Below are 144179 nucleotides of genomic sequence, written 5' to 3'. Positions count from 1 at the left end.
TAGAATAATCACAGAAAGAAGGCTATAGAAGGTTGGAATTTAGATAAGATTTAAAGGAAGGCAGGAAGTAGAGATGAGGAGAGAGAACATTTCAGACATGTGACAGACATGAAAATGGCAAAATTCAAGAGAGAGTAGATTGTTCTAGGATAGCAAGGAGACAAAAGTAACTTAATTGAAGACTACTCTGGGGAGTGTAAGGTATAAGAAGACTGGGAAAGTGGAGTATAGTCAGTTTATGAAGAACTTTGATTGCTACATAGAATCTCTTATTTTATTCTTGAAGTGATAGGAAGCTACTGGAGCATATGAAATAGGTAGATATGTACTTTAGCAAGGTCATTTTAACAACTGATTGGAAGATAGACTGGAATGGGGAAATATTTGTGCTAGGTGGATTGAGCAAATAATGTCAGAGGAGAGACTGGGATATATTTAACAGATCTTACAAAGATAAAAATCAGTAAGACCTGGCAATAGAGAGGATAGGGGTGGAAAAAGTAAGGAGTTTGGATGAATCAAGTTGTGAATGTAGATGACTTGGGAGGGTGGTGGTCCACTTGACAGTGATAAGGAAGTTTGAAGAGATGAAGAATTTGGGGGGGGATTAGTTACAGTTTTGGACATATTGAGTTTGTTGTCTAAAACAATATCCAATTATTTGGATATCCAATAAGCCATTGTACATATAAACCAGGACATCACCAAGGAAATTAGAGTATGATATGTAAATTTTAGAATCATTAGTATAGAGATAACAATTGAATCCAGGGGAACTAATATTACGAGAGAGTCTTAGCGAGCACCCATCACAGAAGATATTGAGAAGCATACAAATGATATGATATAATGTGGATGACGATTCAGAAAAAAATAAAAATAATGAAAGTTCAGATAAGGAGGAGGAAAACCAGGGAACAAACAGTGTCATCCTGAAAACCTAGAAAAAAGTGAATATCAAGGAGCAGATAGTCTGAAGATGTGGGAGTGTCCAGTGTTGAGGTTTGGCTATTCAAGGTAAATGATATAAAAAGGAAAAGGAATTCAAGAAAAGATGTTAATGTAGAAGATAAAGTTTTACCACAGAGTTCAGATGGGGAAAGAAGGAGAAGGAAGCCAGTACCTAGGAGAGAATTGAGAGGCTGATTTATTGGGAATGAAGATGTGGATGAAGAATAGGATTTAAAGAACATCTCCAAGTATAAAGAGACATTTTGCTCCTGAATCTCAAATACTTTAGCTTTTCAATGGTTGTTCTCCCTAGATGGAGAAATGGAATGACAATATTGTGATAAGATGAGGGAATTTTAGAGTTCATGGACACAGAAGTGGTACATTTGTGGGTCATAGGCTCAAGTGTATGACCATCTTTGTGTGGGGTTGAGGGAGTTGAAGCAGTAGTTCATGTATGAGCAAGTTGAGTTAATGGGAGTTTAGGAAGTTTGAAGAAGTAGGGGTATGTATTTTGAAGTGCCTTTTATAGAAACTGAAGAAAAACAAAAGATTGTGAGTCAGATACTAAACTCATTGAATCTCCTGGGGCTTGGTAGACAACAGCTATCAGAATTTTGATTAGGTTGGTTTTGTTTGCTTGTTTGTATTGTTTTAATTTCAAGGCAATTTTGATTGACTTGAAGGCCTCTTTCATTCTACTAAACCTGACTGCTTTTCACTACTATAATTATACTCTCCACCATTTCAATGGATCTTTGATTATACATATGTTCATTTTTCTTTCAACAATCTAAATCATAACCCATCTATACCTGCTCATCCTGTGAGATTTTCCCTTCATATCCTTAAATAAATTGCACTAGGTTTGGAGACATCCAATATGTCCATAGCTTTCTGTGAGTTCTCTTCACCTTGACTGAAATGAAATACTCAAGTTCATATATAAGTTGGCTCTAACTTTTGTTTTGTGATCTGCCAGGGCTCACTATGCAAATGATCAGAAATAATAATAATAGGTGCTAATGAATGCCTAACCCAGGTATATTTGCATTTTAAAGGGGATTTCTGGAAACAGTGCCTTAAGCCAAATGAATAACTAATGCTAAGATTTTCCTGATGATAGAACCTTGTGTTGTCTATCAAATTTTATCTCTTAGGTGAAGCCTTCTCAGTTTATACACTGGGCTAACTGACACTCTCAAAATAAGGTTACTTCATGCTAAAATAGAAGGCACTAGGTTTCACATTTCAGAAGCAAAAGATCAAGATATAGGAAAAGGCAAAAAAAAAAAACCATGGCTCTATGGACAAAACTAATATTCATCAAAATCTTTCACTGAAGTAAGTGGGGAAAAAAGCCACATCCACAGTCATTATTGACCTTGTCATGCTACCTCATAGCCCTTTTCCCTCTATGTTAAGTTTCCCTCTCTTGATCTTTTAAAGGAAATAAAAAAAAAGTACTCATCTCATTAAGAAAGATGTGTTAAAGTTCAATACTAAATGGGAGTCTGAATGCAGCTTAATCAGAATTGTGCATGGCTTGCTCAGTGAAGCTTAAATAGTGACTTTTGCCCAACTTTTATTTATGTAGTTTTTGTACAGATACATATACAAATATAGAGAAATTTTATTTCTTAATAATCTCAAAGACCCTTAGCTTTTCAATTGGTACCCATATGCTTTTCATTTCACCCTAGCAAAAATGTACAAACAAGACGGCTCAAAACTCTGTATTAACTCTTTGAATTATATATATGAATATATATAATATATATATATATATATATATATATGAGACTTTTAAGATTTTCCAAAAAAAATTACATGCATCACTATTACTATTAGTCCTTTGGTATCAAAATTGACCAACCAACCAATGGATTGGAGGTGTGAGTTGCATAATTATGTTTATTATAATGAGGGGTAATCTGTGAAGGCTTTCTTCTCAATTGCCTTTACCAGAATCATTTCATCTCAGGGACTGATTAATAGGAAAAAGGATTATTGAGGATAGTCTGCCTTCTGGACTTAAATGTCACTTCTACCTACATGGGGGAGGTACCATGTCACATCTTCAATGCCAGCCAAGCACTAACCTGTGCTATGTGGTGGCAGAATGTGACAGCCAGGTACATTCTAACTTGTCTCTCCATGGGCTAATCATTAGTATGGTCTTTCCTCTCAGACCTTCCATCTTTGCATTGTGAGATACTCATCAGCATGATATGATTGGCATTAGCTTTAACACCACAACAATGCCAACTGGCCATTCCTAGGACTATACTGCCCTGCTGTTAGTACACTCCTTAAAGCTCAATCTCATCAGACACTGCAGGAACCCCAGGGGTTTACAAGGAGCCATGAACCCATTCCAGGGAGGCCCTACCCTTCACAAAGAACTCTCTTCCATGGTCTATGCCAGATTTGGGGATTTAAGCAAGACTCCATTTTGATTGGCTGAAGGCATCAGAGGCCTTTGTCCATCCTTAAAGAACAACAGTCACCTATCTCTTAGGACCAACTGACCCATGTTCAACTGTTGTTCACAAGGACCCTTCTCCACTTCACCTATAAATACATTATAGAATGGATACAAAAGATGGGTCCCCAGGTTACTTGCTCATCCATATTATGACCTTAGTGCCTTGACATGCTTCCTCTTTTGGGGCGGCTACATCCACCATTCAATAGAATTAATTTAAGATTAGGGCCCAGGAGTTGGGTACCCATTTCTCCAGGTTGTCTGGGGACAATGCGCCAAGGCATCTGTAATCCTCACACCATCAAGAGGGGAATCTCATGATCAAATGTTTCAAAGATGACAATCTTTTAATCCATGGAAGGTAACATCATGGAGAATAAGGAAATTAGAGTGGGGCTTAAACTAAACCCTGATGAATCAATGGAAGAGACAGGAAATGCATTCCAACTTGTGAAAGCAATGCAGATTCATGCCATATGCTTGGAATAGTAGGAACTCATGGACTGGATATTCTGAAAAAATATTGACAGTTCCTCCTGGGGGGGGCAGGGTTTGCCCCTAAGTAACTCCAATTTGGTCATTTAATCTTTTATAGATAGAAAGTCAGTTCCTGGTTAGAACTTGTCTCTTAGAAGAAGATGAGGATTGTTTGGATGATCTATTTGGATGATCTAGAACAGACATAAGGGACTAAAGTTACCATATGAGAGAATTGTGGGAGTCCTTTATGAATCTTCTTTTTTATTACTAACACAAAATTTTCTCTTTTTTTTCTCCTTGATTTTGCACAGATTTTTCCTCATTAAGTAAATGTTACAAATATTATTATCTTCATTTTACAAATAAGAAAACTGAGTCTGACAGATTAAGAGATTTGTCCAGGGTCACAGAACTCACAAGTGACTGAGATGAAATATGAGCTTGACAGATGCCAAGGCTAATATGCCACAATGTCTCCTTTAAAGTGGATAATGTTTTCCACATCATTCATTGATGGTAGATATACAATTTGTTAGGGCATTTCAGTCACATTCAATACTTCATGAACCCATTTGGAGTTCTCATGGCAAACATACTAGAGCAGTTTACCATTTCCTTCTTCATGTAGTTTTACATACGAAAAAACTGGGACCAACAAGTTTATGTGACAGCTAGTAAGTGTCTGAGGCCAAATTTAAACTCAGGAAGATGAATCTCCTTGATTTCAGACCTTGGACCACCTAAACATATAGACATACTCAACTATAAGTATGAATCTTATAATACCACTTCCTCTCAGAATCAATACCATTAGTGCTTAGTCTAAGAAGAACTGTCACTAGAATTTCAAACTTCATGTGCCTACAGTCTCCTTTCTTCTAATATAAGCAAACATTTTCAGAAGGAGTTCTAGGGAGAACAACATTTGAAAGTCAAGTTTATATGAAGGTCAAGACAATAGAATGTCACATTAGGTAGAAAACAGTCAAATAAGGCAACAGGTAGAAAATATTACCATTTACTGTCCTAAAGAACTTGGTATATCATATTTATTTTTTTATTAAAACCAAGAGATTAAGATAAAACTCACAAAAAAGAGATTTTTGTTCTTTTTTTTTGGTTTTGGTGTTTAATGGTTTCAGCAGCAGCAGGACTGAGTGTGCAAAGAATCAACTGCCTCTGATATGTCTGAATTTAATAGGATGGTTGTTATTCAAAGTATAAAAAAATCAAGAAATTTAAAAGATTCATATTTAACTTTTATTTCTATTGAAAGTTTCTTAATGCTATTCATCTATTCATGTAATCATTATCATATCATTATTATTATTATTGTTGTTATTATTATTATTATTATTTAATAAGAATGAAGGTTATTCAAACCTCTGATCTCATTGACTTAAGGAATTACCAGATTGGCAAATATTCTTTTTTTCCCACAGATCAACAACTCAGAGTTAGAGAGACTAAGAAAGTCACCTAGGCAGATAAAGTCACTTGCCCATAGTCACGGGATCATGTTATATCCAACAGGTCAGCAGAGATCTTTTTCATACCAATAACTAACTAACACCACCAACCAGTTTTATGTTAGCTTAAATACTTCTTATCTCCTCTTCTCTTTGTCCACTTTTCCAAGCAGTTTTCTTTTGATTTAAATATCTTTGGAAGATAGAAGAGAGAACTAATCCTCAGAGTGTCACTTCAAAACTCCTAACATCTTCCAAATTACATAATACCCTAATCACATAAATAATAAATTATTTGTAAAATAGCAATTAAATCTGAGAAGTACCTGAAAAAATTAAACATTGAATTACATTTACTGAACCTGAAACTTGTGCTCAGTTGGGACTTCATTCAATATTATTAATAGGACTGTCAAGCCTGTAGTGAGAATGGCATTGAGGCCTAAGGCTATCAACTTTGAAAGAACCAGAATTATTCTATCCTTTCTATAGGCCATCTCAGGCACAGTTCTAAAGGACACTGACTAATTAAAGGCCTTTGTTTTTTATCATAATGGAAGTTTATATAATTGCTCTCTCTAGTGCAGTCTCTCTATAAAAGTTAAGTTAAATGAATTTGATGATAAGAACAAAGATATAGAACTCATTAATGGTCATTCCCCCTGGGCCTTGCCTTCATACTATTTGGTATGCATAACTTACAGATGATACTCAACCAGGCTGGATTATAAACTCTGTGACAAATTGAGGAAAAAGATCCAATAGTATCTGAGTGAAATTCAATACAGATGAGTTCAGGATGATACAATAGAAATATAGGTGGGGGAGACTGACTAGAGACCCAAATATTCAATTAGCCAGGTTAAATGTATTTGAAAAAACAAACAAACCTTATTCTGAGATATATTAAATAAGAATTCGTTTTTTAAAAAAACATTCAATATGTGCAAGGGGCTCAGTAATGATTTCTTTTTTCTATAGTACAAGTCAGACAAAGTATCATAAAACTGTGTTCAACAGTATTTCCCACATGGTAGAATGGCATCTCAGGTTAGATTCTGTGGACTTCTCTGGTAGATCTGCAAACCAAATGCTGCTGTTGCCCTACTCTTATAACTATGGTTTCTGGAACTCCCAGTGGGTAAAATAATGCAGACAGAAAAGCATCACTATGTTCTGTGTCTCCCCATCTACCCCTCAAACTGGTCACTATAAAAACTCTCAGTCTCCTATTGTACAGTATGGCTCTAATTCTTTTGAAAATTAAAATATTGCATCTACTTGCATACAGATTGAGAATCCCAAGCTAGACATTTATTTTCCCCTTTTAGGAAAAAAAAAAAAAAATATATATATATATATATATACATATATATATATATATATATATAAAACAAACAGAACCAGTGATTTAAAAATTGATGACATTAAAAATCCATATTTTAAAAATTTAAAGTGTTTCAGGCTATAAAATTTTGAAATGAGAAGAATAACTATCATTAACTCAAGTACATCAACATTTTTTTAAATTAGATTTTTGTCTGGTTCTCAGTGTATAGAAAAGATTATATAAGAATCATTAACTAAGAGAATCTCAAAGAATCTCAGATCATCAAATTAGATGTGTACCTTAAGGTTTTGCAACCTTCTCCACTAAGTGGTCAAACTTTATCAAAACACATTTGGTATACTTTTTAGATTTTTCGCTGTTATATATGTATCTGACTCAATGAAAACCTGCTGCAGCTGGCTGATTTCCCAATGAGGATCTGTTTTAATAAATTTAGTTGATTCTGTAAAAGAGTTCCCCATTTTATGAAAGGTATCTACAGAATATGATGTCTCAGCACAGCTCAATTAGACCAAGCTTTTGCTCCCATGACTCATCAGGTTTTTGGTTTGAAATTCTCCTTCAACTACCCTAGATTCTTGGTGGGGGAAAACTGAAAGATTCATCTATCCTTTGCTGTCTCAGAGCTGAGAACCACCCTTCTCCTGGGAGTCATAATAGTATGTTTGGAGCTTTTGTACTCTGACTTCTCTCCATTCTTATTATCCTATGTCATGGCTCTATTCTAGGTGAGAACCAGAAACTTTGCGTGAGAGACCAAAGAATGAGTTCCTAACCTAAGTTATGCCTATTCTCTTCAGAAAAAATTCCTTTACCTATAAGATTAGCAGCATCATTAGCTTCTACTAGGTTCTCATTTCATGGTTCCTGAAAGCTCAGAACTCTGTTCCTAGTTGCTGAATGTTCTGGACAAGTTCACTTTCATTCTTATACTGGCATTTCAACTTCATTTCTTTATTTTAATTTAATAAATTTATTTTTCCAACTCCAGTTCAAGATAGTGTTCAACAATCTTTTTTTAATATGTGTTTTTCCAACTGCTTGCAATAGTATTTTCCAATCTTCTTTTTTAGCAAGGTTTTGAGTTTTATATTTTTCTCCCTCCCTTCCTCCACTTCCCTGACAGAAAGTCATCTAATATAGACTCTACATTTATAACCATGCTAAACATAGATCCATATTGATTATATTGTGAGAGGAATAATCAGATTCAATGAAGAAAGAAAGTATTAGAGAGAAAAAATGACATACTACATAAGACAACTTTTAGAAACTGAAGATTAGTAAGCTTTGGTCTTCATTTAAACCCCAGACTTTCTTTTCTGGATATGAATGATATTTTCCATCACAAGTCTTTGATTATTGTGCTGCTGAAATGAACAAGTCCATCAGAATTGATCATCACCCCTTGTTGTTGGTCTTGTGTATAATGTTCTGGTTCTGCTCATCTCACTCAGCATCAGTCCTTGCAAGTCTTTCCAGGCTTTTCTGAAATCCCCCTACTCATGATTTCTTATAGAGCAATAGTATTCCATCTCATTCATATACCATGATATGTTCAGCCATTCCCCAATTGATGGACAGCCCCTCAATTTCCAACTCTTTGCCACTACAAAATATTTTCCACTATTGTGAAGATTTTTATACATTTGTAGATTTTTACCCTTTTTCATGATTTCTTCAGGATACAGACCCCAGTAATGGTATTGCTGGGCCAAAAGGTATGGCAGCCCAATTTCTGCAGGCTAGTGAACAATAAACATGGAATGTTGAATTAGACATTTGTTTTCATCCTCTTTTACCATACTCTAGAAGAGGAGTTAAATGCTCTGCCTGAGGCGGACTATGTCTTCTGAATCAGAGAAGTATCGGCATACACCATAAAGAAGGTTCATAAGACCAAATATCATTGTTTTGCCATCTTATCACTCAGACATCAATATTTTCAGTGACTTGTCCCCAACTCAAACAGAATGTGATCTATGAGTTGATCTAATTTTGTCACAATTACAGTCTATATTAAATGTTATGGGCACGTCTAAGGCAAGGATCTCTTTATTTCATCCTAATACAGCATAAATATTCAACAAGGATATGGTAGGGCCGTGCTTCTCTGGACTCAGACCTCTCATGTCCACATGGAATTGTGATTAGTCTATAAAGTAAGGTATAGTGCCAGGGTAGACTAGGTAACACAGTGGGTAGAGCACTGGTCTTGGAGTCAGGAGGATGGGAGTTCAAATCTGACCTCTGACACTTGACACTATCTGTGTGACCTTGGGTAAGTCACTTAGCCCTGACTGCCTTGCATCCAAGGCCATCTCCAGTTGTCCTGATTCATATCAGACCGCTGGATTCAGGTGGCTTTTGAGAAGAATGTGGGGCTGGTAACTTAGTACAGCACCCCCTCACTCAAATCCAATTCACATGCTTGTCATGACATCACATCCTTGATCTCATGGTTTTCTTCAAAAATGAAAGGCAAACATCAAAAGTCAAAGCATGGTAACAGATGGTCTTTTGAATTCTCCAAGTTAGAAAGAATCTGACTCTATGTAGGTAGTTCAATTTAAGCCTTTGCGTAATCAGGAAGCAACTGTTAAGATACATCATTCTAAACAGTCCACATTATCTAGATTTTTTGGATATAGAAGTGTTTTTTGTATGTTTTTTCCAGAAAAAAATAGATAATTACCTGGTCTAGGTGTTGTAAGCAATTATTTGCCTGCCTGAACTAGAACATTTCTTCTGTTTCCTTTCAATTCAATAAATATCTGACTCAGCATACTTGGATGAAAATATGTGTGTGGTGTGTAGGAGTGAACAACTTAGTCAACTATCATGGTATCAGTGATTTAAACAATTATGTCAGATTTAGCTTGCTTAGATGATTTCATGAATTTTTTCTGATGTCATATTTGTGTTTATATGACAGAAGAAAGTCAAATTAGAATTGAGAGACTCGGTCAATTATTCAAAAACTGTGCCATGACTAAATCTAATAATATTTAGTATTTATATAGTGATATAAGCATTTTAAAATGCTTTTCATTTGATCCTTACAACAACACCATTTTACAAATAAGGAAATTGATATACTGAAAGTTAGGCTTAGGGGTCACATTTGAACTCAGGTCTAGATTAAGTGCTCTCTGAAACTTCACTGTGTAGCTATGTCTCAATCACATTCATACTACCATAGAACACTAATTATTAATTTGTCTTAAATTCAATTCAACAAATAGTAAATGTCTTATGTGAGCAAGGCATGGTACTTGGTGGAATTTACAAAACACAAAATTCCATTCCTTGTACTCAAGGAGTTTATATTCACAAAAGGACAGACAGAATATGATCTATTTTGGAACCACTGCTTTAGACTTTCATTTGGAGTCAAATACAAATATATAAGTTAAGGTCATGGGAATGTGTGTTTTTTTTTCTTCTCCTTTCCAAAGTGGTTTTTAGATTCTTAACTACACTGGCATTTTTTTTTATTTCAATCACTTCAACTAAATTTTACTGAGTGCTTACAAAGTAGAAGACAACTGTTTGAGAACAATATGGTCTACCTGAATTGAGTTTTCTTACTCAAATAGAATTGCATTTTCATTTTGAATTGCAGCCTTGAAAATTTCTCCTTTGCTCTCTCATGCTCTATTTACGTTTTATGGTTTAGTAGCCCAAGAAAAGACTTTGGACTCAGTTTTAATCTGCATTCTACAGCTAATTTACACACAACTTTTCTCTTGTCTTCTATTTACTTATCTATTAAAGTGGGAAAACTACATATACCTCACATATCTTTTTGTGGCTTAATATGTGTTTATAAAGTGGCCATTAAAAAACTTAAATGCTAAGTTTCAGTAAGGTAAATTACTTTATTTTGGATACATCTCATTTTTCTGTGAATTAGCTATGTGTTCAGTGATTCATTTATGAGTTAATCTTAAAGTGAGCAAATATCATTGGTTTTAGGCTTAATAGTTCATATATTGATTATAGTGCTATCTGTATTGTCATCTTTCACATTGGAACAGGAAAACATTTTTCTAGTAGGCACCATAACCTTCCTTCCACCTGAAAATAATCAACATTCATCCCAAATGGAATTCCTGAATTATCCGCATGTGTTTTTGCTCCTTTTTTTTTCAGAAATAAAGCATTTGCAATTCTTTGAACCTGGATCTCAAAGTGAATCATCTCATCTTTGCTTCAATGAATGTTTTCTCTGCAAAGTAATTATTTTACTTATGCTCTATCTGTTTCAAAACCTTTGTTGTACATCTAGTATATTATAGAGCTAGGAATACTAAAGTTAATGCTATTTGTTTAACTAATTTTAGTAAAAGATTACAATGGTATCCAAGCTATCTTCTTTTAAAGAAAACATCTTTTAAGGAGAATTTTAAAAGCAGACGAAAAATTATAGAGTTCAGTTGGTAATATGTAGCTGGAAAGTTTGTCCATTGAGTCAGTCAAGTGTTATGCATATTTTAAAATTATTTCAACATATTTGAACTCATGAAGATGAGTCTTCCTGATTCCAAGTCTAGTACTCTCTCCACTGCAGCAACTACCTGCTCAACAGAATTATCCCTAGAGAATTTGAATTTATATGGGAATGACCTTTTTTCTGGAAGGCTTTGAAAGAAGGAAATAAACATTTATTGAATGCCTATTGGGTGCCAGGCTAACTGTGATGCCAAGCATTTTGCAGATGCCTCATTTCTCCTAGAAATTTTAACGTGGTAAATGAGTTTGGAGTAAGGGATCCAAACTAGAATTACTGTTCATAATGTTCATGTGGGAAATAGGAAGTATGATAGATGGGTGGCTAAACCCAAAGGCACACTTTGTGTTTTAAAAGTATCTCTGTACAAAACTTTTGTTACTTTAAAAAATACAACAGGTTTTGCATCTGATGCATAGATATAAATCTGCAAAGTAATACATATCTACATTTATTTAGTGGGGAGAACCTGTTATCCTTCAAATGTGACAATCCTATTAGCACAATTCCATATACAAAAGTAAACATATAATAATAAACCTTATTATGAATAAGAAAATCTTCTTTTAAGAATCTGAGCAAGAAATTCCCTTCTACCATCCTACCCTAAAACACTGATGAGCACCTTAGGTTAAGGCAGATGACTATTAGTTTGAATTACTAAGTGACATCTTTTTAACAATTCATACATTACAACAATAAATAATATTTTTGTTTATTGAGGAATTTTTCAAAATAAAAAAGACTTTTGAAATGTAATAAGGATTTATTTTTATCCTATTTTGCCATAAAAGCTATAATTTAATTATAATATATCCACAACAACATTTTTTCAAATATGCAAGTTTTTATAACTCATCTAAAATAAATACGTGTATGTGTGTGTGTGTTCTCAATGTGTACAATGAACATAATAGCACTTTCAGAATCTTGCAAAAGGAATAAGATGCAGATGGTAAAGTTTTTTAAATAAATGTTATCATCCTAGGTAATGAATCTCTGATGACTTTTACATTTTAGAGCACATGAAAGTATATGTATAAGTTTCAATACATTCAAAATAAGTTGTGTTTATGTCACCAAACATAAAGGAATTTCTGGGTCTCCAGGAGATCTAAATAATTGCATTTTTACTTAACCACTCTAGGTAGTCAATTTCATTTCTATGCTCCAAAGTTTTTATGTCTTCACACTAAAAGGATCAACCAATAAACAGTAATTTAGAACTTACCCTGTGCTAGACATTGGCAATATGAAAGAAGGCAAAAGATAATCCCTGCCTCTAATAAGATTATAATCATAGGAAAGACAAGAGACAACCCATGAGTAGGAATAGACACTTAAAATTAAACAGCAAATGAAAGATTTGAGCAGTGATCAACCTTTAGAACAAGAAAAACAAATTACATCCTTGACAACAACAATACTTGAATTCCTCTCTATTAACCTAGATATGAGGTGATGGATCTGTGCTAGGAGTGTGTCTTCAATTTTGATTACTTGATTCTAGACAGTCAGATGTTATATTGTTAGCTTGCTAAGATATGTCCCCATCCTCTAAATAGACATAGAGGCCTCTGAAAAAAAAAATCACTCCCCATGTGAAATTTCTCTTAAACAAAAATATTTATTAATGCATTAAAATTTTCAAGACTCTTTCTCTCTTTCATATATAGAAAGGTATATATTTACATATAAACATATAACACATATATAGTATATATATATAATACACACATATATATACATAGTCAATGGAACGAGTACAGTAAATGACAGATTTTATAAAAGAGCAAGTGTAAAACTTTGTAGAAATTGGATCTTTTTCTTTATTATTTCCACATGCTCAATTTGTTTTAAACTAAAATCTCATTGTTTTTAAATGCTTGCGCTAATCTTGCCACATCTCCTTTTCTGCAGCTTCAGATATCCATATTATAATCAAGTCACAATTTTCATTCAACAGATTATTATCCAATATTGACCTTGTGCTAAGGCTTTTTTCTAGTTTCTGCTAGTAGAAATATACAAACGAACTGCCTTGACTACTAAGAATCATTAATTCAGATAATGGTATGGGGTTTTATGGAAGCACATGCTAAAAACATAATTCCACAGGAGAGGTCAAAAGGCCTAAACTAAGAATCCAAAGAAGACAGGAGGACTTTTATATGGGGCAATAGGGAATTCATATGTATTCTGATTCTTGAGTATTTTGCTACTTCAAGCTCTTGAAATTTTTAGAAGCTTGTGAGTTTGTACATTCTTTCATTGACTCACATAGCTTAAGAACCTCAGGATTGATCAGTCTTTAATTCCCAAGTCTCAAATTATCAGTTAGGAACTTCTAATAAAATTTTTAATGCATAAGCCCAACTACTGTCAGTACTATTATCTTGGACATACATAGAAGAGGAGAAGGAACTGGACCACTAATAAGAGGAAGAAAAAAGCTTGGATTGTATTTAGAAAATTATACAGCTCTTGCAATGAACCAAATTTTTCCCCTAAAAAAATGAATGTCACCTTGACACATATGCCTGTCTTCCCCTAGACAACTTTTATATCCTAAATAACTTACCAAGACTAAAACTGAAGAAGAGTTCCTACATATGCAAAAATAGTTTCCCCAGTGGATGTCTACTACACCAATGAAATCAGAGCTCTAGACAAAAACAAGGAAGTGGATAAATGAATGAATGGATAGATATATAGATACATAAGTATATAATTAAATACATAAATATTGATAATTAATAAATAAAATTGACATTAATAAATAATTAATCATGTAAAAATAAAAAATAAATAAATGGTAAACAAAAGTTTCCATACATAATATATGAGAATTTCCATGTATAAAACAACCTAAAAAAGAAATATTACCAGAACATAGTGCATCAGCCACATATTGAGTGAGAGAAGCACAGCTTATAAGAGTTAATTTACTTTCAATCAACATTGAGTATCTAAAGAAAATCTACTAGTATGTTGGATGGATCCACTTTTATCAGGAGATCATAGGCAGGAGGGTTACAGGACAATGAGGGATGACTAGGTTGTGATTTGCACTATTGAAGGAAGCAGCTACATCAATGAAATTATGGATCCACTGAAAAACTGAAGCATATTCCACTTGTCTATTAACACATTCACAATGATATGTTCCTTAATGTGTATATATGTGTATGTAGGAGATATATATATATATATATATATATATATATATATATATATATATATATATTTTATTTTCTGAGACATTTTATAATAGATTTTGTGTTCATGAAGTATAACAGTGGAAATTTGTACCATGAAGGAATATGTATGATATGTAAGAGATCATCTACTATCTTGAGGAGGAAATGGAGAGAGGCAGAAAATTTTACAAAAAGTGAATATTGAAAATTACATTCACAAGCAACTGGAAGAAAGAAAAAATTTAAAAGAAGAAAATATATCAAAAATATATCAAAAATTTGAGTTCACTGATAGCCTGCATTTGTATAGTGTTTTAAGGTTTGCATAGTGGTTTAAAACATTATCCTTTTTTGATAATCACAAGATCCAGTGAGGTAATTATTATGTCCATTTGGAAGAAACATAGATGCAAAGTGATTAACCTAGGGTCTCCCCACTAATATAGTTTGAAGGATGAATTGAATGCTGGGTTTTTCCATTGTTCTATCTGTTGTGACAACAATCTGCCTCAATATCTCATTTCAACTGAGACAGACGGCTGAATCTATTCCAATTTTGGATTTCACCTTTGCATTTATTTTTGCACTTACTTTGAACACATCAACATGTGTTAAGACAAATGCACTTAGTTAACATTTCTTGGAAGACTAAGCAGATATACTGATGTTTATATCCATGTGCTAATGCAATCCTCTAGTCTAGGTTGATCAGAGTAATTTTTTCTACAATGAATGATAGCTTCAAATCAGATTACTGTTTAAAACTTACTACTTTGCAATGCTTCTCAAGATGTTTTATGTTAATTCCATTATAATGGACTACAATCAAGTGATTGTAATGGTAGTAATTTTCACTGCTTTTATAGAAATTGAAGATAGATTGGACTGAGTCCAAATCCTACTCCAAATAAAACAGCCATCAACTGTTATATTCTGGATAACAATAAATGTTCAAGTACCTTCCATAAAAATCTAACAGAATACAATTATATGTACTTTCCTTAGAAACTATGGATTTTTTTTAAGCTCCAGTGTTTCTTAGCAGGATATTTTGCTCAGGAATTTAATTGGAAGATTGGAGGAATGAAGTTCCAACTGCTATAGTGAGCCTTTTAAAAGATGAAATCTTTACAAAACTTTACCCAATTTCTTTATCACTTATGAAGAATGGATTGATTATATGCATTAAAAATAAAAATTAGATAATTTTTTTCTGTTACTGGAAAGTTGAAGTACAAATAAATCTTATGATAGTATAATATTATATAAATAGTTATTGATAAATCATCTAATACAGAATAAATAAAAAGTTAAACAAAAAGTTCAATTTTACTTAATAGGATTATGAAATCAAAAATTATGGAGAAAATTTAGAAGTTATCTAGAGGAATTCATACCTATAACAGGAATTCACTTTCTAACATCTCTAACTAGTATATCATTCTGCTTCCACTTGAAGACTTCCAAGAGACATTTAGGGGAAGTAGAGACTCATTATTTTTTATGTAGCCCATTCCATTGCTACATAGTTATAAATATTAGGAATTTTTACTTTATACAAGATTTAAATATAGTTCTCTGAAACTACTACCCATCAAATCCTAAACCTAACCTCTGAAATTTCTAAGATAATCATCCCCAGTTCCTTAAATTAATTCTTGAAAGATAAAGAATCTAGTTCCCTTGTTGGAAAGATAATTCTTGATCTATGATTTAATTTGTCAATGGCATTTCAAAAATGTGATGCAAGAATTGAATATAATTCTTCAAATGTAATCTGACCATAGGATTACTAGGTAAATGCATTTGTAATTATAATTTTGGAAGTGTAGAATTTGCCCATCTGCCAGAAAAACAGATCCTACATTTCCATTACTAATGAAAGCAAGATACTAAAAAATGTTTAAAATCCTATACATGAATGTTTTAATTAGACTATGATTTTAACAATGTATGCATTCCTTATGCTTGTACAGATCACAAATGATTCAGACTTAATCATTTTATGAGATACTTGTTCATGTTCATTTGATCATGTAATATACTTCATGATTATACAAAATTTAATATTTCCTTGTTTGTTCAATATCTTAATGTTATACAATTTCTAAATATATGCATTTCTGTGTACTATATTTTAATTCTATACAATGATTAATCTTAATGATATTATCAAGTAGGACTTTTCTAATGCTATTGCTCAAAGTCAATATGATAACTTCTCCTTCCTTTATCCCCTTGGAAGATTACTTAGAAATCAATTATCTTATTTTCTTCTGAACAACCAAATAACTTTTTAAATTTGAACCAGAATTTTAATGTTCCTGAACATCTCAATTCATATTGAAATGTTTCTGTATTATATGCCAGGAAGAAGATGCCTAAATATAATTGGAATGAAAAGATGAACATTTTTGTTATCATAAGATAAATGTCCATGGGCAACTATAATTCTGCCCCCTTACCAAAGTTAAACATTCTTTTCCCTTTATGGTTCCAGATACCCTTTCATTAGTTCCTTTGCTTTTATCCTCAAGGAATATGAGGTGCTGCACTTCATAGATATGGCACATTTCCTTCCACATGCTGGTCCATAATTCTCTTAAAAATCTATAAGCAGGAGTTTGAGTTGTCATTTGGCTTACCCACCCCTTAAAAATAGCATATTCACAATTCTTTCCAAGCATGAAATTTGAAAGTGAATATTGGATGCAGTAAATAAGAGTGTTCCATTCAAGATACAATTTTGCAGCAACTACTACACGTCAAAAACCAAAATATTATAGTGTTTTATTTTTCCAAAGATCTCTCTCCTAGGTAAAAGCTGGCTAATTCATACATTTTTAAAATGAGAGCTATTGAACCAGACTCAATCTGGAAAGCAAACACCTCTTTGAGTATGTTGGATATATTGAAATTTTTCAGGATGACGTCAACAATAGTCAAAGTTTTATTGCAATTTACGTTTCTCTATGTCTTTCTGCATGTTCTCTTTCTGTTTCTGTTTGTCTCTTCATCCCACTGTCTGTCTCCTTCTCTGTGGTCTCTCTTGTTTTCTCTCTCAAAGAAGTAAATACAAACAAAAACAAATAGGGAAATAGTAGCCACATCCATATCACCTAAATAGAAAGGTGTCTACTATACCTGTGGATGTAGGGAAGAGGGAAATCTTGGGTAAGGAAATTTACTGTGCTAATACAAATCAACAGATTTTTAGGAATTCAATTCATCTTAAAGAGTTACTTAGAACATTGAGAATTTAAGTAAATTATTAGGGTCCCTTAGTCATTACAGGTTAATGTATGGAAGAAATAAACTCACACTTTATAATGTATGTACCTATAAAAGTCACTTTTGAATATGATCAAGAAATACCATTCAAAATGTTATATTTAAGTCTATCAGATATCATTGTGTTATACACAAGTAGGCTTCAAATCCGCATTTGATTTAACATTCTGATCAGGTCTTTTAGTATAGAAATATTAATAAGTAGAGGTGCTTTATAATATCATTTTCTTCAAGTTAAAGACTTAAATTGGTTCATTTTGATTAAAAAATTAACATCCAAAATCTTTTTGATATAACTTTTAAGTTCTTATGAACAGAGACCATATGTACAAATTCAAATTTCCGTCATTTTAAAAACTTTTTACATTATGTCACTTTCCAATATTTGGAATGTAGAATCTTTCCTGGTAACAAATATGTATTTTTAAGCAAAATCAATCATGGTACAAATAAAAATATATCTCCTCTGGATTTGAGATTTGATATCACATTGGTCAGAAAAATATATTATTTCCTAAGCATATTTAAATTTAAATATTTAAATCCCCCAAAGCCCTAGTAGAGTAAATTCTACAATTACCAGCATGATTTTAGGAAAAATCCATCATAATGTTCTTCCAAGGAAACTTCTGGATAGGTGATGAGATGAATTTTCATAATATGAATATATTATGTCAGGGATAACTTGTGGAATGTTAACTGAGAACTGAAAGACTTTAACCACTTGCCCAGAGCAAATATACTACTTCTTTTTTATTATGTAACTTTCTATATTTTAAACACACCTCACCTAAACACATACATTCCCAGACACTTAACAGGGAATGACGACTTCTATTTTATTACTTTGTAAAGTGGCCACCTAAAAAGATGGAAAAGATCCATGAGAATATTATTACCACTAAAAAGGAAACCCCCCCCGAAACAGGAGGAACTACTTTCATTTTTTTATGAAAATGCTTTATGGGTACATATAAGGTATACTTGATAAAAATATGAAATGTCTATTAAATTTTTTCTTTAGCAGATCACACCTTCAGAATAAAAAATTGACTTAGAGACATAAAGAACAATTTCATGCTTTGCAAATTGTGAACAAAAGCTTGACTTCTCATAACAAATGCAACTAATCTTCATCAAGAGATCTACTGAAATCATTCTACAAATGTGACCGAGAGTTTTCTGATGAAAAAGACTCTGATTATCAATTAGAAGAAATATTCACCAAAGACATTCACCACTGTAAAGAAAGCTTGTCTTGTTCTAGCAGGCAAGGAATTCCAAATAGATGATCAAGTTTTCCTGATGCTCCCATCTTTGAATAATATTGATTTGATTACATTAGGCCCTTGGAACACTACCCAGGACCTTCTCAATTTAATCTACAGTCACTAAAAAGAAAATGGAACAATTTAATACATATTCTATGCTAATACCGTAGTCCCACATGTGCTTTTAGGGAAAATAGAAAAAGGTCAAAAAAGAAAGTAAAGATAGAAAAAGCAACTGGATTAGGCAAGGATACACTACACTCTTTATATCATTTCTGGATTGCCATGCTGAAATGACACACTTGTGAGGATACTGATGAATTTATTCAGAAAGTTTCTGAAGAAAAATACTCAGAGGAAAAAACATGAAAAAATCTATTCCATTTATATAAATTCCACTGATATAAAACTATGATGAGATCATGTATCAATTTTGCGAAAACTGAGGATTAGAGAATGACAAGTTAACAAACAAAGGACATTCCACAACAGAGCATATCTTAATTATCATTCAATTGACAATGATGCGAAGAACATATGACTTCTGGTCTTATTGTTTGTTGACTTTAAAAAAAAAAGTTGATTCAGAAGAACAAAAACCTGACAAAGTTTCTCTTCCAAGAAAATATCACCCATACAAATGTAACATAAGTTACTTTAATCAGGTTTAGAGCATTTTGCTTGAGAATCTTATAATTGGTGGGAAAATGCATGATGCTTATGTGAACTGTAGATTTTGTGTGAGTGCTTTTTAGAGCAGACACAGTCATCATTCTTCCATTGAGTCATATGTAATTCCAGATTTTCACTGTAACTTACTCAAGACCAATGTTAATGTGCAGATATTAAATGTATTTTCTCTTGCCCTGAAATTCTGCTCCATTTTTTCCCCAAGAACAAAGAGAAAAGCTAAAGAATTTTTAAGGACTTTTTTCCTTTATTTCTGAGTTGATCCATTCTCTCAGTTAGTTTACAGGATTTTGTAAATACATAATTATATGATCTCTAAATGCATATAATTTTAACTCTATTTTGGCTCTAATAGCAACCTTAATTCTTTCATCTTACTGATATAACTAGTATTTCTAGCATTTTTTTTAACTAATGGTAAAAACAGTAGGCATCTTTGTTTCAGTACTGATTTTATTGGGGAAATTTTAAACAATTCTCTATTACATAATTCTGACTATTGGCTTTACCTTTATCATTTGATTATATTAAGGAAAGTTCTTGCCATTGTGGCAGAATTTTCTGAAATTCTTGCCAAAGGCAAGGAAATTAGGGTTTAACTATTTAACTAGTGCCTAAGCAATCACTGTTCCTCTTAGTACTCTAAGAAAGTAATATGTAAGATTAGTAGTATGCATTGGGTAAAGAAAATTTCTTCATCTAGGAACTCTCTCTAATAATGAAATAGTGAGCCCGGTTTGTATTTCTGTAATTCATGTTTGGGGGTATTTTTTAGTATTTTTAATATAGGGGTTTTTTCTATTGATTTTTATTATTAATATTATATTTATAGTATTCCTAATGCTTAACCATCCTTGAACTCCTAATATTATTTCAACCTACTCAGAATGAACAATTAGTTTATGTTTTGCTTTAGGAGTATAGCTAATACTTTAACAATTTTGCTTCAATATTCACTAGTGATATTATTATACATTTAATTTCTCTGCTTTATTATTTCGAGTTCATGGCTTCAGAACTGTATCTCCCTTTTATGGAGTTTGAAAGATTCTTTTTTTCCAGTTATTTAGTGTTTTTGAATGTTTTGGGCTCATATATTCCTTATTATTATAATTTTATTATGGTACTATTAAGAAATGATATTTTTAGTTGTATATTTATTTATGAGGTATTTATTCACAATAAATGAATATTTTGATAACATTAAGTAAAGGTGAAAAAAGGCATGTAAACATATTGTTCAATTATATTATGTATTAAGTTTTACTGAATTTGTGTACTCTGCAAAATCAATTCAATTATCTTTTAAATATTTACTTGATTCTGTATATAAACATATTTGATATTGTTATAGTATTTTTAATAACAAAGTAGTTTTCATTTTCCACTTTCTAGAGAAATTATTTTACCCATTACCTAAAAACACCCCAATTACTACTTTCATTTTTATATCCAATTTAAGTTTGATAAATTTAAGCACTTATTTTAACTCCATAAGAATTTTTATGTTTATTTTCTTCTTTTTAATGGATCAAGCTGTTTGGTTTGGTGTTCTAATCCATTATTCAAAACTCTTTGGCTTTATATGGAAGCTTATCCCATTAACACTCGGAGTTATAATTAAAATTTTTCCCTCTAATCCATTTTATGTTCTCATTCTTTCTTTCAGAAAAAGAATTTATAGCATGTTTGCTTAAAATATCTTTTCTCTTGCCTTGTCTAGTACAAATTCAAATCATAGGGCCTTGCTGCTATTGAAATCAATCTTGCTTAGCTAATAGTTCTGTTTTGTTTTGTTTTGTTTAATTTTAGGAAATTTATTTCAAATTCCAACCATTTCCTCAAATATCCCTCTTCTCCCTACCAAAAAGTTATTTGCTAATTTCATTCTACTGTTTATGATTTAGTCTTTTTAAAATTTATCCTGTCAATCCTAGGTAAGAATGTGAATCTCCCTCTCATCCCCAATTTCCTGATTCTTAGTTTAAGTGGCTTAAATGAAATTTTTGTCTCTTTGTGGTTTTGTGTGTGTGTGTGTGTGTGTGTGTGTGTGTGTGTGTGTGTGTGTGTTAAATGTCTTCCTTCCCCTTCTCCCTCTTCTACCATATTCTTTTTTGAACAAATGATCCCAAAATTTGTTCATAGCCTTTATCTCTCAATTAGTAAAGCAGCATGGAAACTGAAAGGGAAAATAATCTTATCTCCTCTTTTCAGGATCTAAACATTGAGTCATACTCTAAACCTAAGTATTGAGTCATATTCTAAACTTTTTACAGTATTTGGATTTAATGCCATTTTAGATTTCTTTTCTGTATTATTTCCTTCTCAAAAAGTGTTTAACTTTAATGTTCTTTGAAAGAATTCTAGGAAATCATTAATAGCACTTTTTAAAATGCCTTAGTTATCGACATTTAATTTGCTTTTAATATTTTATAATCCAAACTTTAATTTTTTTTTTGCATTGCTATTAACTTATATACTTAGGTGAGTCTAAGTGACATTTAGTCACTTCTGCTTTTGCTGAAATATTTTCTCTTGGAATAAAGAATATTTTTTTTTTGTCTGTAAGGCTATGCAATTTTGATGGCTTTTATTAATTTCAGATCAAGGGAGAAAAGTAAAGTTTTGCCTAAGCACTATCAGAAACCACAGTATTTGAGAATAATTTTTGTTGTGCATTTTGTACTTTATATTTCTAAATTGATTTCCTGAAAACTTGATTTTAAGGGTTTTTGGGGGTTTGCTTTATTATGTTTTAATGGAATTGAATAGCTTTGTACTTATCATTTTTGAGCTCTTCATTTAAGGATTATTTTAGCTGTTGGAGAATTAACAGTCAATAATTTTTTCCACATCCAATTTTTCTCAAATATTTCTTTTCGACTGACTGCATTTAAAATTTTTGTCTCCTCCATTCACTTTTTCATAGTCCATGTTCTTTACAAATTTTCCTCAACTCCTTTCAAATCTGTTATGCTTTACTTTCAGAGCCATAATCTCATAATCTATCTCTTGTTTTTTCTTTGTTAGGTTTTTGCAATGCCATGGTGTTAAGTGGCTTGCCCAAGGCCACACAGCTAGGTAATTATTATGTGTCTGAAGTTGGATTTGAACTCAGGTACTCCTGACTCCAGGACTGGTGCTCTATCTACTGTACCACCTAGCTGCTCCAATCTATCTCTTCTTTTGATTATTCTATTAAACTACAATATGGGTTGTATCTGATCATTTCATTTACTTTAGAAGGTTTTAGTTAAAGTTATTACAGAATTATCACCTCCTATAACTATATCCTCATATTCAATTATCTGAGGATACATTTGTGTTGTATTGGATGAATTTTCTCTCTTTTTTAAATTTTATATCTTCTTTCTCTCTTTTTGTTTGTCTATGGAAACTACTTTGTGAATATTTGCTCTTTTTATATTCTTTTTGTTGTTTTTCTTTTACTTTAGTAACTTTATTTCTTTAAAATGGGGCTAATAATATAATAATACCTGCCTCCAAGGATTGTTGTAAAAATAAGGTAAGAAAATTATGATAAAGTGCTAAACATTGTGCCTGATGCATAATGATAGCTATTATTATTATTTTTGTCTGAGAACAAGAAGACATTATCAATGACATATATGATTGGAACAAAAACTGATCAATCCCGGTAGCAAATTTAGATTGCAATATATAGATTAAATTCTAGTGTGGTATCCTTAAAACATGAAAATAATTAGGTGAAGGCCTTCAGCAAGTTGGATAGATCATTGAAAGAAGGTTTATGAAATAAAAGTAAGAGAAGCTTTGGAGGTCTGGCTATCTGTATATAATGAATACTCACATCAATTAATTAATTTAATCAATTAATTAAGTCAGTAAAGCAATCTACTAAAAATGACTAAAATGGGAGAAAACAAGTACATATAAAAACCTACTATGTGTTATTCTAAGAACTTTACAAATATGTTCCTACTTGATACTCAGAAATTGTGGAACATGTGTGTTTCTATTATTCTCATTTTACAGTGCAGGTAATAGAAGCAGAGAGACTTGTCTAAAGTCACAGTCTCTGAAGCTGAATTCAAATTCAGGTCTTACTGTAGCCAAAGTATTCTAGCTACAATTATTTTTTTTTAGGTTTTTGCAGGGCAAATGGGGTTAAGTGACTTGCCCAAGGCCACACAGCTAGGTACTTATGAAGTGTCTGAGGCCAGATTTGAACTCAGGTACCCCTGACTCTAGGCTGGTGCTCTATCCACTGTGCCATCTAGCCACCCCCCATCTACAATTCTTAATCAAAGAATAAATTTTTACAAGTATGCATACTTCAAGGTGTAAAATATACTAGAATCAAGGAACGAACTAGAGCCAGTTCATACTTATTCGTGAGAAATGATTATTTTCAGTGTGATTGTTTTTAATGTGAGCATTTATACCTCAGAAATTCATAAGTTCTACAAATCAGGACTTTGTTATTTAAGAAAATGATGGAAAAAGTATTAATAATCCAGTGCAGATTAAGTTTAAAAGTATATTGTGGGGAGGTTTGAAGGCCAGTTATGTTAATATTTACCAGCATACCACACTGACATAATCATATACACTCCAACTATTACAATATAGAGGGGAAAAAACATTGGGCTAAAAAAAAGGGAGGATTTTCTTGATTGGAATACCAAATTTAAAGGTAGACAGTTTGAAACTTTGTTATATCATTTCCTATTCAACATTTGTTTACATTTACATAAAATGTAAAGTTGCATACAATAAAATAAGAACAATACAATAAAACTATGGAATGTTAACTTAAAGACAGTTTGAATTTTTCAGATGTATAAAATATCCTTTGTGTCCACACCACAAATTTTTAAATATTTCTCCTTCCCTTCTAAGAGTGGGAATATAGAACTCATAGAACTTCATGCAGAGGTAGTCTATTGCTAGTCTTGGAATGAGGGAAGTATTTCTATAAAGGTGATTTCTAACCTGTGAGATTCCTTATATTTGTTATCCCACACATCACTTAATTTCAGTCTGTAAAATTTCCCCAACAGATCAATAATAGTTCAATTTATGACTGATTCATCAAGTTTTAAAAGTAAAATTTTGTCTAGACTTTCCCCTCCACAAAATTCTGATATGCTTTTTTTTTACTGCTCCTTTTTTTTCCCAATTAGTTTAAGAAATAAATTTTCAGAGTTGGAAATCTTTTTTTTTGTAAGTCCTATCCCTTTGTCTTATACTTAGGAAACTGAAACCAGAATAGATAAATTACTTTTCTAAAATTACCAAGTTATTGACAAATCCAGGGCAAGAGCCTCACTTATATGTTATTTGGTATTTTTTGTATTTTGTGATGTCTTTCACGTGAGGAGTTTTCTGTTAATGTGACCTATTTATTCAATAACATTATCTTTTTCTAAGATCTTTTTAATTTTTTTTTGGTTTTTCAAGGCAAATGGGTTAAGTGACTAGTCCAAGATCACACACTTAAGTAATTATTAACTGTTTGAGGTCATATTTTAACTGAGGGCCTCCCAACTCCAGGATTGGTGTTCTATCCACTGTGCCACCCAATTGTGCCTCAATAAGTTTTTATCAAATATCATCACTTTTTTTTAGGTTTTTTTGTAAGGCAAACAGGGTTAAGTGGCTTGCCCAAGGCCACAAAGCTAGGTAATTATTAAGTGTCTGAGACCGGATTTGAACCCAGGTACTTCTGACTCCAGGGCCGGTGCTTTATCCACTACACCACCTAGCCGCCCCATATATCATCACTTCTTAAAGAAATTACTCCATTCTCTTTGCTGGACTCTGCTTCTCCAAATACATAGTAGTTCTATGTCCTCATCTATTGATATGAGTATGCAGGGAACAGAAGAGTTTATAATGATGTCTCTTTGACCATTTTTTTTCAGTTATCTGTAGCATGACTCTATCAGGAAACCATACTATAAAATGCATAAATTGGGTGAGCCTTTTGAAAAATAAGAGAATAAGCAAATTTTGTCTTTATTTTTCTTTCAACTTGTTTTCTATATCCCCATTTTCTCTTCTTCTTCTTCCCTATCTCTTCAGTATTCTCAGTTGTTCATAGCATCTCACTCAATTTTGTTATCTCTGAGCAATACCCAAGTCTCAAAATAACCTAAATTTCTCCTCAAAATTTCCCTTCCCTTAGGGACTTGTTTTCAGCAACCTGTCATACTGAGGAAATCCACTGACAAAACTAATTCAAACCAATATCATTGAAATTTTGAGAATGATTAACAATTAATGTGTCAGTCACTCATATTTTAGTTTGAATTAAACTACTAGATTGATTTCCTTGGTTTGCCTAGGATTTAATAGGCTATGCACATGGAAATCTTTAGAATTCAGGCATTGTTTAATGATACTGGTTAAAAAATTGACATTTGAACTTTTAGTCCTCTTATCTTCTTATCCTGATATTCTTCTTCTTCTTTCCAATAGACCTACTCTCTTATTTTCTGTTTCCTTCCTTTGGCCCCTTTCCTTATCCCCTTAAATATAGAAGAACCAAGTATATTTTTTGTAGAATATAAATTGACTAGATTCTATTGAGTGGTCAGCTAAAATAAGATATTAAACTTTATTTCTTGAGATAGAATCCTAAGATGGCTAAACATGAATTTAATACAATTTGCAAGTGAGCAAAAACTTCTAGGCATCTGAAGTCATTAATTAGTTTCCAAGACCTTGCTTACCATTTTATTCATGAAGATCAAGACAATTTTTAAAAGCCAATTTGCATTATCTTCAGGAAAGGACAACATTAATTCAACAAAGAAAGAAAGTAGCCTAAGAGGGATAGGAAGGTGAAATCATTTTTTAAATATTCTTCTCTCAGAATAATATGTTTCAACTGTAGCATTGCTAATATTCAATAATGCAATTTAGATTTTTTTGCATAGGTAATATTGATGTTGGCCTAGTTTCATTTTTTTCTAGCCATTGCCATCATAACAAAATGCATATACAGAATATTGTATTTTTCTTACAACATTAAGTCAATAAAATTGTGATTAAAATCATACATCACTTTGTAGACTGGTTAATAAATTAAGCATTTGATTTAAGACCCCAACTTGACTCTTCTATATCCTTGGGCAAGTTATATAACTTTTCCCAGCCGGAGTGTCTTAATCTCCCAAATATAGAAAATATTAAGGTCAATTTTTTTCATACCTCTAAAATGTATCTTATGATTAAATAAAAATAATGTATGTAAGAGCTCTTTAATATGTTAAAATGGCAATACAGAAATCACAGGTATTATTTATAACATTTCTCTTTGAAATTAATGATATATAGTCACTCTCTATATAATATAAAAATGTTCTTAAGTGTAGGGTATGTATGAATTTCTGGGTTGATTTAATCTATTAAATACCCTGGTGACTCAGTCATGGAAGTATTGTGATTTTTAAGCTTTTTAAAAACAAAATTAGATATTGTTCCTCAATACTCATAACATTCAACATATTATAAGACTCTTATAAGACAAGGACTCAGCTCACAACCAAATCAGACAAAAAAAGAATTTTGCTAAAAATTTAAAGTAATTCACCAGGATGTGTGTTATGCTGATACATGTATATGTGTGAGAACATGCATACATGTACCTTGGATTTATATAATAATGTTCTAGGAGTATCTCAAATTATTTAATATGCAGAGATCATCATTGATCCTTACATTTGTCTTTTAAACAGACACAATTCCCCACACCATCTCTTCAAGAGATGTGAATAGTGGAACTGATATTTTGGGAAAAGGAAACTAAAGTGCTACTATTTGCATAATTTCATAAGGACCCAATGCACAGAGAGAAGAAGAGGTGGGAAAAAGAGAGAGAGAAAGGAAGGAAAGAAAGAAGGGAGAAAGAGAGAAAGAAGAAAGAAAAAGGAAGGGGAAGAGGATGGGGAGAAGAGGAGGTGAAGAAAAGGATGAAAAAGAGAGCAAAGGGCAGAGTGGAGAATAGAAAAAAGACAGACCAGAGTTTGCTAATGAATTTCAGAGACCACAATTAAACATATCTGTTGCATCAGAACTTTACATATGATCAGAATAAAAAAGAAATCCCCTGGGAACAAAATATCATACAAAATGGGCACGTCCATGTTTTTGCAGAAGGAGGCAAAAAGCTCTAACCTAAACAGCCCTTTCTTTTAAGTGATTTTTCAGCTGTTTGATATCAAAGAGAACCAGATTTTTATATGAATAGCAAGACTGTGGATTGCTTCTCTGTAAACTAAACAATATGGAAATGATTCCTCATTCTTTATAGTTTTATAGAAGCTTTCATCTAAGAATCTCAAAGAGGATATGAAGGAAGTGATAGACTTTTTTTGAATATTGATAGATCTAGAGAGAAAATGGAATCAATTAAAAAAGAAAGGAGACGTATAGTTACGAGGGAAAAGGTCCTAGAAGGTGTAGCAGCATGACTTTGGAAAATGATAAGACCCTATTGCTGAGATTTCTTTAACATTTGATTGTAGAGGCAAACATAGTAACATGAATAAAAAGGAACTGAGATAGCTGCATGTTTGAATTCTCTCATATTTATGTAGCATTTAAAAAGAGGACCAAGAAATGTCCTCACAAAAATCTTAAGAAGTTGGTAGATAGGGGGCAGCTAGGTGGCACAGTGGATAGAGCACTGGCCCTGGAGTCAGGAGGACCTGAGTTCAAATCCTACTTCAGAAACTCAACAATCACCTAGCTATGTGACTTTGTGACGCCATTCCCTTGCAAAAAAAACAAACAAACAAAAAAAAAAAAGTTGGTAGATAAATCTAATTTTCCATAGGAAACTTTGCTAGCTCTGGGTCCATACAAGTAGAGAAAACAAGCCTGAGATCTGTATTCTCAGTGATTTCTGGGTGAAGGCTTCAATCTAGGAAAAATACATACAAAAGGGAAAAAAATAATTACCCTTAAAATGGTGTTTCTGGATTGAGCAATTATTTATCTGATAGCATTTAAGGAACTAAATAGAGTAAGCAATGATATATTTGATAGCATTTAATGGTTTTAGAAAATAATACCTGCTGTAAAATAACTCCCTATCTTTGGGCTTAAACTTCCCACCTCCGAAGACCCTAATTGCATTAATTTGGATTAATAATGCTCTCTGGAAAACCAATTTTAAAATGCAAATATGTTACCAAGGGGAGGTTATACCTGCTTTTCAGTTAGTATAATTCTTTCTAACCGCACTTGGGGTTTTCTTAACAAAGATACTGAAATGGTTTCCCATTTCCTTCTCGAGTTCATTTTACTGGGGCAAAAAGGTTAAATGACTTGCTCAGGTTCACACAGCTAGAAAGTGTCTCAGGGCAGATTTGATTTCAGGAAGATGAGTCTTCATACCTCCAGGGCTGGTGCTCTATGCATTGTTTCACCTAGCTGCCCAACTACATTTCAGTAAATACTTCTGTAGATCTATGTTGCATTGATAAAGAGTCACCCTCTGCTTGATAGATAATTGCCTGTCTGAACATATTGATACCCTGCAATGTTTGGCTATCCCTTGAATCTTTTATAGAGGAGATATTGCTTGCCCTGAAAGGGAGATTTCTAAACTATCCAAAACTACATTTTGGTTTGTTTGTTATTGGAAAAACCCATCGTCTTTTCTGATTATTCATTTTTTGAAGATATTTCATGCCACTTCTTGTAAACAAATTATCTTGCCATAAAAATATGAACAACAACTAGCATTTATAGATCTATTGACAGAGCTGGAGAAGGAGATATGAAAGAATTAGCACCCAGGCTGCTAGGATCAGAGGACGCAATATTTTTATTAGGGTTACATTTTATAGTTCATGAGACTACTAGTGCCCTCAGAGTCCCATGGACTGCCCATAAGTTACCTAGGCATGGAGTAGGATGATGGCCTGTAGGAAAGGAAAGTTTGTTGAGTTGTTCATGAGCCCATATATCATGAACAGACACTGAAGATGGACAGTGAATCTGGTCCAGAATTTAATAGGAAGAACCAGAGTAGGCTTTATTTAATTTGGAATATTGTTCAGTGCTTCCAAATATCCCAAGTTGATCCCCATTTAAAATAGAAACACACATTGACACAAATTTAAATGACAATATATTTCTGTAGTATTTTTCTTTTCTTTGCTACCACATGGCAATGAAGAGTCCTGCATATGTAGGTAAATACACACATGTGTGTGCATATTACATATAACATTTATCTTGGACTTGTGACCTGAAGAACATGTGTTACCCTCAATGACAAGGTTTTCAAACTCAAAACGTTATTTTGGCTAGTAGGAAATGGTGCCAGGAAACTTATCCTGTCAATACAGATCTGGTTCTTCTCTATAATTTTCTCTCCTCCAGTTAGACATTTAAGAGTCTTTGAAAGGTGTTAAGTACTTTACCCTCATAATCACAGTTATGGTCATAGGAAGAATTTAAATCTCCATCTTCCTCACCTTCAGACTAATTCTGTCTGTTGGGACACCCTGCCTTTCTCTCTTTTCTTCTGACTGAAAACATATTTAAATCCTCTTTCAAAGTTCAATTTATCCTTTGAAAGCTTCAGACTCATAAAGAATAAGAAACACAAAGCCAAATAAAAGAGAAAGTCAAGGATGATGGCCAAAGCAAAATAAAGGGAGTATTATAAAAGTTTTTTTTAACTTACAGGTTTTGAAGTATGTGAGGATCTTAATAGCCATTAATAAACCGTGCTTCTTTAGGTGTAGGGAGGATAGTCATTAAATAAAACTGAATAATTCAAACTGGTAGTTCTAGACTAGATTTGAAACTCAGCTTAATCATCACACTATTTTCCAGCTTTAATGTAAGGTGTGGAGAAGTAGAAGATACAATCATCTTGAACACAATGTTTTGTGGGGTTTTTTTGGCTTTTTTTTAAGGAGAAATGGCAAAGCATAGGAAATTAAGAGGATGCCCTTCAATTGGAGAAGGGCTGCTAAACTAAAGAAAAAAAATAGCCTGAACAACAAGGATTCATGAGCTTATTTTCAGTGATCCACTTTCCCCTTGCTGTTTTCTAAAAGATCCCTGAAGACCTTTTATACTTCTATCCTTACTCTCTACCAGGAAGAAGGACCTGCATAATCTCAGGTACTGCCATAACCTGATTGCCTGCTTTTCTATGGTGGTAGATTCCTTTGGTAATGTTGATATGTTCTTGCTACAATTCTTTCAGAGACTAACCATTTTCCTAAATGTCTTCAAAGACATCTAGTTCCACAGTAAGTAAATCTAGCTAACATCTCACTTCCATTAGCTGAGAACAACCATCTGTGTTTACATGGTGAAAGTTTTAGTATTTACTACAATTGTGTTTCCTCCAGTTACATGATTTTAATAGCATTAGCTTTTATTTGTAGATTAAGATGAGATCTGATTCCAATACTTTAATAATTTGTCCTTTTCTCTCAACATTCTACGTATATAAAAATATTCTATGTATAACTCAATCTGTTCTTTTGTGTTGTGGCTCAAGATTGGATATGGTATTCTAAAAGTATACAACCAATTCTGAATATCATAGCAAGATTACTCTTGTACATTATGAAGTAGTTCCAAAGACCTGGGTGTATTCTCTGTTCTATCATTTACAAACAATCTGACATTTTTCCTTTGTGTTTCTCAGTTTTCTCAAGTGTAAATTTAGGGGTTTCATTAAATGACCTTCAAATCTCTTACTTTTCCAAATATATAATGCTGTGATGCTTGAATTTATATTCCCTTTTTTATTTGGGAAAAAAAATCTTATCATTTGTGCTGACTTTATTAAATCATCTGACAGTAATATGTATGGAAGATTGTAACAGTGACTAAGAATTATTTTATTAAATTAAAAACTAAATTTTCAGAAATAAAAAGAAAGAGAACCTTAATTTCCACACAGTTTAAGATATCTTCTAGAAAATTAGTATCTAGAGACATATCAGCAAAGATTTCAAGATGTAAAACAGACTCATTAATGAGGAGAAGTTGTTAGGCAAAATAGTACAATATAAGTGGAATGGAATGTCCAGTAAAATCACACTCTCCAGATGTTATCAGTTCATACAAGAAAAAAAAGTAAGCTGATGATTTGGAGCCAAAATCTCTAAGACTGAAAGATATGTGCTTACATTCTGGCAACCTTGTTCTGTGAAAACAAAGCAAATACCATGCTCAATGACAAACAAACTATTATAATTGCAACCCAGTGCCTCTTTGATTGGAAATAGTTAAACTATGTGTTTCATTAATCTCTCTGGGGGGAAATCATTATTAAAGCTGCTCCACAAAATGAATGGGGAAGATGAAAGGAACTGGAATGATTTGTTTAGTTTTTTTAAAAAAATATTGTTACTCATATGTGAAGAGCACTCGATACATCCTATAGGAATTGAAGTTTCCAAAAGTTATGTTGCTTGTCTTCATACAGTTGATAATATGCCTAGAAGTCTTGATACATACCCATATAATTCTAGTCCTATAAGAAAGGATCATTACACTCAACAATTGGGATGTTCTCTCCAACAAAGACTGTTGCTCATGTCCTACTATAAAACCAACACAGTAGATTAACCTAAGGTGCCATCATGGTATTCATTGATCAATGCATATAATTTTAGGACAAAGTAACAAAACTATTGTTTTATAGAAGTACAAAATAAAGGTCTATGTAAGATTCAAAGACTCAAAAATAATTACTTATGGGGAAAATCAGAAAAAAAAATACTTCATAGGAGATGGTATTTAAATTGAGATTCAAAAAAATAGGTTGAAATTCAAAAGGGAAAGAAGAAGAGGGAGGGAGGGCAGGGGGGGAAAGGTAAAGCAAAAACATGGATGGGAATATGGAAAGCAAGTTAAAGGGACATTTGTTATTATTGCTAATTCATTTCAGACATATACAACACTTCATGACCCCATTTGGAATTTACTTGGCAAGGTATTTTGTACCTTTTCCTTTTCCAGTTCATTTCAGAGATGAGGAAACTGAGGCAAATAGGGTCAAATAGCTAGAGAGTGTATGAGACTGGAATTGAACTCCAAGAAAATGAATTTTCCTGACTCAGGGCCCAGCACTCTTCCACTGCACCATTTAATTGCAGTATTAATGGGGCAGAAAGTAATCCAATTTGTTTGGAACTTAGAAGAGTATGCTGCGAATTACTTAGGAAAAGCAACTATTTTGAAAGTGTTTTATTTGATGGCAGAACTCATCAAATGCATAACATAGTAACAATATGAAGGTCTAGTTGGAACAATGGACCTTGATCAGATAAAATCGGTTTAAGATCCTTTCCCTACAATAGAATAATATTGCATGTGTGATTGCTTACTTTTGCTGGTTTTTAATTCTGTGTTTTCTAAGGATGGATATTACTTCAAGAAAGTGTGCAAAAACTGCAGCTCTTTAAGCACTTTTTAATTGTACTTAGATATATGGCAGCTGCTATTGGTACAGGGAATTTAAGCATTTTAAATTACATTAAGACTGCAAAGGAATGAGATCAGTAGCAGTAAAATGCAAAAGAAAATGAGATAGAAAACAAAACTAAAATTTTAAAAATCCTAAACTGACAAAGTAATGCAACAAAATAGTACAATTAATACTCAAGGGGAAAAAAGCAAGCAACATCAGAGGTATCTGCTAGCTAATATGTGGAGTTCTTCTGTATCTCCAGTAGACTGAAATGGGCTTCAAGGAGTTCAAACAACAATAAGAAGTCATTAAGGTTAAAAAATAGCTCCTGTGCAATAAAGAAGAAATGTGTATCCCAAGCAAAATAATGCAAAGACAATTATTGAACATTGGAAAAAATGTAACTTTTGCTGATGGAATTCATTTTTCATTTAATACTCCACCAATATGACTTTCAAGAGAAGGTCATATGAACCTAAAAGATCTTGGAACTTTACCAAACATCTAACATTCATCTTCTAAAAAGAAGGTTGAGAATTTTTTTTTAATTCTTGTGAACTTGGATATCTTATTCTATTATGGAGATGGCAAACTTTAAAATAAATACTGATAAATTAAGAGCAGAGTCTTTCCAGAATTACAGAAAGTTCAAGTGGAAATGGTATATTATGAAGATAATTTTACACCATTCCATATACCATGAAACATTAAGAAATGTATACAAAATATGTAGATAAATTTGCTATTGAAAACCTTTTGGCTTACACATGGCAGACCATCAAAAATAGCTGGAAGAATATGGTCAAATCAAAATGTTGAGGGCCTTGAATGACAAGAAAATTAGTTTAGTATGAAAATGATATGAAGGAAAATAAAGAGATTAGAGATGACAAATCTGTAAAGCTCTTTTGATAATAGTAAGATGAATGTTAATAATTATTATTATTAATTTTTTAAGGTAAATGGAAGTAAGAATTAAAAAGAGATGATAAATATAAGATATTACTAAGATAGAATCAATGGGACTCTGTAACCAATTGAATATTTAGAATTACTACATAGGATAGTAATTCACTTTCCATTTCTACAGTATCAAAAATGAAAAACCAAAAAACAACCCAATTTCCCCAAAGTCTGTAGCTTTCTTGGAGTTTGATTAAATAAATAGTATCAAAACCAGTACATGCATCTGACTGTGAATAATTAAAATGAAAATCCTTGATACTATACAGTTTAAATTAGCACTGCCAAATTTCAGTATGGTACCCAGAGTTAAGCAATGAGATCAAATCAGTCACTTTTTTTAGGTTATTTATTTTATATTATTACAATAATCTTGTTGTGAGAGTAAACATAAACCCCCTCCCCCAAAAAAATGATGAGAAACCTCAAGAATATTGAGAGAGAAAAAAATTTTCTTCAGTTTGTGTTCCGATTCCAATGGCTCTCTCTGGTATGAGTTGCCTTCTTTATCATAAGTCCACCAGAGAAGTTGCGTTGATATTTTTTTCCACAGTTGCTATTACTAGCTGTTTTTCCTTCCACTCTATTCCTCCCCACTCTCATTTATTCTACTCTCTCTCTCTCTCTCTCTCTCTCTCTCTCTCTCTCTCTCTCTCTCTCTCTCTCTCTTCACCCTGTCCCTGTTCAAAAGTGTGTTGTATCTGAATACCCACTCCCACTATCTTTTCTCTCTCCTATCACCTACTCCCCCCTTCTTTCCCCTGTTCCTCCTTATCCCAACCCTTTCTTCTCATTTTTCTCTGAGGTAAAATAGATTTCTATACCCTATTAATTGTGTATGTTATTTCCTCTATAAACCATTTCTGATGAGAATGAAGACTCATCTCCCCTCACCCTCCTCCATTCCACTCCATTGAAAAAGTTTTTTCTTGACTATTATGTGAAATAGACCCTTCTTCCTCTCCTTTCTCTTCCTCCCAGTACTTTCCTTTATCACCCATTCTCTCCATCTTTATACTATATTATATCATTTTATTCAGCTCTTTCCTGTACCTTGTCTATGTATGCTCCTTCTAACTGCTCTTATAAATGAGAAAGTTCATGAGTTATCATTATCTTCTTCCTACGCAAGAATACAAACAGTTCAACATCATTCAGTCCCACATCATGAGTCCTTCTCGTCCCAGTTCCCCCGAGTCCTATACTTGGAGATCAAACTTTCTGTTCAGCTTTTAGTATTTTCTCTTTGACTTGGGAGTTTTGGAATTTGACTATAATATTCCTGGAAGATTTTCTTTTGGGATCTCTTTTGGGAGGTGACTGGTGAATTCCCTCAATTTATACTTTACTCTTCTGCTTCTAGGATCTCAGGGAAATTTTGCTGTATTATTTCTTGAAAAATGAAGTCTAGGCTCTTTGACTTGTCATGACTTTCAGGTAGTCGAATAATTTTTAAATTATCTCTTCTGGATCTGTTTTTCAGGTTGGTTGTTTTTCCAATGAGATATATCACATTTTCAACTAATTTTGGGGTTCTTGTGAATAGTTTTATTTCTACTAGATTTCTCACAAAGTCATCAGCTTCCTTTAGTTCCATTCTGCATTTGAAGGAGTTATTTTCTTCAGAGAGCTTTTTTTATCTCCTTTTCTAGCTGGCCAATTTTTCTTTTAAGGCATTCTTTTCTTCATTTGCCTTTTATGTTGCTTTTTCCATTTGGCCTGAACTGGTTTTTAACATATTATTTTCTTCATTATTTTTTGTATTTCTTTCTCCAGGCTTCTGATTTGGTTTTCATGATTTATCTGCATCACTCTCATTTCTCCTCCCAATTTTTCCTCTACCTCCCTTAATTGTTTTTCAAAGTCTTTTGAGCTCATCCATAGCCTGAGCCCATATTTTTCTATTTTTTCTTGGAGGTTTTGGATACAGAAGCTTCAATTTTGTCATCTTCTGAATCTTCCATGGGACCAAAGTAATTTTTTATGGTCAGATTTTTCTTTTTCTATTGTTTGCTCATTTCCTCAGCCTATGACTAGTTTAACACACTTTGGGACAATTAATTCCTCCAAGCTCTTTTGAGAGGTTTTGATTGCTCTCTTGCCTGTGCTTTGGGATGTGAATGGCCAGAGGCTCTCCCCTCTGCCATGGTACTGTGAGGAAAGTTCCTGCTTGACTATGGTAGTATGAGGGTCCAAACAGCAACCTGGAACTGATTGTGGGCAAGCAACTGAGTCCTGCCCCAGGGAAAGCATTCTCCCCCTGACCTGTCTGTTGGCTGCACTCTGGAGGTGCAGGCTAGCTTCCCCCATTCCCACTGAAGGTTCTCACAATAGGGATGCTCTGAGGCTATTACTCTACCTTGGTGCTACAGAGTTCTCTCACCACTGCTTCAAGCTGTTCCAGGTGATCCCTGGGCCAGGAGGCCTGGAAACCACCCCTCTGCCATGGACCCAGGCACCACCAGGGATCTAGGCACTTGGCCAGCTGTGCTGCACTGCGTGCTGTGGCTGTGGCTGTTCACAACTGCTTTTCCCAAACCATGGTCCCTGTGAAATGGACCTTTCCCATGCAACTTCTAAGTTATTTTAGACTGGGAAATTGTTTCAGTTTTTCTGTAGGCTCTGCCTCTCTAAATTTTGACTAGAGTTTTGACTAAATTTTGACTAAATTCTGATGGCTTTTGGAGTTTTTTGGAAATGAGTTTCTGGGAATTCTTGCCTTCACTCAGTCATCTTGGCTCCATCCCCAAATCAGTCAATGCTTAAGGAAATTAATTCAAACTACTCATTGGTAGGGCTAATATTGAAACATAAACTCAGATATTTTGAACACATAATGAGAAGACAGAATTCACTGGGAAAAGACCTTGATATTGGGAAAAACTAAAGGTGAGAAGAGAAGGGGATGGGGTTAGAGGTCAGAGCCACAATGACAGGCAGAAGCCAGGGGCATCCTTAAACTCTTCCAGGCTTCCCTCAGAAACAACATTGACAAAGCCACTAAATGGTTCTGGAGCAACAGAACACACAAAATAACATAGTAGAGTATGCTCCTTTCTTAAGAAAGGTCTATCTCACTAGGGTTGAGGGAGATGGTAGTCTGGTGCAGCAGTAGACACTAGGACAACTAGGAGATCAGCTCATATTATAGTGGAGTGTGGAAGAGACCATCTGGAGGCCCTAAGCCATGGAAAAGGTCTTTGTCTGAGGGCTCTGGGTTCCAGCACAGTAGGCAAGGGCACAGCAACCAGCTAGGAAAGTTTCAATGCAGGTGCGTAGATCCCTTGTCCAACCAATGCAACTAAGCTGGACAGCCCAACTCAGTCTACTATTAGGCCTCTACTCTAACACTAGAAGCTTGGGACATTACCCCTGTGGCCCAGGAATAGAGCTCAAAATGAGGAAGAAAAGGAAAAAAGCCATTACAACAGAAAGCTACTATATTGATAAAGAAGATCCCAACACCATCTCAGAAGATGGCAGGGAAAAAAGTGCTACTTGTGAAGCCCTAGAGAATATGAATTGGTCTACAAGCCAAGAAAATTTCTTGAAAGAACTCAAAAAGCCTTATAAAAGTCAAGTAGAAAAATTGGGAAAAGAAATACAAGGGAAATCAACATCTTGCAAAAGGAAGCATAAAAATTGATTAAAGAAAATACATATCCTTCATATCCTTTCAAAAATACAATTGGACAAATGGAAAAAGAAAACAGATCCTTTAAAATTAGAATTGATCAAACAGAAAAGGAGATGCAGAAGCTAAATAAAGAAAATAATTCTTTGAAATAGATTTGGGCAAGTGGAAGTGAATGCCTCTATGGAATATCAAGAATCAGTTAGGTAAAATTTAAAAAAATAGAAAATAGAAAAAAATTTAAAATAGCATCATTGGAAAAACAACTGACATAGAAAACAGATCCAGGAGAGATAATATGAGAATTACTAGACTATTTGAAAGTTATAGTCATAGGCAACATATTTCAAGAAATCATCAAGGAAAACTGCCCTGATATCTACAACCAGAAAGTAAAATAATCATTGAAAGAATCCTCCTGATAACCTACTGAAAAAGATCCTGAAATGAAAATGCCAAGGACTATTGTATTATAGTCAAACTCCAAAATTATTAGGTCATGGAGAAAATACCACAGGAAGTAAGAAAGAAACCATTCAAATAGCAAAAAGTCAGGATCATGCAGGGCTTGACAGGATCAACATTAAAATATTAAAAAAAACTCCTTTTATCTGTTCTGATAGATGTACAATTCTTAAGGGTTGATTGATTGATTGATTGATAAGAATCATTAATTCATTATCATTTCATGCCCACAGTCTCTGTCCAAATATATACTCCTCAACTGTCCCATTAGAAACACAATTCTCGAGAGCAATAATAATTTATACCCATTTCCTCTTTCCAAATACACTCCCTCAAACTATTCCTAGACTATTCCTTTCATGATCCATTTATATTCACACCCTCTAAGTTGAAGTATAATATGTGTTCCAGGAGGATTGGAAACTCTTGTGTGAGAGTCTGTGAGCCATTTTCAGGGCTATTTTCCACCTTTGTGGAAGTGTGGCTGTCCAGGGTGTCTACCTGAACTACCTAGCTCTCACCTTTGGCTCCAAAAAACTTTGGCAAGCGTAGCAGCCACTCTTCCTCAAACCATTTAAACAGACAGACTAAACCAGGTTACGAGTAATTAAGGGGGTTTCAAAGCTACCAGTGAGTTGGGGGGGGGGGGATATCTACCCTAAGCATGTGAAGATTTCTACTTTGGAGGACTTAGAGTTCAGTTTGATATCAAAGATGCCAAGGTAATCCACTGCATCTAGCTGTCATAAGTTTTCTTGGCTCTGTCTTGCCACCAAATTGTGATGACTTTGGAAGAGAGAATGAAGCCAATGACTCCTTACAACTCTGCCTCACTTAAATCCAATTTACACATGAATCAAGAGACATCATACACTGAACTGATACTGGGTGAACTGAGAAGAACTAGAAGAACATTACACAGCTTAACCATTGTGTGATGATCAATTATAATGGAGTTAGCTCTTCTCAACAATACAATGATAAAAGAAAATTCTAAAGGACTTGTGATGAAAAGTTCCATCAACAACCAGAGAAAAAACTATGGAGTTTGAATACAAACAAAAGCATATATTTTCAATTTTAAACATTTTTTAAGGGCAGTGAGATGCCCCAGAGGATAGAGCACCAACTCTGGAGTCAGGAGGACCTGAGTTCAACTCTGATTTCAGACACTTAATAATTACCTAGCTGTGTGACCTTAACCTAATTGCCTTGCAAAAACAAAAAAAACTGTTTTAATGCTTTATTTTTTCCCTCTCATTGCCATTTTTTCTTTTATTATAATTTTATTTCACAATATGACTGCTGAAATATGATTAATGTAGTTGTACATGTATATTTTCAACAGATTACTCACTGTCAATGGGAGGGAGGAAAGAAAGGAGGGATGGAGAAAAATGTGGAACTCAAAACCTAACAGAAAAATGAATGTTGAAAGCATTCTTTGCATGTAGCTGGAAAAATAAATATTTTTTTTAAAAAAGAATGGTATGGCAGAGGATGAGATTGATAGAAAGAGTCATAGAAGCAATGAATGCGAGTTCAAACAGATTTTAGAAAATGGTGGAGGATAGAAAATTCTGGTGAATTATGAATCATAGGGTCAAGAAGACTTGAATAAATGAATAAGAATGTAAAATTCTAATGCATTCTGCTCTCTGTGTTGTTGTTTTTTTTTCTTTTTAAGTAATTCAGAATTTAAACCCACAGAAAAGATTAACTTAGAGTAGAATATAATATTTTATAAAAAATTAAATTTTAATTTGACTCCATTTCTTTTAAAATTTAAAATTAAAATATGTTCTACAAGTTATGTTCAAAACTATCCTGCTTGTGTTTCCTTCTGTAATTTTTTCCTACATTTTAAAAGTGTTATTCTGGCTCCCTTTTATAGAGGGAGAATCATTATTGATAATCCAACTACCCCCCATATTCTTTGAGAAAAAAAGGAAAAACAATTTCTTGTATTAAATAAGCATAATCAAGGAAAAAAGAATTTTCACAGTGGCCATGAGCAAAGATAAGTATATCAGAATGTGGACAACACAGTCTCATTACCAGAAATATGCTTGGTCATTGCTTTGATCAAATTTTTAAACCTTTCAAAGTTATTTTCCTTTCCAATGGTTTTTCCATTTTATTAATTGGATTTTTTTTAATTTTATTAATTGGTCTGGCTCTGTTCATTCAATCTTAATTAGTTCATATTTTTCAGGATTCTCTATATTCATCTCTATTTCTTGTAGTGCAATTATTTTTCCTTACATTAATATACCTCAAGTCATTCAATCATTCCTCAATGCCTTTAATTTAAAAAAAAACTAATATTGATTAGTAGATTTTGATAATGATTTATGTGCTGTATAGATTAAATAAGTTGATGGGCTGTGCAACATGGGTTATTCATTGAATAATCAATGATTATACTTTTTTCAGTCCAAGATTAAAAAAAACAATGAAATTTTATTTATGCATGCACACAAACACATATATTTTTTTTATCTCTATCCATATCAATATATGATGTTTGTCCTTCATTCTTGAGGAAGACCACAACATCAGGGATATAATGCCACAACAAGCAGATGAATTGGATTTGAGTGAGGGGTGCTAGCTAAGTCACAAGCCTCACTTTCTCCTCCAAAGTCATCTGGGTTCACTGGACAGATATGGATCAGGACACTGTAGATGGCCCTCAGTGTGAGGCAATCAGAGTTCAGTGACTTGTCCAAGGTCACACAGCTAGTAAGTATCTGAGACTGGATTTGCACCTAGGTCCTCCTGACTTCAGGACTAGTGCTCTAACCATTGCACCATCATCACATCAGAATGCACATATACATGAAAAATACATGAGAGGAAAACCTATATAAAAATGTTACCAATGATATTTAATAATACTTATCAAAATGATACTTTGGACATGTCTCAATGACAGAAAATAAGCAGCACTTTATATTCCACATCTATTATCACTAGCAGCAAGTTTTAGACAGAAGTAATATTTGAGTATGTTCACAGTAGAAATTTAATCTCTAGAAATATTTTTATTTATAATTTTGAACTTTACAACTTTTTTTGATTAAATGGCACAATCAAATATGCACTCAAATTTAAAATAAAATGATTCCTTTATGATGGAATGTGCATTTGCCTCAGAATCATCTTTTCATCATATATTAGAAATATTTTGAATATTATACATTCAAGAATATCATTTCAAAATGTAGCTATATGAGGGAAACATTTCACCTTTTTGAAACATTATGAAGCAGAAAACTAGTTTAAAGTATACCTTAATTTAAACTTTAGCTGGATGAAAAAGTTAAATATTTGTGAATGGAGCTCTACATCTTCAGGCTCAGTTAAACTATTTATTTAATAACTCCATCCTTCTTCCCTGTGTTATATTCAGCACGGTCACTGAGTAAATTGCAGTTAGAAGATGATATACTATAAAAAACATGGAAACATATCAGAAGGTGTGAATGTAGATAGGAAAAAAATGAAGCTTGAAACATTTTCATTTTGTTCCAAGATTTTAAAATGAAAGCATACAAATCAATTTTTCCTAAGGCGTCAAAATATCATATCCAGGTTTATTTTAGCTCTTATCAAAACCATATCTTCAATTGTTTTAACATAAGAGAATGGTGCTTTCCAATAAATCTGAAATACATTTGGATCAGCATCATAGGACCCAAAATGAGGAGCAGGGGGAACTTGTGGTCCATAGGTTCTGGTGAGTCAGCACTTATGTATTTATAAGTGAATGCCAAAGTTTGTGTCTAGACTGTATAAAACAAAATGACTTCCAGAACCATTGCTAGGAATCCACTGGTTCCTAGAACAAATTCATTTGGGGTGGGAGAGCATGGAACACACCACCTAGTTTTAGTCCCATAGATCTCTTCAAAAGTAAATATTGGAAGAGCATATTTGTCATACTATAAATTCCAGCCTATAAAATGTTCCTTATCCCCTGACATAGTGTGCTTAGAAGCTCCTAATGTGTCACAAGGACATATATATCTAGGAAAACATTGCTATGGCCCCGGAGTATTCCTCCAATGTCTCCTTCAAAAGGGTTATGATTGGGATGGATCTTTCATTACCATTGCTTGTCCTCAAGCTTCCCAAGAGTTGTCTAATCCCTTTCCCTGCACAATATCTGGTCTAAAAGAACATTTCTCCAGAAGATTCAATACCAACTGATTCCTTAATCCAGGACCAATTCAGCGGAGACCATGTACTGTCTTGGAAGGTAATGGTCTCTGTTTCTTTGTAAGTTTTTAAATAAATTTTGGTGGACTACATAATAGCTATGGTGTACCGGGCAGCTAGGTGTGATAGTTGATACAGATCTGGATCTAGAATCAGGAAGACTCATCTTCCTGAGTTCAAATTTGACCTTGGATGCTTATCAGCTGTGTAATTCTGGGCAAGTCACTTGTCTTAGATATCTCATTTGCAAAATAAGCTGTAGATGCAAATGGCAAACTGTTCCACTATCTTTGCCAAGAAAAACCAAAATGGGGTCCCAAGTTGGGCATGGTTGAAATAAGTGAACAACAATAATAAAAAGGGTTATTTTTTTATGCATTGGTTTGACCAGATACCCTTTGAGACCCTTGTCAACTTCAAGATGTCCTGCTTCATTCTCCTATCCTCCATTGGATAAAGAAGTGTAATTCCTCCTCCATGAAGATGATGGTACCTTGAACCATATTTCTGACTATAATTATCCACTTGCTTCATTTAATTCATGATTATAGCCATCAAGGTAAAAAGACAACAATTGAGGCAGGATATATAGTGTCAGATTTTTTTTTACTTTATACCACACAAGTTTTGTAAATGCAAAGAATTTCAACAATATCTTTTCCTATGGTAAATTGATCTGCTCTGGGATGAATATGAAAGAAGAAATGAGTGAGATTTGTATAGTTTTATGAACATTATTTATTGCTATTAGAACTACTTTTCAAGTCATATTTGAATAAAGTATCAATTCAAAATTGACAATTGAAAAATATATATTTAACAGGATTAAATTGCATTCCTGGCTATTTCCTTTTTATCTGGGTTATTTTCTAGATAATGACATGAATGTTTTCATATTCTTGCAGAACATATTGCACCATTAACTATTTCCTTGTTTTTTTTCATATAAATGTTTAAAGAATCACCTAGTAGGACAGCTCTTACCCTTCGGAAATGCTTTTATCTCACACTATATAGCAAGAGGTAAAACTAGTAAAGAGATTTTTGTTTTGTTTTTTAATCTAATATATATATATATATATATAGTTTTTCTTATTTTGTTAGATTTCCTATTACATAAAAATTAACATTTTTTAAATATTTGAGTTACAAATTTCCCCCCTTCTTGTCCCTGCCTCCTTGAGAAGGCATGCAATTTGATATTGATCATACATGTGAAGTCAAGCAAAATTTATTCATATTGTAATAAAAAACAAAAAATAAAGTTTGAAAAGGGTACTTCAATCTATACTTAAAGTTCATCAGTTCTCTCTCTAGAGGTAGCCTGTATTCTTAATCATGAGTTTTTGGAACTCTTTTGGATCATTGTTATGATCCCAGTAGCTAAATTTTTCACAATTGATCATCCCTACAAAATTGTTGTTACTGTGTGCAGTGTTCCTCTATGGAACAGGAGATCTTACCCCTTTTTTGTTCATGTCCCCCTGTGGCAATCTGGTGAAGCTTATAAATCCTGTCTGTATCTTTGTTTTTGAACAATTGAAGGAAATGCTAAATTTCAATTAGAGTTTAATGAAAATAAATATATAATGTCCCCCACCTCCTATTCCAAGGTCACTGACTCTCTGAAATCTATCCACAGAGTCCATGGGAGTCTGGGGACTCAGGTTAAGAACTCTTGATCTAAAGTAATTACCTGAATTGATCTTTCATTACGAAAGTCCAAGTTATGAGAAAAAAAATTCATAGTGATAGGGATTTTCAACTCAATTACTGACAAAGTACAAGTGATGTATGGCATGATATTTGTGTCACCAACATAGAATTGCTGCTTTGGAAGATAATCTCCTATTAGGAGCAGAGAATACTAATTTGAGACAAACTTAGAAATTATTTGATTTAACGCCTCTCAGTTTACAGATAAGGAAATTGAGCCTCACTAATAATAATAATAATAGTCTCCAGATCACACATCGGGGTAGAGAGAGAGAGATAAGAAAAGAAAGTATATTTCCTGACATACTAAGTATTATTTTATCTCCTATTCTATACTTGCTATTTTTACTCTAGGATTTCATGTCCAATATAATCCAGGGAGTTATTTCACATTGATGCATTGTGAAGAGAGTTTATTCTCTTAATAAAGCTCTTTTCAATAAAAAAATATATAGATACTTTTAGTTAAAAAAATCAATAGTAATACTACCCATAATAAGTTTCAATATATTTGTACATATATGCATATGTGTATATATAGCACTTTAAATTTGCAATCTAGCACAGGATTGATATTAAAAGGATATGGGATTCAACCACTGACTTTTCAAATTGGATCCCAGTTTCCTAATCTGTAAAATGAGTAGTTTGAACTAAATGTTCTCTAAGTTTCTTTCCCATAATATATTTATGAATCTTATTATCATAAATGATCTTCAAAATGACCTAAGAGATAGGTAGTTCAAGAATTAGTATCTCCAATTTAACTGACTGCCTGGAATCAATTAGGAAGAGAATTCAGAACTTGATTTCATATTTTCTGATTTCAAGTTTTGTCCTTTTTCCCCCATTATAACTAGTTCTTTCTCTGTCAAACAAATTGGATAAACAAATCACTCAGAGGAAAATATCAACTTGATCTAGATTTATAAAGAAATAAAACTATTTTAATTCCTTCCAAAGCTTTTTTTTGTCAGAGTAAATATTTGTATTGATATTGAAACTAACTTTGAGTTGTCTTTATTTGCTTCCTCTCTTGCTTTGCTTGAGGGCCTATGGAATCTTTTCTAAGATATTATTTTTTTCAATATGTTAACTACAAGCTTCTTGCTACCTTTACATTGAATTATCTTATTTTCTTAAACCACAGCACCCAGATTCCAGATGTGTTATGTGTTATAATATGAAGGAAGATTATATCATAATTATTGTCTGCTTAGTTTGGGAAGCTATGAGTCTCCTTATTAATCTCAAGACTTTTCCCCACATTTTTGACCATCATAACACACCATTATCTTATATTGAATTGTAGTACTATAAGGACAAACAAAAACAGACCTTTTACAAATAAACTGCTGTCTAACCATGTTCTCCCCATTTTGCACTTAGAGTATTTTCTTTTTTAACCCAAGGATAAAACTATCTATTTATCTTTATAAAATTTCAATTTATTAGATTCAGCTGAATTCCTAGACTATCAAAGTTCTTTTGGATTTTGACTCCCAATCTGTGTACTAGCTTTTACTCCCAGCTTCATCAAACCTAATTTTTTTACTACCATTTGACAAACCTAAAATATTAACTTCTGGGATAAGAGCTCACTATTCAACAAAAACTGCTGGGGAAAATTAGAATATAATATGACAAAAAACTAGTCATAGAATCACATTTCACACCCCACATCAAAATTAGGTCAAAATAAGTACAGGATATAGACATAAAGGGTGATACCCTGTCTATGTAATAGGCAATGATATAGATTAAGAGATCAAGAAATACTCTATCTAACCAATAATGAACATTTTAAACAGTGTAGAACTAAACCCTTGTACCATGGACATTTAACCAGTTCCTAACCTACCCAAAATTGGTTTATCATTTAAGCAACATAACTTTAGGCTTTCCTACATCCTACCATCCTAGCCTCAGTTAACATTGTTCATCAGCATATTCTATGATCAATAATTCTCTCACGTATATTGAATACAAGATCCCATCTCTAAGCTTTATCCTGGTTGTCTCTCCTGCCTTGATTGGATTCTTTTCCTACTTCTATATATAGAAGGCTTAGTTCTTTCAAGAATAATCTGAACTATCACCTTCTCATGAAGTCTTTCTGTCTGCCAATACCCTTCTCCACAAATCACCTCAAATCTCTTGTATTTATTATTTATAAAAATTATACATCTGAAACATACACACAACTACCTACATATGTTATGATAGAATGATTTTAATTGATTGTTGTTGCTATTTTTGTGCTGTTTTCACCCCAGCTAGGTGGCACAATGGATGGAGGGATAAGCCTGGAGTTGAAAGACTAATATTTTTGTCAGTTCAAATCTGGCTTCAAATGTGTGGCTGAGAATAATTCACTTAATCTTTTTTGGCTCAATTTCCTCATTTGTAAAATGAACTGGAGAAGGAAATGTCAAAACACTGCCCTATCTTTGCTTAGAAAACCCCAAAATGAAGTCAGATATGACTGAAATGACTGAACAACATAACAAAATATTTGACAAATTATTCCATGCTATTCTCCAGTTAATCATTAAATATTTATTAGTCTTGGCCACACAGAATAAGAAGCAAGTGAAATAGTTCCTGACTTCAGGAAGCATATATTCTATCATAGAACATAATACATTTAACTTCATTTTGGTGTTGTTTTGTTTTGTTTTTGCAAGGCAATGGGGTTAAATGACTTGCTCACAGTCACACAATAGGTAATTACATTTGAACTCAGGTCCTGCTGACTCCAGGGCTGGTGTTTGGATTATAATCAAGTGATTCTTGACACTTCTTTCTATACCTTCAGCTTCTCTGTGACTAATTTTAGAATTCTCCCATCTGATTCCAACACTTCTAATTATTGTGCTACCTAATAATGCTAGAGAAAGTAATACAACTATGTCAGTCAGGTCCATTATAAATTGTTTTGACCCTCACTCCAATAAGCATATCTTTAATCCTCCCTTCAATATCCATTCCAAACCTTGTCCTTTCTCAAGCTTCTCATACCATTTCCTTCCTCTTCCTTCAAAGCAGAGGCCCGTTCCCTATATTTTGCTGAAAAAATAGAGGCCTTACAGCATCCACTCTTTTCTCTGTTTCTACATCTACATCTCTCTTCATTACTCCAGTCTCTAACAAAAAGCCCTTTCCACCAAAGGCAACCCTTCTCTCTGTAACATTGATACTATATCCTCTCATCTACTTGAAAGCATATCCCCAGAGTCCTCTCTAGTCCCTCAGCTTTTTTTTTCCTCTTTGCTTCTTTCCTGCCACAAATATATCCAGAAATTGCTCATCTTTAGTTTGCTCATCCTTTGGGTCTCTCTCAAAGGAATGATCACAGATTATATCTGAACTCCATTGCCCTGAGTTCCTAATTAAGGTTCTGTGGGAAGAAGATAACTGAGATGATGACAGAGAGGAATAACAGTGAGTTGATAGGGTTGAGCCAACATGAAGCAGAGTGATGGCCAAGAAAAGGGAGGAAGTGGCCAGATCAAGGAAAATGGATTGAGGCTAATCCTGTGGTGCCTCTGGAGGCAGCCCAGAATGGTGGAGTAGATTTATGGCCTCTGAAAAGCACAGAGGTGATGGCAGAGATGCACCAGTTTTAATAGTACCTCACTATGTTCTCTTGGTTCTGCTCATTTTGTTCTTCATTATCTCATGGGGAGGGAAGAAAAAAGAAATATGTATGATAACTTTATTATACATATTATACATATATATGTATGAACAACAAGTTGTACATAATAAATTTGCAGTTTCATGTGCAATCAATTTTTTATTCTATTATGTTATGAATCCTTTTCTATTTTGATTTTTTTTAAAGAAGAATGATGATGTTTGTTCTTCATTCTTGTAGAAGACCATGACATCAGGGATATGATGCCATGACAAGTATTTGAATTGGATTTGAGTAAGGGGTTGCTGTGCTAAGTCACCAGACTCACTTTCTCCTTCAGAGACATCTGGGTCCAGTGGCCAGATATGAATCAGGATGAGTGGAGATAGCCCTGGGGCTGCCCCATTAGGACAGACAGGTGGTGCAGTGGATAGAGCACTGATTTTGGAGTCAGGAGGATGGAAGGTCCAATCTGGCCTCAGTCCCATAACTCTTATTAACTGTGTGACCTTGGGCAAGTCACTTAACCCTGATTGCTTCACATCCAGGGTCATCTCCAGTCATCAGGATTCCTATCTGGTCTCTGGACCTAGATGGCTTTGGGAGGAGAAAGAGAGGTTGGTGACTTAGCCCAGCTCCAACCCCCCCCCCCCACCTCAAATCCAATTCATATGCTTGTCATAGCACCACCTCCTCTGATATCATCTTCTCTGAAAATGAAAGACAAAGATACTATGATATGGAATTGTTTGTTTTATTCCATGAATTAAAAATAAAATAAATACCTATGTATATCACCATAGAAGTCATTCTTCGGATATTTTTATCTTCTAAAAAGCAATTTTTTCTGAAATTTCTCCATGTATGCAAGTTTTATTTAATATATACTATTTTTATTTTATTTACTTTCCTTAAAGACTAGTATTTATCTTACTTTAAGTTTTGTTACCTTATTTGTTATCTCATTTGCTCCTCATCATAATCCTACAAGGTAAATGTTATTATCAACCTTATTTTAGAGAAGAGAAAACTGAGATTGAGAGAGGTTAAGTGATGTACTCACAGAACTAGGAAGTGTCTGAGGCAGAATTTCAGCTTCGGTCTTCCTGACTCCAGATCCAACATTCCATTGGCTATACCAGCTACCTGTTACCAAAGTTCATACCTTTGGGCAGAGAAGCAGTGAATAGAGAAAGATATCTTTCCTAGCTTGTCAGAGATAAATATGTTTCAGTCTTAGAATTGGGTTAGCACAGAGATAAGGCTTTTTTTGTTGTTGTTAACCATTTGCAAACTTTCTCAGGACTCACAGCATATCCTTGGAATTTTGTGACCTACTGAAAAAGAGAAGTTATACTGGCAATGAGAAAGAAGGCAAATTTAATCCTGAGTGTTGGGCAAGACTAGGTATTTCTTGCTGCTTTCAAATTCTGCTTTAATTCCAAGGGAAGATAGGAGAAAGCTCAGGGCTCAGACTAAATTTATGCAGTTAATGCCTTCACAACAATCTAGAGATATTTCTGTTGCCTAAATTTCCCCACCTTGCCCCCCGCCCCAACCTATAAAAACTTCTCACTTGAAGTTGTCATTCCTTTAAGGTTGCCATTCCTATAATTCTTCATTTTTTCCCATTCACTCCAAAAACAAAAACTAAATTCTTTACACTCATTGCCTTTAAACCTGCTCTTTTCATTCACTCAAGCATTTGCTCTATGATTTTTGAATCTGTCATATAACTAAAACTATTCTCTCCAAATTTACCATTTTACTTTTAATTGCCAGATCTCATGGTCTTTCCTCAATACTCATCATTTTTTATTGTATTGAATTTTACACTATTGACCACCTCCTCTAAAAGATATTCTTTCCTCTCTGTATATGCCTCAGTCTCATTTGCTGGATCACCATGCTCTCTCATTGTTTGTATTTCCCAATATTCTGTCCTATATTCCCTTCTTTTTGACAGTCTCTCTCTTGATGACTTCATCAACTCCTTTACATTTCATTATCATTTCTATGCAGGGACCAAATGAATTCTATATATTCAGCCCTAGTTTCCCTCTTGAACTCCAGGCCAATATCACAAACTTCCTCTAGAACATTTTTAATATGATACTCCATAATTTTTAAAATTCAAAATGTTCCAAAATGAACCCATTGTCTTCCCCTCCCCCAACATCTATCAACTGCTTATCTAATACTTCCAGACTTCCCTAATTCTCTTAAAGGTATCACCACCCTTCCAGTTTCCCAAGCTTACAATTTCAAAGTTATCATTCACTCAAGACTCCCCCTCACTCCATATATGCAATGTTACCAATTCTTATTAATTTAACAACTCCAAAGCATCTCTTGAATATGTCCCCTTCTTTCTATTCACTTGGCCACAACTCTTTTTTTTTTTTTAGGTTTTTGCAAGGTAAATGGGGTTAAATGTCTTGCCCAAGGCCACACAGCTAGGTAATTATTAAGTGTCTGAGGCCAGATTTGAACCCAGGTACTCTTGACTCCAGGGCTGATGCTCTATCCACTGTACCATCTACCTACTCTGGCCACAGTTCTTGGATACCATAACCTTTTTTTTCTGGAATGACATAGAAGATTTTCATTTGGTCTTCCTAACCTAAGTCTCTCTCCAAAGTTCTCATTTAGCCTCCAAACAACTTTGAGCAAATTTAGATAACTTTGCTTGGCATTTAAAACCCTCAAAACGCTACCCTAAATAACTTTCCCAGGATTTTTTTTTAAATTCCACCATGCTAAATTTAATCTAAGCTTCCTTTCTATTTCTTACATATGATACTCCATCTCTCAACTCTCAGTAAATATATAGATTTACTTCCCTCTTTCCCTCCAACTGTTAGAAGAATCCCTAATTTTTCTAACTTAAAGTTCTATCTTCTGTAAAGAATTTTTTTTCTTGATTCCTTTAGAATCAAATAATCCCTTTGGTGCCTTCTTCTTTCCATTTCCCCCTTAATGATTACTTGTTCATTATTTTGAACTTTGTTATTGCTCAATTGTTCAATCAATTGCAAATCTTTGTGACCCTATGTACATTGCCTTTCACCTAGTAGAATATAAGGTACTTGTTATTGGCCAACCTGTTGACCTTGCCTTAAACCCAAATCACTATAGTCTCACTGATTGACTTTTAACAGGTTCCAAACATTGTTTGAGTTTTGATAGCTCAAAGTGAGTATAAATAGAAATAGTTTCTTTTCTGACCAGAAACCCTAAGGATTTTCCCCTTCTACTTTAATTTTTTTTTTGAGTAGGCAAATTAAGTCATCTTTTGCCTCATTTCTTTCCTAACCCTAAATTACTGAATGGGTATACCTCAGACAAACTGAGAGCTGGGAAAAACATTAGCTTAAAAAGGCTGAAGTCTCCCACTGCAACTGGGTTCATCTCCAGTCATCCTGATCAATGACTAGCCCCTGAACTCAGATAACTGGAAGATAGAGAGAGGCTGATTACTTTGCACAGCTCTGCCTCATTTAAATCCAATTCACTTGCAAATCAATGCATCACCCTCCTTCTGTCATTGGTTCTCTTTGAGAAGAGCATTAGCAACAAGAAGGTATTTGAGGATAGTAATTATTTCATTTTTGTCTTTGTAACTTCAGTATATATATTCTGGTATGAAGATGGTACTCAATAAATTCTTATTACTTTTATTAATTTTGCTTCTTCAGTATTTCCCACATGTGTTATTTCTCTTCCCAGACATTGCTAACAGCCTAGTTAGTATCTTTTTAAAAAATTTTCAACTGAATCATTAAAATACTAAAACAGTTTATTAATGCATACCCTTTCTTTTGATCTCTCCCTTTTCTAAGCCATCCACTATAGAGATGGGAAATCAGTTTCCTAAGGAATAGTCATATCACTCCTCAGCTCAAAATTTTATAGCCCTACATCCCTTATCTATATAAAAGCATTAGACTCATACTTAAAGTCCTCAACAATATAACTTCTGCCTCTCTGTGGTCTTATTTCATAGTACTACTAATGGGACAAGAAGTAGTTTTATCTCTAGATAGGAATGTGTTGAATACTAGACAAGTTTGGATGGAGGAAGGGGTGAGGAGGCTCACAAGACATCTGTTCCATTCTGACCTGCCCTGAGTTAGAAGAACATTTGCTATTTATCTGGCTATCATTTTGCAATCAAAAACTGCATACTTCAAATTACAATGTCAATTCTCCTTTATAATATAAAAACTCTGAAGAAAATTGATTTCAAAATTTATTGCCTATTATGTTTAGGAGACTAGGCTAAGGGTTAGGGGTATCAAGATAATTACAAAAAAGAACCTGTCCTCAAAGAGTCTATAATTTATTAATAGAAGTTGTACCGTAGACTTCCTGATTATGTGACTGGATGCCTATCAATGCATGTTATCATGTTGCCTCTAGGAAATTAATAATATAAACAGAATAATAAAATACGTCTTCTACTTTGATAGAGTGAATGAAGGCAAATATTTTCTTGTATGCCTTGTTATGCCACTGGCTAATATTTTATACATTTGGCCATTGTAAAGATTAGTTCATAATGTTTATTTTAGAAGAAAAAGTTAATAATCAAAACCCATATCCTTGACTTTTTTCTATTTTCTTCCTTATTGGCATTTCTAACTAATTTACATTGGTCAAAATGAAGTTATTGCAAGTGTTCAGAATAGTTTTTTTTAAAGTTTTCCAAGGATATGTGCACCATGTCCTTCTATACATATTCAAATCTACTATGATATTCAGATCCATGAGGATGGAAAAAAACAAGCAAGAAATTTGCCAAGATTAACCAAATTTTATAAATTTTCTGATGCATATAGATGGGTTTTTAAAGGAGCTAAATAGCTTACCATAAAATCTGCTACTTTCATAGAACAAATTTTCTATATCTAGAACCAGAAATTTCACTACTCCCCACTAGTTTCAATATGTTCATAAAATAGGCTTTGGGAAATACTATTTATACTACATAGTATTCCTTTCAATTATTTATTGGTACTTGTTTTGTTGAGAAGTGTCTCCAATAAGGAAGGGTTGGGTAAATTCTCCTAAAGATAAATTAATGCAGGATATCAGGATGCAGACATTTATAGGTACTGGGGACTGTTCATTCTATGCATTTCTATGCCCCCAAATTATCCATTATAAAAATTGCTAGAAAATTAGGACTATGTTATAATCATGAGTGTGTATATTATATTTTTATATCTGTAATTTCCCAAGATTATTGACTCATGTAGGTTTTTCATTCAGATTGTACAGAAGATCTTTAATAATGAAGTTTGAAATTTTTCATGGTTTCTGTAGATAGTGAAATGTAATGCGTATTATCATAATTAAGCAAGCTATTCAGAGTTGGGAAATGAGGCAACAAAAAGAATTTAGCTGCAAAATGCAGAATAATTTCACCTAATTATGAAGAACAAAGAAGCAGCTTTGCCTGTATAACATAACTACCCCTAGAAGTGAACATTTAACACAGAAATATTATTACTGAGGAACTTTTTATGCCCTTTCCTATCAGAGTTATATGGGATGGGGGAAAGGACCCTTACAAAGCTTTGGCTATGAAAAAAACATTAAAAACTAGGGCAGAAATACATAAAATACAACCCCACTCACCTAAAAAATAAAAAAAAACCACTGCTTTCCCTTTTTAGGTCCCCTTGTCTATTCCCTCATTTATTTCTACTTTGTTTCAAACACCTGTCCTTGTTGTTCTTTGTCCTTTCTTCTTGTGTAGCAAAGCTGCAGAACTGGATTGATGTGACTTTCAGCCACCTTGGGGCCCTTTTCTCATTTTCCCCTGCACCCTGCCTATATGTCCCCAGCCTGGAGCTCTCTTTGAAGTCAATGGAAACTCCACATGCAGAAGTGATTTTAGGATTCAGAGCAAAACACGAATAGATCCCTAACAAAGAGACTCTGAATTTCCACAAATATCTGCAGCCTAGACTCCTGTAACTCTTTAAAAATATCAGTCACCTGGTTCTTCAATAGAGTTCATGTTTAGTCTCTGTGCCTCAGATCTGAGTGTGTGGCTGCCTGTGCAGCAGTACCTGGGACAAAGTTGCCTGGGGTCGGGGGGGGGGGGGGGGGTCACATAATGAAGAGAGAACTTAGCCTCTCCTCAGCTCAGTGATTCTATAAAACTGCTTCTCTCTCTGACTCTCTACATAGAATACCCTACCGAGCTGGAAAATGTAGGACATGTGAAAATATTTTTCATTGTTGACTGAGGCAAAAACGAATGAATCAGTTACCTGTTTGAGATGGTTATTGAGAGCCAATAAGAGGTGATTAAAAGTTGATCAGGCAAAACACTACTGTTGGCCTAAGCCAAGACTGGCAGAAGAATTGGAGAAGGATGGCAGAAGCATTAAAAAATAATGGTCATCAAAGTTATTGGGAAAAGAGAACCGATAGATGATCAAAAGGTCAAAATTTGAGCCTTGCCTCTATCACAACTAGGTGTGTATTAACAAAACTAGGTACAGTTTCTCTGGGATTCATTTTCTCCCTGTATAATATAAGGATCTGGGAACAGGAAATAATTATCACTCTTTTTTTAAAAAAATATTATTTATTTATTTTCATCCATATGCACATGTATATTTTTAAGTTACAATTTTTTTCTTCCATACTCCCTTCCCACCCTCCTCCCCTCAGCAGCAAACAGTCAGGTTAAGTGTTGTACATACACCTTTGTGATAGACATGTTTACAGATTTGTTATTTTCGGTATGAGGAATTAAGATGAGGAAATAATTTTTATAAAGTGTTCATCAGATGCTGAAAGGTTGTGTGTATGTGTGTGTGTGTGTGTGTGTGTGCGTGTGTGTCTTTTGTTGTGTTTTGTTTTGTTTAGTTTTTCTTCCTCTGGATGGAGATAACACTGTCCATAACCATTCTTATACTGCTGAAAGGAGCTGCTTCCATCAACGTTTCACCTCACAATGTTGTTGTGTACATTATTCTCTTGGTTCCATTCCCTTCACTCAGAATCAAATCCCTTAAGTCATTCTATGCTTCTCTAGAGTCCAGGCATTTATGATTTCTTATAGAACAATAGTATTCCAAGGCATTTATGAACCATAACTTTTTAGCCATTTCCCAACTGATGGTATCCCCTCGATTTCCAATTCTTTGCATAACTATCACTCTTAATAGTTCTAAAATTTTGTGACATAAAAATGGATCATTCTTACCTTCCCTAAACTTAGTTCTTATACTCAAACTTTTTTTCTATAGCAATAAAAGGGAATTTGGGGATGAAGCAGATTTCTTATTTCTAGCTTTTACAAAATTCCTATTTATTTTTGTGGAAAAGGCAGAAGAATATAGAACTCAAAATAAGTTTGGGGGGGAGGATTAGAGACAGTATCTCTTTTAGGTCTTAAATAGGATTTACAAGAAATTTTCTCACAATCTGGAACTATGGTTTAAAAACTGACAGTCAAAATAATGGACTTAGTTCTAACCTGAGGCATATATAAAATGAATTTGATTGACCACCCTTAGCTTAGGGAGAAAGCTCACAGTCCCAGAAACAATGTATTAAAATATTTCATTCTGTTCTTGGGAAGGAGATCCATTCCAGCCACTATACACAAGTAGAAAAGATCAAAGAACTATCAGATTGTTCTGAAGAGCTATGGCTATGATTTTACTATAGAAAATCTCAGTAAACAGAGAGCCCAGAAAAGACTAAATAATGTCCAATATGAAGCAGCACAGAAGAACACAAGGAATCATGATAGATAGAAGTTAATGATCTACAGTACGAAATGTGTAATTTGCCTAGACCCCTTGTATTCTTCATATGTGTCTGCATGGAAGTTCTCTGGACATATGTAGTGAGGAAACCACTGGAAGTTATTCTACCAAACCACCTTCCCTAAACCTATGCTGATATGGGGAATATTACAATTCAGACTTTAATATGACTTGATCAGTTGGGAGATGATATAATTGATTTTTTTCAAGTAACAGGCATAGGAAAAACAATTTCTTCTGAATCAACAATATGTAAAAGTGTAGAAAACAAAATTTTAGTCCCACATTTGGTGCAAGGAATGCAAAGAAATGTACTTCTACTTAATTGTCACTTCACCAAAAAGATAACAACAATAAAAATAATTAACCCAAGGCTTTCTCCTATACCTTCCCCATCAAGTATGTTTTTTGTTGAACAACTAGAAAAATCCAGAATGCAAGAGGGTCTTAATAAATTATTTTTTATCTTTCCTCTTGTGATATTAAGCTATTTTAATTTTTTTCAGTCCATATATTAAGTAGTTTACTGTCATATGTGAATGATGCTTTTTTATATTCAAATATACCCTATTTCCTCATTTATAAGATGTACCTTAATTTGGGGCCTGAAATTTGAAAGAAAATGTATTACATAAAGTTATTGAACTCAAGTTTTATTCATCATGTAATTCATGGACCTTCTGCTCCTGCCTTTCAGGCATTTGTGGGACAAGTCTGGTTCACACATGCATGCTTAGTCCATTCAGTTTCATGAACCTGAAGCACCAATTGTTTTCTCCTTTGAAATCGGTCACTTCTTAATCAACAATTCTTCTGGCCTCCTGCTGATCCATCTTTGTGGACACAGGGAATTCCAATTGCCCTTAGCTGTTCAATCCATCTCTTCAATTCCCTCTCTTAAAACAAACCATTGTACTAACTTGCCTCTCATGATCTTCTGCCAGGGCATTTTCAGTCGGGTTTCTTCTTTCTGTATCCAGTCTCTGATTGTTTTCTCAGTTAAGGGAGGGCCAGACTGATGTTCAGCAGTACAATTTCCATTCACTTTTGCAAACTGGATCACTTTGAACTTGAATTCAGCACTGGATGAAAATCTTTTCTGAGCCATTTCTGGGTAGAACATAGTAAAACATAACCTAACATTCCAGTAACAAATGCAAAACTATAAGCAAAAAAACAAACAAACATGAAAAAGCAGGAAATGCAAGTAAAAGAATCTACAACCACTGTATAAGACTCTCCCAGTTTTTAGACACCCAAATTTTTTGAAAAAGCGTGTGTCTTAAACATTGGGAAATACAGTAGTTGTTAGTATCCTCTTCCATCCGATTACACAAAATATATTCCTTAAAAAATCTCCCTTTTGGACCATTTTAATAAGTTTTAATTGTAATTGTAGATTCTAATGTCCTTTTAAGAACATCTATATGATGGCCAGGGAATTTTTACACATTATATTTCTTTAGATATCTAAGTATATTGTATATACATATATATATATATATATACATATGTATATACATATATATTAAAACTATTCTTAAACTTTATCAACTCAATTTAATATTAAACATATGTAAGTGTATATGTGTATTTCTTTAAGTTTTTGTGTGGAAGGAAATTGCACAAACCATATGTTTCTTGTAGAAGCAAGCCTGGAATAAGGTGATGGAAATGAGATATGCTACCACCAGAAGCAGAGTGGCAGCAAGTGAATGAAGTTTATTATGGCAAGAAATAAACAACCTTCTTCAATGGAAGACATGCCAGTGATATATTGCTGCACAATCTCCATTTCACAAAAAAATAATAAATCCAAGACAAAATTTTTAAGTATCCACCCCCAATCAACAGTACCTTGTCAAATTTCTGGTAAGTAAAAAATATTAGAGAAATAAGGATAAAATAATCTGATTAACAAAGGCAGAAGTAAAAGATAAATATAGTCTGTGCTAAGGACACAGCATAACTGTAAGTAACAAAATTAATAGGATAACTTTAAGAAATGGAAGTAATTTGATAATAGGCTCAGCATGAGGACTGGTTTGTTCATAGCAGAGGGAGCATTATATTCTGATTGGCAATTGACTTATAATGTAAATAATTGACTTTTGAGTTGGAGCTTTCCCTGAGGGAAGTAAAAAGAAGATAATGAAAATAGAGTCAGGAATAAAGAATGAACCCACTGGTTAAACTGTGAAGAGAAAAAGAGAGATAGAGAAAGTGCAAAAAGAAGGAAGGAGTGTGTACATGAAAGAGAGAAAAAGAATCTGCGTTAACACCTTCTCCCATCAGTTGTAGAGAACTATTTGTGGTACTTTTAGGGAATGGGGGGAGGAATGTGTTAAAACATATTTCTTTGAGAGCATGACATCACTGAGCTGGTGTATATGAGTAGGAAATGGAGCCAGGATGTAACCACATTCCATTTTTACATTATTAATGGAATGGGTTACATGATGAGAGAGATAAATTCAAAATCAAAGTACTTTTTAGAGGTTTTTTAAAGTAAATATTAATTACAAAGCAATCTCGGAATTTATCTTAAAAATATATATTTCTAAAGATTTAATTTGTCTTCTCTCCCTGTAATTCATTAATATACATTTTTTTGCCAAAATCTTGAAAATCTCTCCTTTCTTTTCAATGGCTAAGGAAATAAGATTATTCATTTGAAATATATTATAAAGGTCTAACATGGAAATCTCAATAACAGTTGCTTTTAATGCATTTTGTAGAGAAAAAAGCCAAATCTAATATTTTTGATTTATAAAGTGTTCCAAAAGATGCAACAAAGTACATCCTAGAAATATATTGATTTATTAAATCCTTGCCTTTTGTGAATAGAAGATAAACAGGAAGAAAGTTTCCATGAATAATGGATAACTAATTTTAAATTATTGAGTACTTTGCTCACTAGTCAATCAACACTCTCCTATCTTAGAAAATTTTCCTTTCACTGAATAAATTCATAGAAAAATATTAAAGATTATAATTTTGTTTAAACTGATGCATTTATATAATGTCAGTCTAAGGCTACTTCCTAATGATTCAATAATTATGACACCTCTTTCCTGGTTACTTTGTTCCTAGGAGCTATAATATTATTAATAAAGGTACTTCCTTTTCACAAGTATAGATAGGTTTCCTTATTTTTAGTCTAATATCTCGGGCTAGGCATATAATTTCAATAATTTTGGAAACTTTTGTCATTCATTGAAATGATCAATTCATCTAAAAATATATAATTAGAAAGACATCTTGACCTTTCAAATGGTTAAATGACAATAATAGTTCTGCAGAACTTGAATCCAGGTTTTCTTGAATTAGTTTTTCATGTACAAATCTCTCTCTCTCTCTCTCTCTCTCTCTCTCTCTCTCTCTCTCTCTCTCTCTCTCTCTCATTGACATATTACAGTATGGGGAGTTTAGCCAACAGAAAAACAACTTTATAAAATTTCTCTCTCATTTCCAATTCTGTCTTTAGTCATATTATGCCTTGATCATCAAAATACATATAAATGACTTTTAAAATTCCTTGTAGTAAAATGTCTACTTGCCCGTCAGAAAGAAATCTGCACTAAAAAATGAGTCTGTAGGATAATAGTAAGTAAGTTGCTTTGATGCTTTTAAATAAATACAAACAAATTTCATGTATGAAGAAGAAACTTTAAGGATTACCATAAGAATTCAAATTTCTCCAGATAAACTTTTCTCTCTAAATCAATGCTATTAAGACAAAAAATTTTCACTAAAAATGATGAGAAAGTACAAGTTCACACATACTATTAAAATATTAGATTTATAAACTATTATTGAATATCAATAGAATAGTCATTCTCTTAAAATACATTAAATGTTACTCCCATATAATATAAAAGTTACTATGCTTTCAGAATTCAAGAATAATTTAAAAGTAAAATTTCAGTCAACCCAGCATATATTTTTCTTACAATATCAAGTACATAATTTCTTGCAATTTGTGGATTATTTTGTCCAATTGTTTTGTCCTCCATAAACAAATGATATATAATACCAGCTACTATTATTCTATACTAAGTCTTTGTATGATTTCTTATTAAAATGAAATGAAGAAAAAATCTTTTCATTTCCATATTTAATGATTTAAAGGTTCTATATGAGTTAGGAAGAAAAAAATGAGTGATTTTCATGTCATTACAAACAAGAATTTAGTCCTATATGCATATCTTTGTTAGTAAATAAGGGAGTTTTACAATGAGGTCAAATTATTGCAGTACACAATATTGTCTACTTAATCTAGCTTTATGTTTATAAACAAATATCTCAGTTTGTTGGATCGGCAGTGATGGAAAAAAAAATTTTAATTAGTAGTCACCTTTCTAGACTGACTCCCAGTTTAGTATTTTCAAATAATCTGGTAATTCTGAGTAGAATCTATAGAATGTCATAAAAATCAAAGGTGATTCAACAGGCAAGAGAAAAATGAATTGAGAAGTTAAGTTTACTGCAATTCATTACCAATAATGCTTTCATGCTAAAGTGCCATAAAAGATGCCATCAAGGACAGCAATAGGATATATGTGAGTATTATAGCAAAAGTAAAGGATAAATCAATTGATGACTCAAGTGCTACAGTGGTTGATATCTACAAGGCACTGCAACAGATCTGAGGAAGACCTCAGAACATTGGATAGATAATCTGTAAATGATTAATAGAAATATATGGACAAGAAATGATCAGAATGAGAAAGTTAAATATGTTGCATCAGGAGCTATGCTAGAAAAAGAGTATGACACCAATGAGATCACAGATCTATTGATAAGTAAAAACCTTTTAGATTATAACAACTTTGATTTTAGCATAAAATTCCATGCTCATGGAATTAAATTAGTTTATAATAATAGCTATTAAAGCTAAAAAAAAATCCTACAATACATTTTCTTTTTTGAAGCTCTGAAAGTCAGGAATTATGTTAAATGGTACCATGAAAACATGCCACCTATTAATTGGTCAAAGGCATTTATGAAACTCCTAATATATATAGGTCATCATGCTAAATTACCATCCTACTCTCACAAAATATTTGCATATATTCCCTTACTAGATGGAGATAGAGCGTCTCATTGAAAAGTCAAACTCCTCCCAGTTAAGAGCATACTAAATCATATTGCATTGAATTGAATAAGTATAATAACTTGTAATCCTTATTGACTTGATCCTAGATATTATATCGTTTCCTATCTAGGATGACAACCTTTCATACACACACACACACACACACACACACACACACACACACACACACACATACACACACATGCAATTTTGTCTCTTTATTTGTATGTAGTGGAATAAAAACCATAATAATCATTTTTTTAAAATAAAGGAGTACTCAAGTACAAGTATAAAAACTAGTCCTCTTTTATGTTTGTTTGACTCTTTGATTTATGTTTAAAATTTTTTAACTTATTACATTTTATTTTTCCAGTTATATGTTATGAAAGTTTTTCAACATTCATCCACATGCATATGCATTTTTTAAGTTAGATAGTTTCCTTCCACCCTCCCCCTCATTAGCAAGCAGTCAGGTGAATATTGTTTTTTTGTTTTTGTTTTTGTTTTTATTTTTGCCTAAAGCCATTCAGCTAGGTATTATGTGTCTGAGGTCAGATTTGAACTTAGGTCTTCCTGACTCCACTTTGCCACCCAGCTGGCCCTCAGTGAATATTGTATGTACACATTTGTGTGAACTGATCTTCTTGATGCAATTTCCCTAGAATTGACTAAATGTACATAAAAGTATCAATTGATCATTAAGCATTTTTAAGCATCCATTAAATAAATATTAATAAAAATATTCTGAATATAAATCCTTTCTTTAGTTCTAAAAACAACATGATCTCTACCCTAAAGGAACTTTATAACCTACTAAACAATTATGAGAATCAATGGAATACACCACTTTAGTCATGTAGGTTTCAATGTCATGATCCTAGAATATCTAAAAATCAAAGTAAAATTTAATTGCTTGCAGTGATATACATCTGAGTGTTTATTATTTTTGGCATGTTATTGAATATGAATATATCCATTATAGGAATGATGGGGGGTAATGCTATTAACATCAAAAATAATTGCAATGATGATCACCATTATGTTTGAGAACTAATCATATGCCAACATTATGTGAAACCCTGCACATTATATAGAAGTATAAATAACTCATTCACAGTGCATTTACAAATATGTATAAAGAGATAAATAGCATAATCTATTTTCATTAGTGATTTAGAAGACAGAGTAGTGAGTAAACTAATCAAATTTGTGGAGAAGATGAATCTAGGAGGCATTGAAATGATAGTACTTTGGAGGATAGATATATTGAATAAATTACTTAAAGTCAATTAAATATTATGAAATGAAGATAAAAGTAAAGTGAATTACTTAGCAAGAAAGAATTTGGTATAATGTAGTATGATATCACAAAGATAAATGTGCATTTATCCAACAGAAAAAAAATTTAAAAGATCATATAAGTTCCAATGATCTTCTAAAAAGAAAATCAGTAGTACAGCTGTTAAAAATAAAAAATTTGTGGCTTATGAAATATTTAGAGAATATGGGGAATATGAAATTATCCTATAAACCTAGAGTTGAAGGCATAGATTCAATTCATATATTTTTCAGTCTCATTCAATTATAAAACTCTCCAAATGTATCCTTATCTACTCTGTTTTAATTGACTTTTGAAATTTATTTTCACTAAAATTTGCATATGTCTATTGATTATTGGTTAAAATATTAGTTTATAAAAGAAATTTATTAATTTATAAAAGATGATAGAACCTAGAGATCAAGAGGAGAGTGGTCTGGAGAGAAGGATGGGGGTGGAAAGAGACTTGACTACAGTCAAAGCCCTTCAGAGCAACTGTAGTATTGAGAAGTTAGGTTTACAGAAATTACCAAATGGAGACAGAATAGTGAGTTATTTTCTTGAACTGTGTCACATGTCATGAAAGGTTAAGGCTTTTATCCAATAGAGAGAAAAATAAATATGCTTCAGTTAAATCCCATTGAAAAACAAAAAGTCTTAGTCAAGGTTAGACTTGGAAACAGACTATTAATAAAATACAGTTATTATTACATGTGATATGTGGTTTCATTAAAGGGAATTAAATAATATGCACCAAATCATATGAATTCAATGCCAAAAAAAGGAAAAATCAAAGACTGCAACAAAAAGACATACCAAATTTTCAAAATTTTGTAAAGATGTAAAACTGTTAAATATTTAGTGTTTAAGTAAAAAAATTAAAATATTTTACTTTGCTCCAGTTAATTCACACACTTCTGTTCCAGTAAATAATTTTGAACTGTATGGACTTTGGGTTGAACTTCAGGTATTTTTGACATTAGATTAGATTAGATAGAGCACTGTACTAATTACAAGCAAAAAGAAAAATATCTAATTGAGGCTATATTCTGATGAGTGAAGATAAAACATAAAAAGAAAATGAGAATGGGAGAGGGAGCATGTCATGCAATGTTAAAAAAAGTCAAGCGAATAAAGAATGAAATTGAGTTAGAATACACATACATATCAAACACATACACATGTATATGTATGGATGTATTTTACTTTGGAGATTATTCAGTGAAAAAAAATCCTTGACAGTAGGGATTATGTATACTGTTATTCATCTATGGGCAACCCAAGTGCCGACTGATTTCATAATCTAAATGTTTGAATTATAAATTAAAAATAAATAAAACATACTTACACAATTAAATTTTAGAGTTTTTAGGTACTTCAGAGATCAAATGATAATTCTATTTTATAAATGAGGAAACAGAGGCCTGGAAAGGAGTTATTTGCTTTAGACTGCATAGGTGGTTTAAGTCGGAGTAGAATCCAAGCCTTTTGACTCTCATTTCAATGCCAAATTTCCTTCAATTTACTTCTCTTCCTTTCTTCCCACTTCCTATGATATGCTCTGTACAATTTATTTATGAGAGTTTGGTATAGCTGATAGAACAGGTACACTAGGTACATCACTTAGTACTTAAAGACTGAAGTGGATTGAAACCCCTTTTTAGAAATTGAATTATGTGATTTTGGGTAAATCACCTAAAATTTTGAGCCTCAATATACTCTTCTATGAAATGGAATATCTTACAAGATAATATACAAATGAGAGAAAAAATATTAATATACAAATAAATACAAATAAAATATACAAATAGCAACTGTTATGTTATATAAAAGAAATAAAATTATTTGTTGACATTTTCTTTGTTCTACTTTTTATACAAAATATACCTTGCTCTTTGCCTATTTTCCACATGCCTGCCTTTTATTCAGACACTATCCTTTTGGATGTTTTCCTTTTGTTTATTTTCATCACATCATCATTTCTCAAAGCCTGTCCCTCTGTGTTTCCTCTATTTCATTTAGGGGGAAACATCCTAAAGCTATACTAGACTATAGAATCTTCCTCCAACACTATTCCACCTCCAATAAAAATGCAAAAGAAAATAACATTCTAAGAATACCTAGATTCCACATCTTCTTTCAGCACACTTGCCTGTAGTAATAGGTAAGAGGAGTGATTGCTTCTGATGATATCTCTCCTCATTTTGCCCAAGTGCTGTAGATCCCGCAAGCAATAAATCCCTCAAAAGAAGGTATTATATTCTGACTCCAGACATAACAAATATCAAACTGTGAGCACAAGTTGTCAAATGCTTAAAAGTAGCTCCAGGACCAAGTAAAGTAGAGTGAGGAGTTTATCATCTTCCATCTTTGGGAAGTCAAACACAAGGTTAAATCATATTTCATGAAAAATAAAGTAAAATAAAATATCACTGGGGTAGGGAGGGGTTGAGGTAACTATCCAATATGTTGTTTATCAAAATAATGCAACTTCATTTGTGACTGGTTAACTGCTTAAGTTTTGTTTGTATAGAAGATTTAGAAATGGAAAGCTGTCTGTCATTTTGATATCTCACCAAATTTGACAACTCTCTAGACTTCTCTAGCAGTAAAAGTTCGATTGAAGTTAAAATTCCTTCAGACTATTCACTTGATTACCTCCATTATAGCTGCCTGTACTGACCACAGTATGAAATAAGTAAGAAATCTAAGATAAATGGTGCAATGTCTAACTTCTGAGATGTCTCTGGATAGTGGTGGATCGCTAAACATGGAATAGCTATTAAGAATAGTGATTTCATAGTTTGTAAATAAACATGAACCACTGACCTGTTCAAAAACTGTTGAATCCTTTTCTTTTAGTAAGGCAATGGGGTTGTGACTTGCCCAAGGTCACACAGTTAGGTAATTATTAAGTGTCTGAGGCCAGATTTGAACTCAGGTCCTCCTGACTCCAGGGTCAGTGTTCTATCCCTGCACCACCTAGCTGTCTCATTTGTGGTGAATCCTTTTTTGAAAGACATTTCTTGACATGAGGAAAATGTTTCGAAAATAAAGATGGAGAGCTTTAGCAGAAATCACTGGTCACTGATGAAATTCATCCTTTTAATTTAAATGCCCTATGTGGAATTAACGTATTACTAGGTAGAGAGCATAAATACATAATGAACATATAAAAATATAGCCATGATGGGAAGAGAAGAAATGCTTTTTGATGATTATTTTGACTCAGATTGAAAAAACACATAGAATTTAAAGAACAAAAAAGAGATTGCTTCAGCTCCTGGTTCACAAGGCTTAGTTAAGTGAAATTTTAGAGAGTTTTAGAGAGGGGTAGGAATAAGCATTTGTATAGATGTATGTGTCAGATGCTTTTATGAGAAAGGTGTTGTTATTGGCTCCATTTATAGTTGAAGAAACTTAGGGAGTGAATTATCTAGGGTCACAAAGTTAGTAAGAATTTGAGGTCAGATTGGAACTCAGACCTTATGCTCTCCAGGTCCAGGATTCTATTATAAACTATACCACCTCACAGAATTAAGTGAAATAACAGAAGCTCAATTGAAAGAATCTTTAAAAACTATACAGTTCTTCCCTGTACTTATGACAGGAGTTCTATAATATCTATAATTCTGACAAGTGGCCATCCAATTTTTGAAGAATTCAGTAGATAATATAGATATTAAAACATATTAGAAAATAGGGATATGCAGAGGAAAAGTATGCTTGAAACTTAGTTTACAACACAAATAAGGTTTAAATAACTAGATGGGTCCAACAATCAGAGGGGCCCCATTACAATGAGCAAGAGGTTGTTAGCTTTGTGTTGGGTTTCTGTTCTTTGACAGTCTGAAGGTGATATGACTAGACAGGAGTTCTGTGTAAATGATCTTGGTCAGATTAATTCAGTGAGTGACCAATGGTGGCATCAGAGACCTGACAATGAAGCACACCTCCAACCTCTCTGCAGGAAGGTGGTGGTCTCTAGATGTGAAATGAGGCATACACTTGCAGATATGGCCAACTTTTGACTTGACTGTACTTATCTGTTACAAGGGAAGGGAAGAGCGGGGGGGGGGGAATCCTTGAGAAGTGACAATGATGTTTTTTTAAAAAAATAAAGTATTTAAAAAAGAAAAAAAGAATTTAGTGTTGAAGCACAAGAGGTTAGATGAAAAATTCTGGGAACAGAAAGAACATAAGCTATGCAGTTCCAAGTAGAATTGGAAATTTAGGTTTAAACTTGAACAGTTGTTGTTCAGTCACGTCTGACTCTGTGACTCCTTTTTGGAGCTTTCTTGGCAAGGTTAGTGGAGTAATTTTCTATTTCTTTCTTTTACAGATGAGGAAACAGAAACAAACAGGGTGAAGTGACTTGTCTATGGTCCCACAACTAGTAATTTAGGATTTGAAGTCAGGTCTTCCTGACCCCAGACTCAGCATTCTATTCCCTGAGTCACCTAACTGCTCAAATTTAATCTGAAGGAAAACTAATGTCTCACACACATTAGAGAGGGAGTTTAGAAACTACAAATTTCAGCTAACTGCTTGAGTTCAAACATTTTTATCTTTTTTGCATTCTTTGCTTTAGCAAGGGGAGTTTTCTTTCAAAGTTGGTGATCATAGAATTTATAAATGGGAAGGGCTTGAGTTTGGAGGTCATCTAGTCCAATTCCTTCATTTAACAGATGAGGAAACTGATCTAAAAGGGTTAAATGGTTTCCCTAAAGTCATATAAGTGATAGAAAGACAATATTCAAATCCAGTTTCCCTTATCTGAAAATCTTCTTTTCACTGCCTCATTGTTAAATATTCTTCTCTCTGATCTTATTACCAAGAAAGTAAATCATATTCTACTCTCATTTTGAAAGTCAACCATGGATTATTTCCAATTTAATTATTACAACTCTTTGTACCCATTAACATTGATCATCATTCCCTTTCTTCCCCATTTCCACCCAACCTCCCACCTCTCATGGCTCCACTGCTCAATGGGTTCTCAGGGCAGTTATCATTTAACCAGAATGTAGACATACCTACATCAACTATGAAAGCAATGTATCCTGTCCTTGTCACCTAGACAATTCACCTATTGATCACCTCCTGGATAAGCCAGTCCTTCATCAGTTGTCCTCTATTCTCTAGAGCAGTGACCTATGTCATTCTAATGCTCAATAAACTCCATTGTCTTCTTATAGATTCTGAAATATCCTGAAATGCAAGGTTATTTCATCTATATCTCAGTTTTATAACAAATATAATTATGAGTATAGCAATACCCACATATGATTAGTTAATAAGCAACTATTAAACCAAATTTGAAGTATGTGCTCATTTTTATTTTTTTATTCATTTATTTTTTGGCTAATAGGATTATGTAATCTAAATTTTGGAGACTGCTATGTTAGTTCATTCTTCATTTCTCTTTTCCTCAGATCAAGGAAGCCTCAGATGTGCTTCTGTCTCAGTCGTTCAGTGTCAAAGACAAACTTTATTTTTTCAGGATAGAATTTTTCTGTGCTACTTAAGTGTCTGCCACAAAGTGAAAAATATTTAATGATTTTCTGCAACTGGCAGGAGAAACAGTTGCCCTCCCCACAATTTTACCTATGTGTTACTGGACTAAATTCCTGAATTCTCCTCTAAACACTGTTACATTTCAACTATGGTTACATAAAAATCTTATCCAGGAATAGGATCCATTTTCTAATGTTAGGAGAATCACTTTTCTAAAAATCCAAATACAGTTACTATAAATTCCTTTGCCCTTTGTTCTTTTACATCTCTATTTCCTTATTAATCTTTATTGATATTTTATTTTTCCAAATATATGTTTTGAAAGTTTTTCAACATTCATCCATATACCTATGTCTATTTTTAAGTTACAAAATTCCCTTCTACCCTCCTTTCCCTCCCTCCTCCCCTCAGGGGCAAATAGTCATTAAATTTGTACATACACAAGGGTGGCTAGGTGGAACAGTGTATAAAGCATGGGCCCTGGAGTTAGGAGTACCTGGGTTCAAATCTGGTCTCAGACACTTAATAATTCCCTAGCTGTGTGCCCTTGGGCAAGCCACTTAACCCCATTTGCCTTGCAAAAAAAAAGCCCTAAAAAAAATTTGTACATACACATTTGTGTTAAACATGTTTACAGATTGGTCATTTTCAGTATGAGGAATTAGGATTAAGGTAAAGAAAAAAACATGAGATTTTTTTTTAAATGAATATAGTGTTCATCACATTCTGAAGGATGTTTTTTGTTTTGTTTTTCTTTAAACCTTTATTTCCTTAATTCTCACTCTTGGACAGTGAACAATGAATGGAATTTTCTTTGCCTTTCTTAGAATCCCCAAGTAGTAAAATGGTATGAGTGATGTCTTTTGATTCATGCATATTAAATCTAATATTTAATTGATTTAATTGAGACAAAGTTGCACGAAGTCATCTTCTCTTCCAAAATTGCCACAGTTCAATGACAAGAAAAAGTCAAGTCAAATGATGATGACTCAATATGCAGTGGATGACCTTGGCAAATTCTGTTTCTACCCAACTTCTAAGCTCTCCAGTGTCTGCTTCAGCTGCCTTCATGTCTGTTGGAACAAATTGTTCTCATCCACTCATTTCACCAGGGGAAATCTTCACATGCTTGGGGTAGACACCTCCCCCAAATCATTGATGGGTTTGAGACCCCTCTGCTATTCTCAAACTTGTCTAGCCTTTCTGCCAAAATAGTTTACTGGAGTGTAGCTGCTGTGCAAACTCCAGTTTCTTGGAGTCACAGGTAATAGCTAGATGGATCAGATAGACACCAAAGGTGGAAAGCAGTGCTGAAGAGGACTCAGCAGCCATCACACCAAAGGTACTAGTTTTCCCTGAACATATGTTACACCCCAGCTGTCATATAGAGGTATTTAATAAATATTTATTGATTGAGTGACTGATTTAAAAGTCTTAATTGGAGTCTGTTTATGATACTGGCTGTTTGAAAATGATGTCACTTCTTTGTGCTTCAGTTTCCTCAACTATAAAATGGGGATAGGGAGTTATATCGATAAAGAATAAAGAGTCAGACTTAAAAGTGGGAAGAACAAGTTAAAAATCTTATGTATGACGATTAGTCTCTAAGTAACCAGGGGAAAGTTAACTTAAACTCTTAATAGCTGAGGCATTTCAAGTTACAGGGAAATTGTCAGTCTGCATTGGTGAAAGAATATATCCTATGGAGAGAGTTCTACACACTCATGAAATCATAGGTTCACACCCAAAAAAGTAAAATAAAATACAAAATGGGAATAATAAGAACTGTAGAAGCTTAAAGAATTGATTAGAACAGCAAGTGGTTAATTGAGAATTGAGTCAACCAAACTGACTCTATAGTACAACTGAAATCTGGAACTAACTCAGTTCCCTTTCTATTCGATTATGGGTTTAGTCCAACTTCAATTTATCGGGAAACTATTCAGTTGTGGGACTTGGGAGAAAACCATATTGAATTATATGAACCTAGTCCTGCGTGGTTAGAGAACTGGACCATCTCTACCTGCTTTAGAGATCCATAACTGAGGACCCAGACTGTGCGGATCAGAAACTCTGTCAGATCCAAAAACTGATATGAGGAGTTTTTTCCCTAATAGTCTATCTCAATCTACCCATATGTTATATATGACATCTAGCCCTATCCTAATAAATCAGTTCCTTTGATTGTTCCTAGACATTTGGGGGTGTCGAACACTTCTTTTTCTGAATTCAAGGAATTCTATCTATTTACTTTCTCCCATGCAATTTAGAAAGTCCCTTATCTTTCATTTAATTAAAAATCAGAATATCTAATTTTTATTGTTTCTTTTAGTTAACTGGTCTTATTTGATTGCTTTTAATATATAATAGTCTGGCTTTCCTGGTATCCAGGTCCAATAATATGCTGACAAAGGTATCCACCCACATTTTGGTGGCCAATTACAATGTATATTGTTTAATAAATAAAAATCTTTAGAAGCACTAACCTTTGTATACTCAATCCATTTTTCACTCATCACTAGTTACCTCATAATTTTTATCAAATGGGCAAGTGAACCCATGCAGATTATATACTTTACAAATTTCAAAATGCTTTTTAAGTGGTGTGTGCATATGTGTGTGTGTGTGTGTGTGTGTGTGTGTGTGTGTGTGTGTGTGTGTGGGTATTTAATTCCATCCATGAGACACTGTTTAAGATCTTACCAAATAGACATATTGATCTCCCAACTGTTTTTCTTTAACATTTGGATGGAATTATTCTGATAACTTATTGTATTTTGATTTTTCCTAAGCCTTATGAATGATTTCTCTCAATCATATCCTGTTCATTTTTCCCAGGTCCTTCAATGGGAAAATGAGACGGAGACATGATATGGTAGGCAGAGCACTGACTGTTGAATTTGAAATAAATTAAATTAAATTTGAAATTAAATTTGAAATATGACTTTGTACAATTCTTTTATAGAATGGAAAAAGTGCTGGCTTCAGAATCAGGAGTCATAGGTTTGAACCCGCTATTCATTTTTCACTAGATTTGTGACTAGTTAAATAACTAGCAGCCAATAAAGTGAATCTCATTTTCCTTTTTTGCAAAATGAAAATAACAATAAATCATGCATTAACTCTTTTACAGAGTTGTTGTGAGGAAAGAAAATGTGTAAATTTAAATATGCAAATTTGGAAAAATGTGAGATTATCTTCCATTTATACTAGATAGAGCTACAGAACAATTTAGATAGATAGCTGTATCTAAAGAAAAACAGAGATCTGTAGTTAGGGACATAGATTAAAAATGTTTATTGTTGGCTAACCATAAGATAACATTGTGGCTATTATTGTTGCTATTACTATTGTTATGTAACATGTACAGGTATGTATCTTCATGTGTACAAGTGTGCATTAACAGCTATCTGTATGGCATGCTGATATAAGTGTAGATTTTAAAATTTCTTTATAATTAATTAATACTTTAATATAAACCAATTTTATTGCATTTCATGCATATATATATTCCCAAGTACCAATAAATCAGCTGTCAAGCAGTACATTCTCACATATTTTGATAGAGAATATCTGGATTGCAGATCCAGGGTTGCCAGAATACACAATGATAGTATGAAGGGATGACTTTCTAGCATCTCAAACAAGTAGTCCCCAGGGTTTAGTAAAAGAGAGAATATGTCCAAGTAGCTCAGCATATAGAAAATGACAAGTATCGTAGTTTATGTGCCTGAGGAGAACTAGCTAGGAGGAATTGCCTAATAATGAGGTTCTTTTTTGTTTGTTGGAGTTTTTAATTTGTTTATCTAAGACATCATTTACTTTTAAGGGAAAAAAAAGAACCAATATGATAGAGCATAGTCATTGTTCAAAGACTGGACCTAAATTTCTAGTTCTTTTGCTTATATAAACTTTGTCAAGTCACTTAATCATGTTGGGGCTCAGTTTTTTTTTTTTTATCTGTAAAATGGGCATGAAAATAGCTAATATTATTATGTCCCAGGACTCTTGTTTAAGTTACATAAGAAAATGTACATGAAATACTTTGAAAATTAGTCTAGAAAATCAGCACACATTCATTCCCATGATTAAATTTTGAAACTTAAAAAAGAGGGATATTATCTGATTTGGTATCCTGAAAAAAGTCAGTTTTCTTCTGCCTTCTATTTCATGCAGAATATTCCTTAAGTTTCTCACATTTTAGGGTCTAAAGAAGACATCCAAGGTGTGTAAGGAAGAAAGATGTTATTTTCATTGCTCAGTTGTGCTTCTTATGATAAGTTGTTTTTAGGAGGCGGCTTTTATTTTTCATTGAATTTCATAGGGATCATATGCTAGAAATGATGTTATAGATCCTCTAGTTCAGATCTTGCTTTTACAGATGAGTAAACTGAGGCCCAGAGTGGGTAGGTGACTTGTCTTGTTCATATAGGGAGTAATGGAAAAGGTGGATTCAAATCCAAGGTTCTTTCTGCTGCTCTCGGTTCAAAGCAATTATTGATTTTATTCCTGTAACAATTAGTTCTGCAAAGGAATAAATGGGACTTTTTTAAAATGTCATTTTCTTGTTATATAAATTATTACTAAAGCTTTAAGTGTTACCAAGGCAATTTAAATATGAGTTTGAATATAACAATAAACCTTAGCAAGGCATTTATTAACAGTAGGTCAGAAGAAACCTTTTAAGATGCCTTATAAGGCTATTAGTAATAATAATCTTGATAGCCCTGAGCATGAAACAATAGGGGCTTCCCTCCCTTTTCTTTCTTTTCTTTTTTTTGGGCAGAGGCGGGGTAGGGTGTTCCTGATGTGATTTATAGGTTCGCATTCAGATAATGTTAATGTTAGCATTTCAGCCAAAACAATAATCTAATAGAGGTCTAAAAGGAAAGTACATTACCTTTCTAATATCATGTGCAATTTTCTCTATAAAAGGTCTTGAATCCATAAGGTAAAGAACTGATTTGGGAAGAACATCATAAAACTCATACTCTGCTACCTTCCGTCTCACAAAAAGACATGGTTAAGTTTCCCCACTGACCTAATTATCCTTTTTCCTTTGATTCACAACAGGGCTTATGTGGCATATCAAGCAAATAGCTAAAGGTGTCTGACCTCTCACAAAAGTAATAAGTAAATTCCTCCAATGAACTGGATCTGTCCAATAGCCTTCTTAAATCTTTCATGAAACTTCAGAAGTTCTGGCTATGCTTAGAAATGTTTTGACATTGCTTTTCATAAGCTCATTATAGCTCTAATGACTAGAATTCCATCTGTGTGTACATAGCTATATTTCTTTCTTTGTGTTTTAGGACACCAAGTTTAATTTTATTTTCATGATATTTCATTAAACTCAATATGTGTGAGTATGTAATAAAATTTTTTTTTGTTGTTTTCATCAAGGCAATGTCACTATAGCTGTATATCTGTGCTCAAACAGGAGCACAGCTTTGTTAGAAGAATAGTATAGTTGTCCTCCGAGTAGATGTGGCTACTTATTTTTTCATTCATGCAAAGCCTGTTGCCTTCCTACTCCTCCCAAACTTCCCCCTTAATTAGTACATTTATTTGTGGTTATTGAAATCATAACAGCTTAACCATCAAGAAATACTTATTAAATGATATTTACTGTGTATTAGGCCCTTTTGCCAGTCACTGGGGAATACAAAGGAAAATAAAAACAGCCCCTAATGTCAAGGAACTTACATTTGGGAATTTGTTTTGTAGGACTGAGCCTGTATGTGTTAAGGTATTTTATTTTTCAGGTTTTTTTGGATGTTTGTTTTTGCACATAGAGAGGGGAGGTGTAAAGGAAAAATTAGTGAAAAGATATTCATCTTACATATATAATATATATATATACATATATATGTATATAGGCATCTATGCATATACATATATATATATATATATATATATATATATATATATATATATATATATATATATATATATATATATATATGACTTTTAAGGGGGCAGCTAGGTGGTTGCAGTGGATAGAGTGCCAAATCTAGATTCAGGAAAATTCATCTTTCTGAGTTCAAAATTGCATCAGACTCTTACTAGCTATGTGACTCTAGGCAAGTCATTTACCCCTATTTCCCTCAGTTTCTTCACACCCAAAATAAGCTGGAAATGAAACAGCAAACTACCCCAGTATCTTTGCCAAGAAAATCCTAAATCAGGTCACAAAAAACTTCCAGGAGTGAAATGACTGAACAACAACAGCAACATGATTTCTAATTTGGAAAACTTGGTGATGATGACTATATGACACAAAAAGACAAGTAAGCACAAAAGTAACTAATATGTATGTGCTATGAAAACAGACAGTTATGAAATAGTCCCTGACATAAAAGAAATTAAAATCTTTGAGGAGGGGGTAGGGGATAAGAGGGGAACAACCTTAGATAAAAAATACCAAATATATACAAAGCAGTATGATATCAGCAGCTAGGGGTATCAGGACAAATTTCATATCAGAGGAGGAGGACATTGTTGGAAGGCAAAGGAGGAAAGATTGTATTTGAGGTATAGAAGGAAGTAGATTATGTTTTGCAAGAACAACTTGTTGGCTAGTATAGAATGTAGCATGTGTGAAGACAAGAAAGGATTACAGTTCTGAATCTTATGCTCTCTTTTTTTTGGGGGGGGGAGAGAGAGAGAGAGAGAGAGAGAGAGATTTCACTTGAAAATCCTAGTCTTTTGCAATATATAATTTGGAAAACATTATATAAATGATATAAATCAATATTATCATAGCTATTATCACAATATTAAGCCATTCCTGCCTAGACTAGGAACTTTACAAAGACAATCATTTGACAATCTCATGGGAATCGGATATTACTTCATTAGTAAGTCATTTTTAATAAGAGTTCTGGCTGCTCAGCCAAATAGAAATTTGCTTAACTTTCATGTTTATCTGCATATTAATGCAATTCAGCATAAGCTTTCTGTTATGCAAAATATACTCAAAATATATATGACTAAAAACCCACACCTTCCTACTATTTCCTAACATTCACTCTCTTGATATCTAAATAAGAAATGAATTACATTGGGCTTGGTTTGCTCAAAATTTGCACATTTGAACCAGGAGCAAAGCTCATTCTGAATTCAACTCAGTTCTGTGACTGCAGAGTGCACTGAAAAAACAGTCCCAAAGTGAAATTTGTCATCTACCTCCAAACCTTCTTCCCAAAGGAAAGGGGTAAGGATACAGTGTTCATCTTTTCCCCACCACCCTTCTATCTATTCAAAAACAACAAAAAACTGTCTCTTAAGGCTTTCTTAGAAACAAACTTGGGGTGGGGCAGCTAGTTAGTACTGTAGGTAGAGCACTTAACCTAGAGTCAGGAGGACCTGAGTTCAAATGTGACCTCAGACACTTAATAATCACCTAGTTGTATGACCTAGGGCAAGTCATTTAACCCCATTGCCTTGCAAAAAGCAAAAAATCAAAAACAGAAACAGAAACCAACTTACTGTTGGTCTACCCTCAACCAGGTTCTCTTTATATATCTTTCCTAAATTACAAGTATTGTTATAGCCTCCTGAATCTTCTTGCTTCTTCTGTCTCTTACCTTCTCAACCTACCCTATACAAGGTTTCCAGAATAAAGAAAAATCTTTAAACATGATGTTCATTTAGTCATCTCCACCAGTTTTTTTGTTAAAAATTGATCATGGGTTACTGATATTTACAAAATAAAGTGCAAAGTCATCAGCCTGGAATTCAAATCTTTGCATAATGTGGACCTTAACTGATCTTTTCAACCTTTCTCCCACTTTTCTTTCTGATATCTTTTGCTCTTCTCAAACTGCATGGCTCACTAACATCCATTGTACTGTCCTTTTTCCAACCCTTCGCAAATTGTTTTTGTGTATTCTTGCTAAAAAAAACTTATCCATATATAGTCAACTCAAATAGCACCTCTCCCATAAAACCTTTTTAGCTTTTTCATTAAATTATTTGTTATCTCTCCTTCTTTTGAACCTTTTAATCATATTGCTCATATCACTCTTCCAGTATTTACTATATTCTGATTTGGACTATAGTTATTAGTGACCTTGTTTCATTTCTCCTATTAGATGGCAAGTTGCTTGAGGGTGAAGAGTGAATTCATTTATATTTGTATTCTCTCAGTTCCCCATACCACCTTTGATCTATAAACTATCTCTAGCACAAAGAACATAAATATTTATCTTGTGCTAAATATATGTTGAATTAAATAATTACAACTAATTGCTATAGTTCAGGAAAATATTTTCTACGATAAAGAAAACAGAAAACATTTAGACTTTCTATGATTTCTTTTCTACTTCCTTGCTATGTCCCTTTACAAAGCCTAACTTGATTATTTCTGTAATTTTCTAACTGAGAAACAATTTATATATAGGATTTTTCTTATTACTGCATATGACCTACTTGATAGAACCTCTTGTTTTCATTATAAGAACAGAAGTTCAAAGGTTCCAAATGCAAGGAAAATGTGTATTTGATTGGGATTACATGTCAAATTCAAAGAACAACAAGCTTTAAAATATCAATTTTAAAAACTACATGTATGCCAATTAATTTATTGGTCTTAGAAACATTGGAAACTCAATATAAAGGATTTTAAAGCATTATTTTATTGATAATTCACATTTGGATTTTAAAAGGTTTTTCTTATTGCTTTTTGTTGCAATAACATTGAATTAAATTAGTTGACTTCCTCCAAATATACTCTCTCTCAGATGACCAAGTCATATCGTTTTTGTCCATTTTTTTAATGTCCCTTTTTTATTTCTACTACTATAAGCCTAACCTAGTTTCTCAGTAAATATTCTCACATGAATGTTACCCAAGTACTAATTCTGATTCTGTTCTCTTTCCTCTCAAATTCAAATGATGCTGAAAGCACAGATCTGATAATATCATCAAGACAGAGAATAATAAAGGACATCAATGGTTATCTGTGCCATTCCAAATCATGAATGATGTCACCCTAGTACTTGAGGATAGCCAGCACTCTGAAGAACCTAAACCTTAAAGATGAGTTAGAGTTAGAGAGGAGGGAATAGTTTTGAGAATGGTACTTTTAAAAATCTTTTGCAAACCTTAAAGTGCTAAGGGAATGTCTGTTTTTTTGTTCTTATTAATATTTTTTTTTCCTTGCATTAGGCTGAAATCTGTCTTCTTAAAAGTTCCATTCATAAGGGTGGCTAGGTGGCGCAGTGTATAGAGCACCGGCCTTGGAATCAGGAGTACCTGAGTTCAAATCCAAACTCAGAAACTTAATAATTACCTACTCCTATAGCCTTGGACAAGCCACTTTACCCCATTGCCTTGAAATATCTAAAAAAAAAAGTCCCATTCATTAATTCTATTTATATACAATCACCCAAACAGACCAAGAACTTTACAACTGAAAGACTTCCAGATATGTGGAGATCACTATTATTTTTCTGTCATTAAGTGCTACTTTATAGCATTGTGTTGGTTATCTTGGGCTCTCAGAAGCTATGCCAATATGGTATAAGCTCCTACAGGTTTTGCCAACTTTTAAGTTTTCAATTGTGACCTCAGCAATGGACTGCATATCTTTTTTTTTATTTTTTTCCCAAACAGCCTACCTAATTTCTCATCTATTTGTCCCCAGTTTGCATCTGGTTGATTAATTTTTCAGCCACAGGAACTCTTTAAGACCATCTTTTCAATCACAGTGAAGTTGTATTCAGTATAAGTTGGGGAGGTGGTATTTTTACATTGAAGACATTTTCAAATTTTTGAAGCAATGCTATGAACATGAAAAAATTAATAGATTTGACTTACATGCTATTCAAATATAATGGTTTGCATTTTTATCTTGAAAGATTTGAATTTTTTTAAGAGTTCAAGTGTTTGAAAGGGGGATCATTGGAAAGCATGAAAGACTTCTAAAATAGAACAGAAATAAAAGCAGACAGCTAGTAAATGGACTGATAAAGGAGACTTTAAACTAATAGGGGATAGAGACAAAGCTATTCAGAAATTGAAATGTGTCCAGAGCAGGAGAGTCTGATTATATCATATGAGAACAAATCAAAGGAAGTGAGGAGGAGTCAACAACGAATCAACTATGATATATTAGGGGCACTTCATGAGACTTGCTTTGAGAAAACTATAGAATAAAAAAACAAAAGCAAAATAACAGATTTCTCTATCAAGGAGTTTAGAATCTAATGGGGAAGGTAACATGTAAACAAATATATACAAATAAGATATAGAAAGGATAGATTGGAGATGAACTGAGAGAGAAGACACTAAAATGAAAGAGACCTAGGAGAGGTCTCCTGCAAAAAAAAAAAAGTATAAGTTTAGAGACTTGAGGGGATGCTAAAAATGATTGTGAGGAAGGAAAACATTCTAGGTGTGGTGATATATTCACAAAAATTAAAGGAGGTCATTAGTCACTATATCCCAGCACACATGAAAGGTAGCAAGGTATATAAGAAAACTGAAAGCTAGGAAGGGATCAGATTACAAAGAGTATTAAATGACAAACAGGCAATTTTATATTTGCTCCTTGGTGTATAGGAAATGAGTAGAATTTACTGAATGAAGGTGACATGGTCAGATCTTCAGGAAGATTAGATTGACAGATGAGTCGATGAATAACTGAAATGGGAAGAAATTTTAGGTGGGAAAAGCAACTGGAAGGTGTGTCCAGACTTTTCTGCCCTGCTTAGTGGGGTATACAAGAAGGGAATATTATCAAGGTAGAAGTAATAAAATTTGGTGACTCATATGATGTGGTCTTAAGTTGTAACACTTATGGAGAGCAATATGGAACTATGCCCAAAGAGCAATAAAATTGTTCATACCCTTTGACCCAGCAATTCCAATTCTAGGTCTATATGCAGAAGAAATTATAGAAAAAGGGAAAAGTCCTACTTGTTCCAAAATATTCATAGCAGCTTTTTTTGTAGTGGCAAAGAATAGGAAATTGATTTATTTATAAATAAATATTTTTTTTATTGCAGCACTTAGGTTGTGAAACGTGGGTGACTGGAAAGATAGTGGCATCCTCCACAATAATCTGAAAATTAGAAAGAGAGGAATGTTTGAAGGGGAAAAATAAGCAATTTTATTTTGAACATGTCAAGTTTATAGATATCTATAGGACAATTAGTTTAAGATGGCTAATAGGCAGTTGAATATGCAAGCCTGCAAGTCAGGAGAGAAGCTAGAGCTAAACAAGAAGATCTACGAATCATCTTCAAAGAGATAATAATTGGATACATAGGCACTGATGAGATCTCTAAAGGAAATACTAAAGATGGAGAAGAGAGGAGGGTACTAGAGCCTTGAGGGTCCTGCACAATTTTGGATGACTTCAGAGAAGTAGACTGAAAAAATCTCAAGGAAAAACAGTTATTGAGGAAAATTGTAACAGCATAAAGAAGCATAAGAACTGAGAAGAGACTACTAATTTCAATTAAGTTACCACTGGTACATTTCTGGCAGAGAGCAATATGGAACTATGCCCAAAGAACAATAAAAATGAACATACCCTTTGATTCAGCAATACCACTACTGGGTCTATACCCTGAAGAGATCACGAAAAAGGGTAACAACATCACCTGTACGAAAATGCTCATAGAAGCTCTGTTTGTGGTAGTGAAGAATTGAAAATCGAGTGAATGCCCATAAATTGGGGAATAGCTGAACAAATTGTGGTAAATGTACATTATGGAACACTATTGTTCTATTAGAAACCAGGAGGGATGGGAATTAAGAGAAGTCTGGAAAGACTTGCATGAATTGATGCTGAACAAGGTGAACAGAAACAGAAGAAAATTGTACATCCTAACAGCAACATGGAGATGATGATCAACCTTAATGGACTTGATCATTTCATCAGTGCAATAATCAGGGACAATTTTTAGGGTATCTGCAATGGAGAATACCATCTGTATCCAAAGAAAGAAAAAGTAAAGTTTAAACAAACACCAAAGACTATTACTTTCAATTTAAAAAAAAAAAGTTGTCTTATGTACTATGTAATTTTGCTATCTCCTATATTTTATTTTTTCTTCAAGGATATGAGGTTTTCTCTCAACACATTCAATTTTGATCAATGCATAGCAAGGAAACAATGTAAAGATTATAAGACTATCTTCTGTGGGGGTGGGGGAGTAAAGGGAAGTTGGGAGAAAAATTGTAAAATACAAAAAAATTACCAAAAATGATAGGTAGAAACTATTATTGTATATAATTGGAAAACAAATATAATATTTAGATTAAAAAATAATTCATTCCCTTTGACCCAGCAATTTTAATTCCAGGTCTATGTCCAGAAGAAATCATAAAAAACAGGAAAGTCCCACAGGTTCCAAAATATTCATAGCAGCTCTTTTTGTAGTGGCAAAGAATTGGAAATAGAGGGAATGCCCATCAATTGGGGAATGGCTAGACAAGTAATGGTATATGGATATTATAGAATATCATTGTTCTATAAGAAACTATAAATGGTCAGACTCTGGAAAAGTGTGGAATAACTTATAGGATATGATGCTGAGCAAAGGGAGTAGAACCAAAAGAACAATGTACATATCAATAACAACATTGTAAGATGAACAGCCTTGATAGAAGAAGTTCCTCTGAGTAGTTCAGAGAGCTAGGACAACTGTATTAGACTGGATATGGACAATGTTATCTCCATCCAGAGGAAGAAAAACACAATAAAAACAAAGCCGCAACCCTTTAGAATCTAATGCACATTTTATAAAAAATGATCTCTTGTATATCTCTTTTCCTTAATCCTAATTCCTCATACTGAAAATGACTGATCTGTAAATACGTTTATCAAAAATATGTATATATAATGCTAACCTGTTTCCCCACTGAGGGGAGAGAGGTGGGAAGGGAGGGTGGAAAGAAATTTTGTAATTTAAAAATATGCATGTACATATAGATAAAAAATAAAAATAAATTTTAAAACGATACCATTGGAAACTTAAAGAGACCAGTTTCAATTGATTGATAAGAGCAGAAGCTAGTCTGTTGAGAGTTAAACAGAAAGTCAAAATAAGAGAGATTTCCCAGCAACTTGAGAAAGTGGTATTTCAAATATGTAAAGTGATTTATCCTAGAAAAATTGTATTTTTTTTCTCCCCTTGTTCCCAGAAAGTAGAAGTAAGTGCAATAGGTAGAAATTATAGGAAGGCAGATTTCAACTCTATAGCAATATCTTCCTTATATTTTAAATTGTTATGACTAGAATGGAGAAATTTAGAGAAATATGGGAAGACATATGAACTCAAAAAAGGAGAAAAGTAAGCAGAATGAAGAAAGCAATATATAAAACAGAAATAATGTAATGACAATAATTATAAAAAAGCAGGATAGTTTAAAATTGCAATGACTGATATTGGTCAAGAAAAATAGTTTAAGAAAATGTGCTTGCTTCTCTTGACAAGAGAAATGGAGGACTGTGTATGTCAAATACTACAAACATATGCTGTCAGATTTTTTCCCTGTATCTGATGATTTTTGCTTAAGGGTTTTCTAAGGTCCACTGGGTAGGAATGGGTAAGTACATGTTTATACATCTATATTGAGATATGGATCCATCTGTAAATGACAAATTGTGGGGAAAAAAGGCATTTGTAAAACTTGATTTTTGATAGAATGGGCTACTTCTACTCTAGCTGAGCTTACTTGTTGGGAATGTTGTAGTGGGGATTTATGTGTCAGGAATAAGTTGACCAAATGTCCACTAGGGTTTCTTCTGATTCTGACATTTTGTGTTTTTTTTTTATCTGTAATGGTTAATATTCAAATGATCTCTGATTTCACCAATGTGGATGTTAACTTTAATGATAAATATAACAAGTCATCCATGCATATAATGCAATTTTTGTCCATATCCTCCTCAAAATCTGAGACAATAATTTCCTTAAATAGAGTTTTAGTACTGCTTTCAATCAGTCTAACAGGTAGAGGCTAGGATTAAACTTTCTTTTATTGGAGGAATAGAATGTTCATCCCTACTCAAAGAAAACTACTATTCCCATCATTTATAAACATGCCCAAATTTTCACAAAACTAAGCACACCCTGAGAAATATTTAGTTTTGTGAAAAAAGAGTTGAGAGCTTATTTTCCTAAATGATTGATTTATTGATTTCCCCTGAACTGATTTCCCCTTTATTCTCAGATATGCTCTTCCTTGCCCTAGATCCACAAGAGGTAAGGATGATAATGCTCAAATAGGGGTAAAACAACTTTTACAAAAAAATCTACAAATAACAGCATTTTATTTTTCTTTATTTAAACTAGTCATTTATATTACTCTTCAGAGTTGATTCAAACATGCACCTCTTTGAAGTCAATGAGATTGTTATGCCTAAATCAACTGTATCGGAGGACTGAATAAAATGAAGATTTGACCCAGAATAATTATTTTTCTAATGCATGCAGATTTCACTGTTTTAGCTAGCCTCTATGCTATAAGGATAATAGTCTTGGGTCTAATTAAACTCTACCACCATTGTCACCACCCATTTTGACTTAAATATATTTTCTACATTCTTTTCCTAAAGATTTTTCCAGGGAGAGAAAGACCAAGGGGCACCTGCAAGGAAGAGAGTACAGCTCCAATAAAGAGGTAAGTGAGAATGCACAGAGGGAAGTAAAATACTTAGGCAAGCAAATGATTTGATCAATGACTGGAACTGTGAGTGCTCTGCTGGAGATTAATATGAATGAGATGCTATGCTTCATTGACTAAAGTTTACCTAATTCCTTAACACATCAATATTGTTTTTTTATGTTGCAGTTACCTAACTTTGTTGCAAGTTGCTATTTAATCCATAAAGCTATTATTACCTGAACATTGATTAGGAAAGCAGCAGGAGGATAGTCTGATTATGCGTTAATTATTACACTGCACCTGATCAACAGTATAGAAAGAATGAATGGACTCTCCCTCCCCTATTGCTCTCAGCAACTTGCATCAAAGCAGTAGTTAAAGATATCACATCTGCTTAAAAGCAAAATCAAATGTTTGGCTTCCAGAATGAGCTGCAAACTCACAGAGATTTGTTTACCCTCTCTCCCTTAGCATCAAGTGAAGATCTTTGGTTAACCACGAAGACATTACACACTTCCAAAGAAAAAGCAGGAACTTCATAAATGAAAATCTTCTGGTATGTTTATTTTAGGATGTAGCTAAAAGCCTAATTTTGTATTCCATCCATTTTCTATAGTTAAAAGCTGCATTAATGTGGCTGGAAAAAACTTTGAAGTAAAGAGAGATAAAACAAACCAGCAGGTACTTAAACTGGGGGATATGAGGTAGAAAAAAATCACCTCTCTCCCTTCAGGTAGAGGCCTGAAGATATATCTTTCTTAATGAGCTTCCACACTGGCTTACTAGATCCCTAATCATTTAAAATGTAAATCTTAAAGAATGAACTAAGAGTTACACTATATGAGAGGTTTGTTGATTTTTAATAAATGAATATGCCATCTGTTTCACTTATCTTCCATCAAACTGAGCAATTTCATCAATGTAATTAGCATACATTTGCAAACAGTGTAAACACATTGAATGCAGAGGTGGGCATCAAAATGTCATCGTTCTTCACCTTTCTATTCAATTTGTGAAGAGAGAGAGGATACTTGTCATATGAAGTAAATCTCAGAAAAATGCCATGAACCTTTCCCTACAGCATAGTAGACAAAATCAATATTCTATCATTCTGAAATGTACATATTTTAATTGTCAAGTTTTTAAAATGAACTTGTTATTTATTAAGTATAGTACTGAATCATATTTTATTTGCTTGCTATGTCCACTCTGTTTCCTTTAGAATAACATTTATTTTTGCAATCATATATGAAATAGGTATTGGTGAGCAAAAATATAATGCAAACAGTTCCTATTTTCAAAGGGCTTACATTTTTATAGAATTCTACTACTTCTAGTCTAACTAAAGGTTAAAAAATGATAACACAAAAAATAATCATCAATAGGATTCAGAAATGATGTGTTTTATTAAGAAGTCATATTTTGAGGAGTGATCAAGAAAGAGAAAGAATATTTTTCCCATTGAAAAAAAATAATTTCAAATTTTTAATTTCTCTGACAATATCCCTGGTCCTCTCCTACTTTCTGCGAAGAGGATTATCTTCTCCCTTAGACTTTTATCTCTTTTCATGATCTATTTTTCATTTTTTAGTGATGACTTCCATTCCCTTAATTTTTTACCCAGTCAAATCATATACTAATTACTTTATTTCTTTAAATACTGAATATCTAAATAAGATAAGCATTATTTCTTCTTCCATCAGTCTTTCTATCATATTCCTTTAAATCAGATTTTTCTTTTGGTTTTATTTTTTGTTTTTGTTTTATTTATTTATTTTTTTGCTTCATTTGTATTCAACTCTGCATAACCTTATTTGGGATTTTCTTTTTTTTAATTAATTTGTTTTTATCCATATGCACATATATATTTTTAAGTTATAAAATTTCCTTCCACCCTCCCTTCGCACCCCCCTCCCCTCAGTTGGGAATAATCAGGTTGGCATTATATATACATATTTTGAGAAACATGTTTACAAATTGGGAATTTTCAGATGAGGAATAAGGATTAAGGGAAAGAGATACATAAGAGATAATTTTTATAAAGTATTCATCAGATTTGGAAGGTTGGGGGTTTTTGTCTGTGTGTTTGTGTGTGTGTGTGTGTGTGTGTGTGTGTGTGTGTGTGTGTGTGTGTGCATTTTGCTTTGTTTTTTCTTCCTCTGGAAGTGGATAATACAGTCCACAACCAGTCATATAAAGTTGTTCTGGCTCTCTGGACTGCTGAGAGGAGCTTCTTCCATCAAGGTTGTACATTGCACATGTTGTTGATGTTTACATTGTTCTCTTAGTTCTGCTCCCTTTGCTCAGCATCTGATCCTGTAATTCATTCCATGCTGCTCTAGAGTCTGACAATTTATGGTTTCTTATAGAATAATATTATTCCATAGTATTCATGTACTATAACTTGTTTAGCCATGCCCCAATTGATGACCATCTCCTAAATTTCCAATTCTTTGCCACTAAAAAGAGCTGCTATGAATATTTTGGAGCATGTGGGACTTTTCCCATTTTTTTATGATTTCTCTGGATTTAGATCTAGAATTAGAATTGCTGGGCCAAAGGGTATGAGCAGTTTTATTGTTCTTTGGGCAGAATTCCATATTGCTCTCCAGAAAGGTTGGATCCATTCAGGACCAGGAATGCATCTATGTCCTAATCCTCCCATCACCTCTCCAACATTGATCATTTTCCTTTTTTCTTATCTTGGGCAATCTAATAGGTATGAGATGATACCTCATTGTTGTTTTAATTTGCATTTCTCTAATCAATAGTGATTTGGAGCATTTTTTCATATAATCATATATAGTTTTAATTTCTTCATTTGAAAACTGTCTTTTCATATCTTTTGATCATTTATCAATTGGGCAATGACTTGTAGCCTTATAAATTTTATGCAATTCTCTATATATTTTAGAAATGAGGCCTTTATCAGTTGTGAAGATTATTTCCCAACTTTCTGCATGCCTTCTAATTTTGGCAGCGCTGATTTTTTTAGTGCAAAAACTTTTTAATTTAATATAGTCAAAAATCATTCATTTTGCAGTTTATATTGTGCTCTAATCTTTGGTCATAAATTTATCTCCTTTCTCGATCTTATAGATGAGTATTTCTTGGTCTATTAACTTATCTATGGTATTGCTCTTTGTGTCTAAATCTTGTACCCATTTTGATCTTATTTTGTAATGGGGTATGAGATGTGGATCTATGCATAGTTTTTGTCATACTATTTGCCATATATATATATATACACATATATATATATATATATACATATATATATATGTGTATATATATATATTCTTATCCCAGAAGCTGATGTCTTTGGGTATATCAAACAGTAAAATGCTGCTGTCATTTACTGTGGTTTCTTTTGAACCTATCCTAATCCACTGATCCATTATTCTTTCTTAACCAGTATGGCAGTTTTGATGACTGCTGCTTTATGGTATAGTTTTAGATCTGGCCCTTTTTCTTTACATTTTTTTCATCATTTCCTTGCTATTCTTGCACTTTTGTTGCTCCAGATGGATTTTGTTACTATTTTTTCTAGCTCAGTAAAGTAGTTATTTGGTATTTTGATTAGTATGATGCTGATTAAGTAATTTAATTTGGGTAGAATTGTCAGTTTTATTATATTAGCTCACAAGTCATCTAACCCACCTAAACCTTCGACAAATCCTTATATAAAATGGATTGCAATCTAAATTTGGAGGAGAGAGTACTCTTACACACAGTAAATTGTGGATCTTTGATATGTGTATACATATACATACCATTTCCCCATTCCCCCAGAGTTCTGATGGTAAGTTCAAAAATAAACCAGAGAAATTATCAACCTTATCCCCTCTTGTGAGAAAAATAATTATTTTCTCCACATCTTATAAGTGGATAACCTTGTATTCTCACTGCAGAATTGTACTTCCCTTGGGGATACAAGAGTAAAAAAACCAACTATACTTGAGAATAGGAAAGTAATTTCTATGAATCTAATGTTTAGAGTTAGCTAGATTTTACTTCATTCCTCATAACTATGGACATTTCTGTCAATTGACCTCCCCCATTTACTCAAAAGTTGAAGTTCCTTTAAATTTGAGACTGGGAATGTTGACAACAACCTTTGCTTTAAAATGCTGTATGGTAATGTGTAGAGGCCTCTGGGTTTAGCTTGCTTTTCTTGCTTGATCTGAATCTGTGAAGTCACGGGGGGCAGGTGGGCATAGGCACATTTTTAATTCTGGGAACTTTCCAATGCAGATAACACAAATCACCATATTAAAACACCCACAGTTCTGAGTAGGGAAATAGAAATACTTTAGTACATATCTAATGAAAAATGATCCCATATTTGTTCAATTCAACAAACATTTTTAATATGTGCCAATCGTATTTTATCACAGTGGATAAAAAAAAGATTTAAACGAAGGAAGATAATCTCTGCTTTTAAGAGACCATTTAGACCATCTAGAGGAAGAAAAAGAAAATAAAACAAAACACATACACACACACAACCAACTCTTCAGAATCTGATGAACACTTTATAAAAATTATCTCATCTTTTTCCCTTAATCCTAATTCCTCATACTGAAAATTACTAATTTGTAAGCATTTTTATCAAAATATGTATGTATATTGCTAACCTGACTGTTTGCTACTGAGGAGAGGAGGGATGGGAATGGAGGGTGGAAGGAAATTTTGCAACTTAAAAATATACATGTGCATATGGATGAAAATAAATAATTTTTTTTTAAAAAAACAACAAAATACTATGGGAGGATGCTGCCTGCTTAAATAAGATCAATATAAATTTCAGGAGATATAAGACAATGGGCTATTGGAAGGAAGCTGTTAACTGTCCAGACAGTTGAACAAGCTTTAGTTGTGCCCTGAGGAGAGCAGGGACTATTGTTATTAAAAATTATTTTTGGAAAAGATCAACAGGGTTAAGAAAGAAAATGAGACAGAATATAAGAGCTTTCCGTAAATCATCATTGTGCTCATTTACAAGTATACTGAACTTTGGTCAAAGAGATTTTTGTTTAGATATAATTCTAAATGGAAGATAGTTGAGCAAGCTAAATCATCATGGAAGGAAAAACTCACCAATAATGTACCTGTACATTCCAACACAATCTTATTTTATCCAACAAATATTTTTAGGGAAGTTTCAAGATCTGAAGTACTGTTATTCTCTAGACAAACAAATAAAATGGGGGGGGAAGGAGATCCATTAGAGCATCACAGCATTTATGCAAATAAATATGTTAAAATACAAGCTAATAAAAATAGCTCAATAGAGAATAAGATACTTGATCAGGAAGAAAGATATTTGTTAAAGGTAAAGAATACCTAAAATGAAATTAATTATGAGAATGCTTTCAACAAACCAACATCCACCTCAGGCTTTAGGAATAGAATTTATATATCCATAGAGGTCAAGAAAAGATAGAAAAAGATCTGAAAAAACTCTGTAGTTCAATGTAGCAGCCATATAAAGTGTTGCAAAAGTAGTGATATAAAATAAAGATTATAAAATAAAGTGAAATGAGTAGGATGAAGGGAGTAAGAGAGGGAAAAATCAAAGATGACTTAGGTTGTGGACCAAGTTGACTAAGAATATAGTATTTAATCTACAGTAGAAAAGACATCTTATGGCAAATTGAATTGTGAAGTATTTCTCAAATTAACCCATATATCTGACATTGAACTTTATTTTCTTATAGGTTTGTGTTTGTTCCTGGAGGATAATAGGGCACAAGATATAGGAAGGAAGTTGTTAAAGTAAAGAGCAGCCTGGATGAAAGTACAGTTGAATTTATATACTCTATCCTGGTTGAAAATTAGGATGTTCTTCCTGCAGAATTATATGATTTTAAAATTTTTAAGTAAAATATCCTTCTAAAGTTTTCTTTCCCTCTTTCTGGGTGTCTGTCTGATTGTGTGTGTCTATGTGTGTGTCTTTTTTTGTTTGTTTGTTTAAAGTGAAAATAGAGTTGGAAGGGATGTGGGAGAAATGAGACATTAATGCATTGTTGGTGGAGTTGTCAATTGATTCAACTATGTGCTTTAGAGAAATTTGGAACTATGCTTGAGGGACTATAAAACCATGCATAACTTTTTTTTTAGGGTTTTTTTTGCAAGGCAAACGGGGTTAAGTGGCTTGCCCAAGGCCACACAGCTAGGTAATTATTAAGTGTCTGAGACTGGATTTGAACCCAGGTACTCCTGACTCCAAGGCCAGTGCTTTATCCACTATGCCACCTAGCCACCCCTATGTATAACTTTTAATCTAGCAATTCTACCACTGGGTCTTTATCAAAAAAGAGATTAAAATAAAAGAAAAAGGACCTGTTTGTACAAAACTATTTATACTACTTCTTTTTGTGGCAAAAAATTGGAAATTGAGGGGATATCTATATCAATTAGGGAAAGTTGAACCAGTTATAGAAAGTGATTATGATGGAATAGTGCAGATATTTAAAAAAATGATGAATAGGATGCTCCAAGAAAAACTTGTGAGGATTTACATGATTTTATGCAAAATGAAATGCACTGTGTACAAAGTGACAACCATACTGTAAATTGATGGGCTGGGGATGACTTAGCTATACTCAGCACTGCAATGACCCAAAACAACATTGAAAGATTTATGATAAAAAATGTTATTCAACCCCAGAAAAAAAATAGATGGTGTCTGAATACAGTCAGATTGAAGAATACTTTTTTAGCTTTATTTTTCTTGATGGTTTTTTGGGGGTAGGTCTATGTTTTCTTTCACATGACTATTAGGGAAATATGCATGACTACAAATGTATAATCTAAATTGATTTGCTCGTTTCTCAATAGGAGTGGGGGTTGGAGAGAGAGAATTGGAATTCAAAGAGTATTTGGAACTCAGTTTTAAAAAGAATGTCAAAAATTGTTTTTTACATGTAACTTGGGGGAAAACATAAAAGAAAAAAATGGAAATAGTATACTTTGATCTGCAGTCAGACTATCATTTTTTTTCCTCTGGATGTGGATAGCATTTTTATCATGAGTTCTTTGGAATTGTCTTGGACTATTATATTGTTGAGAATAACTAAATCATTTATACTTGATCATCATATAATATCATTGATACCATGTACAATGTTCTCCTAATTCTGTTCCGTTCACTTTGCATCAATTCACGTATGTCTTTCAAGGGATTTTTCTGAAATTCATCCACTTGCCATTTTTAACAGTACAATAGGACTCCATTACATTCATATTCCACAAATTGTTTAGCCATTCCCCAATAGATGGACATAGTTTTTAATTCTTTGCTGCCCCCAAAAAACTGCTATAAATATTTTGTATAAACAGGTATTCCCCCAACACTTTTTTATTTGGGGGGAATAAATTCTAATAATGGCATTGCTGGATCAAATGATATGCACAGTTTTATTGCCCTTTAACCATACTACCAAATTGTTCTCCAGGATGGTTGGATCAGTTGACAATTCTACCAATAGTGCATTAGTATCCCACTTTTCCCACATCCACTCCAACATTTATCATTTTCCTTTTCTGTCCTATTAACCAATCTGATAGTTGTGAGGTGGCACCTAAGAGTCATTTTAATTTGTAGTTTTTCATCAATAATGATTTAGAACATTTTATATGATTATAGATAGCTTTGATATCTCCATGTTAAAACTTCCCTGTTCATATCCTTTGACCATTTATCAGTTGAGGAAAGAAACATATTTTTATAAATTTGCCTCAGTTTTTTTTATATATTTGGGAAATGAGGCCTTAATCAGAGATACTTGCAATAAAAAATGTTTCTCATCTATTTGTTTTCCTTCTAATCTTGGTTGCTTTGGTTTTTTGGGGGTAAAATTTATTTCTAGAGTTCTCATTTGAAACATTCTATTGCCTCTGATGTCTAACTTATAGTGAATGAGTTTAATGACTAAATAATTATTCTTTGCACCTTACAATATTTTCTACCTTCAATTACTTAAAAAAATCATATTCAATTTGAATGTTTCTTAATATCATGCCAATTTTTACTTTGTGAACTAATGCTTTATTTCCTTGTATGAAGTACAGATTTGTCAATTTCTTAGAAAAGCCTGTCTTTTCATATATATATATATATATATATATTATATATGTATGTATATAATTATTTTTTGAGATATAATTATATAATTCTACTACATTTTTATTTCATCTAATTGCTTCCTTTTCAATAAAATATATATCATTCTATTGCTCTCTTCAAGTGAATTATGTTACATTGTCTTGCTGATGTATATTTACCTCCTTGTATTAAGATATAATTACTTACATTCTTATAGCACTGATAAGTTTATAAAATAACTTCCTTAGAATAATACTTTAAGATAAATCGTGTATTATTATCCTCATTTTACATACAAGGAAGCTAAACATCAGAGAATTTAAGTGATTTATATAAGGTTACTTAGCTAGAAGAGCTTAGAAGTAAACTCAAGTCCTCTCTAAATCAATTGTTCTTTTTTTTTTCTATTTCAAGCAAATAATCTAAATGTTGGTGTATAAACACCTGAAGGCATGAGCACAAGGCTTTTGCCACATTATCTCCTGTGAATTTTGTTTTTCTAGAAATCTCCTATGCATTACTGGGCATAGATAATTCTCTTCCATGTTTTACTTTTTGTATCTGAAATAATACTTTATGTCTTCAGTCTTCTTCTCTCCCCTTTCATTTTTTATTATTAAGAATCTGAAATCATTCACATTATTCATTGATTAGGAAACTAAAAATACAAGTTAGAATAAGCACAAAGTTATATAGAAAAATAAGAAAAGAAAGATGCAAAAAACACAATTTTATCCATTGAGGCTCAGTAGGAGCTTGGAATCAATCACAAAGAATATGGGAAAGAGGAAATATCTTTGAATCAGTCATCTTAATGGAGTTTAAACTTGTTCTAAGCAAAAAAAAAATCCATTAGATCACAGTTGAAATTGACTAACTAATTCAGTGGTCATTAAGAGTTATTCCATCATTTTTCTGAATCAACTAAATTTTTCACTTTTCATTCAAATGTGCTATAGAGTAAGCACAGTAGGAATATACAAAAATAATCAAAGATTGGAGGAAGAAATTAACTAGTGTATTCATGTGAAGATGTTTAAGTTTGGTGAAGTGAGAGCAGGGCCAATTCTAAAAAACTTTTACTAAAAGCATTTTACCTTCAAAAAAAAGTTTCTGTATTGAGATAAATTTTTCATACACAAATCTTTATATTTGTCTGTCAAAGGTCTACACTAAGCTTTTTCTCCTAGATCCTCTCTAGTAACTTGTGAATAAATAATGGGCAAAAAACATTTTGAGACTAGATTTCACTCTTGTTTTCTTTAAGAGACTTAAGATTTTTATCTCTTACAATTTCTCATCAAAATGAATAGTCATACCAAGCACAGAGATAAGGAAGAAGAATGTCAGCCAGAAGCAAGGTTTGACATTGCTCTTCCTGGATTACTTTTCCTTAGATTCTTTGAACATACATGGTGATCCATGTGACTATACTAATTCAGTAATTGAAGGATTAAATCAGGGTGGGGAAAAAACTTTAGCCTATGAAGATTATGACCCTTCCATGCCTTATCAGAGTTTCAAGAATCACTGATGCTAAAAAAGAAGAAAAAATTCTCATATGGCTTATGATGACTCTCTCCAAACTTAGCTTCGTTGATCTCTAAGTGACAGACATGCAATCTGGACTGATATTCAAAACCTCTCCAGTTTGGTAATCTGCACTTGAGTTTATGTTCTGCCCACATAGTCTTTGAGAACCCTGAGAAGCATCTGAGTATGTCTTTATTAGAGAAAACTTGATTTACATTCAGAATTTTCTAGCACTGGTCTATAAGCAAACCAAATCTGCTACTCCATCCACGCATCTAAATTTAATTATTCAATTTATTTGAATCTTTTTTCTCAATTGATGTCTTTCTTTTTCAAAATATTTATTTTTCTTTGGAAAAAAACTAAGCTGTATAATCTGGACTTTGCCAAAGGTACTTAAATTCAAAAGCTACTGATAACATTTAATAACATCAACAAGTAGAAACAAGAGGACAAGAATAAATATCTAAAAGAGAAAGCTATCAGACTACATAGTTCCATTCTCTGATCCATACTCATATTAAGCTTCTCTCAGCCCCAGTCCTGCTCTGTTCCCTCACAGCTTCCAGCATCCCAAGATTTCTAATTCCTTTCTAAAGGACAGAACTTTGAATTTCTTCCTCTGGGATTTGTATCCAGTGTTCTCTTTCTAGTATCCCCCCCCCCCACCATAATTGAATTTTATCTAAAAAAAAAAGACTTGTAGGCTTACTATTTTATGTTCATTATCTCACATATCAGAATTACTAGTTACACTCCTTTCTTTCACTTCAGAGTTAAAGATTGTTACCTATCTTTTTTTTAGGGGTTTTTTACAAGGCAAATGGAGTTAAGTGACTTGCCCAAGGCCATACAACTAGGTAATTATTAAGTGTCTGAGATCTGATTTGAACTCAGGTACTCCTGACTCCAGGGCCAGTGCTCTATCCACTGCACCACCTAGCCACCCCTGATTGTTAACTTTCTTAAAAAAAATATAAAGAACTTTGATTACACATAATAACATAGGCACCAAGTATAATGTTATCCATAATTTGAAGTTCTAATCACAGAAATCCAGAATCAAAGTTTGGGTAACTTAGACCATTTCTTAATCCAAAAACTAATAGAGTAAATTAAAGCAATTATGCAGATAATCCTCCTCCCATAAAATATGTTTACCTAAAGCATTTTAAAGCAAAATTTGGCTAACAATATTTTAATCATTGTCTTGAGCTCTGCATATCAATTTTTGAAGCAACATGACTTTCTTTTCTCTAACCTACATAGAGCTAGAAAAATTTGAATGAGGGAAAACATTTAAAAAATTGCATTGAGGCAAATCTAAAGAGGAGGGGGAGGAAGAGGATATATTAATTACCAGAAAATGCAAAGTGAGGAAGGAAATCAATTGTGAGGAAATAGCACAGAAGGAAATGCCTTGACCTTGTCAGGGGCTTTGTGGGAGAGACCCTTCAGTCAGAAATCTGCTGACACTAAATTATCACTGGATTTGATCTATCCTCTGATAATTGAAAACTCCCCCTCCTGGAATAGGACCAGTTTTTTTAAACAGCCACTAATTTTTCAGAGTGGATATTGAGTACCCTAACTATTGTACATTTATCCATTAAGATTCACATTTATATTTTATGACACATCCCACAAGAGGCTATGATTTTAAGCTGTCACAATGTGCTGGGAGACAGTCTGTTATCTGGTGTGTTACCACAACTTTTGAAAAAATTCCTTAAATCACCTAGCAAAGTCAAGGTTGTTATTCAGTCATTTCAGTGCTATCTAACTCTTTTTGACCATGTAAACATCTGTCAAGGGGATTTTTTGGCAATGATGTGGTTTACTATTTCCTTCTCCAATGACAAAGATTAACTGACTTGTCAATAGTCATATACCTAGGAATTATCTGAGGATGGATTTGAACCCAGGTACTCCTGACTCCAAGCCAAGTGGCTCTATCCACTGTGATATTTAACTGACAACATACCCCATGGACTTCATAAATTCAGCTCTTTTCAAGTCCTAACAAATTAGGAAAAAAATCAAGTATGGATCTATGCAGGAATTGACTCTATAGCTGTTGTCCAAAAACCTTCCTGGATAAATTCAGAGGAAAAACATAGCAAGAATATTGCTGCCTTTTTCAAGTATAGCAATTTATAGAAACTATATAGGCTACAGAAGGGGTTCAAACTTCATGTATAGTGGGAATGTCCAAAATGTTACAGAGACACCTGATGAAAATATAGTAGATATTATTTATAGAAACATTAAACTCTTGACTATATAGAATAATGATACATAAAGTTCAGAGGGGGGGGGGAATACATGATTATATAAATGTAATGGAAATTGTGGATGTTGCATCATTTTATGTGAATCTAAAAGGAAGTAGGAAAAATGGATTAGGATATGATTGCAGTCTCCAAATATAAAAAGCCAGTTTTAAGATTTTCAAAGTGCTTTGTCTAAATTATCCCATTTGATCTTTATAACAATCCTGTCAAATAGGTGCCATTATCATCCCCAGCTTAAAATGAGGAAATTTAGGCTGAGAGAAGGGAATTGACCAAAACAATTGTCTAGGGGCAGCTAGTTGGAGCAGTGGATAGAGCACTAGCCCTGAAGTCTGGAAGACCTGAGTTCAAATCCTGTCTCAGACATTTAATAATTACCTAGCTGTGTGGCCTTGGGCAAGCCACTTAACCCCATTTGCCTTGCAAAATGCTAAAAAAAATTATCTATCCGATCTATGGAAAAGGGATAAATTTATGACAAACAAGAATTGGGCATATTATAAACTGCAAAATAAATGATTTGACTATATTAAATTAAAAGGCTTTTGCACTAATAAAATCAATGCTGACAAAATCAGACAAAAGGCAGAAAACTGGGAAAGAATCTTTACAACCAGGAGTTCTGATAAAGGTCTCATTTCTAAAATATATAGAGAATTGCATCGAATTAATAAGATCACAAGCCATTCCTCCAATTGATAAACGATCAAAGGATATGAAGAGAGTGTTTTCAAATGAAGAAATTAAAGCTATACATAATCATATGAAAAATGCTCCAAATCACTATTGATTAGAGAAATGCAAAAAACAACAGTGGGTATCATCTCCCACCTATCAGATTGACCAATATGAGAAATAGAGAAGATGATCAATGTTGGAGAGGTTGTGGGAGGATTGAGACATTGATACATTGCTGGTGGAGTTGTGAGCAGATCCAGCCTTTCTGGAGAGCAATATGGAACTATGCCCAAAGAACAATAAAACTGTTCATATTCTTTGATCCAGCAATTCTGGTTCTAGGCCTATATGCAGAAGAAATAACAGAAAAAAATGGGAAAAGCCCTACATGTTCCAAAATATTCATTATAATGCTCTTGTAGTGGCAAAGAATTGGAAACTGAAGGGATGCCCATTAATTGTGGAATGACTAAACAAGCTACGGTGCATGAAAATTATAGAATATTGTTCTTCTATAAGAAACCATAAATGGTTGGACTCTAGAGAAGCATGGAATGATTTTTAGGATCTGATGCTGAGCAAATGGAGTAGAACCAAGAGAATAATGTGCAACAACATTGTGAGATGAACAACCTTGATAGAAGCAGCATCGCTCAGCAATCCAGAGAGCTTGGATAACTGTTTTTGACTGGTAATGGACTATATTATCCCCAACCAGAGGAAGAAAAATAAAAGAAAACAAAAAAAAACCCTATCATACCTGATGAACACTCTATAAAAATTATCTCATATCTTTTCCTTAATCCTAACTCCTTATACCAAAAATTACTAATTTGTAAACATCTTTAACAAAATATGTATGTACAATGCTAATCTGACTGTTCCCTGCTGAGGGGAGGGGAGTGGGAAGGGAGGGTGGAAGGAAATTTTGTACCTTGGAAATATTCATGTGCATATGGATGAAAATAAATAAATAATTTTTAAAAAGAGAGAGAAGGGAACAGATTCCCAAATGTCAGAATCTCATCAAGTACTAAAGTGTATGGGGGGAGGGGTGGCTAGGTGGTGCAGTGAATAGAGCACTGCCCTGGAGTCAGGAGTACCTGAGTTCAAATCCAGCCTCAGATACTTAATAATTACCTAGCTGTGTGGCCTTGGGCAAGCCACTTAACTCCATTTGCCTTGTAAAAACCTAAAAAGATAAAAATAAAAAATAAAATAAAGCATATGGGAAGCAGAGAGCCAACACCAGGGGTATAAGGACAAAATGAAAAAGTACCTGTCCTGAAGCAATTTAAATCCTAGCAGGGGAGAAAAGATTCTTTCCAACTCTCCAATGATGTTGAAGTTAGTCAATAAATAATTAATAAGTGCCTACTATGGGTGAGGTCCTATACTAAAAACAACCTTTTCCTTCTAGGAAATCATAACCAACTGATAGAAGATAACACATAAAAAGAAATTGAAGAGAAAAGGAGACTTTTGAGAGACAGAGAGAGAATGATAGTCCTACCAAATGTGGCCAGGTCAGAAATGAAGAGATGTCTGCCCTAGTCCTCCTCCTTTAATGAGTACTTTTATATTATGGATGCTTTCATTCAGGAAAAAAAAGATAAAATTTATTCTGCTTTATAGCAGAAGGCAAAATAAATATCAAATGGGCTAAAATGTCAGCAAGATACATTTCATTTAAACATAAGGAAGAACTTCCCATCCAATTGAACTTTTCCAGAACTAAACATACTTCCCAAGTGAGTCCCCTCTCACCTGAGGTCTCTTTAGGATAGGGCAATTATTTGTCTGAGAATAGGAGATGTTCATATTTCAGATATGAACTAGACATAAAAGTTCCATTTTGAATCTGAGATTGCATGAAACATTGTTCCACTTTGCATGCCTGAAAAAGGGGGGGGGGGGGGAGGAACTTAAATTCCCTACTTTATTTCCCACAAATGAGTATGCTTTGCTTCATCAGGTGATATTTTAAAAAAATGATATGTTAAGAAGCCATGTGTGCGTGATGAAAGCTATTCAGGTGATTAATATTTTTGACCCATATTATATGTATGTGATGGGGTTTATACAAGGGCAAAGAAAAGAAACATGTCAGTCAAACTATTCAGGTATCAGCTGTCCAAGCTATGAATCCATTCCATGATCCCAGATATTTCTCTGACTTGCCACAGATCAGAATTTTTCTTTCTCCTCTGCCAAGTCCCCAAGTTTTCCTAATCATATTAGTATTTCCACCTCCTTTTTGTGCTTAGCCTTCTGATAGCCAGTTCATAATCACAGAAGATTAGAGTTGCAAAGAACTTGAAGTTCATTTTTTCCAATCTCCTTTTTTTATAGATGAAAAAATGGAAGATTCAAAAATGATGAAGTTATATGCCCATCACCATAAAGATAGAAATTGTAGAAAGAAGGTATTAGCCTCCATTCTAAACTTGTATTATTCTGGGGAATACCACCCCCATTGCTTGATAAACTAATCACTTGAATCTCATCAACTCACCCTCAATTGGCTCTCCCCTCCTATGGAAGGACTGAAGGACTGGAGCATTACCAGAAACAGCTCTACTTGGCTTGATTCCATGGAACTGCATGCCCTCACTCTGCGTAACCTCTTGGCATTTTACCCCCTTTTGTAAGCTCCTTGAGGGCAGGGTCCATCTCTCTTATAATTATCTGTATTCCCAGTCCTTAAAATAGTAGGCACTTAATAAACATTTATTGAATTGAATTATTCAATTTAATTCTCAGCCTTTGACTTTCTAATATAATTTCTATATATCTTATAATTTCTATATTATATATAAATTCAATATCTTATAATTTCTATTATAAGGTCCATTATATATAACTTTGAGTGGAGTCCACAAGTTGAAAAGTCATTTGAAAGGGAATCAGGAGTACTTATATTCCAGTACCAGGACATCCCCCTCTTTTTATATGACCTTGGAGAAATTACTCTATCTCTTTTCTCATCTACAAAACATCAATAGTGGGGACTGCTCCTCTTACAGAGGTTGTTGTTTTCTTGAAGTTTGAAGTCCCCAACTCATTCTGGCATTCCTCCATTGACAAAAAATTGAGTCTGAAGCCAAGCCCACTTGATCATCATTTGTTCCCTGATTGGCTCAGAGTGAATTCAAACAGCAATTGTTTCTGTTGTGACCAGAAAGGTTGAGGTTCTTCCCCTTGCATATTTAAGGGGTTTTTTGGACTTTCTCAGTTTCCTTAATCACTAAGGTACCCTGAGAGTCTTACCCTTCCACATTTTTTTCTTCTTTTTTTTTTTTGGAAGTGATCATTCTTGCCCTCTTTGCCTCATCTCTTTCTCTTACAACTAATCTAAATGACTGAATAGGACCTAGGAAGCACCTACTTTCCCCCTGCATCCAGGGCTATCTCCAGTCATCCTGATGCATAGCTGATCATTGGACCCAGATGACTCTGGAGTAGAAAGTGAGGCTGGTGACTTTGCATAGTTCTTTCTCACTTAAATCCAACTCACTTGCAAGTCTTAGCATCACTTCCCTGATGCCAAGGTGTTCTTCAAGAAGGAAGGACAAATAATAACATCTTCACAATGAAGGCATTGAGCTATACAAGAAAAAAAATAATACTCTACAGTAACACTTTTCATTTGAAGGTTCCAGAAGGGCTTTAGACCTATTAGTATCCTACTAATCTTTACAGCACACATTAAGTAAATAATTAATGCTAAGTTAAATTTTAACCCTTAAATATTGATGTGAATTTGCTAGATTTAATTAGGACCAACATCCTCATAGTTTAAATTATTATACCAAAGAAAATAGTTCAAATTAAAATAGCTAGGAATTCTGTGTCTTAAAAGAACTAAAAAGAGTAACACTGAGATTATATTCTTGAATTTATGTTATTCATATTTTATAATTGAATTTGTAGATTTATTGGAGAAATGTAATCAGTAACAATCAAATCAGATACATAAAAATTGAGTGGCTGTCAGAGTTTAAAAAACATCTTTCTGTGACAACATGGGAACAAAGGAAAAAGCAATTCTTTAGGATACATGCAGATATCTTATTCTAATCTTGATTTTTGTCACTAATGAACAAAAAAGATTTGGGGCAAATCAGTTGATCCTTGGAGGAGGGAGAGAATGGGTCAATATCTCCCTCCATTGATCAGTAAGAAATATTAGAAACTCTCCATGATGCTTCCTAGATTTTAATTCTATGAAAGTATTGGCAAAACTTCAAATTTTTCTAAAAGAACTAATAATCTGCTCTTAATTTAAAGAAGTTTTTTTTCTTTTCAAATTCTAACCTACATGAAATAACATCACTAAGTGGAACTGTATCTAAAGTTTTAGACCTAGAGTCAGGAAAACCTGAGTTCAAATACATCCTAATACACTTATTAGCTATGTGACCCTTTATGGGCAAGTCACCACCCTGTTTACCTCAGTTTCCTTATCTGTATAATGAGTTGGAGAAGGAAAGGGCAAACCACTCCAATGCTTCTGACAAGAAAACCTCGTGAAGAGTCAAACATACCTGAAATGATCAAATAACCAATGCTAAAAATAATAACAATATTTATTCAAAACTACCTCTCAATGAATTCACAACTCCACACTAGATTTAGATAGGAATTTAAAACTTAATGGAAATAAGATTACCATTGAATTGATAATTAATCAATTAATAAGTTCTAAAGTTTCTGCTATCTTCAAGACACTGTGCTAAGTCCTGGGGATACAAATAAAATCAAAATATCATCTCTGCTCTCAGGGACAGTTCCCTGAGGGGGAGACAAATCACAAATAGTTGAAAGTTACTGACTCAACAGGACTCCTAGGGCCACCAAACAAAGCATGTTGTCCTCCTACTGGTAGATGTCTTCCAAAATTAAACAAGTGGTTTGAGCTTGAGAAGAGAAAATTAATGGAAAAAAAACAGGAATATTTCTTTTAAAATATTAAAGATTTATTTCAGCATCAAGTTGGGTTTTTTTTGGGGGGGGGGTCTTTATAATGGTCATGAGAATCATAAGTATCCAGGCAGTATAAGCAATATCTTCTGTATTAGAGATGGTGGATAGATACACAGTGAATGGATGAAATTTCTGATTGAAAAATAGTCCTTTCTATCCAACTTTAAGATAAAAGTAACTAAGATCATAATTCAACATCTATTTACTTATATGCATCAATGAATTTAGTCAACAAATCTCCTGACATCCCAAATATTTTCTTCTCTCTTCATAAAGATTACAATTTTTGACACCTTAAAATTATAGAATATTGTCTTTTTTCTGCAGTTTTACTGATGATAGTTTTATGCCACAGATAAAATATAGAATTTATAATCAGGAAGAACTGACTCCAAAATTGTTAGATGTTTCTTAATTTTGTGACCTTGGGTAAGTCACTTATGTGAGTCTCAGATGCCTCTCTAGGATTTAGTTTACTAAGTCCCATAATGTTTGTGATACTTCAATTCCTCCTTAACAATGAAATTACATATCATTTACTGATTAAGTCATAGATATTTCTTGTATTCATTTATCACTTTATTACTAAATGATTCTTATCAAAGTCCTTAATTGTCCTCAAAAAGCTTGAGAAATGGTATTCCAATATACCACTATATATATAAAATATTTAAATTTAATAAATGTTTATATATATATATATATATATATATAATAACATGAGATACACTAACTGTAATCTCTTTTACAAAGCATTCTCTTATGTGTTATCTTCTAAGAGCTCACAACTTTGTGAGACAGGTAGTACTTATGACCTTGACATTTTATGAATGAATTGAGAAACATTAAAGGACTGGACAATATCATTCCTGAACACCGCTCACTACTGTTTAAAAGCTCATGAAGGGGGCAGCTAGGTGGTACAGTGAATAAAGCACAGGCACTGGAATCAGGAGGACCTGAGTTCAAATCAGTCCTCAGACACTTAATAAGTATCCTAGCTGGGTGACCTTGGACAAGTCACTTAACCCCTTGCCTTGCCAAAAAAAATACAACTAAAAAAAAATAAAGCTCATGAAGGACTGGCAACTCAGTTGCACTGGACAGAGTACTAGCCCTGGAGTCAAGAAAATTTGAGTTCAAATTTGGCTTCAGACATTAGACATTTAGACCCTAAACAAGGAACTTAAACCCAATTGCCTCATCCATATAAATAAACAAACAAAAGTTCATGAAGGATAGCAGAAGTAAGGACAAAATTCTTCAACCACACCTTTTTCTTCTTTTTTTGCTTTTTTTTTCTAGATTTTTTTAATCATACTACAAATCTGTAAGCTTGATTTTGGAAACTTGCTAAATTTTAGAATATGTTATAGAAGGGATAAGGTCAGTGAATATTTAGTAAAGGAAGTATTTCTAATAAGGAGTTTTCATGGTCATATCAAGAACAGATCAGATAAAATCTAGTAAAAAAAATATTTCTAGCAGCACTTTTTGTGTTACCAAAGAACTGGGAAAAAAATAATAGGTTGCTGGCATGATGGAAAATTCTGGAATCCAAGTCTCGGAGTTTAAATTCTACCACTACTGATGCTGTCTGTGTAATGGTGAACAAGTCATGATGTGTTTCAACTAAAAAAGAGAGGGAAAGAGAGAAACTAAATGTTCTCCAGAGAATGTTTCAGCTCTGGATCTATGATTTTCTGTTCTTGTGATCCAACTATTTGCACTCTATTATTCATCACTCTCCTTCACATATTCTTCAATGCAGTATACAGAAAGTAAATTAGAAAGGGAAGAAATTTGAGAATAGGAAATGCATTTAAAAATCTATGCCAAGGGGCTAAGTGGTGCAGTGGATAGAGCATTGGCCCTGGAGTCAGGAGTACCTGAGTTCAAATCCGACCTCAGACACTTAATATAATCACCTAGCTGTGTGGCCTTGGGCAAGCCACTTAACCCCATTTGCCTTGCAAAAACCTAAAAAAAGAATTCTATGTCAAACATCCAGGTAAAAGGTGATGAGGACTTTAAGGTAGTGTATGTATGAATAAAAGGAAGGGGATACAGATGATGATGTGAAGGTAGAATCAACAATACTTGGCAATTGGCTTTATGTGTGAGAAGAAGGAAACTGAGAAGTTTGAGATGAAAATCTGAGGGCTAGTGACCTTGACAGAGTAGTAACCAAGGCCTGGATCTAATACTAAAGACATGTGACTAAATACCCCATCTTTTGGCTTTTTGTTTCTACATAGATCAATTCAGAAATATGTCCAAAATACAATATAAGTATGACTTTTGGTATACCAAATGTATATTCCCCAAACTGTACAGGAACATAACATAAATGGGGATCCAGCAAAGCATGATAAGATTGAAGGGCAAAAGAAATAGAAAGAGAACTAAAAGAAAACCCAGAAAAGAGGGAATATATATAGAAGAGAAGGTGAACAATTTCAAATTCTGCAGAAACTTAAAAAGAATAAGAATTGAGAAAAAGCCATTAATTTGGTAATTAAAAGACCTTTGGTGATTTTGGAAAGGGTAAAATTCAGTTGAATGATGAAATTGGAAGACATATTGCCAAGGTTTTGGAAATAGAAGTAATGAATACAGTCTGGGTATAATCAAATAATTGACTCTACAACCAAAAGTACACTTCATATATAAGAAAGAAATAGTAGTAATAGAGAAAATGAAATGATTTATTAATGTATAAAGGTTTTGAACTTTACCAAACAGAAACTGTTTTATGAGAAATGAATATGGTGAGAAAAGAAAATACTCATTTTCACTTATAAATTAAACATAAGTAATAAAGGAAGAACATTCTGCAATCAAGGTATACATTCATGCAATATCAATTAACCAGAAACATTCATTGATCCATTAATAGATTTTTGAGAGTTAATAAATTATAATTATTAAACCTGAATTGATCCTAGTCATCTTTAAGGGTTACATCAGAAACTTTGCCAATTACAGTTCTATCAATCTTTCTAGGTCTCCCTCAGCTGGAGGTGACCTCTATGCCCTGTCAACTCTCATAGTACTTTGATTCTTTATGCATTTATTATTCACCTCCTTTAATTATAATTATAATTACCTAATCACTTATTTCCTCCACAAGAGCTAAGCTTCTTCAGGGGAAAGATTTTCTTATTAATCTCTATATCCTCCACAATTTCTATAGATGTTTTACACATAGTAGGTGGTCAATAAATATGCTGTGAATGACTCAATTGGCACAGTCCTCAACTTCTATAGCATTCAGTACAAGTGATTTCACTGGAAGATGAAGAATCAGGAAAGCAAATTGCCACAGTTGACATCCATTTTATTCTGGCAAGTACCATGTTCCTGAGAAATGGCAATTATGTCAAATAAATAACAGAGAAAGCAACTGGATGCCAGGGAAAACCTTTTAGGTGATATCAAAGGTCCTCAGAAATCAGCATTATTGAACATTGTAACTATTAGAGCCTTTCACTAAAATAATAACACTATCAGGATTATAGGGTCTGACATTAGTCAGTTACTGTTGGACAATAATTTCTTTTTGAACCTTGACTGTAATGTGTACTCAGTTATTCTCAGATATGAACAAGGGGCCACAATTAAATTTCAGTATCCATATTCTGTTACATCAAAAGCTTTGAACATTATAATTTAAATAATATATTTTTCACTTTTTTTTACGGTTTTAGCTTGAGAGTTCAAATGGTTTATAGTATAGACAGTTAATCTATGCATGGGACTTCTCCCTCTCCCCATTACTTTTCCTTCCTTACTATTCATATTGTCATTAATTCAGGTTTCCTAGTGTAATGGTCTCTAAAGTTGGAGCACATGTAACCCCAAGGGGTTTGCTCAATGAAACAGGACTATAGAAAGATAATATTAGAATTTCTATCTAAGGTAGTAGATGTGTATCCTATGCTCAAATTCTGTCTCAGAAATACTACTTATATGACCCTTGGCCAATCACTTAGTATTTCAGTATCCTAGACATCTCTTAGAATAAATTTCCAAAGAAACTGCTAATCTCCTTAGATAAAGATATTCCTAAACCAGGATTTTCCTGTGTAAAGACACAGATCCACTGCTCTATGCTTAACAATATTCAACCTCACAAAATGCATATGTATTAAAAAGAATCCCACAAATCAACTGCAAACTGAAGATAATACTCATAATGTGAGCATAAGTGAACCAGAAAATGACAGAGCTAACTTTTTTTTTTGACTCCTGGTGATGCAGGGGAAAGATGAAGAGAATTGTGAATGTAACAAAAAGAATTTGTGTGGAGATATAAATTGATTCTTGAGATGTAAATTGACTTGAAGTAGAGAATTATGATTGTAATAGAAACAATTGTAATCTTAAGAGCTGCTTGGATGGAAAACCTCCCCATTCTTAATGTACCATTGATTCAGTGTTTAGTGTAAAATTTGTATCCTGATCTCCTTGGGCTTTAACCCTCTACCTAATTCCTAGTCCAGTATAGGGGAAGGGAGTTCACCTTTTGCCCTCTGGATGAGGGCAAACCTGAGCTTGAGTTCAGCTCGGGGGCCAAAGTCTTCTCTGACCATGGCCTAGCCAACACTGCTTGGCTGTTCTTTTATCTTTCTCTCTCTCTCTCTCTCTCTCTCTCTCTCTCTCTCTCTCTCTCTCTCTCTCTCTCTCTCTCTCTCTCTTTCTCCCCCGCCTCTCTCACCTTTCCTATGTCTTAAAAACTTTTAAAGTAAATTTATGTTTTATTTCCACCTATGCTTTCCCAAGTCTGAATAATGATTCCTCATAGGCAGAACCTCACTGGTATGAGGGCTTTAGCAGTCCCAATACTAGGTAAAAACATTGACAATCTAATCAGATCTGACAAGTCATCAAAAAAACTCAAAATTATTAGGAATAAAATTTGGAATATTGAATTAAATCATTTTTAAGGCTGAATTCTGCCTCAAGTATATACTGAGTCTTAAGATATGAGGTTATGGTAGCGTTAAGCTATCATGAATAATATTATTTTAGGACTGAACATTTGGAACATGAAGACAAATATCTACAAATAAAATCTATAAATAAAAATAAGATAAAAACCCAATCTAGTTTCACCAAACTTAACAACAAATATTTCAAAGCTTCTTTTTAAGTTTTCTTAATAGCAAAAGGCAGTCACATACTATTGAGTAAACACTGTTCCTCCTACCATGGAATAAAAATGACTGAAAAAATGCATAGCAAGAGAAATAGTGACAAAATAAAATGCATGCTTTTGTCAGAAAATACTATTGTTAGATGTATAGAAAACATTGCTGAAGATTTGGAGAAACAGGAGTTAGAACAAATTACACAGTGTGCAAGGTTTGCTCTACAGTTGAATGAAACTACAAATTATTTCTAACATGCCTCAGCTTATGGTGTTGGCTAGATTCTGCTTCAGTGATGAAATGCACAAAGAACTACTTTTCTATAAGCTACCAAATGAAAGAAAACAATTCCTGAGAAGATATATAGTCAACAGTGAACAATTTCTTTAATAAAAGCAAAGTTTGATGGGAACAATTGTGTGTGGTTAATGCTAGAATAGTTACAGTATGTTACAGAGATAGCACCAAATATGAAATTCATTCACTGCATCATCTGTCAAAAAGACACTGTATCAAATATGCTGGAGTCAGAACTCCAGAAGGTGCTAAAGGATATTATCAGGATAATCAATTTTATAAAAAACAAAAAAAAAAAAGAAAGAAAAATACCTTTAAGCAATGAAATCTTTTAAATACTTTTTAATTGAGAAAAGGAGTTTGCTATTTATATCATGGCAAAGGTCTTTAACAAGTTATCAGTCAAAGATGAGTAATGTATTTCTATGTTATAAAAGTATAAATGTTCCAAATTTCATGGATTTTTACTGGGATGACTAGTGGCTTTTATTAGTATTTTTCTTAACGCATAAGTTCCAAGAAAAACTAAATGCACGTCATATATTTGTTCAAGGTAATAATCATAGGAAAATCAAATTTTGTCAAAAGAAAACCATTTTTTCCCAAATTTCCAAATGCATGTTCAAAACTATTCACATTATTATTTGATATTTTTAATGAAAATTTGTGTTCACATATTAGGAAAAAATTCCAACTTTATGAACTTTAAAAGCTTGGAAATATCTTCTAATCTGTTTAAACAGAATATGATCTCAAAATACCTTCTACTTGAAGGAATTAATGGGATTTTAAAGGAATTTGTTAAAAATAAAACATGCAACACCATTTGACTAATTTACAACTGTTGCGCATCAAAGAGGAAGATTTGTTAACCAACTTTCAAAAGAATATCTATGAATAATTGGTGAATAATTAAGGAATAAGGACTAGAACTGTGATGTAATTGATATTATCTCTAGTAAGGAAACTACTTCAACCAATGCACTTAGGCATTTTTTCTGATATTTATAATTTTAGTGAGTTGCCTGAAACACTGAGAGATGAAGAAATCTTTCCAGGGTCATAACTCTATTATGTGCTGAACCCAGAATATTATTTGAGATTATAAAAGGTTGCCTCTCTACTCAATGTATAGAACTGTAATATAACATAATGATCTTATAAGCTAAGTTAATGATATATATCTTCCATTTGAAAATATTTTTCCATGTGTGACAGTCATTAAAAACTAAACAAAATAAAATAAACATAAATAGATCTTCAAATTGCTTTATAGTGACCCATATCATAAGACATTATTTTAAAAATAAACTATATCCAATCACATTGCTCTCAAAAATACTAGTTTTTAAAAATAATTATCATCTTTTCATTTTTGCTTTAAATTTTATTATATACCTAATATGTCATCTTGCTTTTGCCTCTATTGCCCTACTAAGACTACTTTCTCAAAGGCCACAAATGATATCCTGATATTCAAAATTCAGTATATATTATTTTTAGCTCTAAATGTTTTTGAACAATCTGAGACACTGTTGATTATCCCTCCTTCTGGATACTATAACTTAGCTTCAAGTTTGTCACACTTTTTTGATTTTCCTGCTTTCTAAATCTTCTCTTCTTTCTATTTTCTTCCAGTGGAACATATATTCTATAAAGTTCTCTGACTGTTCTTTTCTTCTATGTCTTTACACTTTTTTTCATTTTCATTCACATTTGTTCTTATAACTCTACTTGCCATTTCTATACAGATACTTTTAGCTAGAGAAATTTATATCTGAAAAAAACAAAAAAAAGTTCTATCTGATTACCATTATTTTCTAAATGTCCTACAAATTGGACAAAGAATTATTAGCCTCCCCCCCAAAAATAAGAAAACAAAATTATTCTTCCTTCTGAATTTACTCTTTCAATCAATTGAAATCCTCATTCACAATTTCCAAGGTCAAACTTTGGGGAGAATGAAAAAGAAGGATATGGCATCACCAATCAGCTACCAAGTTCCACTGATTCCAGCATTGTAATGTGCCTCATATATGCTACTCCATTTCTAGTCTGCTTTCTCCTGAGCCAGTACAGTCACTAGAAGGTCACCATTTGACACAGATATATAAATTTTTAAAACCATGCTATGCATTCTTCTTTTTATCAGTTATTTTTCTGGAGGTGGATAACATTTACATTCATAAATCCTTTGTAATTGATCTGGATATTTATAATTGTCAGAAGAGTTTAATCATTCACCATTTTTTTTGAATATTATTGCTGTTACTATACCTAATGATTTAGTTCTGTTCATGTCATTCCCCTTTCTATTTTCTTCCCTCTCTAATTCCTCTTTTGGTACCCTACTTTGTCTTACATAAAATCTGATCATAGTACTTCCCTGCTTAAAATCCTTCTGTGTCTCCTTATCATCTATTAAGTAAATTTTACATTCCTTCACCTATAACCATCTATAACCTTTTACCACCTTAATCTCCCAAGCTTATCTTATTCTACTTCCCTACATTTGCTCCATGCTGTAGAATAAATAAATTATCCTTTTCATATCAACCCTGCACAAATTTTGCTACTTATATTATCTTTGCTACTAAAGTACAAGTTACATAAGAGCTTATCCTAACAACTTAATATACCAACTATTGCCAAATACAGTCTTTTGCACTCTGATAGTGATCAATAAATATTCATTCAGAAATTAATTCAATATGGGGTCAGTTAGGTGATACAGTAGATAAAGCCCTAGTCCTGGAGTCAGGAGGACCTGAGTTCAAATTTGACCTCAAACACTTGATACTAACTGTGTGACCTTGGGCAAGTCACTTTAACCTCACTGTCTTTATAAAAAAATTAATTCAATATGTACATGATATGATATCTTTCTTAGCTCCAATAAATAGAAGTTCCACTTTGGAAATGACTCCTGGAAGGACCAAGTTAAAATTAATTCATAAATGACTATTTTGGCATTTGAACTATTTTACTTTTCAGACAAAGAAATATCCAGTCATCCTTAAGATGAGTCTCAGCGTCTGATATGGCTATTTCCTCATTCCCTGTGTCAGCATCTATTATTAATACCCATCCTTTCTCCTAGAGTGATGTGTTTTTATGCTATTTCTCAAAAATACCATAACATCCCATATAATTGCACTTGGCAGGACATAAAGCGCAAGTCACTTTATAAACATTGATTTTCCACACAACCCGATGAACTAGTGTAATATTGTGCAGGTTTTACAGATTGTATTTAAGATCCATTTTTCAATACGCAACATTGCATCTGGAGCACTGCCCCCAATAATGCATTGCAAAATTCTGAACCTGAATATATATATTCAGGTTCAGAATGTATATATATACTAACTTTTTTAAATAATATAAATCATGTGGCCTCTGCTTCCCTTCTAATTTCTTCTTCTCAGAATATCCTACTCCTCTATTTCATATACTATCAGTGTTTGTTCTAAAATGAGACACAACCTTCTCATGTAAACATCAAGAGCTCAACAGACTGGAGATGTGGCTCCACACCTGTATCTTTTTTGGCAGGAGGATGCTTAATTTTGCATAGTAGTATATAAAGTAGGTGGCAGGAACAGGCATCTAATGTTCCTTGGCAGTACTTCTATGCCACCATATTTTTTTTATTTTTACTATCTAGAGATAATTCACAGAGAATCTCTTAATGTGTTACTGAAATATGACATAGCAATAGTCAACATTTAAATTCATGAAATTTTCTTAAATGCTTCCAAAAATACACCAACTTCCAAATGTTACTGAATATTTAAACTGTGAAGAAGGGTACACACATTTTAAGATAAAATTGAAATAAGAAATCCAAATAATTCAGTTACAGGTTATTAGTTTCCCATAAACATTTAATGAGAAGGAATAATTTGAGAACCCAAGTGAACCCAATAATGGAGAAGAATGGAGCAACCCTAAATGAATATATTTCTAAAGTTTCCTATTCAAGGAATATGCACAAGCAATAAGAAAAGGCCTCTTGAAGGGGAAGAAACAAGTAAAACCTTAAAGAGAGCTAGAGGTAGCTGGGGCTTCCAAGTAGTGAAGGCATGAGGAACAGGAGAGAGAGAGAGAGAGAGAGAGAGAGAGAGAGAGAGAGAGAGAGAGAGAGAGACAGACTAAGACAGAGAGACAGAAAGAGATTTGAGATATTGAGAATATTATTTACAAAAACACAGGGGCAGGGATAGAATATCATGAACAGGAAAGATCAATTAAGAAAGTTTGTTTGGAATATAGCAAATGTGAGGGGGCAGTAAAGTATTGTTAACTAAGAAATAAAGTATGGTGCCAGATCACAAAGGACTTTAAATGCTAAATAGATATGTTTTTCTTTGATCCTAGAGGTCACAGAAAGTCATTGAAATTTCCATCAGTGAAGAGTGATTGTCTGGGTTGTTCTTTAGGACTTTGAATTTGTCACTTGTGCTGGATTACAAAAGGAGTAACAATAAGCAGGAAAACCAAGTAGTAGACTAATAGAGTAGTCTACCTAAGAAGTGAAAAGGACCTGGCATAGGATAGTTATAGTAAGAGTAAAGAGTAGGGGACAGCTGTGAGATACATATTTTATTACTGAAAGGAATTCACAATACAAGGGGACCATGTTGAACCTCATAATTTTTAAACTTTTTAGATATCAATAAAAGATGGGACAGGGGAAAAAAGGAATAATAAAAACAACCCAACTCTTAAGGATATCCCATTGCAGGGTTGAGCAGAAGAAGATATCATTAAGTTTATACACAATGAATTAAAAATAAATACTTAGTAAATAGAAAAGGAAGGAAATCAGCAGCTGAGAGGATCAGTACAGGCTTCAATACGAAATGTTTTTTTTGTAATTTTGAAGGAAACCAAGGTTTCTAAGAAGTGAGCAGTGAGTTTTAGTGGGACATATTTAGGCAGTGTAAAATGTAGACATAACATATGTTATACTAAATTTGAGGAAAGGCAAGGAAACTGGTTTGACTGGACTCTGGATTGCAGGAAAGGTGTGGCATAGTAAAATTGGAAAGGTAGATTGGGGGATATGTAGTAAAGGAAAAAGGAATTTAAATTTGAATCTAGAGGTAGCAGGAAACAATTGGAGATTTAGGAGTCATTGAGTAACAGAGTCAGACATTTTTTAAGAAAATTACTTTGGATTAAATAGCTATGCAATCTTTCTCTAGACTAATGATATCAACCAAAAGAAATAGGGACTATTAAATTTTACATAAAATACATATGGGTACATATTGATCTAGAAAACCACATATTAACATTATATATGTTCTTAATATTTGCATTTATTTTGTTAAATATTTTCCCATTACATTTTGGTCTGGTGCCACCAACATTGAGTGTTGTGGGCCATCATCTATTTGATACCTCTGTTGTAGAGACCCTTCCTTACATACAAATTAGAGCTTTAAATCATTTTTATCACCATACATATATTACCAGCCATATTTCCCATATGACATTGCCCATAGTGGAGAACTATATAAATTATAATACAACTTAATGACAGACTTTCTAAAGACCGAATTAAGGTAATACAGTATATCTACATTGAAATTATTGGGTTGCCAGGTATATACATATCTGTTTAGGTACAAAAGGCACATAGGAAAAGCACAAGGCTCGTTACAAAATCAGAAAATTTAATAGTATCAAAATTGATTAGATGAATGAAATAGAAAATGGAAAATAGAAATGGAAAAATTAAAATGGGGAAAACAGGTTTGCCAAAATTAAATGAGGAGACATGAAAATGATGGTGACGTATAAACAGCTGAGTTTAGACTCATTTTTAAAACTTGCCTTTAATAAGAAAAATGAAAATATAAAACAGGGAAATTGCAAAGTAATGAAGCTGGACAAAATATATATTGATAAAAAGCAGGCAATAGAATACTTGGGAAATTTTAAAATATTCTAATCTACTACTTATTATGAAACATTTCATAATATTTTAACAGAAAATATTTTAATGACACTAGCTCAAAAATAGATTATTGTTAATCTTATAAGAAATAATCAAAAATTGTGTCTATTTCCTCCAATTCATCTGTTTATAAAATAATTTCTCTTTGCTAATAGAATGTAACAGCTAAGTTGTTATTCAATTGTTTCAGACTTGTCCAAGTTTTCATGATCCTATTTGTAGTTTTCTTGGCAAAGGTACTGAAATGGTTTGTCATTTCCTTCTCCAGTTCATTTTATAGATAAGGAAACACAATCAAACAAGGTTAGGTGATTTGCCCAGGGTCACACAGCTACTGAGTGACTAAGGTCACCCAGATGACCAAATAGTTAGACTCAGGGATAAATGAAAGAAGAACTAAATCTGGTTAAAAGTGGTTTCCACAACTTTGTTTTAACAGTTCCCTCCTCAATTTATCTCATTCTATCCCATCTCAGTTTCATCTGAAACTCAAACCACATGTTAACCAATGGATAATCACATTTCTATAGAAAAACAAATTACATCATAATTAAAATAATAGAATTTAATACTTAAACAAAAGGAAATCAACTATTCTTGAATATTCTCCTTTATAAGGGTGACATCTATAATTAAGATTAATAGCAATAGTTAAACCAGACATGGGCAGTTTGAAGTGTAGGATCATTGAGCGACAAATAAGTACTCTATAATAGGATTGATACTATACATATCCATTATGAACTATTTTCTTGTTCTAGTTTCTCTTAATCTATGTCATAAACCAGCAAAAGACAACTGATAGCATTATTCAGTTTTCTCTAAGAACACTTGGGATGGAATGAATTTAGTCTTCCCTAGGAACACTAATCCCTGGTTATACTACCACCTTCTCTTTTAGAAAGAGTTGAATTTCTTAACTAATTTTTGGAATGAGCTGGCATACATAGGTTTATTTTTTTTATTTTTTAAATTTTCATCCATTTGCACCTGCATATTTCCAACTTACAAAATTTCCCTCCACCCTTCCTTCCCATCCCCCTCCCGTCAGTAGGGAATAGTAGGGTTAGCATTTTACATACATATTTTGTTAAATATATTTACAAATTAGTAATTTTGGGCATAAAGAATTAGGATTAAGGGAAAGAACTCCATAAGAGATACTTTTTATAAAGTGTTCTTCAGATTCAATAGGGGCTTGTTTTTGTTTTGTTTTTCTTTCTCTGGTTGGGGATAATACAGTCTATAATGAGTCTAATACAGTTGTCCTGGACTTTCTAGACTGTCAAGAGGAGTTGCGTCCATCAAGGTTGTTCCTTTCATAATGTTGTTGATTAGTATATAGTTCTCTTAACTCTACTCCCTTCCTTCAGCATCAGATTCCATAAGTGATTCCATGTTTCTCTAGAGTCCAACCATTTATGGTTTCTTATAGAACGATAATATTCCATAGTATTCATGTACCTTAACTTGTTTAGCCATTCCCCAATTGATAGGCATCATTTCAATTTCCAATTCTTTGTCACTACAAAAAGAGCTGCTCCCATTTTTTATAATTTCTTCTGGATATAGTCCTAGAATTGGAATTGCTGGGTCAAAGGCTATGAACAGTTTTATTGTTCTTTGGGCATAGTTCCATATTCCTTTTCAGAAAGGTTGGATCTGTTCACAAATCCACCAGCAATGCATCAATGTCCCAATCCTCCCACCATCTCTCCAACATTGTTCATCTTCCCTTTTTCTCATCTGGGCTAATCTAATAGGTGTGAGATGATACCTCATTGATATTTTAATTTGCTTTATTCTGATAAATAGTGATTTGGAGCATTTTTTCATATGATTTTCTATATAGCATTAATTTCTTCATTTGAAAACTGTTTGTTCATGTCTTTTAACCATTGTAAAGGGGACTCAGGAGTCCCCTTTAGGAGTCAAAGTACCATCAAAAGCTATATCATTTTTTTAGCTATTTGTGCCCTGCCCCCCCCCCAGGCCTAATTTCTTTCACACTCCCCAGGGAGTGTTAAATACCCACCTTGTTAAGTGAACCAAGGTCTACTGTCTCTTTCCCCCTTTACCCACCTCTCCCCACCCAGGGTACTTAACCCCTTGTTAAATGAAGTATGATGCTGATCTAATTATCTGTAAGTATCTTGAAGAAGATATTTACACTAAGTACTGGGAGGCTCTGGAGGTCTCACTGAGAACTTTACAAATGATTGTAAGTAATAGAGACTCTCATATCCTTGGAGTTTTTGATGCCCTCATTAGGCAAGGTGCTTAAAACATTGTGATTAAAGTGAGTCATGGTATAACGAGACATTCAAGTTGAAGTTAACACTCCTGCTTTTTTTTCTTCAGGGCTTTTTGTCTCAAACATCCTTTAGGTTCATTCTTTTCAATTATATTCTACCCTCTAATTTTCCTTAGAGAAGTAAAGTTCTAAAGGATTATAATTGTTATATTTTTCCTTTTAAGGACCAACATTTGTTTAAAACAATTTTGTTTTTTTCAGTCCCCCTTTTGTGTTTACTTTTTTTTTTTACGTAACTCTTCAGTCACGTATTTGGTAATTGAATTCTCTGTTCAGTTCTGGTCTTTGTGTCAGAAAATTTTTGAAGTCCTGTATTTTACTGAACATTCATCTTTTTCTCTGACAGTATATGCTGAATTTTGCATAGTACATTCTAGGTTGTAATCTCAGTCCTTAGCTCTCCAAAATAAGCTATTCCATTTCTTCTGATCCATCAATGTTGAGGCTGATAGGTCCTGTGTTAGTCTGATTGTGTTTCCTTTGCATTTGAATTCTGTTCTTTTTGCTGTTTGCAACATTCTCTCTTTTATTTGAGTGTTCTGGACTTTAGTTATTACAGCCCTTGGAGTTTTTATTCTGGGGTCTCTTTCTGGAAGGGTTCTATAGATTCTTTCAATTGTTATCTTGTTCTAGTAGGTTGGGGGCAGTTTTCCCTTAATTCCCTGCATGATGTTTTCAAGGCTTTCTTATTGTCCAATGATTTGTAGATTGTCTCTATTGGATCTGTTTTCCAAGTCATTCATTTTCCCTAGAAAGTACTATACATTTTCTTCAATTTTTTTCAACCTTTTTAATTTGTTTTGATGGAATCTTGTAGTCTTGTAGATTCATTAGTTTACAACTGTTCAATTCTAGTTTTTAGAATTTTATTTTCTTCAATTAGCTCTCTGTTTCCTTTTCAAGTTGGTTATTTCTACTTTTAATGGAGTTGATTTCTTTGGTCAATATGTCATAATTTTCCAGCATGACTTTCATTTCTTTTTTAATTTTTCTTCTTCCTCTCTTCTTTCATTTTTAAATTCTTTTTTAAGCTCTTTGATAAGTTTTTGTATTTGAATCCAATTTATAGACTGTTTTGATACTTGCCTATGAGTGATTTTTCACTGCTTTCTTTTTCAGACATGGCATTGCTGTCATCTTTATCTGTGAAGTAGTGTTCTATAGTGAGCACTCCTTTAGCTTTTTTGTTCATTTTTGTTGTAGTTCTGCTCCGGGGGATATATGGAGTATAGATCCAAACTTTTATTTTGCTGGGGCTGGGGTCTTGATCCCTGGCTTGTTGTTGACCAAGATGTTGCCTATGCAGTACAGGCCTTGCTTTTGCAGAGGTCTGTTTCCTCCTTTATGTCCAGGTTCTGAATCAACAGAGGATTTTTCCTGACCTATTCCTGTCTTTTACCCCAGTGCTCTCAGGGCTCAGACTTTATTTGGGGTTGGGATACTCCCTGCTGTCTTGTTATCTAGTTGTTGGGACCTCTGTTATTATTAAACTGTCAGGACCAGGATTGCACTGTGGCTAAAATCCTGCTGGCTTTCCCACTCTCCTGTCTCCTGGACTTTACTTCCCCTTTTCCCCCAAAGAGACAAATCTTCACAGAAGATCCTCCAGGATGTCTAGAGTTGAAAACTTATTTGAATCTTCTCTTTTTTTTTCTTGGTGGGAACTGTAGTGTGAATTTCAGAATAGTGGTTTCATTCATCTTTGATAGGGAAAGGCTCAGGGAATATGTTAGCTTTTGTACCACCATCTTGGCTCCACCCCACAAGTCCATACATAGTTTCTCACAGTTGATTCTTTTTTTTCAAGTATTTTATGCACAGTTATGAAATAGTGTGACAGTGGAAAGTATATTAGATTTGAAGTCAGAGAGATTTGGGTTCAAAATTCCATCTTTGGTACATTAGTTATTAGTTATAAACCTAAGTTTTCCTTAGGTACCTAAGATATTAAGTGACTTGTGAACCTGAGCAAGTCATTTAATATCTAGGTACCTAAGAAAAATTCCAATTACTAAGTCATTTGATTCTTATATGCTTAAACTGAGGGATTCCCTACAATGGAAATTCTACTGATGAAATGATACATATAGTGTTTATCTATGAGAATGTCATTAAATTTTATTGGAAAATGAGGGTACAATCAGCTGATTAAACATTTATTTGATTCCACATGGCTTTCTAGCTTCCAAATTTTTCAGGGAGGCAAGTAAAATGTATACATCTGTCTCTCTCACCAAAAATTTACCATTTTATTTGGCTCTATAGCTATTTAGTCTGTAGTTGGTACTTGAAAGCTATATTTAATACTTATATGAGGTTACTTCTCTAATCTGGAGATGGCATTCATCCCCATTGATACATGTATGTTTAAAGGTAGAAAAACAATGGTGTATGTATTCTATTACCATAATTTCAGGAGAGCCCTCTGCTGACCACTCTCATAGTTAGTTCTGTCAAACTGCAATATTTAGACTTTTGTGATGTAATTGTGCCTCAGAATTAATCGATGATTGAAGAGCAAATTAGTGAGACCTAAACAGCACTAAGTATAACCTGGGAAGTTATCTATGTTATCTTTAAAAGTGAAATACTTAAATTGCATCTTAGCATAAGGTTCTTTTTGAGATTTCTTATTAGTTATTTTGATTCCTCAATTAACTGTTAAAACAATTCTTGCTCTACATTAGCAATTTAAGCTAATCTTTTTACCAGTGGACATTCTTTCAAAGAGTGCAGGATTAGTTGCTAAGTATTTTTTCCTAGGCTGCTAAAACACTATGACTTAAAAGAACCCAGGATATCAGGAACATCTTGGACTAATAAGATCACTCCAAACCTTGATATATTCATTTTGAGATAGATAAAAGTTCAACTAAGATCAATATAGAGCAAAGACAAACAGGTCAGTTCAAACCAAGAGTTCAAACACTGCCTACGTTGTAATAAGGAATTAGCAAACCACCCATTTACCTCAGCAGCTTGAAGACCTTGACATGATTTATGATTGGAAAGGAAAACAGCTGAAAAAGAACTCACTCTCTTTTGAAAATATCCATTGATAGTCATTAAGTCCTATGATTCTAAAGCCAATAAAAGGACTCATCATAATTTCAAAATGCTAGTCCACTAGTCCTAAGGACCATAAGAAAATAAATAGGCTTCAAAGCTCCCATATAACTAATAAAAATCAGAGATAGGAACTCTGCAGAGCTTCTTTGGTAGGACTTTATTACACTTGCAAAATTAGTTCAAATTGGTTCATTTAGAAATGTCATAGATGAATGAAAAATTGTCTTACATACACTGAATAAAAATAGTATTAATTGGAACCTGGAATTTAAAGAAGAATATCAATCAGGGTTTCATATAAGTAGGTATTGGATCTGGATCCCTTAAAATCTTTATTAATGATTTGGAAAAAAGAAGAAAATGGCACAAGATGGAAATCTGAAAACTTAATCCTAATAAGGAGATATCATAAACCCTATTTTTGGATAGAGACATATTTCAGAGAACTTAGAAAAATGAACCTGAATTCAATTTTTGTAACTCACTTAGATTAGGAAATGTTAGTCAAAGCACAGGACAATCAAGAGAGGAAATGACTTACAAAACATTATTGCTAAATTAGAGAGTAATGCTAATGGACTGTAAATAAGGTATTTCTATTGCTTCTATTTAAGTAAGAAATGTTCCCACCACTTATTGCCCCATGCAGTTACAAACCATTTTTGAATGCCTTTATGAAGATTGGAATCTTAGCTAGAAAAGTAGGTAGAACCCTTATCCAGCAATAAAGATAGTATTACAATCATAGTAAACAAGTACTGGATTGATTAAGAGTGGAAAAAAGGAAGATGGCGACAAGAAAGGATCGTGTCTTAGGCGCTCTCTCATAAATCTTCGAAACTAAGGACTCTAACTAAATTTTCAAGAGATAGAACCCACAGAGGGACCCAATGAGGCAGTTCTCCTACTCAAGGTAACCTGGAAAAGAACAGAAAGGCTCTGCTCCCCAGGGTTGGAGAGGCGGCCCGCCCGAGGGGTGGCCCACCAGAGCGAAATAACTTCAGCCTCCCGGAGGCAGCCCCAGGGTGCTGGGAGCCACAGTTCACGGCAGCGGGGGAGTCTCCTGAGCTGCACCCCAGGGAGCACTGGGCACAAAGTCGGGGAACAGGGGGGACCTCTGCCAGAGGGAGCACGTGGAGCCCAGCCCTCAGGGCACACAGCAAGCAGCTTGTCCACCACAGCCCAGATACGGAAACAGAAGCAGGCTGAGCAGGTAAGCAAGAGCACCCAGGGCATGAGCCCATTGAGCTGAGGGAGAGGAGTGAACAGAGACTGCAGAGCTCTGTCCTCTGCCCCTGGAACAGGACTCTGGGGTTCTGACCACATTAAGATCCTGATCTCAGTCTAGTCCCCCCCATAGAACAGCAGGGCCCCCAACTTCAGCCCCGTGGCATGGCAGAGGGGGGCACATATGGTCATTCACACACCAGGAGGGAGGACAGAGCCTCACACACTGAGACCCTTGTAGGAGTGTCCCAAAAGCTCAGGAAGCACCCCCAAAACAGGCTCAGGCTGGGAAAATGAGCAAGCAGAGAAACAAGAGGAAGACCATTGAGAACTATTTTGCAAATGATCCCAAGAAGGATCAAAATACTCAGTCTGAAGATGAGGAAGCACAAGCTCCTTCATCTAAAGACTCCAGGAAAAATAGAAATTCAGCTATGACAGAGCTCAAACAAGACTTTGAAAATCAAATGAGGGAGTTGGAAGAAAAACTGGGAAAAGAAAGGAGAGAGATGCAGGAAAAACATGAAAATGAAGTCAGCAGCCTAGTCAAGGAAATTCAAAAATATGCTCAAGAAAATAGCATGCTAAAACCCAGCTTAGGTCAAATGGATAAAACAGTTCAAAAAGTTATTGAGGAGAAGAATGCTTTAAAAAGCAGAATTGGTCAGATGGAAAGAGAAATAAGAAAACTCTCTGAGGAGAACAAATCCTTCAGTCAAAGAATAGAATTCAGGGAGATTGATAAATTTACCAGAAATCAGGAATCAATACTTCAAAACCAAAAAAATGAAAAATTAGAAGAAAATGTGAAATATCTCATTGAAAAAACAACTGATATGGAAAACAGACTTAGGAAAGATAATTTAAAACTTACTGGAATACCTGAAAGTCATGATCAGGAAAAGAGCCTTGACATCATTTTCAAAGAATTACTACAGGAAAAATTGCCCTGATATTCTAGAGCGGAGGGCAAAATAGAAATGGAGAGAATCCACCGATCCCCCCCGAGAAAGAGATCCCAAAAAACCAACCCCTAGGAATATTATAGCCAAGTTCCAGAACTCCCAAGTCAAAGAGAAAATATTACAAGCTGCCAGAAGGACACAGTTCAAATATCGTGGAGCTGCAGTCAAGATCACACAGGACTTAGCAGCAACTACATTAGAAGCTCGTAGGGCTTGGAATATAATATACCGGAAGGCAAAAGAGCTTAGAATGCAACCTATAATCAACTACCCAGCAAGGCTGAATGTCCTCTTCCAGGGAAAAAAGATGGACTTTCAATGAATCAGGGGAATTTCAAATGTTCCTGTTGGAATGGCCAGAGCTGAACAGAACGTTTGATCTTCAGATACAGTACTCGCGTGAAGCATAGAGATTGGAGGAGAAGGGGAAAATATGAGGGACTTAATGATGATGAACTGCATGTATTCCTGTATAGAAAAATGACATTGATAACACTCATATGAACCTTCTCAGTTAATAGAGCAGGTAGAGGGAGTTTTTACAGTTGAAGAAGAGGAGGAAGCTGAATTCAAAGATAAAATATGGTGTAAAAATGGAGTCAATAGAATAAAAAGGGAAATATAATGGGAGAAAGAAAAAGGACAGGGGGGAATAGACCAAGATATTTCATATAATAAGATTTTTCTTTATTACAATGAGCTATTGCAATGATATGGAAGGGGGGGATATCTGGAGTAAGAAGGAGGGGGGAGCAGGGGGAAGGGGGTAATGTGAGTGATGGAGGAGAGGATGGACCGTGGGGGGAGAGTGGTCAGATATAACACATTTTCTTTTTTACTTCTTACAAGGGGCTGGGATTGGATAGCCTGTCCTGGACCATAGGGCCAGGTGGATGCTGGGCCTAAGGGGTGGTATGGGGGCCCAGGGCCCCTTGGCCCCAGAGCCAGAGATCTCTCTGCTGTGCCACTCAGCTACCCTACATCAGAGTCGGAGTAAAAGGAGAGAGAAAATATAGTACATGTCAGTGGAGAAATACGAAAGGAGGGAGTTGCGATCACCAATGGCAAAAGTGGAAAAATATGGAAGCAACTTTTGCCATAGACTTATCATAAAGAATGTGATCCACCCACAACAGAGTTGTTAGCATTGGAACAAAGATTTAAGCACATTTATTATTATTATTATTATTATTTTGGGAGGGTGCAGGGCAAATGGGGCTGGGTGGCCTGCCTGGGGCCTCATAGCAGGGTGATTGTTGGGTGTCTGAGGCCAGATTTGGAACCAGGTGCTCCTTGCTCAAGGGCCAATGCTCTGTCAGCCACCTAGCCACCCCTACTATTATTACTATTTTATTTTATTTTAGGTCTTTTTTTTTCTTTCTTTTGGTTTTTACAGGGCAGCAGGATTCATTCGGGTGGCTTGCATGTCACATAGTTGGGTGATTGTTGGGTGCACAAGGCCAGATGTGGCTCAGGTGCTTGTGGCTCCAGGGCTGGTGCTCTGTCCATTGTACCACCTGGCCATACCTACAATTATTACTATTATTTTTTTAATTTTAATTTTTTTTCTCTCCCCTTTACTTTATCGCTCAAGAAAGTCTATATTTATGGGGGCGGTATTTTGTTTACTCTTAAACAAGAATATTTTATTAATGTAAAAAAATTATTTGTGCAAAATAAGAATAAATATTAAATTAAAAAAAAACAAGTACTGGATTAATGAAGAAAAAATATCCCAACTACTGGATTAATGAAGAAAAAAATATCCCAAGTACATTTAAAACATAATAAAACAACTCTAAAAATCAATGGAAATTTAGATACTCTAGGAAGAGAGGCAATATGGTATGATGGGTATTATATGGAATAGATGCTCTGTGAATCAAAAAAGACATGAATTCAAGTCCTCCCTCTGAAATAAATGTGTAATTAAGGACAACTCATACAAATTGTTTTTCTCTCAAAAATCAGTTATAAATATGTTCATTTAAAGTTTATCTCTTGGGGTGGCTAGGTGGCATAGTGGATAAAGCACCGGCCCTGGAGTCAGGTGTACCTGGGTTCAAATCCGGTCTCAGACACTTAATAATTACCTAGCTGTGTGGCCTTGGGCAAGCCACTTAACCCAGTTTGCCTTGCAAAAAAAAAAAAAAAACAACCTAAAGTTTATCTCTCATAGTTTTCTGCAGAAGTTTGAATTTGTAGGAGACTTCAGGTGATATTAGATGCCCAGCCTGCTAACTCATCAGTTTGGAATGATGGGGGTGTGGGGAGGGGACCGGAGTGGGCTACAGGGGAATATCACCTTTTTCCATCTCTCTCTCTCTCTCTCTCTCTCTCTCTCTCTCTCTCTCTCTCTCTCTCTCTCTCTCTCTCTCTCTCTCTCTTCCCCCACCCTCCATTCCTTTTATAACTTTCTACTCAAGAGAAAATCTGCACTACATTCCAGTTATTGTTAACTTCCTTACTTTCAGGTTGGTAGGAAATAAGGCCTTTCTTAGGATTGCTATACCACTCACAGACAGATTCCAGAATTAGTTAGAGGCCATACAGGAGTCACAAAAATATCTGTTGGCTAAAAGACAAAAATATATTCAGATATAAAGATTTTTAGTTATTTTTATCCTACTCATCCAAATTCTTCAAATTGTCTGTTTTCTGTTGTCTTATGCTTTTCACTGACTTGTCATGTCCTCTTTGATGCTATAGACCTGAATTTATGATCACATTTTTTTATTCTTCCTGACAGATTTGTGTTCCAATGCTTCTTATCAGCCAATCTAGACTCTCATCCACTATTTGTTATGACCCTCAATATACATTTGTGTCTTGACTTTATTAACCTGGTTCAAAGATGTGACCAGATTCTAACTTTTTATTGTACCTGAATGCAGTTTTAGCCTTGGCTCCCTGGATCATAACCTACCAGTTCTTATATGAACATTATCTTCCAGACTTAATCTCTAGCCTGAATTATTTGCCCATTCTCTATTATCTCAGATTTACATAAAATCCTCTCATTCCTAACTTCAACATGCAATCCAAACATAACTTGGTGACACCTAGAGTCCCAGAATTTTAATAACTAGGAATTCTGTTCTTACTTTTCCCTTTAAAAAGCATAAGATTTTGTTTTTCCCCCTTCCAGAGAGCTATCCCATATAACAAATAAAATTTCAAAGATTAAAAAAAAGAGGAAATCAGCCTTACTGATTGATTAATCAAAAGTTTGAAAAACAATTCAATACCCAAAACTTGTGGACCTTCCACATCTGCAAAGGAATGTGTTTGTTTGTGTGTGTGTGTGTGTGTGTGTGTGTGTGTGTGTGTGTGTGTGTGTGTGTGTGTATTCATTAACTTAGAGACTAGCTACTTAGAATAGAAAGACTTTAGCTGTTACTTGGTTCAAACCATATAATTTATTCTCTTTTCCAGAAAAGAGGGCTTTTATGAGGTTTTTTTTTGTCCCATAGATATATGTAAGAGATTACTATTTATCTTTACTTCAGTAAAGCCTTGGAATGGCAAATGAGGTCAGATTTGTCCAGAATGGAGAGAAAATGTAGTTCTGCCTAGAGGGCCTGAGAAATGCAGGTTGGGAATTTTTTCATGGAATAGAGGGAGAAAAGAAAAGAAATAATAAACTTTTATTTTTTTCTCACAGCTATTTCCCACCCTTTCCCCAAAATTGTGCTACCTCCCTTCACCTCTTTCTATTTTGTTGCAGTACAGGTATGAATTCTAAGCTACCTTCATATTTCCTTTCATGGGTAAAAGCTGGAAGCCCCAAACCAAATTTGTCTTGGTTATTTTCATTAAGATTTAATATATCAAAGCATCAGAAAATGTATTTCAATCTGAGCAGTTCCTAAAGTTTATCAAAATCTCAATAATTAATCTGAATCTGATTGCAACAGTTGGTTTAACATTGACATTTAGTGCATCTAAGTTGAAGACCTGAAGAAGAGTCTAAAGTTGATATTTTAAAAAATTGTACAATAATAGCTTTATAAATGAAATGACATAAGAAATTATAATTTATTTCTTTCATTGTTTGTAAAAATTAAGCAATATCCATTAACTACATATTTGAAGACAATGAAAAAGAACACATTTTGTAGTTAAGTTGCAAATTTGTTTTTACTAATTTTGAATAGTAAAATTATCTACTTCAATTTTATAGGAATATCTAGTTCCGGTGTTATCAGTATTTGCTAAAGTTCATTTCATAAGGTTTATTCCACTATAAAGGGGGGAAAAAAGATCAAGAAAGGAGAATTGCAACACTTATCCTGTGAAATTATTTACAATGGTTACATTTACAAATTAGACTCATTAGAGACAAATAAAATTCTTTATTTAAATGTGGAAATTTCATTAGCAATCTGGAGAAGTGAGGACCAAAATAAGACTCTTAGAGATGTCAACAAAAATCCTCATTTGATAATCATCAGTTAGTGCCCCCAGAGAAATGCTTTGTTTAGTTACTATTAGTATTCAACAGAAGAACATATTGCAATGGAAATCTTTTTTGGATAGGTTAAGATATCCTGAAGCTATTTGATACTGTTAAAAAACAAATTCATCACTTACCTTTAAAAATGCCTGCAGTCAAATGAGGTATTGGTTACTAAAAGAAAATTAAAAAAAAAGAAAAACCATGAAAATAAGAACACTAAATGGAATGGAAATAGCATTTTAGAAAATTGGAATAAGATCATATATAGAGTTAAGCATTAAAAAAATTGCCCATTTAAACTTATTCTTTCAAATTATCCTACTTGGGATATTATTTATTAATTGGGTTATTGTAGATTTGCAGGAGGGAAAAGTCTTTTATGAGATTATATAAACATAAGATAATTTATATGGAGTAAAAGTTTAAAAAAGATAGAGGAAGAGAGTAATGATAGAGGGCTTTTCACAAAAGAAAAAATCTAACACATATCTGGTTATTTTACTGACATATATATAGATGGAAAGACAGACATATATACTGACTGATAGAGAGATACATACTACATATATACAAACATGCACGTGCACACAAAGCATAGTGCTAAATAAGATGATACCTACCCTTAGAAAATGTCCTATTTAGTGACTCTCCACAGTCGAACAGGGTTTGAGCTGGCAACCAGCAATTTAAAAACCAAATCTAGTATTAAGTAGCATCAAGTTTCATCATTTTTCTAAACTTGCTTACAGAAAATATGTATTACTCCTACAGTCTATACTTACATCTACAAAGCCATAATCACCTATAATGCCTGAAGAACTCTAACAATTGATATGTTCTAGAGCACCAGTTTTCAAGGGATAAACTAAAATTACAAAAAGTTGGTTCAGAACTTCTGATTAAGGAAGATAATTTTATTGAAACTTAGGTCCCCGATAAAAAATTTTAATTTAACATATATTTATTCTTCTACTACATGTGAAGTATTTTTTCCTAAAAAGAGCACAGAATGCAAACAACATGAAGAAGAGAAGGTTTACAACCTTAAGGAATATATAATTTTAAATTAGAAAAATATTAATAGTAAATTCTATTGGAAATTTAACTAACATTATCATAACACAGATTGGAGAAGTTACTTCCAACTGGTAAGGAAGGTAGGCATTAGAAAAGCTGTATGAAGGTGTTACATGTTCCCTGAGGAATGGATGGATTTTGATGGGAGACATGGGGGAGAGGTTCTGGCATTTGTGGTGGAAGAAACTTGTCTTGGATGCAAGAAAAACAGAGAGTGTCAGACAGAAAAAACAAGTAGCCCATTTTTAATATTTTTAAAGTTTCTTACAATTAATAAGCATTTGTTTTCTCTCCATCACATCTCTTTAAAACTGGGAAAAGAAATAAATAATCTTGTAATAAAAAATGCATTGTCATGCAAAATCAATTCTCATATTAACCATGTCCAAAATATCTTATTCTAAATTTGAATAATTTCATATTTTGGGGTAAGTCACTTAAACATGCTGTGTTAATTTAAAAAAAAATAAAGATGTTGTGCCTTCCTCTTCTCTTCCCTAAAAATAAATAAATAAATAAAATAGAGAGATAATTATAGCATCTCTCTCCCAAAAGTTATTGTGAGGATCAAATGAGACAACATATATAAAGGGTTTAGAGAATCTTAAAGCATTATAGATGTGTGTACATTATATTTTTATATATATATATATATATATATATATATATATATATAAGCTATTTTATTATAATTACATTATTAAGGGCATTATTCCATGAATTTTTCCAACATCTATGCCTTTGGATCCAATTTAAATGCAACAAATGTGTAATAAATGTGAAAGTCAAAAGTCATTGGACAGCAACTTTCTAACATCACAAGGAAAGTAAAAATGGGAGATGTCCATCAACATACTTGAATGAGAAAATTTCCTCGCTCCCCTGTCCAGTTCAGTTTTATCTGAGGCTGTGTCTTGATTTATGTCATAAAACACTGTCTTATACTAGTTAGCAAATGGATTGGTCTACCGTTTTCCTCTCCAGCACATTTTCTACATAAGTAATTGAGACTAACAAGGTTAAGTGACTTAAGGATCACAAAATTAGTAAATGTCTGGGGACATACTTGAATTCACCAAGATGAATCTTCCTGATTCCAGGCCCAGTGCTCTCTCTACTCTACCATCCAACAAAATTGGATAGAAGATATCAGTACATAAAACATTTCTAAGGAGTAATTGATAGGACTTAATAACTAATAAGAGGTGATAAAGAAAGATATCAAAGAGTTGTCCCTTAGATTTGTACCATAGATGACTAGTTGAATGGTAATGTCATTTACAGGAATGGAGAATTAAAAGGGAAGGTTATTATTGTCATTTATAAAAGAACAAAGTAACAAAGAGCTATAGGCATCAAAATAAAAATTATGCCTCTCAATTGCTGTACCATTCTTAATTCTCTCTTCTGCAATCTATCTGATCTGGAAAATGGAAACAACTATTTTTTTAAGTACTTGAGCCTGTGAAAAAATGTCAGTAGTAGTAAAAGCATACACCAAATTACTGAAAGATAAAGTCAACGCTCTATTCATGAATGAATGAGAGTATTTAAATGTCTCCTATGTGTTAGACAATATCTCTACTTTTCAGCTCATTGTGACTTTCATAATTCCTTCAGAAAATATTCTACAAGTCAAAGCCAAAGCTCCAGGCACAAAAATACCACAGACTTAAAGTGGTGCTATCATGAAAATTTTAGCTTTGTTTCAAGCACTGATTAATAAAGAGTCAAGCTTTCTCAGTTTCAAAAAAAATGCTATTTTATCATTGCATGCTCCCTCTTTACTTGTGTTCCTTACTATGCATTTATCTTCATCTGCTGTTACATTAGCCACTTCATACCAATAATCTCACTATCAAAGTCTTTAAGCTTTAGTTCCAAATTTCCGAGTTGTGCAACCATTGTGTCTCTGTGCATATTTATTTGTGTGCATGTATTAGATCTTTCATTTGTAATTAATTTTTTAATGTGCTTAGAAGACTCATTGCATTTACTAAAAGCTTGAAAGTTAAAATAATTAGCTATGGGTAGGCTATTTGGAGGTAAGGCATATATATACAAGCCCCATCAATTTTAGAAAAATCAGAGAATATGTGAAATTACAGATAGAAGAGCAGGTAGGATGATTACTAGAAAAATTGGAGTATTGTGCTTTGAAAGGAAGGCAAATACTGAACAACAAAGAGAATTGCAACTACATAATTAAAGCCTTTCATGAAAGAGAATTTCCCCCTCTACCAATAGTTTGAAGCTGTCTTTAGCATAAGAGATAGGGTTGCAATTAGAATGATATACAGTACAAGTAGCAAATTACATTTATTAGGAAAGAATCACATGAAAGTATTTTTTGTGTTGTTAAAGAATGAAAATTACATGAACTGTCTCTGATAGAACATAATATAACATTCTTGTTATGATGATCTATTTTCTTTTTAAATAGCCCTAGCAGAAAAGCTATGTAAGAAGTGACTTATCTATAGCAATTCCATTAGGCACTGCCAGTTAGCATCTTAAGGAATTTATGGGAACTTAAAAACAACTGACGTGACTTTTATAAAGACTGCAGCTGAATATGTCTAAAGAAGAAAATAAATGATTTAAATATAGAGACATAGTATCAGCAAACCATCTCATTAATTTCATTTATATAACAGTAATAAATCTTGTGGTTTTGCTAGTCACTAGCTAAATTCTACCAACATAGAAAAGAAAGTCTTAGTTAACATCCTATTAAAAACAGGGAAAGCAAATATATAATATTGTCAGGTAAGAAGAAAATCATTCATTTCCTCAGTTATATTAACTCTTTGTGCCTGGATGGATGTCATTTAGGGTAATACAAGAAGACATTTATTATGTCTAAAATTCTATATACCTCCAATAAGCTTAAGTTTACAGATCATATAAGTTAAATTCTACTCTGATGTTTCTCCATAACATGGACATGACTTGAATCTTCAAACACTATTTCAGAAGAAGAGCAACAACAAAAATTGATAGACTTGACCAAGCCAAAAATATTTCAAACTTGGATTCAATGAATACCTGTTCCCTTCAGAATCGCTCACCTAACTTTGGAGAAGTTCAGCATTGACTTGGCTATTTAGCGATTATTTAGCTATCTCAAAAATTCTGGAATATTATATGCTATGTACTAGAGATCTAGTAATCTGCATTGGTGGAGGGTGTCCTTATACTGGCAAAACCACAGATATTTATAGTTTTAAAGTAGATATGCTCTCCCAATAACTATGTATGAAGTAAACATTTTATGGATATTTCCCAAAGAATTTATAACTAAACAATTTTCCCAGTTCCCATAATCACTGCTCACTATATTTGAATAACTGAGGGTGTAGGAGAAGTATTTATCAAATATTTCCTAAATGCAAAGCACTGAAGTAAACATTGGAAATTTAAATAAAAAAGCAAAATAGTTCCTGTTTTCAAAGAGCCTACAATTATTGGCTAGTTTGTTCCCCAGAAGTGCAGTGATTTTATTAAACATTCCAAAAAAATAATTACATTGATAAGTATGCAAAATACAGAGAAATCAACTCATGACTATAGGAAAAGTCTATGGGGAAAATGAAGAGGAAAGATACCAGAAGATGTCTCTAATAAAGGGAAAGAGGAAAATAAAGGAAGCACGAGTAGAGAAGTTAACACAAGTTGGACTCTCCAGAAGGGTTGAATATCAACTGTTTGTAGTATTATGTTCAGTAATCTAGTTCTAGACAGATTAAAACTGAGAATTAAAGTAAGAAGCAATATATGTTGTGATAAAAAGTAATGAAATCCTAGATCAAGACATCTAGGGACAGAGTGAACTTCCAATATAAGAAGGCTTTACTGTCATTGTAATATCTGGAGAGTTAAGATCAGAGCCTGGAGAACATCAAAAGTGGGATTTGAGACCAGGTCTCTTGAATCCAGAACCAGTGCTCTTTCCTTTGTACCTTACCACCTTCTGTTCAAGTTGAGGTTGGGATAGATGACCTCTGAGATCACAGCCATGCCTGGTATACTGTGAGAAAGCAATATAGCATTCTCCCTTTCATAATATTGTAATTTATTTTCTATACTCAATATGTAATGATCAGATGGACACATTTATTAGACTCCAAGCAGAAGGTGGAAAAAAAAGTTGGAAATTAAACTAGTGAAAAGAAAATTTTCAAACATTGTTTAAATATTTGTGGTCAGGTGGACCACAAACTTTGATAGGAATGTCAAGTTCTAGAATGACTCAAATTCAGCTAGGAGATAAGGTTTGAGAACAAAATTCGACATAGGAAGTGCATCTAATGACTAACAACAGAAAGTTTTTCTAGGTCATTTCAAGGAAAGGTTATTCAATAAGGATACCGCTTAGACTCAGTTGAGCCTGATGTTGCCCATGATGATTTATCAGTCAGCAGACTAGGGGAGGGTTTCCCTCCCATGTCATAGTTTTTTGTTTGTTTTGTTTTTCATACTTATACCCCTAGAAGACTAGATAATAGGACCTAGCTTAGTTTCCTGAGTCAATTAAGAGATAAGGACAATTTCAATACTATTTTCATTAAAACTAGCATTGTTATCACAGCATAGGACTTGGGAATATTATTCCTACCTTATGTCATAGAAATGCTTAAGATGGCAGAAAACACTGAGATTGTCAATATCAAATGCAAAAGGAATGACAGAAAAGAAGTCTGGAGCTCCCTAAAACTAATGGTATAGATCTACCTAAGCCAAAGAGGAAAAAGTTTTATCATTCATTATTATCCTAGAATAATATATAAAAGTAAATAGAATAATAACAACAAACCTGTTATCCTATTATTCCTTTCATAGTTGGACTCTGCTGTCACCATTTTTGTTCTTAGTTTTCTGTCAGTTCCCATTACTTTCTTCATTATATTGGCTCAGTATTAGATCAACCATTGATCAATATTTTTACCACCTGAGTGAACTAACCACAAATGATGAACATGAATAAGACTCATAGATGCACATAGATATTAAAGATTCACCTAGGATTGAAAATAATGTAGATCTCAGTCAGGTCAAACTTTTAGCCATGAATCTTATATATAAGATACCCAACAATTAGTTAAATTGCCTATCTCCACTCCTGTAGCTTAACTTTCATATTAATACAACATTTTCCAGGATTACTTATAAAAAAGTAAATAGTATTATTTAATTCCTCCAAAGACATATTGAACTATCTTTAGTTATCTGTTACAAGAGTATCATTAGCAATATACTTAACCTAACAAAAAAAAACATAGAATTTCTTGAATATATCTAGGATTATATTTATTCTTACAATCTGTAATTATATTTCTCATTGTTTTGCAGTAAAAATGAAAGCTCAACATGGATTTTTATTTCACTTCTGTGGCATCCCTTTGGTTAGAACAGAGCTATCATCTCCAGTGCTGATGAAAATAAACTACATCTGAAATGTTCAGAATGAATGCTTGCTTTTGTTTGTATTTGGTTTGTGATATTTATATCCCTCTCATCATAACATGGGAATCTTACTGAGGCACAAACAATTAGACTTTTTTTTAGGCTTTTGCAAGGCAATGGGGTTAAGTGGCTTGCCCAATACTACACAGCTAGGTAATTATTAAATGTCTGAGGTAGGATTTGAACTCAGGTACTCCTGACTCCAGGGCTGGTGCTCTATCCACTGTGCCACCTAGTCACCCAGCCAAATAGACTTTTAATAGGCATTCTGGCTGCCAATGCTTAAGAATTTATCATTATTGAAGCCATAAGAACCAACTTAGTAGTATTTAAAAGACAGGTATTGTTAAGAATACAAAACACATATTTCATCTCAAAGTTAGAGGATGATTTCTGTGATGGGAAATATCTATTCTGCAATAGAAGTATATCTTTTTTTAAGAATAAAACACTTTGAATAATATCAAATATGTATATGTATATATATACATAAGCATTTATTAAGCACCTACTATTTCCTATGTTGGGGGGATGCAAAAAGAGGCAAAAGGAGCTTACAAATCTAATGTATTCATCATTTTCCAAACAATGCTAATTGTATTGATTATACTTCCTACAACTTTCAAAGTTGTATGTGTGTGTATATATATACATATATATATATATATATATATCATTGTTTTATTGTAGAGATTGTTTTCCTGATTCTGTTTATTTCATTTTTCATCAGTTTATGAGTTCTCATAAATGTATTTTTAAATGAATTAAAGTGTAGTATAGATTATTCTTCTGTTTCTACTTAATTCACTGCCCAAATTTGCATATCTTTTCATTTCTTTTTTTAAACATTATTTCCTTATTATTACTGAACAATAATAAGCATCACATTCTTATAGCACAATTTATTTACCCATTCTGCAATTTTTGAAACTCCCTTTAGTTTCCAGATTTTTTTGGCATCGATAAAAAGAACTGCTATAAATATTTTTATACATAAAGGACTGATTCTTTCTTAATGTCTTTCAAGTATAGTTCTTGCAATGATATAGATGAGTCAAAAACATGTTCCATTTAATAACTTTTGTATATAATTTCAAACTGCTTTTCTTAATGGTTGAATGTATTTGCAGGTCTATCAATAATGAATTACCGGTGTAATTTCCACAGTGTAATCAACATTTAATTCTCATTTTTTGTCATCTTGGCTATTCTGATTTTATTGTTATTGAAAAGAAAATGTATGACTAGTAGTATTGCACTTGAGTAAATTCAGAAGAGATTGAATATGTTCATCCAAATAGCAACTAGTTAAATGTCAGTTTAAAAGACGTCAATGACCCTTAGAACTAGTCGAATGATCCAGGCATTTGACCCTGACTCTGTGCTATTTAACAGTTCATAATGACTCCAATGAAGGCAGAGATTGAACCATTATCAAAAAGCAAATGGCAAACATCTAGGAAGACTTGATAATATACTAGCCAAATAAGTAAGGATATCAAAAATTTTTGACAGTAAGATGAGGTCAGATTTAGTTGAAATTTAAGAACAAAATCTGTAAGAAATATTGCTTTTGAGTTAAAGATTCAACTTCACAAGTATTACATGGTCAAGGCATGGACTAATAGCAGTTCATTTGAAAAATACCAGTAGCTTTTAGTATAAGCTGTCAGCAGTATGATGTGATGATTAGATCCAATGAGTGAGTAGTACCACATGACCCTTAAGGTACCTTCCATATTTAGGTCTTTGATTCTGCTATAATCCAATGATATGATAGCTTAAGTTGAATTTAGACTGTATCAAGCCATAGTTGCCTATACTAGGGGAATGATGGACATCTTGTATTCTCCTGATGTCAATGGAATATGTGATCAGATCTGGGTTCCAAATTTTAGATTCCATCAGCAAACTGGAGAACATCCAGGAGAAACTGGCAAAGATGCTTAAAGAATTTGAGTTCATGCTATAAAAACATCAGTGGAAGTTTTAGTCTAAAGAAAAGAATCAAACAACCAACCATTATTTATTAAGCATCCACTATTTTCTACACCCTATGCTAGACAATGAATAAATAAGGACAAAGAATGAAACATTCCCTTCTTGCAAATGCATAACATAACAGGGGAGATAAGTATATCTGTATCTCTATCTTTATATATAAAATGCATAAAATATAATAGAAAAAGACTATTGGGGAAATGTTTGGTAGGTGGAGTTTAAATTTATTTATGGGTATGTGTATATATCCATTCTCAATCATCTTAAAATATTATTAATAATAGTAATGAACACTTATAAGACACTTTAAGGCCTATACATCACTTTATTTTTATCTTTATAACAATTCTTGGAGGTAGGTGGTATTTTACATAGAAGAGAAGTGAGACAGAGCAATTAAGTTTCTTGTTCAAGTTCTCATAGCTAATACTTATATAAGAGGTCAGATCTGAACAGACTACAGTGTCAGTGTTCTATCCATTTCACCACCTAGCTGCCATTCTACTTCAAAGTAAAATACACACTTTTGTGACTCTATAACAGTTGAGAAGAATTGCAAAGAACTTTATCTGACTTTTTTCCATCTTTATAGGTCACTAGTGTGGGTCACAGAGCAGGAGGAAAGAAGAAAAATTAACAATTGTTTTGGGATTATATTTACTAAGTTTCTTTAAAATATTATCCCAAACATTGTATATCTCTAATAATTAATTTGTGAGAAGGAGAGAATTACATATATCCCACATTTTCAAACTTTTATATTTTCTCCTTAAGTCACAGTCTTTAAATTTCCCACTTCCTGTCAATCTTTAGAATTTCAAAGTGTCTATGAATGTGTTTAAGCCACACATATGCTTTCTTTCCTCTTCTTTCCTCTTGTTCATAGAATGGTCCTATTCCAGCTTCAAGGTAACTTTGGTGTTCTCCCTATATCATAAGCAGAAAATGAGATCATGACATGGTCATTTCATTCTAAATTTGACCTTTCTTCTAACCAGATACTTTACTAAGATTGCAGTAGTTAATTTGGACATTTTTTTTTGCTATGACATTTCTTGGTTTTCAGTGAAGACAGAGCCTACCAGTTGAATGACATTGAGCTCATAAGCTTAGAGGATTTGCTATTCCTGTTTTGCCTTCTGAATTATATTCTAGTTATAATTGAGCTAATCATTCTCTGCCAACAGAGACATAGAAGGTAGCTTTTAAGGGAAAATGTTTTCCTTTTTTTCCTGTATACATTTTACCTGTAATTGCAATGAATTTGTTACTTGATTTCTGGAAAGAGAATTCAAACATTTGTTTTGTATTACTAGATACAAATGATGAGTTGAATTTATATACATTGAATAAGAAGCAGTATATTGATAAATTAACATCTATTCACTCTACATTCTAGAGAAATAAAAGAATTTGATATTTCCATTCATTCCTTCTCCTACTTCCATGTCTTTACACAGTCTACTCATACATCCTATACTCTGTGATCCAACCATGTCTGCAACTTTGGATTGGCTGATTCACATTCCTGGAATGTGCTCTCTTTCTGCCTTTGTTTCTCTTCCTTGTCTCCCTTCCAATCTCAGTTGCTACATTCTACAGGTCTTTTCCCAATTCATCAGTTATTAATACTTTTCCTCTATTCTGAATTACACACACACACACACACACACACACACACACACACACACACACACAAACATATAGGTGTGTGCCCAAATGTGCATGTTCACATGCATGTATGTTAACACAAATATTCTTATTTTATACATATGTGTGTGTGTGTGTGTATAAAGCACATGTTATTTCCCCCAGGGGAAATGTAACCTCCATGAAGGAAAGGATTATTTTATATTCCCAGTTTCTTGCATAGTTTCTGGTATATACTAGTCAATTAATAAATAATTATTCAAATGAATTAAATTAAATGAGCAAAGAAAAGGGTTTCAGATAGCTGAAATAATGTAGGGGAAGGAAAATTACTGCAAAAATTAGCATTTATTTTGTTCCAGCATCACTTCTCTGTTTCTATTTAGGAATTTCCTTTGAAACCAAATTTTTCTATTTACCATTAATCAGAGCAAATAGATGAGCCTCTCAAAATTGTCTGTGCCCTGCTTTTTGAATTAGTTTTCAATCTCATAATGAGTTTCTTCATTGTGAATAGTTATGAATGCATCTTTCACCCCAAGGACAAATCAAAGTCCACTGTCATTTGAAATCCCAGGGAGTACCTCTGGATGATCTGATTGAATTTCGTGATTTCTGAAATTATAGTAAAGTATGAGAGGTGCACAGATTCTGACCCTTCTCAAATACTTTTGACTTTTATATGAGTGCTTCTTATTCTCAAAAATCACATTCTGCCACGGTGTCAAATAAAAGTATTTTTATTCAAAATCTGAAAGCTCAGTTTCAGCCGAGCAAATTCTATGTCTACATAATGAAATTAAAATCATTTAAAGTGAATGAGTAATACAACTAGAGATTTTGTAAGTAATCATAGACTGGTAGGAGGTATGAATTAGTACAATTAGGACTCCGATTAGTGTAGAATTGGGAAGTAAGCAATTTTCAAAAAGAAATGCAATCTCTCTTTCTGTACTTTGATATTTGCAGAGTTTTGTTAGACTAACAGGGCAGATCCAATGTTCATGATCAAGATCAACTCCATCATTTTCTTTGCTCAGTGAGTAAGTTTTATAGTTTATCAGCTTTTAGGTTTAATCTTTCCCTATAAAAAGAAATAAATATTAAAAATCATTTTAAGGTCAATAAAGATAGCTTTGGACAAAAATTTAAATCCAGCAGTTGGGGAAAGAGAAGCACACTAATATTAGATATATTAGATATTATTTGATATAAAGGAAATATTTTGTGTGTTCTTTTTTTAGTCACACTATTTGCTAAGTTTAGTTATATGTTGATTCTATGTAGAAATTAATATGACTCACCACTTCCTCAATGGAAACAAAAGAAATTGAACCTATTCTCTAACTCAAGGGCAAGACTATACACTTCTTAAACTTCAGATTCTCGGGTCATCAAGGACAGAGATGTTAAATACACAGTCCACATGCTATAATGAGGTTCACAAGGCTCCTAAGTTTGGTCAGAATCAGATTAAAATGGAATAGGAAAAAATTTTAAGAAAATAATCAAATTCCCCAGAAAATAATGTTAATTTGTGATTTTTAAAGTCAATATGCAATCCACAGAGATCCTTATGTACAGTTACATGGTTCTATTTCTACTTGAATTTGATACTTCTAATCTAGGATACCACAATAGAATTTGTGACACCAACAGTTTCTAGGATTCTCATTCACTATGTTACCATGTGAGAACAACAGGAATAACAAATCATTTGAAAATCAGTTAAAGCTAAACTCAACTCTACAATGCTTCTGTGGATATTGTTGTCCAAAGTGTTTAGGGCATGAAATTCCATACCTGTTAATGAGTCCAATCCTTTTTCAAATGCATGTTACTCTTTGTTGTAAAGACAACAAAAATGGATAGCTGAGGAAAAAACAGTCACTGCTCATGTAATTTTAATTCATTTGAACTCTTTCTACCCCCAAGACAAAAAAATGTAGATCGAAAAGAAAACCTCAGTCAGAAATTTAGGCTATGTTATTTATTCAGTGGAAAAGATCCAAGTGTTTTATATTTTAAATACCCTCTGAATGGATTCTATTACATTTTTCTTCATGATAAATGAAGTTTCAACATTACCATAAGTAATGATCTAAGACTCTTCTGTGTCAGAATCTCATCACTTCTGATGAGGTACATATAAGGAAAGTATCAAGCACCCAGAAAGTATATGAAAGCCACACAAAGAAGTGACCTTATAAACCAAGTTATCATCCTCATATAAATTGTTTAGTATTTTCTTCTTTAACAGTTTGTAATCCAGACTAAGGCTTATGCTCTTCCCAAAGACAAACCCATCATAAGAATGCTTATCCAACTAACTACTCTCTTTAGAGCCACAATATACTGCTACAAAAGAAATGTCCTATAGCTTTATTTTCTCTAACATTAAAAAACACAATAAGCCATATTAAACACCAGTCAGAGACCTGGCCATGCCCTGTCTATATGTTATCTGCATACAGCCTCAAAAGGGGAGAAAGCCTAATATCCTGGCTAGATCTATTGACAAAAGCTGCAACCTTCTGTCTCACAGATAGCTATTCTGCCTTCTTGATTTCCACTTAAAACGTTTTCAGAATCCTGGTTTTCTGAGAGTTTGATTTTCTAGGAAACAAATTTGAGATGAGGAGTGCAAAACAATGTTTCTTTGTTTCACTAAACATTGGTACCTTCATTTTAATGTGCAATATTATATCCTGTTAAAATGAATATTTCAACATCCAACCATTTGGATATAAACAGTATTCATTCATTAGCTATTTCCTTTCTTTTTGCAGGCTGTCAATAGTTAATTTGTAGGTTCTTAATTACTATATAAATAATTCTTTTTGGAAATACCTCAGTTGTTTTAGAAAGATTAATTTTATTCATCATTCTTTTATTTCCCCCTGGGTACTGTGAAAAAAAATCCATTCCCTTAGTCATTTTCCTCTTTTGAGAAATTTAGGCTGCAGTGATTCATTATGGATTTAGCATTTCAAACTAAAAAGTCTTTAGAGATTTTTGTTATGCAGTCCTTTCTAACACTTCATCACCCCATTTGGGCTTCACCTGCCAAAAATGCTACAGTAATTTTGTCATTTCCTTCTTTAAGTTATTTTACAAATGAGGAAACTGAGGCAAAAAGGATTAAATGACTTAGGGTCACACAGCTAACAAGTGCCTAAGACCAGTTTTGAAATCTGTTTAATCTGTTTTTTGTTTTTGTTGTTGTTTTTACTCCAGGGGCTGTTCTCTCTCCCTGCATCACCTACTTGCTGGATCTCAGAGATAATCCAGTTCAATACTAGACTTTTCAATTGAAGAAACTGAGGCCCAATAAGCTTAAGATTTCTACTTAGTTCATAAAGGAAGAAATTTCAATAGAGTTAAATTTGACGCCAAATTCTGTAACTGCAAATCCTGCTCCTTAGACCTGTGCTACTATGGAGTTATTTATAATGAGTGTACATTGTCAACAGGGAAATAATATGAAATTAACTAACTGGTACAGTCACTATAAATACTCATAGAGTATTGTCATATTTAATATCAAAACCATGTTATTTTACTCTAAATGTAATATTCTTTCAAACTGATTACAACTAGATTACAACCAGAGAAGACTGACAAAAAATATAAGACAATATTAGCTTTTTGAATTCATGATATTCTAATTTCTTATGCTTCAAATATATTTCAAATAGCTCTAATGAAGAGAAAGCAGACTTATCAGATACAAAAATGGAATTCAAACAACTCATACAATTAAATATAACGAGAAGAATAATGTCAAAGATAAGTTAAAAAAGATGAATATATAAAATATAAAGCACCTATAGTGTTAGTGACACTGAAGTCTAGAATGCCCTGAGATGGAGATTAAGGATAACAAAAAGACTCTTTTTTAGCCATCAAGACAAAGAGAAGATAAAAGAAAAAAAATAATGCAACTTTGTAGGTGCAGACAAAGAAGTTTAAAAATTATTTAACTCACTTTACTTCTGTCTTCTCTGCCATGGAAAATGATTTTCAGATCTTTGGAAAGGCAAACCAAACATGACAAAAATGGAAGTGAGAAGATAATATCATATCAAGTCTGTTTTTATTGTTGAATTGTTTCAGTCATTTCCACTTCCTTGTGTTCCCATTTTGGAGCTTTTATTAGCAAAAATACTGGAGTGGTTTGCCATTTCTTCCTCCAATTTAATTTTTAGGTGAAGAACTGAGGTAAATAGTTAAGTGACTTGCTCAGGGTCACACAGTTGGTAAGTATCTGAGGTTGAATTTCCAACCATGAAGATGAGTCTTCTTGATTCCTAAGCCCAGGGCTCTATCCATTGTACCATCAGACTGCCCACATTTTAAGTCAACCAATCTGTCAAGCTATTGACTTTCTGGTGTATTTAAAGAATTTATGAACTTAATTCCTGAGTGATTGGTAGTGGTTATTGATTGTTTGTTAAGGATAGGAGAATTGATCCTAGGAAAAAGAAACACACGCTGTCCAAATTTCCAAAATTAATAACTAGCCTTTATATTGCACTTTTACTTTGTGAAAAAACTATGCATATATATCACATCAATTCAGAGAAACCTCAATGACCAAAGAAGTTTAGGAGGGAGGCAGGGTGTTATAGTGAGTATGTACTAGATTTTATATAAATATCTACTCAGATACTTGCTTGTTTCATGAATCTGAGCAAATCATTCAACTTTCCTATGACTTAATGTCCCCATTTACAAAATCAAAGAGTTGGATTTTTATAGCATCTAAAATTTCTTCTAGCTCCACATCTATTATCCTGTAAATCTACAAATAATTGTGAGATAAATTTAATTTTATCCTGGCAAGATTTAAGAATCATAGTATTGATGAAACGATTTATTAGCATTTCAAAAGGTGAGTGCTGAAGTCAACATGGATTCAATTAAAATTAGAATTATATTTAGAATTGGAAATGTTCTTAAATACCATTACATCCAGTTCCCTCATTTACAGATGAAGAAACTGGGACCTAGAGAGGTTACATGATTTTCTAGTAAGTGAATGAGACAGGATTCAAACTCAACTCTTCTTGACTCCCAACCAATAATTCAATATACTTTTCACTTAGTCAGAATGAGTTATTACCAGAATCAGTAACCCAGACAGTTGATCTTAGCTTAACCTAATTTTGATTTTTGGCAGCCTTACTAGAGAAACAGATCAATAGAACACTGTAGACATACCATATCTATTCTGTAGATATATTATGCCTAGATCTCAGAAAGGTCTTTGACAAGGGCTCTCATAGTATTCTTATGGACAAGATGGAAAGAGGAGGGCAAGATTATAATATATTTGGGGCACTTTGAAATTGATTAAGTGACTGGACCTAGAGAGTAGTCATTAATCGGCTCTTGTCTACTTGGAGGGAGATTTCTTATATAAAACCTTGGTTATCTAGCTTTGGCCTCCTGATGTTCAAGATTGTAAACATTGAATAGGATAAAGCCTTAAAAAGTATAGTGTCAAATTTTTAGATAACAATAAATTGTGAGGGTAATTATCGTGGTTGCTAACAGAATCGTTGTTTCTAGAGATGTTAAAGAACTAAAGTGATTTTTAAAAAGGATAAATGTAAAGATCTACACTTGATTTTTAAAAATCATTTTTATGAGCATGAGAATGAATATCCATAGTGTTTTTTTTCCTTCCTATGAATAAGATGTTAGTTTTAATGGACAAAATACTCATTATGAATGATATGATTCAATATATGACATTTCATCTTAAAACACCCTTGATGCCATTAAGAAAGGAAGAATATCTGGAATGAGGTAGGTCATATCTAGTACATTAGAGTATACTCTACACATCTAGAGTGTTGGGTTCAGAAGACATACTGATAGTTTAACCAAATTCAGAGAAGTATGTCCAGGATGATAAGTGAACTTAATTGAAGGAACTAATAATGTTTACTATGCAAAAGAAAAATGTAATATGAAATGTTAGCAGCTTTCAAGTATTTGAAGCTCATTTATATGAAAGAAATATTATACTTTTTTCTAGCTGGCACCAGACAACCAAAATCAGTGTAATATTTGGAAATTCTAGAGAAACAATTCTAGACATTATTTTTGGAAAATTCCCTAATAATTAGAACCGATTCAATGTGCGGTGGCTTGCCTCCATTAGTTTCCTCTTAGAGGATATATTCTCAAGAGTCTGGATGACCATTTGTTACGAATTTTGTTGTAGAAGGTATTTTTCTTCAGGTACTAACTCAGCAAGAGGGCCTATTAAATTTCCCTCCAAATATATATAATAGCTAAAATATCATGTTATTACTTTTCATTATCCTTTTTTTAATGTGAGAAAATCTGCATTCAGAATTCACTAATTATCTTTCTTGGGGGGGAAGAGCATTTTTCATCATGGGTTATTTGAAGTTGTCTTGTACTTTTTTATTGATCAGAGAAACCAATTCTTTCAAAATTGATCATCATTACAACACTGCTGTTACTTTGTACTACAATGTTCTCCTGACTCTTCTCACTTCACTTTGCATCAACTTATATAAATACCTTTCCTGGTTATTCTTTTTTTAAAATAATTACATCATTTATAAAGCACTCTAAAGTTTGCATATACTTATATATTACCTCATTTGATCTCATCTAATTACTCATTTTACAGATCAGTAAATAAGATCCAAAGCTTTAATGACTTGCACAAAGTTGTATAGATATTAAAAGGTAAAGCTATGATTTAAATTCATATATTCTAGTTACAACTCCTGCTTTTTTTACATTTAATTTATTCATTTATTTTTGTATTACTACAATGATCTTGCAAAAGTAAACATAATCTCTCCACCCCCTCCCACCCCTCCCAAAGACAGAGAAATCTCAAGAAAAATAAAGTGAGAGAAAAAAATGCACTTAAGTTTGTGTTCAGACAGCAGTGGTTCTGTCTCTGAGATGGATCACATTCTTTATCTTAAGTCCATCAGAGAAGTTACTTCAGTATTTTTCCCCCTGTTACTATTGTCAACTGCATGTCCCATCAATCTATTCTTCTCCACTCCTTTTATTCTATTCTCTCTCCTTTCACCTGTCCATCCTCAAAAATATGTTATATCCAACTACCCTCTCCCTTGCTCTTCCCTTTCTTCTATTACCTATGCACTTCCCTTCCCCCGTCCCCTTTCTCCCATACCTTTCCTCTCCTTTTCCTCTTGGAAGATTTTTCCGGAGAAGATTGAAGGCTCCCTCATTCCCCCTCACCTTCCCCCCTCACTTCCCCCCCATCCACTCTATTTCAAAAGATTTTTCTTGATTCTCTTATGTGAAATATCTATAATCTATATAATCTATAATAAATATATTAAAGATAATATAATATGATATTATATGATATGAATAAATATTATAATATACAATATTATAATATACAATATATAGATATTATATGATATATGAATATATGAATATCTATAACCAATTCTACCTCTCCTTTCTCTTTCTCCTAGTACATTCCTTTTTTCCCCACTGACTCCATCTTTATAATATATTATACCTTCATATTCAACTCCCTCCTGTGCCTTGTCTATATATGTTCCTTCTAACTGCCCTAATAAATGAAAAGGTTCATCTGAGTATTATCAATATCATCCTCCCATGCAGGAATACAAGCAGTTCAATGTCATCAAACTCTCTGTTCAGCTTGGATCATTTCAACAGCAAAGTTTGAAAGTTCCCTATTTCATTGAATGTTCATCTTTTCCCCTGAAAGAGGATGTTCAGTTTTGCTGGTTGGTTGATTCTTGGTTGTGATCCAAGCTCTGTTACCCTCTGGAATATCATATTCCAAGCCCTACAAGCCCTTAATGTAGATGTTGCAAGATCCTTTGTAATCCTTACTGCAGCACCATGATATTTGAATTGTTTCTCTCTGGTGACTTGAAATATTCTCTTTTTGACTTGGGAGTTCTGAAATTTGGCTTTAATATTCCTGGCAGTTTTTCTTTTGGTATCTCTTTCAGGAGGAGATCAGTGAATTCCTAGCTTCCAGGATATCAGGGTAACTTTCCTGGAGAATTTCTTTAAAAATGAAGTCAAGGCTCTTTTTCCGGTCATGACTTTCAGGTTGCACAGTGATTTTAAAATTATTTCTCAAGAATCTGTTTTCCAGGTCAGTTGTTTTTTCCAATGAGATATTTTACATTTTTCTTCTAGTTTTTCATTTATCTAGTTTTATTTTGTTGTTTCTTGAGTGCTCACAAAATCATTAACTTCCCTTAGCTCCATTTTACATTTAGAGGGGTTATTTTCTTCAGAGACCTTTCTTTTCTCCTTTTCCATCTGGCCAATTCTGCTTTTTAAGGTATTCTTCTTCTCATTGATATTTTGAAATGCTTTTTTTTTTCCATTTGACATAAACTGGTTTTTAACAGGTTATTTTCTTCAGTAATTTTAGTATCACCTTCACCTAGCTACTGACTTGGTTTTCATGATTTTCCTGCATCATTCTCATTTTTCTTCCCAATTTTTCCTCTATCTCCCTTACCTGATAATCAAAGTCTTGAGTTCTTCCATATTCTGAGATCAGTTCCTATTTTTCTTGAAGTCTTTGCATGCAGAAGCTTTGATTTTTATCATCTTATGAGTGTATATTTTGATCCTCAATGGGACCAAAATAATTTTCTATAGTCAGATTATTTTTCTTCTGTTTACTCATTTCCCCATCCTATAACATGATTTTAACACACTTAGCAAGTTTTTGAGTGTTTTGGGGACACTTCCCCAGGAATCTTAATTCTTTCAAGATTTTATGAGAGACTCTCACTGCTCTCCTGGTCTATGCTCTGGTATGTAGTTGACCACAAGCACTTCCCTCTGCCCTGGAGCTGTGAGGAGGGTCCCTGCTCTACTATGGTAGTATGGGAGTCCAAACTGTGCTGTGGATCTGCATATGGACAAAGTCACAGACTCCTGCATCAGAGACAGATAGCAGAGGACATCTGCAGTCTCCTCCAAGTCCTTTACTGTGGACTGAGTGCTGCTGGGTGGCCCTGCTACTTAAGGGCAAGGATGTGCTGAGGCCTGGCTGACCTGTGTTCTGCACTAGCTCTGGTATGGCAGAGATTTACCATTTGTCTTTCAAGTTGTCCTTTGCCATTCCTTGACTGAGAGGTCTGGAAACTCTTCCTGCTGCCATGGACCCAAGCACCTCCAGGAACCCAGGTGCCCAGCTAGCTGTTCCTGGAAGACTGGAGCTGGGTTGTTCTTTGTGTGGTGTGATCTGGGCTGCACTGTGGTATTTTCTAACCCTGATGGAATAGACCCTTCCCCCTGGATCTTACAAGTTGTCTTGGGCCAAAAAAAATTCTTTCACTCAGTCTTTCTGTAGGTTCTACCACTATATAATTTGGTTAGACTCATAATTTCAAGGCTTTTGGTGTATACTGTGGGAAGAGCTTCTGGGATTTCCTGCCTCCAAGCCACCATTTTGTTTCCCCCTCCAAGTTTTCCTGAAATCATCCTACTCTTGATTTTTTATAGTTACATGCATTTGTTCTTTCCATGTGTTGTACATAGTCATGATTTTATCTTAAAGAATTTGCTTTCTGAGCATATTGTCATTTCTAACTTTACTTACTATATAGAGAGAAAGATAGTCGAAGACAGAGGTAATCTGAAGATAAGAAAGATCCTAGTCTCCTTTTCCTGTCAAATAATTTTTTATTTACAAATTGTAACTCTTGGGGAAACTAGGTGGCGCAATGGATAGAGCACTGGCCCTGGAGTCAGGAGTACCTGAGTTCAAATCCAGCCTCAGACACTTAATAATTACCTAGCTGTGTGGCCTTGGGCAAGCCACTTAACCCCATTGCTTTGCAAAAAAAACCCCTAAAAAATAAAAAAAAAACAATTTGTAACTCTTTATTTCTAGTTACAAGAAGATGTTGAACCAGAATAATTCCAAAGTATAATAATTCCAATTGCAGAAGTTATTGTGGAGCTAATAGGAAACACACTCTAAACTTCCCATGCAATATGCAAGTGCTAGTCATGTGACCATCCAGATGCACTTCTAATGATAAAAAAATTATGTATTAAAAAGAACAAAATAAGGAGTCCCATTGGATGAGCTTGGAGAAAAATCTTTTTAAATCCTCACCTTAAATATATCTCAGAGAAAAAGAAAAAAAAAAGATGTCTTTCACCACTCTAAAACAAAACCTGATTACCTAAACAAGTCTATTAGTCAGATCGCTTTTATCTTAAGGAAAGGACATCAAAGACAATCATATGGATGTAATAGAATCTATGTCAACATATAGATTTTTTTAATCTTATTATATCTTTTCTAAAGACATTTTACCATAACCATAAATATAATGATTTACTTTATTTTATATTATTTTAAAAATTAGGACTCCCTTAATGAAGTACATTGACATAAATTTATATACATATATATATGAAATAAACACAGATACATAGAAACATTGCATCTATGTCATATCTATTGATTTATAGTGCATAAACTTTATGAGCAATTCACCAAGAAAAAACTCATTGGACTAAGCTTTCTATTTAGATGGCATTTTATAATTTATTTAATTTTCACAACTGATTAATATGAAACGTCACAGTGGATAAATCTCAGGACTTAGAAACAGGAAGATCTGAGGTCAAATCCTATTTCAGAAATTTACTAACTGTGCAACCTCAAATAAGAAATTTAACTTCTCTCAGCCTCATTTTCCTCACCTGTATAAAGGAGTTAATAAGAATACATGCTCA

The sequence above is a fragment of the Macrotis lagotis genome, chromosome 3 (assembly GCF_037893015.1).
Source record: "Macrotis lagotis isolate mMagLag1 chromosome 3, bilby.v1.9.chrom.fasta, whole genome shotgun sequence".
NCBI lineage: Eukaryota > Metazoa > Chordata > Mammalia > Peramelemorphia > Peramelidae > Macrotis > Macrotis lagotis.
This window is presented reverse-complemented; position numbering follows the sequence as displayed.